General features: G+C 45.0%; 2 protein-coding genes across 2 annotated transcripts; one reads left to right on the forward strand and one right to left on the reverse strand.

The window, feature by feature from the left end:
• Positions 1–17,311: 17,311 nt before the first annotated feature.
• ANGPTL5 (angiopoietin like 5) lies at positions 17,312–38,433 on the reverse strand. Its single transcript, XM_074981694.1, has 8 exons — positions 38,334–38,433; positions 34,124–34,271; positions 32,913–33,016; positions 30,381–30,474; positions 29,301–29,401; positions 25,737–25,857; positions 23,468–23,653; positions 17,312–18,654 (listed from the first exon to the last, which is right to left on the reverse strand). The coding sequence occupies exons 1-8, from the start codon at positions 38,430–38,432 to the stop codon at positions 18,335–18,337; spliced, it is 1,173 nt and encodes a 390-aa protein (XP_074837795.1). The 5' UTR covers position 38,433; the 3' UTR covers positions 17,312–18,334.
• A 16,000-nt stretch (positions 38,434–54,433) lies between these two features.
• On the forward strand, positions 54,434–121,242 carry CEP126 (centrosomal protein 126). Its single transcript, XM_074981704.1, has 12 exons — positions 54,434–54,703; positions 56,107–56,226; positions 78,553–78,698; positions 84,535–84,646; positions 88,467–88,665; positions 98,903–101,075; positions 103,776–103,934; positions 104,507–104,628; positions 110,241–110,328; positions 111,162–111,371; positions 117,243–117,307; positions 120,288–121,242. Exons 1-12 carry the CDS (start codon positions 54,546–54,548, stop codon positions 120,393–120,395), a joined length of 3,660 nt encoding a protein of 1,219 aa, XP_074837805.1. The 5' UTR covers positions 54,434–54,545; the 3' UTR covers positions 120,396–121,242.
• Positions 121,243–127,979: the final 6,737 nt, after the last annotated feature.

A 127,979-nucleotide genomic window follows, 5' to 3' on the forward strand; every position in this document is an offset into this window, starting at 1 on the left:
AATTGGTCCCCCACTGAATTCCCCCGCACCCCAGCAAGGGACCAGTTGAGCTTGCAGCCACCGGAGGGAAGTCTCCCCTGGCAGCTAAGATGCTCTGGGGCTTGCTGCCACTGGAGGGGAAGTCTCCCCTGGCGACTCTGATATTCTGGGGCTTGCTGCCACCAGGGAGAAGTCTCCCCCCGGCAGCTAAGATAGTCAGGGGGACTACTTTGGACACTTCGACATTCCAAGCAGCTCTCCAGCTGCAGACCACAGCACCTCCCTCGCTGCCTGCCAAAAATATTTGGGGGGGCTTGCTGGCCATTGCAGACACCTGCTGGTTTGATATGTCTGTTACAAAATCTTTTTCCTACATTTTTTACCTGTCTTCATGCTTTGACCCCACAAAAACACAGGGGGTGGCTAGTTGAGATACCTGTTTCTGCTATAAGTTCAGTGTATGGGATTTCGCTGCCATCCCCCTTGTTGCCAATGTCTGTGCAGTGAAGAGGGAAGACAAAGATCATTTTTCCTAGACTTTTCTATCCTCTTTCTTCTAACTTGGAGAATACAGTTAGGGTCCCTGTGTTATTTGCAGAGATCGGATGCAGTCACAGGAGCAGGGACAGCAGTGGATGGCCAGTTGAGAACACAACCTGTGCACAGAAGCCTCATAGTGCCCCGGAAAGCCAAAGACTCTCCCCTCAGCAACTCTCTTTTTCTGAAAAACTTTCCTATCTTCTTTTTCTTCAAGTTGTTTGGGGTTCCTGTATTATTTTCAGGGATCGGATGCAATCACGGGAGGAGGAACACTCAGTGGATGGCCAGTTGAGAATTCATCTCCAGAAGAAAGACATTTCTGTAAACGTTTTTTGCCATGTCTGTGGATGCCCTACTTTCCCTTCCTTCCAACTGGAAAAGTGGACGTTTGCTTACCATGGGAGGGGAATGAGGTAAATGCAGTGTGGGAAGATGATCTCAAAGACCAGCGAGCACACCCAGAATGCTACGGGGATGAGGGAACTGTGGGATAGGTTTCCCACAATGCACTACTGCAACAGTCAATGTTTGCCAATTGAGTGTGGCAGCAAAAAGTCAACTTTGTGAGGAGTATGTGGGGAGGTGAGGACAGTCAAAATCGAACTTATGAATTGCAGAATTACAAAATCGATATTAATAAATTCAAATTTATCTCATAGTGTAGATGCAGCCTCTGATCTGCTTCAGGTTTCATGCTGGGGAAACCTAAGTCATAAAGATTGAGATCACAGCCCTAACTGGATCGCCCTGAATATGGTGTTGGACGTTGGACTATAACCTAAATTCTAGAAAAACTCTTTGCAACTACAAAGCTCATCCTCTCTGCTATGAATCTGAATGAACCTCAAGAACTGACTCCATGGCTATATGGATACTGGTCTTTCAACCAACACTCTCTTCTCCTTTATTAATGCATTTTCGTTAAATTGACTATAATCATGTATTTGGGGTGAGATCTGAAATATTCATTAACCTGGGAGGTAATGTGTCTGGTCCTTTGGGATTGGTAGAACTTTCTTATCTGATGAATAAGATCTTCAGTGATCCTCATCATATTTGATTTGGATGTCTGGATTTCTTTAATGAAAGAGCGTTGTTGGTTTCCAGGTATCCAGTAAAGTATTACAGAAGCATTTGTGGGCTGGCTTTGTAAATCTAAGTATTGGAATAACCATCAGTTTTGGGGGGGTTGCCTGCCCCATTCTTTGCAATTTGACCGTAACAGAGTAACCTGAGTTAGTTCCCCTGGAACCCTGTTCACAGTGCTATATTATACTCCCGCAAAACTCAATGAGATTACTTGTGTAATGTTTACAGAATGGGACCCTAATCCTTAAACAGCATGTACAGCCACACCTACCTTTCCCAAGCACTCTTTGTATGAATGTCCAGTGTTCTGTGCAGGATAAATATAAAAATATACCATACAGACCATAAAAATTCTAAAACACATTCAAACTACAATCTATTGAGGCTTTTGATTAACTAATCATTAGTGGTAACTCTGTTCCGTATACACCTGCTGATGAAACACAAGAACTGGTATGTTCAGTAGTGGATGATAACAGGAACACAATACTGAGCTGACTGAAACAGGTTGTCCCTTCTTGTTGCCATTAGTTTCTATGGAAACATTAATTTCCAGGTATGTTAGGCCAATGCAATGTGTGGTCCATAAACACAATCTATGTCAAGGCATACAGGAGGATAATTTGTGTCAAACACCATCTGATGTTTAAACAAAATAAAACCACTTCTTGGAAACTAATTTTCCGAAAACCAGGAGAACCAAGAAACATTTTACACCTGTGTTCTGCCAGCAATACATTAATCAAAATGTTATCCTCCACATGGAGTTCTAAATAGAAATGGGCCAAAACAAGGAATGAATTCAGAACTGTTTAATGCCAATTTTCAGTGTTTGAGATAGATTGGAACTCAGTTCCAAACCTAGCTGTGCAAAGGCAATAACCAAATGAAAGGGGTCTGCAAAACTAAAACTACAGTCAGTTTGGCCTACATTGGCTACGTCTACACGTGAAGCCTACATCGAAGTAGCCTATTTCAATGTGGCGACATCGAAATAGGCTGTTTCGATGAATAACGTCTACACGTCCTCCAGGGCTGCCAACGTCGATGTTCAACATCGACGTTGTGCAGCACCACATCGAAATAGGCGCAGCGAGGGAACGTCTACACGCCACAGTAGCACACATCGAAATAAGGGTGCCAGGCACAGCTGCAGACAGGGTCACAGGGCGGACTCAACAGCCAGCCGCTCCCTTAAAGGGCCCCTCCCAGACACACTTGCACTAAACAGCACAAGATACACAGAGCCGACAACGAGTTGCAGACCCTGTGCATGCAGCATGAATCCCCCGCTGCAGCAGCAGCAGCCAGAAGCCCTGGGCTAAGGGCTGCTGCACACGGTGACCATAGAGCCCCACACGGGCTGGAGAGACAGCGTCTCTCAACCCCCCAGCTGATGGCTGCCATGGAGGACCCCACAATTTTGACGTTGCGGGACGCGGATCGTCTACACGGGCCTACTTCGACGTTGAACGTCGAAGTAGGGCGCTATTCCGATCCCCTCATGAGGTTAGCAACTTCGACGTCTCGCCGCCTAACGTCGAAGTTAACTTCGAAATAGCGCCTGACGCGTGTAGCCGCAACGGGCGCTATTTCGAAGTTAGTGCCGCTACTTCGAAGTAGCGTGCACGTGTAGACACAGCTATTGAGTTTCAATAAAGATGCATAGCCAAAAAAACCCGACGAGGCCCTGAAGCTACAGACATAGAAGATTCGTTGCAGTTTTCAGTCAGATTTATTGCTGCTAACTTACCTTCCATTAGGATTTCTAGATGGCTCTCCATCGAGACTTACCCCACAGCATTTATTATCTGAAAGAAATGTTTGCACTGAGGCTTGGGTATTGCAAAACAAATGCTATATAATGACCTTAGAACATCAGATATCCTGTAAAATAGCAGCTTTATGCATTAATAAAGAGAATAATAAATATTGAGAATGAATCAAATTAAGCATATGGTTGTATTTATATCAAACAGGACTAAGAGAAGAAAATAACAGTATTTTTGATTCTATGGCTATTAGAACTCAGATTTAAGATGTCTCAAGACATCTAAGCACATCATAGTAATAATCACTTTTAGATATTTCGATTAAAGTCAGAGGTGGCAACAGCCTCATTCTGGGGTGGGGCTGAAGTGGGCTGGAGAGAAAATGGGGTGGGGCTGTGCTACAGTGATGCAATTAGTTAAGTTGTTGATGATAGTTTGGATCTGGTTATACGTACACCTGGTGCATCTGCAGCTTCCTTTTGAAAAGGCAACATGAAGAAGTGGCAGGCTATGAGAAGGAATGGAACAAGTTTAGAGAGGTAGCTCAGAGAGCAGCAGAAGGGGTTAGAGCTCAGCACCCAGAACTGTTTTCTCAGGCTGCCCTTTGGTGACAGCACAAATCCTGAATGTGTGATTTTATATTTATATGGAGACAGACATAGAGCTGGAAGGGGCCTTGGGAGGTTGTCAAGTCCAGTCCCCTTTCCTCACAGCAGGATCAAGCACCATCCCTGACATTATTTTAATCTGTTTGTCCCAGCTCCCTAAATGGCCTCCTCAAGGTCTGAGCTCACAACCCTGGGTTTATAAGGTCAATGTGCACACCACCAAGCTGTCCCTCTCACCCCCAGGAGTGTGACTCAGCTGTATGTTCTATCCTGAGCATCCCACTAGGTCCCTTGTCAATCTTTCTGCTGCAGAGTGGCTGGCAAATCCCTGAGCAAGGTGCCTCTATGTGAACCAGCCAGCAGGCTGCATCTGGGAACCCCCACACCTAGGCACTGATACTGTGTGGCAGAGGCAAGGTGCCAACCAGTCTCCAGACACCAGGAAGTTTTGCAGTCCCACGAGTGTGATTCTGTGTTCTGCTCGGCATATGGGGCTCACCGCACAGCTGTTCCCAAAGCTCCCTCAATGCCTCCTCAGTAGAATTAGGTCAGGTGTGCTCCCGCTCTCTGTCTCTTCACTGCTGCCAGTGGTGTTGATGCCTTCCGGACTGGGCAGCCAGAGAGTAGTGGGTGTTAGCTGGCGGCCTAGGTCTGAGGGCAGCACTGTTGCCACCAGCAGTGCAGAATTCCAATGCCATACCATGCCGTCCTTCCTTCTGCGCTGCTGCTTCTGCTGATAGTGGCCCTGCCTTCACAACTGGGTGCCTGGCCAGCAGTCAACACTCTGGCCACCCAGTCTACCAGAAGAAGCAGAAAAGTAAGGGCAGCAATGCCATAACTTGCCCAGCTTCCTTCTGCCTAGCATATGATCTACGTACTGGGAAGGGTGGCTATCGGTGGCCACTTTGTGTTGGCTGTAGCCCCTGTGGGTCCCACCTAGAGCTGCCCTGGGTTTAAGTCCAAGATCACAAACAAAGTCTCTGGCAGAATCCATGTCTCTACACTCCAAATCCCATGTCTGAAAAGTTAGAGTCCATCATCGCTACTCGTAAATGTTAGCAAGGTAATTTATTGGTTTTAATGTAGCCTTTTCTCTCTTTTTCCCCACTTATTACAGTTGCTCGGCTTTCTGTCTCTAAATGCATCCAATCCTCTCTTAAATCTGGAGCACTTTGAAGACTGACAATATAATTTATTAAGTGATGCGCTATCTTGGAACAGACCTACTTCTTCAGAGCTGGAAAATCCTGATGAATGATTAACTGATAACTGAGAGGAATAGAATTTAACAGAGAGACAGAAAGAAAATGAAATGAAAGCTGACGAAGCAGCTAGCTAGGGTGGCAGGGGAGATGAATAGTTTCTCCAAGTGTCTATTACTTTAAGAGGGCTGCCTGGGATCATTACAAATACCAAAGGAGGGGAAACTGTCCTTATAATGCATAAGATAATTGAGAACTTTGTTGAGTTTGATTTGAAAAGTGTCAAACTTGAGAATGAACTCCACTTCAGATATCTCTCTTTGTAATCTGGTATTAAAGTCTCTTTGTTTTAGCATGCACACTTTCAAATTTTTGATGCTACGACCTGCTAAATTGAAATGCTCACTGACAGGTTTATGTGTATTCAGATTGCTAATGTCTGATTTGTGCCCATTCATTCTTTGGCAAAGTGACTGTCCAGTTTGTCCCAGATACATAGCAGAAGGGCATTGCTAGCACATGATGGCATATATCAGGTTGGTGGAAGTGCAGGAATATGAGCCCCTGATCGTGTAACTGACATGGTTAGGTCCAGTGATGGTGTCTTCAGTGTAAATATGTGGAGAGAGGTGGCAATCAAGTCGTTTCAAGGAAAAGCTCCAGGGTTAATATTTCTGTGGTGTGGTGTGTGGTTGCTGGTGAGAATTTTTTTGATGTTGCGTGGTTGTCTGTAGGAAAGAACAGGTCTGTCACTTAGGGCCTGCGAGAATGAAACATCATGTTCCAGTGTAGAGTGTTGATAATGAGCTGGAGGGGTTTGAGTTGGGGTCTCTAGGTGATGACAAGTGGTGTTTGGTTATCACCCTTCTTGGGCGTATATAGAAGTAGCTGGTTTCTGGGTTTTCATCTGGCCCTGTCAATGTGGGTTTTTTCATTATTATTATTATTTCTCCAAGTGGGTAATTAAGTTTTAGGAATGCTCGGTGGAGATCTTAAAGTTTTTGGTTTCTGTCAGTAAGACTGGAGCCAATGCAATTGTATCTAAGAGCTTGACTATAAATGATGGATTTTGTGATGTGTCCTGTGTGGATGGAAGCTGGAGGCATGTAGGGAAGAGTAGTGGTCAGTAAGTTTCCAGTAGAGAGTAATAATGATTTGATCATCATTGATTTGTATTGTGGTGTCCAGGAAATGGATCTCTTGTGTAGAGTGGTCAAGGCTGAGATTGATGGTGGGACACAGGTTGTTGAAGTGCCTATGGAATTCTTCAAGAGTCTCCTTACCATGGGCCCAAATAATAAAGATATCATCAATGCAACCTAAGTAAATGAAGGCTAATAGGGGACGAGAGCTAAGGAGACAATGTTCTAAGTCAGCCATGAAAGTGATAGCATACTGTGGGGCCATGCGGGTGCCCACAGCAGTGCAGCTCATTTGGAGGCATAAAGTGTCCCACAACCGTCACTCCCTATTGTCCTGCGTCTGCCGCTCCATGAGGTCATTCATCCTCCAGAGGGTAGCATTGTAGTCCCTCTGGAGGTTCTTTGGCATACAGTGTCAGCCCCTCCAGGGTCCTTGCCTTGGGGTCCTGCAATATGTCCTCCTTATCCCACAGGTCCAAGAGAGCCTGGGCCTTGGCCTCGGTCCAGGAAGGGGCCTGCTTCAAGCCCTGGGGTGGCTCTTGGGACCCCCCTCAAGGCTTGCCTGTGGTGCTGGCATAGGGCTGGCTCACCCTAGTGGTGAGGTGGGGCTGGCCCAGCCCTCAGATGAGGTTGGTGCAGCTGTAATGAAGACACGTAGGAGAGAGAGTGAGTCATTCGCATAATACAGCCCCTAGGGCCTTGCTGCCCACCATGCGCACCCCCTGGGCCCGGGGACAGGAATGTCCCATGAGCAGAACCATGTGTGGCTTGCACAATGGGCCGGCTGCACAGGGGCTCTGTGGTGCCTCCAACACTGGACTGACCATTGTGGGCCCCACCCCCTCCGGACAAGCTAGTGGCCAACAGGGGAGTCCAGACACAGAGGGGCCCCCAAAGTGTCAGGCAGCATCCCAGGCCCAGACGTAGTCCGGCCCGAGCTCCTTTACTTTAGCCTGGACCTGCTCCATTAATTGGGGAGGGGAGGGAGCCCCATTCTGCCAGAGCAGTGGCTAGCTGGGCATAGGCAGGGGCATTGCGGTGCTTTGCCTTGGAGTCCTGCAACATGTCCTCCTCACCCACAGGTCCAAGAGAGCCTGGACCTCGGTCCCAGTCCAGGAAGGGGGCTGCCTCAGGCCCTGGGGTGGCTCCTGGGACCCCTCGGGCTGGTCCCTCAAGGGCCCGGGGGGGTCAGGGTGCCTGTCCTTGATCCATCTGTGCTCAGGTGCAGCTCAGAGGGTGTGGGGACAAGCAGCACATTGATCTGCTGTTTGCAGACTCTCCACTTCTGCCTCAGGGTTTTCTGGGCTCCCTGCAGCTTTAAGAAGGGCTGGAGACAGGAACCATTGAGACCCAATTGCTGTAGACAGAGTGTCCCCCAGGGCACCCGTGCGGCATCTTGGAGGCCTTTTCTGTCAATAGAAGGCCCACGGAATGTCCAGGCCTGCCTTTTGTCAACAGACCACTGTCGACAGAGGCGATCTGCCTCATGGGGAGCAGGGTACAGCTGCCAACAAAAGCGCTTGGTAATCTGGATGCACCCTTGGTTTTTGTCAGCAAAACCCTCTGATGTAGACATAGCCTAAATCTCTTAAACCTGTGCTTGGTCATAGCTGACTACCTCCTTATTGATTTGTGTGGTTGTGCTGCCACCTTCTGGTTCATCTATTGTATCAGTGGAATAGTATATGGTAAGAGGAGCTTGGCAAAATTTTTGTATTAAAAGATGCAAACCAAGTGAAACATGTCGCCAATCAAAAACGGTTCCAGGTTCTCCAAGCTTCGGGAAAACCTGGACTTACATTTCAACTGTGGTCTACTCACTCTTGCCAGTTCCTCCCATTCTCGGTGACTTCTTTGCTGTCCCATGTCCTGCAGCTCCACTGCCATTTTAAGAGGCAGTTAGCTGACCCACTCCTGACCTCTGTACCATCACCAAACTCCCTAGAGCTAGTGCAGCCCGCCTGCAGAGTCTTCTTTTTCCCTTCAACTAGACAGCAGCAGCAAGACCTAAAAGTCTTTCTGAGTTCTGCTGCTCTGGGAGCATTGTGGGGCTTCAAAATGTACTGTACTATCATGCATGAATTAGGTCCTATGATAAGTTATGATGGCAATGGGTGATCTACTCAGCCCCTCCACAGAGAAATCAAGAGGTAGTGGAAGACGCTTGGTCTTAGTGAGCATTTACATTCCTTAGGATCCTGGAACCACACCAGACTAGGTTTATCTTCACAGTTGATCCCCTTCTTCCAGTTTGGCTCATCACACCATAGTCCTGGCTTATTGATTTGTGTAGAAGCCATGCAGAGCTCCTCAGCATCACATTATTTCAGCCTCAAACCAGGTGAAATTCAGTCATTTTGGCTGTTTCTCTTTGAGTTTTTAAGGTACATTCAAACATTTCTGCCTTCTCCTCTGCAAACTAATATTGCTGAATTTAGAATGATCTTTATAGCAAACCCATCTTGGCCAGCAAGCTGAGCCTATCTGGTGCTGAGCTTTCCTCTTTTTTCTGATGCAAACTACCTGCTGAGCACAGCTTTCTATAAAAATAAAACCAACATCTACAAACTTTGTGAACCAACAGGAAAACTTTGGAAAGGGGAAAATTACATGGAAAACATAAGCATACAATTAAGTTTTAGTATGGTCTTTATGGCTAAGGCTACACTGTAGCCATAACCCAAAATAACTTACACAATTTAAATTGTGTAAGTTATTTTGAGGTAACTTATTTTCAACTTGGGCCATCCAAATGGCACCAACATTCAAAACAAGCACCTATTTCGAAATTCCTGCTCCCCACTCACAACGAGCGGTAGCATTTACCTGTTGGGGTTTCTATTTTGGGATACAAAATACAATACAAATGTATCCCAAAATAGCAATCACAATGTAACCATAGCCTAAAAGTTTTCTATCTCTCTCACTCTCTTTAGCTACATCTACACTAGCCCCTTCCTTTCAGAAGAGGCGTGTTAATGAGTGAGTTCAGAAGATGCTCGTGAGACACTGCCAAGAATATGCAGCACCTCATTAGCATAATGGCAGCCACACACAATTCCAAAGTGCCATTTTTGGAACACATGCCAGCTATGTAGACCGGGGGCCTTTTGAAAGAACCCTCCGGACTTCGAAAGCCCCTTCTTCCTGTTTGGTTTAAGGAAGGAGGGACTTTCAAAGTCCATGGGAATCCTTTTGAAAGCCCCCCCTCCCCATCTACACAGGCAGCATGCATTCCAAAAACAGCACTTTCGAATTGTGCGTGGCTGCCATTATGCTAATGAGGTGCTGAATAGTCATGGCAGCGCCTCACTAGCATCTTCCGATCTCCCTCATTACCATGCCCCTTCTGAAAGGAAGGGGCTAGTGTAGACATAGCTTTTCTGCTTTCTGTTTCTCACATTTGAAAGAAATAACTACATCTAAGTTAAATATAAATATTCAGATTGTTCAGGTTTGAAGAACAACAATTTTCAAACATTTCAAGGAAGTGTCTTTGCTGGAGTTTGACTCTATGGAACAGACTCTCTTTATCAAAGGAGCAGCTGTTATATTTTTAGGAAACATCTGATGCTTTAAATACAGCACTGAATGATGCTTTCTTGTGATATAAAGGATTTATGACTGTGTGCCCTAAAATAAGAACTTCCCATGATGAATAATAATAGATCTTTATGGCTAAACCTAAGTATAAGTCATTGACTGTATTTCAAAAGCTGTTTTTCCCTTCTCATTTGTAACTCTTCTGGCAGATTGTAAAAATATAGTGTGATTTATTTTTATACAGTGGCCTTAGATATTATGACATGTCAGTACTCAGTTCTAAGTGCATATTTTCTAAAAACTTTTAATAAAAGGGAAAGGGAACCAAGAATTGATATGGGAAAACACCACAACCACCTTCAAAAGCATGCAACCATAAGCAAAAACGCAACCCCATGACGAGATGAGCAACGTAATTTGTTGCACCTGCCCATTGATGGGAAATTCTGATACACAAATGTCTCTTTAACACACCACTTCCCTCTCCCCCACACAACACCCCACTCTCAGTTGGCTGTCCTTATGAAAGACTCAGAATTCAAAGGCGTGTTCTCAGGGATTTGCCTCCCACCAACGTTCCCTCTAATTTTTTTCCATCCATGGATGAAATAAATTTTGTTTTATGCACCCAGGTCCATGAAAATGTGCACCACCAGCAGAAAAACATGCTGTCCATTGCGGGTGGCTGTGGGTGCTCTACTAATCAGTGGGGTGGCACCGGAATCTCTCCTGGGTGGTCGCCCAAGCGCTCAGCTTATAAGTGGGTGGGGAAAGTGTCAGGCTTTGTTGCCAGTGTCTATACGCTTCTGCAAGTGCATGTTGGCCACTGCTGTGGCTGTTTTTCACTGCTGCTGCTGACTGCTCACTGCCACTTCTATAATGTCATGTGCCCCATTCTCCCCCTTAACCCAGATCTTTGTGAGTTCACTGGGAAGCAAAGAACCTCACTGCCAGTGCCAGCACAGCACCTGAATTGTCTTGCCTTCTAACACTGTCCCAACAGCAAGTCTAAAGTAGAGCCCTTAGGCCTATTTATCAGCAATGCAGCTCTGGTAGTCACAGAACTACTATTTTCAACTTAAGCCTGATTATCTTTGTCTTTAAACTCTGGAGAGGAGAAGGTCAAATGGTGTCCAGGACTCTCAGCAGCAGCCACAGCCCATAGCCCAAACATCTCTGCCCAACGCCCTCCTCTCTACTAGGCTTTGACATTCCTACTTAGGCTTAGAATGGGCGGCTGGGTCTTTTTTGGGATTGAGTCCATTGATCCACAGCCTGGGGCCACACATAAGTGAGAAGCTAAAATAAAATAAAACTTCTCACTGAGCCAGGTCCCCAGATGTGACCCCTGATTAAGAAGCAAGGGGAAAAAAGACACTCACCTCACTTCCCCCAGGGAGGGCAAAGATGGGAGGTGTTGAGGCTCAGGGCAAACCCCCAGAGCCACATTAACTTTTCTGAAGCCTCGGGCTAGTAGCTTTGTTGGATAGGGCCAAACCTGGGGGGTTCAGGGTGCAGGAGGGGACTGCCAGGCGTGGGATGGGGGATAGGTTGGAGTGGGAGATTTGGGTGTGAGGGGGTGCAGCAGTGGTCTGATCTGATGGTGCAGGGAATGAGTGTGAGGGAGGGTGTGGGAGCAAGCTGAGGGTGGGGGGTCTTGGCAGGAGGAGAAATGTACAAGTGGGGTGTAGTGTTTGAGTGGGAGAGGGCAGTGAATGGAGGCACCTATATGACACATCGCCAGGGAGAAGCGGGGCCATAGGTGTCTTCACACCACTCCTGCAGGCTGCAGGGAAATGCTGTGTGCAAGCACTCCCCTCCCCCCCCCCACACTGTTCCCATTGGCCAATTCTGAGCCAATGAGCATGGTGGGTGGTTGTGACTGCATGGAGAGCTTTTTTGCAGCATGCAAGAACCATGCCCCCATGCCAGGCAGAGCTTATGGACCAAATCTGGCCCCAGCTTGCTTTGATTACTGGTGAAGCCACATCTGGAGTGGTGCATCCAGTTCTGTGCTCACTTCTGTCCCCTCTAAGGTAGAGTGCCCGGCCGAGGTGGCTGTTGAACAGCTTCTGGGTGGGATCTGGGTGGCCTATGTATGGCCGCATGAGCCAGGGCTTCAGGGACTAGGCTGCATCCCCCACCATGCCCAGGGGCATAGTGATGTCCCTGACCACGAGCTGCTGCTGGGGGTGTAGGTCCCTGCCTCCATCCTCCAACAGTGTCTGGAGTTGTGGAAGACCCACGCGTTGTGAGCCCAGCCACACCAGCCCACCTAAGTGTCCACGAACCGCCCCCTATGGCCCACCAGGGCCTGCAGCACCACCAAGAGGTAGCCCTTGCAGTTGATATAGGGGGTCGCGCTGTGGTCCGGGCATGGCTGCCGATGTGTGTGCCATCGATGGCACCAAAGCAGTGTGCGAAGCCAAGGGCAGTGAACCCAGTGACGGTCGCGTCCAGGTCCCCTACGCAGATGACCCTCTGGAGCAGGACAGCATTGATTGCCCTTACTACCTGCAGGGGATGGAGAATAAATATACTTGTGGGTGTGTGAAGGGGTGTCCCTGCCTGCAGCAGACTTCCTACCCCTCCTGACTGCCTCCTCTACCCCATCTCTCTGGCAGCAGGCCTGTGGGGGGTGGGGTGCCTCAGTCCCCTGGAGAGAGGTCTACCTGCCCCAACGCCTCACACCCCTGACCCCAGTCCCCAAGGGGCCCAATTGCCAGGGAGACCCTCTCTGCGCACATGCCAGGCCTGTGAGCTGAGCACGCCTTACCTCCGTAAGGACAGCCCTGACAGTCAACGTGCCCACCCTGAACTGCTGCTCTACAGATCAGTAGCTGTCCAGGGTGGCCAGCTTCCACACAGCAATGACTAGGCGCTTCTCAAGGGGCCGGATGGGCTGCATGCGGGCGTCCTGGCATTGGAGGGTGGGGGGTGAGCTGTGTGCAGATCTCCAGGAATCTATCCTTCCGCATGCAGAAATTCTGGAGCCTCTGCATGTCCTCCCACTTGCCCATCACAAGCTGGTCCCACCAGTCCAAACTGGTTGGGTAGCTCCAGAGGCACCTGATTGCCCGGTGGGGAGCAGGGGGCACAGCTGATGCCATGGTGGGTTGGGGTTCTCTGCCCTGGTGGAAGGTCTGTCCCACCAGAGGAGCTAACGGGTAGCCACAATGACTGTGGGTGTGGTGTCGGAGCTGCTGTGGGTCCATGGATCTGACTCAGTGGCTTGTGGTCCCTGCACTTTCACTTTCTTTGCTTCGCTTTCGTCAGGTCGGCAGTCCTCAGCATGTGCAAGGTGGAGCTGTTTGGGAGGGGCCTTTTAAGGGAGCACTTGGCCAGAGCTCCCGGAAGGGCTTGCTGGCCATACAACCCTGTCTGCAGTGTTTCCTGACCTGTTCTTTTGAATGAGCAGCTGGGGTTGTGTGGCCACACTCTTTAGAAAGAGCAGAGCGATCTTTTGATCACTTTTTGTGTGTGGCTGGGATCTTCTGAAAGAACTTTTTTTGGAAGAGCTCTTCTGAAAGAACTTCTCTTGAAGAATCGCTGTCGTGTACACATAGCCTAAGAGGAACATGATGCAGATTTTCAAAAAAATGGGGTATTCGTTGTGTGTGGCAGGTGAGCTGTGTAGGCATTTGTTCTGAGATAAGGATACTTCCAGGATGTTTTTCCACCTCCTTCTCATCACTTGCACCAAAGTGAACTTGCACGCAGAGGTTTGTATGTGGACTTCATATTAAGAATTAGTCCATAATATAAGGTTCGGACCGACACAATAGCACTGTTGTGACTCCCCTATCTCCCACATGTATGATTTTTATCACAAGAGAGGATTGGTGAGGTTTTGCTTCAAGGTTGTCCCAATTTCTGCCACTAAATTTTCAAATTCTTCCCTTATGAAATATGCCAGCCACTTCCCATTAAAGTCAGACTGAAACTAAAGACTGCCTTCATTCAAGCTAATATTGTCCCCTGTAGCGTTTCCATGTGGAAGCAGAGCTGCCGTTAGCTAAGATGCCCACTATTTCCTATTGTTTTCAATAACTGTTTGTCCACGCTCACCACTGGATCGATGAGCTGGAGGTCAGTCTTCCAGGGTTAGATTTAGTAGGTTGAGTTGAACCTGCTAAATTGAAGGCAGAGGGCTCACCTGTTGAGCTCACTACTCCTCACAACTGCAAGGACTATGGAAAGTCAACAGGAGTGTTGGGGAGAGTGGAGAAATTCAGCCTAAGGAACATTGACTCTAGCTACATTATTCCAGGAGCTGGAATTGTGTATCTTAGGTTGATTTTTGCCCCTAGTAGGCCGGGTCTACACTTGCCTCCAACTTCAGAGGGGGCAAGTTAATCAGGGTGATGGAAGATTACTAATGGAGTTCTGCGGTGTATACGCAGCACTTCATTAGGCTAATTCTCCCCTGCGGCAACTTCGAAGTGCCAAACTTTGAAGTGCTGGCATGCTGCGTAGCCGTGGGCACTTTGAAGTGCCTGTGCTACTTCAGAGTGCCTTTACTCCCCAAAATATTGAGGAGTAAAGGCACTTTGATGTAGCACAGGCACTTCGAAGTACCTGTGGCTACATGCACGCCGGCACTTCCAAGTTTGACACTTCCAAGTTGCCGCGGGGGAGAATTAGCCTAATGAAGTGCTGCGTATTCACCACAGCACTTCATTAGTAATCTTCCATCACCCTGATTACCATGCCCCCTTCGAAGTTGGGGGCAAGTGTAGACAAGCTCGTATAGACTGAAGCCAGGCTTTCTGCTGGGAAGACTACATCCTCTGGGCCTGATGGTAAGGACAATGGAAAGCAACTGTGAGCTGCAGGAGTGGGAGGAAGAGATTTGTAGGATTTATAGACATTAAAATATGACCTGAAAATTTGTTGTTGAAAACTGCAGGTGTCTGTCTTGCTCTTGCTCTGTACTCTTTTAACTATCTGGTGACAATCATTTAACCATATTCCTAACCTAAATTTCCTCTTGAAGCCAGAGACAATCAGAGGTAATACACCCATTCCAAAAAGTGGGACATCTTGTCTCAGAACCATTAATGAAGCTAAAGCTAAAATGCATAATCTGCAGGAAGAGCAAATATAACCCACATAGTGCCTGGTTGTGGTTCACTGTCCTGTGTACTGACCTCTAAAAGTCCCAACTTCAGTTCTTGTGTTGACAGTTACAAAAGCACTGATGCTTTGCAAGTAATTTTTCAGTTGTTATTTTCTCAAACTTAAGACTCCCACAATTTAGTTACAAGCAAAGTTTCCATATCCCTTACTCTAGCTTTGTGATAATTAAGAACTAGGGTCATGGAAAAACCAAATGTAAGTTTAAACCAATTAGGAGCTGGTGACCTAAAAATTTTTGAAATATCAAGAAGTCTTCATATATCAGTCATCTCTGTTTATAAGGTACATATTTTGTTCGCCCCAAAAATCAGACAACTCTGTGTGAATTGTCTTGCTCCTTTAAAGTAGCATCTCAGTCTATCATGAGAAGATGTGATGAGCGTCAGTTTTAATATATAAAGATATAATGAAGGACAATGTGGAATGTGTCCATTGCATTAGAGAAACTCGAGAAGGGATTGTGTTTTCTCTAGTGCAACAGTCACAAACAGAAGAGGTAGGGTAGGAGTGGGATAGCACACAAAGGAATGTTGAAAGATAATCACCTAACCAGGATATAACTTTGGAATATTGACAGATTGTATAAAAAGAGGAATTACAATTGCCACTTAGGGGAAGTAAACTACAACATGAATTAAACCCTCAGACTAAAACAAGTGTTAAAGAAGTCGGTTGTACACTCACACCATCTAGTGGGCACTGACAAAAACAGCACCAAAACGGAAAACAGAAGGCTGAAAGCTATTTGGCCAATGTCCAGTAGAAATCAGAGGGTGGCTCCTGTCCACTGAGCCCTGATATCAGGGTATTTAAAACTGAGTCAATGAAAATCTACAGGGAATCCCTGTCTTATTACTGAGGCAGGCACTAAGTAGACATTCATATAAATTAAAGATGTTTCAGTCATGGATCCAGGGTGTAGATAGACATCCCCATTCTATCTCTTCCTAGGGAGATTAGGGGCTTCTTCCCTCAATCAAATAGTGTGGAGTTCTGAGGGTTTTTCTTTCACTCTTTGTCGCTCCACTTACGTCCCCGCCTCATGACTATGACAAAGGAGTTTCTCCTCTCGCTTTTTTTGAGTTGGAATGGTGTCATGTGTCATGTTTCCCCTCCCCCCACCCCACCCACCAACACACCGTTTTTTGCCCATGGGTAGAGGTGTGGCCATTTCTACAATTCGCTTCACTTTTCTGAAGTGCAGGATTTCATCTGTTCTTGTGTCTACTGCAGAGAATGAAAGGGGGAAGGAGAAACAGACTCCTTGGGCGTATGTCCCTGGGTCACCTACTCTACTCTGCTAGGGATTAGTTCAATGTGTGCTAACTACAAACCCCCAGGAAACCCATTTTACCATTATCCCCAAGTGTTATTAAGCCATGTTGCATCCTGTGTCTCCTCGGTAGCATGGAGGGTGGACAGGATTATACAGTTGGGAAATTCCTTTTGCTTCAGTTCTAGCTTTTGAGTCAAGGTATTGTCAGGCAAGCAGGAAAATATCAGGAGTAGCTGAAAACAAATCTTGGATCACGTTTCTCTCAATATAATTTTTCATCTGCACCTGACACAATCAGAGGGGCATCCTCTGGGCCTCTGTTATAACCCTGTTTACATTACAAGGTCTTCAGAGCAGGGGTTTTCTCTTACTATATACGTATATAGCGCATAGCACAACAGGACCCCATGTGCCACTTTCATAATAACCAATGTAATTAATAATGAATTGTGCATTACATTAGACTTAAGACGGCATTGCATAATTGGGAAACTTAGTGCCATTTGTAACCAAATCAATTTTAAAAAAGCAAATCTTCTTCATGACAAAATGTATTTGCTAATTGATCTGTACAAACGTTGTGTTTTAGGATAATATTTCAGCAATTGTTTAGCTAAGTATAATATTGTGCAGTTTTGTGTTTATACAGTGTGACAGGTGTCTAGAATAACTGAAATCAGAATCCATTGTAAGGGTTGAATTAAAAATGTACTGAAGATGACTAGCATTTTGACTTGATTCTCCATACCTACAGAGCCTGATCCTAACACCTTGTCCCCTATAGAGTTAGCTACATGTACAAAAAGAAAATGTAAAACATGATCTTTCCGAACTGATTATGTTTTACTCTCACTTATTACCAATGTCAATGATAACCCTAGTTCCAAGGTGGTGGAGAATGTGGCACACAGATACCCTTCTTGGGTTTACAGTATTGCTTACAATATTTACTCTTGAGTTAAACTGAAGCAAAAGAGACAAAACAGAGACATAAATTTTGTGCATTAAGGATGCCAAACTCTGAAACAACAATTGCATTGACAATATTGACAGCCCTGTATTTTTACTGACAGAAGAAAATACCATCTGGATTATTTAATGTAATAGCCACCTGTACAGAGTGAGAGATACAAGATCAGCTCCATAGTTCCAAAAATTATAGTTTCAAAGATATTTTGAAATTCCTACTACTTCTGTTGATGAGCATGCATGTCCTGCACACAAGCATTTTTAGTGAATTTGTAATTTAGGCCGTTACAAAACCCTAAGTCTGTTTTACGTATTACGGGTTCAATTATTAAAGAAATCAATCATGCAGCTGTAAATGCTAAACAGTGCCATAATTTTGGGACTGGGAAGTGCGTGCCTGGTTTACAAATCAGACCTGAAAGTATTCTTGACCATACTGACTTCATTCTAATGAGGCGCCTCTTGAAGTCAGTGAGACTCTTGCTTCAATACAGGTTGCAGGACTCTGGGAATTTAAATCGGATGGATAAAGGAAATTGTGTATTTTTCTAAATTATCTTCATGACATGTATGTGGTTTGCTAATTTTGCAAATGAGAGATTTCCTGATTGCTTCTTGGCAACTCAATTATGCAGAGAAACTAATTTCAAAAGTCAACATTACTGTCACTTTATTTTTTAAAAATATGAAATGCAAAGATGTGCATTTTAAAATGCTGCCAACACTTCTGAAAATTTCGTAACAGACATCTGAACAGTGATTAATGAATAGGAAAAGCCTTGTGCTCCTATGATAAATATTACACCTAGGACCTGCTCATTAAGCAGTGAGGGTGCTATCCCTCTGAGCTATACTGACATATGGTATATACATAATATCATCAGGCATAATTTCATATAGGAAATAAAATTGATTAAGTATTGCTCAAAAGTGCAATTAATAAGCTAGCGCTGTATGTAAATGACATATTTAATAAGACTGGATTATTTAACTACAAGTGTGAGGCTTTTAGATTATGCTGACATATTAACCAGCACAACTGCTAGAAGTGTTATAATTCTATATTAATAGGCTGCTATTTGAAATATGGATTATAGGTTCTCCTAATTTTCATTGAAACAGATTTAATTTTGAATGGTTTATTATTCTCTGCCCACGTATCCCAACGAATCCCCGTGGCAAGAAACTTTCCCGTGAACCGATGAACGCCATTGAGATTTGCAAGGCCACATTGACTGAACCACCAGCCAGTGTTATCGCTGACATTACTGCAGCTTTTCACAGGCTGCTCTTGGATATAACACACTGGGTTGCATCCATCGTTATCGATATCAAATGTGCTGAAGGGCATTGCATTCTGGTTATCTTCCTTCCTGTATCCTCGAAATGCATCACCTAAGTGAAACAGATCAGAAGAACCTGCCATAAATGTTAACATAATTATTTTCTGTACGTTAACAAAGCCCTCTACTTAATGCGCAAATTGCATTTTTTTTTCACTTGTTAGAAAGTTGTTTCTGTAAACACCCAGGGTGATGTACTGGGGCATGATCCCACAGTTTAAAGAGCTGATAGAGAGATGGCTGTGTGCTGCTGCGAGAGGAGAGAAGGGTATAGTTACTACTGAAAGCAAGGAAACACTGAGAGGTGCTGGAGAATTTGAAAAAGATCATAGCTTCAGTGTGGCTTTTTAACAATAATCACCTAGCACACATGTGATGTCAAGCTTTCTGTCCTCAAAGCTAAAAACAACAGATGAGGAAACAGAAAAAAGAGAGGTGATTCAGATTTTCAATTGTGGCCTCTAATTTTGGGCATCCATCTTCAGACACCTAAAGCCTGGCTTTCAGAGGTGCTGAGCAGCCACACCCCCAAGTGGGGGCTATTTCAAGTTGGAATCTAAAATATGATCTCAGAGCGGTAGCTGTGTTCGTCTGTAGCTTCACAAAAAACAGGCCTTTAGCACCTTAAAGATTAACACATTTATTGATTAAGTAATGAGCTTTCCTGGGTAAGGCCCACTTCTTCAGATTGGAGTAGATAATTAGAATTGTTGCACAAACAACACCATGTGATACACAACCTCAGCCGTGCTGAACACAATGCTATCCACAGCCTCACAAACAACTCTGACATTTGCAATTTATTTGTAAATTTGACTCTGTCAACCAGGGATTAAACAGAGACGGGGAGTGGCTCTCCCCTTACAAAAGCAGCTTCTCAGCCCTGGGTGTCAATATCTCCCTATTAGACTCTGACAATGGGTCTGTCTGAGCTGACTTGTTTTTTCCTCTTTTGATACATACTACTGATAATGGGCCATTTCCAACTTGCTGAATAGACCTTGTCAGGTCTGGCCCTTGCTTTTACTGGGACACCACTCTTCAAATACCCCTCTGGAAAAGCACCCCCCACTCATGCATCTGATCATCATCGTCAATAACTGTGGGCTCAGCACCCATTGGTGTCTGATGCCTCTCTCACTATTTTCTTCCATCTTTCCCTGCCCATTGCAGAGTGACTTAGTTTCTGTAGACTAGCTCTGCTCCAATCTACTATGTATCTATACATTCTCTGTGAGGTCTGCCTCTCCTATTCGAACTGTCCATTACATGCATCTGATGAAGTGGGTCTTTGCCCACAAAAGTTTATGCTCCAAAATATCTGTTAGTCTATAAGGTGCCACAGGACTTCTTGTTCTCAAAGATACAGACTAACACGATATCTCTCTGATATTTGTCAACATGTTTATAGCTGACCTAGAACAATGTTTCACCAGTTCCTATCCCCTAATACCTCTCCTCTACTTATGATACCTCAATGAAATTTTCGTCTTATGGCTCCATGATAGGAAGACCGTTGAAAAATTCCACAGAAATTTCAACAATTAGCACTTCACCATCAGTCTCAGCACTGATCATTTCACACAAGAGATCCATTCCCTGGACACTACAGGACAAATCAGTGATGGTCAAATTAATACCACTCTGTACCAGAAATCACTGACCACTATTCTTACCTACATGCCTCAGCTTCCATCCAAGAAACCTCAAATGATCCATTGTCTATAACCAAGCCTTAAGATACAACTTATCTGCTCCAATCCCACCGACAGAGACAAAAAACTAAAAGATCTCTACCAAGCATCTGTGAAACTTAATTACCCACTGGGAAAAATAAAAAGACAGATTGACAGGGCCAGATGAATACCCAGAAGCCAGCTACTTCATGATAGGCCCAAGAAGGTAAACAGAAGACCTCCTGTTATCACAGGTAGCCCTCAACTTAAACCCCTCCAGTGCATTATTAACAATATACAACCTCTACTGGAACATTATCCATCACTCTCACAGGCCCGGGGAGACAGGCCTGTTCTTTCCTACAGACAGCCACCCAACCTCAAGAAACTACTCATGAGCAGCCACACACCGTACCACAGAAACACTGACCCAGGAACCTATCCCTGCAACAAACATCATTGCCAGCTCTGTCCACATATCTATACTGGAGACACCATCACTGGATCTGACCACATAAGCCACACCATGAGGAGCTCATACACCTGCACATCCATTAATGTGATATATGACATCTTGTGCCAGCAATGCCCCTCCACCATGTACAGCAGACAAACTGGACAGCCCCTGCGCCAAAGGATGATTAGACAAAAATCCAACATCAGGAGCTAGAATATGCATAAACCTGTAGCAGAACACTGTAACCTGCCTGGACATTCAATAAAGGATTTGAAAGTAGCCATTCTCCCACAAAAGAATTTTACCATGAGATTACAGAGGGAGACATCTGAATTGGAATTCATTTGCTAATTTGACACAATTAACCTGGGGTTTAACAGAGATCTCACTTATCTTACACATTACAAGGGCAATTTCCCCACCTTTGATATTCAGGAGTGGCACCCATCCCACTTAACTAAATTTACTTCTCCCACTAGACCAATTAGTATCACTGCCCCTCCAGCACTTTTTCTCCCTCCTTCCTTTCCCCTCTCCCAGTTATATCAACCCTGGATTCTAATTGTCTACTCCATTCTGAAAAACTGAAGAAGCAGGTCTTACCCATGAATGCTCATTACCTAATAAATAAATGTGTTAGTCTTTAAGGTGCTGAAGGACTGCTTGTTTTTTTCTAACGTATGAGGTCACTTTCAAAATCTGGTCCTTTGTGAGTGGCTTTGGACCCTAAGATCAAAAGTAGCCAACATGGATTCACCAGGGGCAAGTCCTGCCTGACCAATCTGATTAGCTTCTGTGACGAGGTAACAAGCTCTGTGGACATGGGGAAGTCAGTGGATGTGACATACCTTGACTTCAGCAAGGCTTTTGATATGGTCTCCCACAACATTCTTGTCCATAAGTTAAGGAAATATGGATTGGATCCTTGGACTATAAGATGGATAGAAAGCTGGCTTGATGGTCGGGCCCAATGGGTAGTGGTCAATGGCTCAATATCTGGATGGTGGTCTGTTTCAAGCGGAGTGCTGCAAGGCTCAGTTCTGTGGCTGGTGTTATTCAACATCTTTATTAATGACCTGGATGAGGGACTGGATTGCACCCTCAGCAAGTTTGCAGATGACACAAAACTAGGGGGAGAGGTAGATATGTTGGAGGGTAGAGAGAGAATCCAGAGGGACCTCGATAAATTGGAGGACTGGGCCAAAAGAAATCTGATGCGGTTCAATAAGGAGAAGTGTAGAGTCCTGCACCTGGGGCAGAAGAATCCCAAACATTGTTACAGGCTGGGGACTGACTGGCTCAGCAGCAGTACAATGGAAAGGGACCTAGGGGTTATGGTGGATGAAAGGCTGGATATGAGTAAACAGTGTGCCCTTGTAGCCAAGAAGGCTAACGGCATACTAGGGTGCATTAGGAGGAGCATTTCGAGCAGATCTAGAGAAGTAATTATTCTTCTTTATTCGGCACTGGTGAGGCCACATCTGGAATATTGTGTCCAGTTTTGGGCCCCCCAGTATAAAAAGAATGTGGATTTGTTGGAGCAGGTTCAGCAAAGGGCAACAAAAATGATTAAGGGTCTGGAGCACAAGACCTATGACAATAGACTGAGGGATTTGGGCTTGTTTAGTTTACAGAAGAGAAGACTTAGAGGTGATTTAATAGCAGCCTTCAACTTCCTGAAGGGGAGCTCTAAAAAGGAGGGTAAGAAACTGTTCTCAGTGGTGTCAGATGGCAGAACAAGGAGTAATGGTCAGAAGTTGAAGAAGGAAAGGTGTAGGTTAGATATTAGGAAAAACTACTTCACCAGGCGGGTGGTGAAGCATTGGAATGCGTTGCCTAGAGAGGTGGTGGATTCTCCATCCCTTGGGGTTTTTAAGTCCCAGCTGGACAAGGTCCTCGCTGGGATGACTTAGTGGGGGTTGATCCTGCTTGAAGCAGGGGGCTGGACTAGATGACCTCCTGAGGTCCCTTCCAGCCCTGTGATTCTGTGATTCTGTGAAGGCAGTCAGGTTGTAAGCTACAGTCACTACAAGACAGGAGTTATTGACTGCCAGTCCGTACATTAACCAATAAAGATTACTACTTCCCACAAAAAGCACATTGGGTTAAAAAGACCAAAGAGCTATCTGCTGCTGCCTACCAAGAGACACAAAGGCTGCATCTACACTAGCAAGTTCTTTTGAAAGATTTTTCAAAAGAAGTGGGCTCTTTTGAAAGATCCCACAGAGCATCTACATACCAAAAGCATTCTTTCAAAAGTAAATCAAAAGAATGCATCACTCCTTTCGAAACTGCTCTTCCATTCCTGTTTCAGGAAGAATACCTTCTTTCGAAAGCTTCTTTCAAAAGCAAATGTGAGTAGACACACCTCAGGGCCCTTCTTTGAAAAGAGCCGTCCTCATGGCACCTGATTTTTCTGTCCCTGGTGCATTCTTTCAAAAGAGCGGGGGGCTGTGTGGACGCTCTCTTTCAAAAGTGCAAATCACTCTTTTAATCTGCTTTTTTGGATGCATTCTTTCGAAAAAAGTTCCTTAGGAAGAGATCTTCTGGAATGGCTTCTTTCAAAAGATCTCTGAAGTGTAGATGTAGTCAAAGTGAAGAGAAATAATTTGTTATTTTACAGAAAAACACAAATTAGAAATGGACATTTTTCATATTATCCTAATTAAATGTTTCATCATCTCCAGTGTATTTAGACAGACTTCTTTTAATACATAAGAGAGGAGTCTTACCAGCAGTTCCTGAATAACGCCCTAAATGGATTTTAAAAGAACATGCTTCATCCTCTAGCCAAAAGTTGTCATAAGCTGCATAGGCATATGTGTCATCTTCCGACTCCAGGCCCACGTAAAGCATAAAACTTGTTGTTTTCTGATTTATTATATGAAAAACTTTCCTCAGTCCTAGCCAAAAGTCCCCTGTAAAAGAAAGATAATATAAGTCACATACACTTATATATCTTCCATTTTTCTCCACCCTATTTCCCCTCCTGGACCAAAAGTAATGGCTATTATACTGGTTGAAAGGAACTTAAAAGGCTTAGGAAAGAGGAGAAAAGTCTCAGAGAGGTAGCCAGGTTAGTCTGTATCTTCACAAAAAAAAAGCAAGCAGTGAGTCTTTCCCATGAAAGCTCATTACCTAATGAATAAAATGGTTAGTCTGACAGGGAAGTTTCTCTAGTTCATCATGAAAATCCATGAACTGGATTCTCTTGCACACATTCCCTTACTCATGGCTGATCTACTCTAACACTGTCAGGCTACATCTACGCTTACTGGGGAAGACTGAACACTTATTTGATCTTCCAGGGCGCTGTTTCGCACATGAGCGAAACAACACATTCCAGGGTTAATGTCGACCCCTTATCTCCTTGCGAGCCGCAAGGATTAAGAATGTCAGTGGGAGCAGCGCTCCCATCAGCATTCTGCAGTGAGGATAGGGGCCAATGTTGATGGCTGCAAAATCGATTTTCGGTACACAATTGGAGTATCTAAAATTGCATAACAGCTGTTGACATTCCCAGTAAGTGTAGATGTAGCCTGAGTAGATCTAATTTACCCTCTGTCCCAACCCCGCTGCTATTTCACTCCTTCCCTCAAGCTTTTGCTCCCATCTCACCCTCATTCCACCCTTTTCCCCAAACATCTGCCTTGCCTCTTCCCTGTCTCCTCGTCTGAGGACAACTCTTTCCTGCTCCTCCCCTTCCCTCCTAGAGCTTCCTGAATGCTGCAGATCAGCTGTTTGTGGTACTCTAGAAGAGCTGAGAGGGCAGGAGAGGATTTGGTCAATGGGGCCACCAGCATGTGACAGAGGCTGGGGGGAAAGGGATAGAGATGCAGCTGGCTGTTGGTGGGTACTCAGCACCCACTAATTTTTCTCCATGGGTGTTCCAGACCCACGGCACTCAGAGTCGGTGTGTATGGGTACAGTACAGATGCTGATGGAAGAGCGTTTCCCGACAGCTTAACTTGTCTTCACCAGACCCACTAAATCAACACTAGCCTGGGCGGTGGTGCCAGTTAGCCAGTTGTGTAGATATACAAAGAAGCAAGAACTGTCTTCACTATACATTGCAGATATCTGAAAAATGGGGTGGATTGTCTGCATGGCCACACATAATCCAGTGTCAGTCTTCATAGTAGCACATCAAATCTCAAATTCTCTTGATGAGGACATGTTTGAGATTTGAGGCATTTATGAGCTTCAGCCCATGAAAACTTGGCTAGCAGGGTTGTGATTGTTTTCTGAAGCTGAAAATTTGTGATCTTTATTGGTAATCCTGTGAAGAAGGAAGTATCTTCCTCTTCCATTTTTGGGTATGTTTCATTTGCTTATGACTTTCAGACACTTGCAACTGGTGGGTGAAATTTTACTGGGTTTTCCATCAGGAAAAAATACAACTGGAATAAGAACAAAAACAGTAGATTCTTTTTCTTAGATAATACTCTTTAGGCTGCATATCTGTCACTTATAAATCACTTAATCTGTCCATAGTTAATAAAGCTATTTTCTATTTTACCTAAAAACAGTGCAGTATGACTGAATTGCTTAGGGAAAAATCTCAGCTCATTTAACAATGACTTGTGTATATTACTCTTCATATTGAGGCCAGGGCAGACTGCATAATAAATTTATATCAGTCAGGCTTTTGACCAGGGCAAGATGGTACAGCTCGACAGTGCTAGACTGGGAAACTGCGGAGGCACCTTCATGTAACTGCCGCTGTGTGGGTCACAGCATGTGTAAAGGTTTGTGTGAGTGCAGGACTGGGAGCCGTCTGCAACGTGTCACTGCAGCCCAGTGTCAGAGGGAGCCCAGGCTGGTGAGACAGAAAGCTCAGTGGTACCACAGTTCCAGACTGCACCCTGGGGGAGCCCATCACAGGAGTGTGACCAGCATTAGGACAGCCAGGTTGGGTCCAAAGCCCTTTTTTACTCTTGAAGTACATTTACCATCTGGAAATTTGAGAACATTTATCTCCTGAACATATTAAATTAATACCTGAAAGATCGCCAAATCCATCTAGGTATTCTGACCAATTCCTTTGGAAGTCAATTACCCCATCCGTTCTTTTCTGAATCACAGTCCACCCACCTCCTTTAAAATCCATATCACACAAAACCTAAAACAGAAATATGAAAGGCGAGTGAATAGCCTCTGATGAATCAGTTACCAATGCAGCTGCAACATGGAAAATAACTTTTAAAAACTAGGACATTCAAAGTTTACAATATAACATCCTTTTAAAGTACTCTAAGATAAACAATTGGAACCAATAATATTATAAGATTTTTCTGTGCTACCTGTCAAGTGATTGGAAGTCTTGATCAGAGAATTCTGAAATAGTAGAAGCGACCCACATATATATGAACAAATATACTATCATATGTGTTAGTGGAAATATTCTGCTACATTGGTGTTTATCTCAGTTTGAATTGGAAATATCTTGCAAAAGGTGTGTATTCATAATGTTCAAAATTACATATATGCACAAGAACATATAGGGTGCGTCTATACTAGCCAGCTATTTCAAAGTAGCCAGCACGTCGAAATAGCACGCGTCATGTCTACACGCGCCATGTGCTATTTCGACATTGAAATCGACGTTTGGTGGCTAGACATCGAAATCGCTATTCCTATCCGAAGATGGGAATAGCGCCCTACTTCGATGTTGAACGTCGAAGTAGGGCGTGTGTAGATGATCCATGTCCTGCTACTTCAAAATAGCGGGGTCCTCCATGGCAGCCATCAGCTGAGGGGTTGAGAGACGCTCTGTCCAGCCCCTGCGGGGCTCTATGGTCACCGTGCGCAGCAGCCCTTGGCTCAGGGCTTCTGGCTGCTGCTGCTGCTGCTGCAGCTGGGGGTCCATGCTGCATGCACAGGGTCTGCAACCAGTTGTCAGCTCCATGGATCTCGTGCTGTGCAGGCCGAGTGTGTCTGGGAGGGGCCCTTTAAGGGAGCAGCTCGGGGCTTTGCTGGCCCCTTATTTCGACTGGGAGCCACTTTTGTGTGTGGATGCTCTGCATTTCCTCCAGGGCAGCTCCTTTCAATGTTCTCCATTGCTACTTCAACATTGAACGTCGACGGCACCAGCCCTGGAGAACGTGTAGACGATACGTGTCAAAGTAGCCTATTTCGATGTCCTTACGTCGAAACAGGCTACTTAGATGTAATGTGCTAGTGTAGACGTAGCCATAGTTACACATTTCTACTTCAGCAAAACAAAATTGAATACAGACATTAAAAGCAACAAGAAATATTTCATCCATATTTTGTACATTTTCCTCCTTGCTTCTTACCAATCCTCTTAATTTATTTTTTTCAAAGAACTTCTTTTTGGACTTGTCTACAGTAGCTCCCTACTTCGAAGGGAGCATGGTAAGTAGGGTGTCGGGAGATTACAATTGAAGTGCTGCACTGCATATGCAGCACTTCATTAAGCTAATTCTCCCCTGCGCCAACTTCAAAGTGTCAAACTTCGAAGTGCTGACTTGCATTTAGTCGCGGCTAACCCGCTGGCACTTCGAAGTGCCTGGGCAACTTTGAAGTCCCTTTACTCAAAATTTTGAGGAGTAAAGGGACTTCAAAGTTGCCCAGGCACTTCAAAGTACCAGCAGGTGAGCCGCAGCTACATGGGAGCCAGTACTTCGAAGCTGCTGCGGGGAAGAATTAGCTTAATGAAGTGCTGCATACACAGTGCAGCACTTCATTAATAATCTCCCAACACCTTACTTACCATGGTCCCTTCGAAGTAGGGAGCTAGCCTAGACACAGCCATTAAGTTTTTTCCCTTTCCAGTATTGTTCATGATGCTTGTGAATCACGGACTCTTAACTGAAGGACTCACCAGGCATGGGAAGTAAATAGCCTTAGGCCAGGTCTACACTAGACGTTAAAGTTGACTGTAGCTATGCAATTCCAGCTACAAAAATTGCATAGCTGGAATCGACTTATCTACATTTGACTTACCTGGCCATCCTCACTGAAACTCTCCCATCGACCTCCCTTACTCCTTGCAATATTGAGGAGTACACGGGTTGACTGTCGACCCCTGATAGTTTGATTTCGAGCATTCCCACAAGGCACGCAAAATCGAACCCCACAAGATCAACCCTGATCAGATCGATCTTCCAGATAGTGAAGACATACCCTTAGTAAAACTGATGCTGTTGGATATGATAGAGATTGAGCCAATATATGTAAAATCACATTCCCCCAGTAGGGGAGACCACATCATGTGATGCACATTCTTCTGCTATTCAAAACCTTTAGAACCCCAGTATAACCTGGCTCAAAGATTGGCATATTCACACATTGTCAGGGCTTGTGTACACTAAAGATATTTTTCAAATATTTCCCACCACCACATTTAGCTGCAAGGATGTTAACAGCAATAGGACCCCTCCTCCCTCCACTGAGACAGGCAGCCCCCGAAATCTTTGCTGTGTGGGGGGAGACTTCCCTCCGGTGACAGGCAGCCCCCAAAAATCTTTCCTGCCTTTGGAGCCTTCACTGTGTGCAAGCCAGGACATAATGCAGTCTGACAGCAAGGTCTGCACCGCACCACAGGCATGTGCTTTTATTAGGTTGGGTGCTAGTCATGGGGTGTGGTTGTGCGGTCGATAGACCATGACTTCATGGTGTCTGCAAGTTGCGGGGCACTGCCTCTGTACAAATGTGAACTGCAGAAAAGCAGTTTTTCGACCTCTTATACAAGCATGACCCCAACAGCCCAGGCGCCATGTGGTGTGGTGGGGCATGGGCTGGTGCCAGCAGTGAAAAAAAACATCTCAGCCTCTCCTACTATATCTTTTGCTGGGAAGAAGCCACCACCCCATGTTGGGGCTATTTTTTCATGGGTAGATGTGATCGTTGCACTGATAATAAAGAAAGAAGTTCTCAGGCTCCAATATAAGCATGACCCCCAGAGCTTAGCCACCACATGGTGCAGTGGGGGCAGGGGCTGGTGCCAGCACTGAAAAAAATCTCAAACTCTCCTGTTATATCCAGTGCAGACATTGCCAGAGCGGACATTGTGGAATACACATGGGAAACCTCTGGAGGCTAATAAAGTTGATTTAAAGAAATGGCGTTTCCAAACTAGCATTAATTTGACCTTTTAAATTCAAATGCCAACTCACTTTGTGGGTGTAACAATATTGAATTTAGCCCTCCCTAAAATTAACTTAATGGCATTCACAGTGAAGACAGTGACATTGTGAAATCGAACTGACTGCCTTAAAATTGACTTTATCATGTAGTGTAAACATAACCTTTGATAGTAAGTTTTCTTCCATGTGCTCATCAGTGTAAAAGAGAAGACAGAATATGTGACAAGAGAAAATATGGCCCTATATCTTGAGGGGCTTTTCAGTGGGGAAGACAGGAAGGAGGACTGGGAAAATTTTCAAAATTGTAATTGTGGCAGAGCCATTCAGATGGCTTTGAATATAATTCTAATTTACACAGTGAAAAATATCAAAGGAAAATACTTTAAAAATTCTGAACATATTCTGAACATGTATTTTCAAGAGGTCTGCCCAATATGTGAGATAATTTTATTACCTCATAAGCGTAATTTGATCCTTCTGGATGAATTATGTACAGACCACTTGGAGTTTTTGAAACAGAACCAATGGTATCTTTAATATCCGTGCAATCCAGTCCTACAGAACAAATTACTCAGTGTAATATAGGTTAAACATTGTAATAAATATACATTGTACAAAAGGAGGGCACTTAGCTGTCAATGAATGAATAATCTCAAATTTTTTTATCAAACAAATATAAAATTATTGTATCAGAGATTTATTTTGAAAATGTGAATTCTATGGAATAGTCAGAGAATAGAGATAGAGAAAAAGGAACTTTCCACACAAAAATAATTAGGTGCCATTGATCTTTCTAACTATAGCTAGCACTGTAACTGCACACCATGGGTCTGATTCTGCAGATGCTACTCAACCAAAGGTCACAATGAGTCAATGGAACCTTTGCCTGAGTGATGACTTTAAGATAAATTCCTTTATGTAAAGTGACTTCTGACCCACCTCCTGCAAAGATTTAAATTTATAGATTTATAGTTTAAAAATTTCAATCTTACCATCAATCAAGAATATTTAACTTGCAAGTACTGGGACAAATCCAGCTTGACTTACTCAAGCAAGCAGCTTCATGAAAGCTAATGAGGCTGCTTAGAACTGAAATTCCTCTCCTTGGAAGTATCAACACAAGGAGGACTTGAGTGCAGCTCAAGTCTTGTGCTTGACCAGATGCACAGGCATGAATTTCACCAAGTGTGAATAAGGAAGCAGCATTTTTCAATGGGCAGAACAACCCTGCACTCCCATTTCAGAAAGGAGTCAGCACCTCAGAGGATTGGGCCCTATGTGACAACACACCTTATATTTTGCACAAATATTATCCATCTGGCATAAGTTTTCTTCACAAAGAATCCAAATACTTTTGCAAAATTAAAAATTTAAAACTATTCACAAATTTTCCAAAGCTTGTGCAGTACAAAACATTTCTAAGTAGCTTTTATAAATCCCATACCTTTCTAACTTTGCCTGTCTCATTTCCTTATCAGGACACTTGTAAAAATAAATGGAGAAAATACGAAGATCAGACAAAAAAAGCCCTTACCATGAGACTGAACTGCTTTGTAAGGAAGTGGATCCAAATGTTTTCTCAGAACTTCTGCATTTAAAAGAAGGACCCTGTTCATAAGTTCACTCACCTGTAAGTTTAGAAGCAAACAAGAGGTGGAATACACTCACAATGGCATACTAAGCTTTGACTCCTTAAGACTTGCTGCATCCCTCATACTGATGTTGGCTACGTCTACACTTACCAAAACTTTGAAATGGCCATGCTAATGGCCAGATTGAAGCATACTAATGAGGCACTAAAATGCATATTCAGCACCTCATTAGCATGACGCTGGCCGTGACACTTCGAAATTGCTGCATTTCGCTCCTGCATGGCTCATCTATACAGGGCTCCTTTTTGAAAGGACCCCACCAACATTGAAATCCACTCATTCCTATGAGCTCATAGGAATGAGTGGATTTCGATGTTGGTGGGGTCCTTTCGAGAAGGACCCCCATGTAGCCAAGCTGCGCGGGAGCGAAACACGGCAATTTCAAAGTGCCACGGCCGGCGGCATGCTAATGAGGCACTGAATATGCATTTCAGTGTCTCATTAGTATTCTTTTTCTGGCCATTAGCATGACCATTTCAAAGTTTTTGGTAGGTGTAGACACAGATGTTCTGTAGTTCATCTCTATGATGCATAGTGATGCAATTATAATAGATAATTATCAGAGAGGTAGCCGAGTTAGTCTGTATCTTCAAAAACAACACAAAGTCCTGTGGCACCTTATAGACTAACAGATATTTTGGAGCATAAGCTTTCATGGGCAAAGACGAAGAGTGTCTTTGCCCACGCAAGTTTATGCTTCAAAATATCTGTTAGTTTATAAGGTGCCACAAGACTTCTTGTTTGTAATAGATAATGTAGACTTATAGTTTTGTAGATTTTGTTATACTATTAGAGCACATTCTTTGTTCTTGCCATGCTGAAATTATGTAAATGTGTGCCTGTGTGTGTGAATGAGAGAGAGAATGGACATGAAAGGACCTTCAATACCTAGAGTATCAGAGGTGGAGACCAGGACTCAGGGAAAACCAAAACAAGGCAGATTGACTACCTCATAGTGGCAGGCAGACACCCCTTTTGATGAAGAATGGATAAGGACTTTCCCAAGAGACCAACACCTTCCAGCCATCCACATGCAAGGCAACACCCAGATGAAGTCGCACCCAGAGGGACTGCTGGAAATGCTGGGCAGTGTTTCACTGTTTGAAATGCTAGGTGCTGTTTGAAACACTGAGGGATTGAGTAAGGCCTGATAAAGTGAAACACATGGGCCGTATCTACACTACCCAAAAACTTCAAAATGGTCATGCAGATGGCCATTTCGAAGTTTACTAATGAAGCGCTGAAATACATATTCAGCACCTCTTTAGCATGCAGGTGGCTGTGGCACTTTGAAATATTACTGGAATAAGGGGACTTTGAAGTAGGCAGGGTCCTTTCGAAAAGGAGCCCCATCTGGACGAGCCGCACAGCGGCAAGCCACGTCAATTTCGAAGTGCTGCGGCCGCCCGCGTGCTAATGAGGCTTTGAATATGTATTTCAGCGCTTCATTAGTAAATTTCGAAATGGCCATTTGCATGGCCATTTCGAAGTTTTTGGCTAGTGTAGACATAGCCATGGATTTGTATGAGAGAATAACCCTATAAAGAATGGGATGTCTTGCCTGAGTCTTTGGGCTCTGCCCTGGTACAACGTGGAGCACTAGTCCTGACAGAAACAATTTGGCTCAACGCCCCCATTCCTGATTTATCTGGCCAGTAGATCAGGGTGGGCAACAGACTGGTAACTATAACATCAGCAGGATGGGTGTGTGTGTGTGTGTGTAAGCATATGCTGCTTTGCTTATCTTGTTTAATAAATGTGGCATAGTGCCTTCTCCCCCTGAAAAAGATCCCATGTGCTTCTTTTAAGCATAACACAGGACAGGACCAGTCCTAACTAATTGGTGGCCCTGGGCAAATGGGGGCCACCAGGCAGGGGAGGCAGGGGGGTTGTGCCCTCCTGGCTGCTGCACCCTCCTGCACCCCCAGCCACTCGCAGCATGCCCTGGCTGCCAGGCCCCTCAGCTCCGGCCCTGCCCCTCTCCCGTCCCCCTGCATTAAGCGCCTGCTGGCTCCAGCCCTACATGAGCCAGTCCATTTTGGCAGCCCCTTGAGATTGGCAGCCCCAGACAACCTTTGGCTCACCCACACCTAGGACCAGCTCTCTGCATGTTACATAGCTTCAGGCCATGCTGATTGCCTAGTTTTCCACTGTCTTGTATTTCAGTAATCATTTCAAACTTGATACAACTGTCACGTAAGTCATGAGAAATTTTTCAGTGAACTCCAGAGGGATTTGGTCTGGGGCCTTAGATCTATGTAAAGTGAGTGCACAGTGGTTATAAGACACTATCAAAGCAGAATGGTAGTGTTTTACATGCCATAGATACTTAGATTTACCTCAGTAACACAATAACTATTAATGTGTGCCCTAAATGAAAAGGAAATATTCATGTTCTAAATAAAAATTGGTACCTGATTAGAAAGGTAATCCAAAGATGATTGTTGGTCATCCATCATATTTCTTACCAGTTTTTTTGTACTTCTTGCATATTCAACAAGAGAGTTCTGCAAATTTCCTAAAAAAGATGTTGTCACACAATATAAAAAACTGTACAACCATTTTAAGTTGCCTAATGTAAGCATTAAATTTAGGCAGCTTAAAATGAACTCGCGATCTTAGGGGCCTAAAGTCATCTGCTCTACTGTGTGAGCTAAAAGCCAGCTGGCTCTCAGCAAAGGCTGTAGAGGAGACACTTCGCTCTCCCTTGCCAGTGGCCTCAGTGCCTCTGGGGTTACACTCATTTTATGAAGTTTAATGAACACTGGAGATATATTATTTTAGAGTGCTTAAATGAGACTTCACTGATACATAAACTCTGGATTAGGCCTTCTGCTGACATGAACTGGTAGAGCCCCATTGACTTCAGTGGAGCTGCGCCCATTTAGCAGAAGATCTGGACTCTCAGAAAGGCCCTCTGTCCAAGGATGAATCTCATCTTCTTACACCATTCTGAGGTACCAGTGGGAATGATCCCTTAGATATACAAATGCAAATCTGAGCATTGACCTGCTAAAGGATTGTGAGTTCAATCCCTGAGGGGGACATTTAGAGATCTGGGACAAATAGATAAAAAAAAAAATCTGTTGGGGTTGGTGGTGGGTCCTGCTGTGAGGGCAGGGGACTGCACTCTATGACCTCTGAAGGTCTCTTCCAGTTCTATGAGATAGGTAAATGATGAAACACAGCTAGGTGTCTAAAGTGATTTGTCACCATAGCTTCAAATCTTTTGCTCATTTACCAGCACTTGTGCTTCTGGGCTTTGTTCACATGCCACTAGACCAAAATGTAAGACAGAGAGATAGATAAGGCATGCTAAAAGAGGCCAGGAAAAGATAAGAGACCCACTAGAATAATTTGTGGCAGATTGCAGCAGGGTCTGAGGAGGCAGGGGAAAGAGCACAAGGAGTCCTCTTCTACCTGGGTACCTACACAAAGTACAACCACTGTCTCAGCACTTTTATGCCCATCAGTAAATCCTCTGCCTGGTGCCCAATCTGAGTAGCAAGGTGTGGTGCTGGCCCACATACTTGGAAAGAATCCAAGAAAATACAGTTTATTAGAGATACACAGAACATAAGTGAATTTGTTGTCAAACCAAAGACTTATCTTAATGAATACATACGGCACATGTAATGTTTTTCTCCTCGTAACATTTTAGCTTGAACATCACATGGCACAAGGCATTGTTCCTTTTGTTTTGAAATATTTTTTGGTGTATTTTTCTCCATGGTCTTGGGTGGTGTTTCCACTGCACTGCCCATGGGAGTACCCTGTTACACAGAATAATGGAAGACAGATTATATTTTGAATTTGCCTTTGTGTCTTCTTCTTAAATATTAAAGACAATAACTGCCAGTAAGTAACTGAAAGCAGACCATACAGCAGGGGTCAGTAACCTTTCCAAGGCAGAGTGCTGAAATTTGATCTTTGACATCTATTTACAGTCCAAGTGCCGGTGATACTTTTTAAAGTCACTAAGACTATGTCTACACAGCTGTGTTATTTTGGAATAAGCTATTCTGGAAGAGATTTTCCAGAATACCTTATTTTGAAGTAATGCATCTACACACAAAATTCATTTCAAAATAGCACTCAGCTATTTCAAAATAGAGCATCCACACACAATCAAGCCTATTCCAAAATAGAGCCATTGGACACACTATGGCTTATTTTGAAATAGGCTTTATTCCCTATCTACACAGATCCTATTTTGAAATAGTCAGTGCTTTTTTTATGGGCCAGTATTTTCTTGTATGGCGTACCAGCAGTCTGGTAGCCCCAGCTGCAGGATTGTCAGGGGAGGCAGGTAGCCAGCTGAGTACCCGCTCCTCCTTTTTTTATTTTCACCAGAAAAGCACTGGAAATATCTATTTTGATATAGATGCTATTCCTCACACAATAAGATTTACCAATTTAAAAATAAACCTACTGCTATTTTGAAATAATTTTGAAATTATTTCAAAATAGTGGTTGCATTGTGTAGACCATGGTTTCCCAAACTGGTGGGATGGGCCCCCTGGGGGGGGGCATGAAGAAATCCTGGGGGGGCATGAGGTGACCCAGACCCCTCCCACTCCATCATTTCTCCACTTCAAGAAAGAGCCAGCCCTTGCTTCTGGCTCTTAGCCTCTGCCATTTTACGTGGGCAACCTGGTGCAGCCGCTACAAAAAGCAGACAGCCAGTGAAGGCTCTTGTGGAGCTAGCTGCCTCCTGCAAAGGTGAGTGAGTGTGGGTTGTGGGGGGAGGGGAGAAGGAGTAGGATGGGGTTAGATGGGGAGCTGGGGTTGCCTGGCTACGGGGAGGGACATAGGGTAAGAACAGAGCGCTAGCAGTGACTGGTTTTGGGGGATGAGAGGGGCTTGGGCAGGCAGATAGTGGGGCTCAGGTGGGCAGCTCATAGGGCTCGGCCACGCGGCTGGCCCCGGCAGTGCGGGGGTCAGTCAGCTTGGGTGGGTGGCTCTGGCAGCACAGGGCTCGGGCATGTGGGCAGCTGGTGTGGACACCTCTGGGAGTTGGTACAGGGCTCAGGCACCCAACCCGCTGGGGCTGCACCAGACACCCACAAGGGGCCAAGAAAAACTATTTGTGCTTATTTTTAATTTAAAATAACATTTTATATCAAGTTTTTGTGTTTATTTTAAATTATAAATTTAATCTTTTGTTAAAAAGGGCATTGGATCATGGTAAAAAAGAGACGGGGGGTGTGAGGGTTTCTCAGAAATTAAAAGTGGGGGTGTGTGATGCCGAAAACTTTGGGAACCACTGGTAAAGACACTTAAACAAAGTTATTTTGAAATAGTGGCTGTTATTCCAAAATAACTTTGCTGGGTAGACACATCATAATAGTCCTACTTACAACAGCTCCACTAATGATTAAATTAAGATGCAGACCTTTACCGTTTAGGTGGTGGTTGGTAGCATTAGCTAGTCTTTTATTAGTCCACAGGCGGCATGGCTTTGAGCAACCTCCCAGCTGCATGGGGGAGGAAGGGCGGGACTGAGCTCCCAGTTCACATGCCAATGAAAATTTCATGCCAGGGGTTGCTGACCCCTGCTATAGAGGTTTGAGACCAGTCCTGCAAGGATCTGCGGAGTATTCCTGCTCAGCAGCCCCTCGGATGATTGAGCCTGAAGTACGTTACACTTTTTAAAACAATCTTAAAAGGTTTCTAAGAACTGGCACGAATTGGTGAGCTACTTCCACCTTCTGGCATTGTAAACCAAAGTCTTGAACTTGCAAATACTGCTAGGCTTACAGCTTGTGCCATGAGTTAATGAGACTGCTCACAATATTGCAAGTACCACATCCAGTAGCACTTGTCAGCAGAGTCAAGCCTCAAATTTAAACAAAACCATTTATGTTGAGATGAAGAAGCAGCGCATCAGGCTTATTATCCCTTATTTCTCATAATTGTAGTCCCACTCTAAGTACTACATACAGTAAAGTCTGTTTTATCCAGTACTTGATCAACTGGAACTTTCAAATACCTGGCATAACTCTCAAACCCCGAGCCATGATACCACTTCCTCTTCTTAGTCTGCCAGAGAGCAGAACTGAGTGTGTGAGCAACTCCCTGCCCCTCAGGGGCCAGCCCACTCAGCACCTGCCCTGCACTCCTCCATGCTGCACGTGTGTGCAACTGGCCAGCTCTTCTGCTCTCCTGCCTAGTGTCCGCTGCCCACAGCGGCTCCCCATGAGGCACGGCCACGTTCAAGCTCCCATCTACATCCTCAGATGGCTCCACGCCATCCACACCACCAACATAGGGGCAGCAGTTGAGCAGGAGCTGGCACTGGAATGTGGGGGGAGCTAAACTTTGTTATGGGGGTGTCACTGACCCCCGCCTGTGTTCCCCACAGCTGCTCTCTATTAACCGGAATACTTGAACATCCAGCAACCTCTTGGTCCTGGGCTTGCCGGATATGAAAGAGTTTACTGTAAAATTTAAATTCATCAGGTAGGCTCACCCTCAACTATTTAGCTAAGAAGTCAATCAACCTTACCCACCTAAGCTGATATTTACAGTCCAACACCACATCAGCAAACTATCTTTAATTCCCTTTGAAGCAGAAAGTTTAAATGGACACTAATAACTTGAAATCTAGTAAATTCTAAACAAAGTAGGAGGTCAAAAACAGTTTCAAGCCAGTGCCCCATAAGGTTTTGTGGTTGTATTTCAACATCTTCACACTTTTAAAACTTTTTTCATTCCCCTGTTGCTGTGTGAAATCCACATTATCAACAGGGGAGACTCATTATTCACAATGCTCTGTCAAAGTAAACAAACTGAAAATGTATTTTCTCTATCCCTTTGGGCTACGTTAACCATGGATGTTAATTGTAACAATAAAAAAAATGCATCTGACTTTTCAAACGTTGTCTTCCATTTTCTTTCTTTTTTTGTCTCTAAAGACTGTGGTATTTAAAATGTCATTGTTTTGTTACCGTACAGCATTGTGATAGTCTCTTATGTTGTGTAAACAGAAGCATAACCCTTACAAGCAGTAGGATTTTAAAAAGAAAACCTAATTTATTTCCAAATATTTCAACAGCATTTTTGGTCCTTTCTTCCTCCTTCAAATTCCTCCTTCTGGTACTAGCACAGCTATGGTATAATATTGAATACGTTTTTCATTGGCATCTGTTTATCATTTTTTAAAAGTGGAAGGAAAAATTAAACAAGACTGTGAACTGACAGATTTTAGAAATCTCTGTAATTACTATTAGTATCTTGTGTCTCCGGGGTAGATAAATGTGTTTCTTGGACTGCAGATTCCATTCTCTTAGCTGAAAATAATCACAAAGCAAAGCAAGAAACTTTATGTAACAGTTAAAACCAGACCACTTGAAATAAAGTCCTGGCTACCAACCAGGCTGTTGGTATTAGCCAGCATCCATGTTCAATTACACAAAGCCAGTCTATTATTTTTAACCAGTATTTATGTAAAAACAAAAACAAACATGCAACCAGTTATTAAAAATCAAAAGGTAGGATTCTCATCTCAAATATACAGCTATAAATCTGTTTAATTCTACTGAAGCAAATAGAGCTACACTAGATTTATCCTCATGTAAATAAAATCAGAAAATGGCTAACAATTCAATGTTCAAATGACACAGTTAGAGGAATGTCTCTGTGTTCCACTGTTAATGAACTAATTTTGTTGCTGAAATTTTAACATTTTTTTTAATTTATCTGAACACACTTAACTTTTTATAGAAATAACTCATAGTCCTTTTCTAGGGTAAAGCAATCTAGATTTTAAAAGCACCACTCTCTGTTCAGTTGCATTAACTATCTTATCAAATCAACGTAATTGAAAACCTTACCTTAGTAAAACAGGGTCTGACATTATCTGGCACAGTCTCTCCCCCATTGAAAAAAATGATATTTAGACAGATCAATGAAGTTACACTAAACTGCATCATCTTTTACTTGAAGAAATACAAACTCTTGAATGGATTTCAAATTTCTGTGGAAAGGATTGTTCACTATGAAGTCCTGAGTTAAGTATTTGGGAATGTTCACAGCACAAACAGCAGCCAGCACATTAATCCTTTTTACGCCTGGGTTTAGTAAAATGCATTTAATTCAGAGAACGGAAGCCTTATATACATCACTTAATATGATGTTTTGACCCTGAAAGCAATTACTGCTTAGTAGCTACATATGACACAACTAATGTATTAATATTTACACTGTAATAGGATTGTAACTGGTCTTAGGATATGTTGCCCGGAGAAGGTGTTTGTTGGTATTTAGTGGGCTGGCCAGGTTGAAAAAATGATTAGCTAGTGTTTAAATCCTTTTATAAACTTTTACCTAAGAAAACCCAACAACCCTGTTTGTATTTTTGCACTAGCAGCCCTATGTCTACAGTTAAGGAAGCAGCTTCAGAATACAGTATGTATGTTTTCTGGTTTTAAATTAAAACTGCTAAAAAAGCACTGCAACTAAAAATCAGAGACTGGGCTTTTATAAAACTTATGATTTGTGCTGTGTTGAAAATTGTGTGTAGATGGAGCTAATGGATTTTAAAGATCCCTCAAACTCACTGATAGCAAATCTCTAGGACTAGTGGGACTTTGAATTGACCAGTTTTTAAAATAAATCAAGGAACACAATTTTTACTCCTAAAAATGTACTATGGTAGATGTGTCTAAAAATCTGAAAAACAAGAAAACTAAGCAACTATACCATAATCCCTAATTGTAAAGCCTTTTTTCAGGTACTTACATCTTTTACATGGCATGGTACAATTTGGGCCTTCACGACCTAATGCTTGATTTCACCTCAAAGCTGAACTGTTTTTAAAAGTTTAGTAAAGACCCACATGACTATTTTCGATGATCCAAGAACATGTGGGGACTGACCTGTGGCATTATATGGTTCTCTAAGTGAAAATGCCCAGTCTGCAGTATTGTATTTACGAGAGCATCATAGCTAGTGATCAATTGGTATATTCTGTAGTAACCCTTATTGCAGTAAGATTTGAAAAGAGAAAAAAAATTCCATTTTGTACCAATGATGGTTTTTTTCAGTCTCAAAAAACAAAATATATTGGATACCAGTATGTGGCCTGAATCGAATAGGAGAATCTTTAACTCAAGTTAACAGCCACTGTGGATGCTCAATGTCTCTCACAATTAGACCCTAATGTGTTCTGGTGGCATCCCTGTAACAGTGTCAGTAGGATACAATTCTATCTAAAGAGAGCACCAGTAACTTACTTGCTCATGGTTTACAGTGCTAAATTGTGCCCCACAAGACATGGGATGTCAGGAGTTGAAAGATTGTGTCTTACTCCTTTACAACAGCTAACTACAGAGAATGTGTGGAGGAAGACAAAGTATATCCCTTCATCTGTACACCTGGGCAAGAAGTGGAGAGGAAGTGGGCAGAGCCTTTACTTTTTACCTCCCAGTCCCAGCACAACCCTTCACCACTGAGCTGGAGCATAGAGACACCAGGTAAAAGGCTGCTAGGGATTACTTCTCCATGGGGAAGAAGGGGAACCAGACTGGTCTGCTCCTGCAGCAGCACAGCTATCGCTTATTCAAGGCTTGTGGTAAATCCACAGTCTTAAAGAACTTGGTTTCTCATGTTTGCTCTGAATCAGGCAGAACTCCTGCTGACTTTATTGGGACAGAAAAGTAGTGCATGGGACCCCTACCTTACATTCCATATTTAATATGAGAGTTGATGATGTTCTCCTTGAAGTTAATTAAAACATCATTAAAGTAATGGAAGTGGCTGGAAGCTGAAGTTAGATACACTCAGACAGGAATTCAGGCATAAAGTTTTAATATAGAGAACAATTGACCATTGGAACAGTTTAGCGTATGTTTTGGTGGATTCTCCACTGCTGGCAACTTTAAATCAAGATTTGATGATTGTCTAAGAGATACTCTCTACAAATTATTTTGGGGAAGTTCTGAAGCCTGTGTTAGACAAGAGGTTAGACTACATCAGTGATGGCAACCTGTTGCCTGCAAGCTGGTTGCAGCCCGTTGAGATTTCATCTGTGGCCTGTGGATCCCCCAGCTACCCCTTCCCCCATTCGCCTCTCATGCACCTGGGCACCAGAGCCCTGTACTTCCTACACCTCCGCCCCCAACTCCCCACATTTTTGGAGCATGTGAATTGCCTGTTCCATGCTCTGTCTTTGCTCCTTTCTCTCCTCCCAGAGCTAAGGTGACCATATCTCCCTGTCCCAAATATGGGACAGGGAGATATGGTGGGGAGGGGTGGCTTTCTCCCAGCTCCACCAAAGACCTAGAGAGCCAGGAAGGAAGTGGCAGCCACCAGCCCTCCCCAGGACACATTTTCTGGAACTGGTTCTTAAAGAACAATTTTCTCTTTCTCTGGTGATTTCCTGAAGTCTGTGGCATCAATGACATATCCAAGGTATTCAACTGAAGTTTGAAAAAGTCACATTTGTTTCAGCGTGCTCTTAATCCACGGCACTCTAAATGTTGCAAAACACTGTCCAAATTTCAAATGTGATCCCCTTGACTCTTTCCTGTAACTAGGATATTATTCAAATAGCACTGAACTCCACTCAGTCCCTTCAGGACTCATCCACAGCTTTCTGGAGTAAGGCAGGTATGATACCAGAGGTAACCTGTCAGAACAAAAATAGCCTTTTTCAGTATTGATTGTGAGACATTTTAGAGATGAGAAATCAATCTACATTTTTAGAAATGCATTGAGCAAAGCTAATTTTCTAAAACACTGTTCTCTACTCAAAGCAGCAAACAAATCTCCCATACAAGGTAGAAGATATTGGTCTGCAGATAAAATTAGACTCAGTGTCTCTTTGAAACCTCCACAAATTTGAATGGACCCATTTATTCACAATCACTAGTAAAACAGGCATCGTCCACTCACTGTGTGCAACCAGTGACAGGATGCCCATGTTAACTACGTGGTCCAAATCAGCTTCTACCAGAGGCCTCAGAAGGATAAGGCGTATCTATGTGTGAAGTGTTTGCTCACAGAAGTCACCTTGAGACTGTTACCTCGTGTGCTGATTATACCACTGAGGCCATCTACCTACCCTCTGGGGCACCCCACCTCTCTGGCTCATTGGACCAGATGGTCTGGTCTTCCCCAACAACGGCACAGAGTTGAGGTAACAACCCCTCCAGCAGAGTAACATAGGTACTGAGAACAACTCAGCTCTGGGAGGGCTGTTACATGGGACTTGCCAGCACCCAGGGGCACAGCCCCAAATGTGATCAAAACCCCAAATAAATCCATCTTGCTTTGGGTAAAAGTTTTACACAGGACAAGCTCATAAAAAGGTTTGCCCCCCTTTATCAATGAAAGAAAGATATGCACAGCTTTTATCCCCCCATAACAATTATATACCCTTGAGTTTGATAATAAACCAAGTGTTATATTAAGTATAAAAAGTAGGATTTAAGTGAGTGTAAGATCCAAGTAAGTAACTAAAATAAAATAAAACAAAACATGCCAGCTAAGCCTAATATGCTAAGGCTGTCTAAACTACAACATACTTTTGAATCTAAGGCAGTTAGCTCAATTTCAGATTGTGACTGTTCACACATCAAATGCCATTATTTAGAATTTTACAGCCGATGTTCTCACTCCAACAACCTGAGTGGGATTAACAGGAAGTTCGAGTGTAAGCATCTGGATTAATGGTAGTGTGGAAACAGCTTCAATTTAAACCAGTTTTATTGGCCTCCAGAGGAGTTCCACATGTATCCCACAATGTCCCACAGTTGTCCGTTCTAGCCAATTGCATCTCCGATGCTTTCCAGGTGCGCAGGAAGTCAGGTAACATGAATTTGAATTTGAATGGTATCAGGAATGCAAATTCGTTTTCTTTCTGACCAACGTGAATAGTATACCTGAGCCATCCATCGCATCATACCACTCTGTCCAGGTAGGGGTGGTTTCAAGTTGGGGAAAAATGGCTGAGGCGCCAGTTGAGACATCACAGTCACCTGGGTGATCCCAGGGCACAGAGTCATTCTGGCATATGGGATGACATTCCCCTGCCTGGCACGCTAGTTGGCTGATCAGGCAAAAGTCATACCTAAAGGTGTTATTTCTATGCAGGGAAAGCAGCTGAGCAACCAATTTACATGGTTTAGTCACCTTCTGAAGCCAACCTATTTGGTTTTCTTCTGCCTGGGGTTCCCTATTTTTCCTTCCTTCCTTCTGAAAAAATGGTGGTTTGCTTTACATGGGAGGGGAATGATGACAATGCAAAGTGGGAAGATGACATCACATACCCACAACCATTTGTGGGGTATTTTTTTTCCCATACTGCACTGTGAAAAAACCCAGAATGCTACAAGGCTGAGGGAACTGTGGGATTGGTTCCCACAATGCACTGCTACAACAGTTGATCTTTGGTAATTTACTGTGGCAGCACTAACTTGAATTTGTAGGGAATATGTGGCCAGGTAAGGATACTGAAATTCATATTTATAAAACCCAGCATTACAAATTCTAATTTCATAAATTTGAATTTATCTTGTAATATAGACATAACCTGAGAAATGTTGTTACAGATCATGTTTCTTACTCTAGTTCTTATCTCAGATACAATTCTTCATGCACCTGAGCCAATCTTTTTCTGTTACCTGGGCCCAGTAATGCTCCTCCACTCCTCTGAACTGTTCTTTCCTTTCCAGGTGTTCTTGTGTATCCTCTTAGGGTGAGAAGGCAGTTTTAAAAGCCAGCTGATGACCACTGATTGTTTCCAATCCATTAAATAGAATTTCCCCAGTGTGGGAAACCCTTTTTCCATTTTTCCTCCTCCCACAGAAAAATATCAAATTTAAGATGGTTCTATCACCAAATTTATGAAATTATAATTTGCAATGTTGGGTTTTATAAATTCAAACTTCAGTATCCTGACCTGGCATGATCACATGTCTTTGTAAGACCAACCACAAATGAGGCTTACAGGAAAATCAAAACCATTCATAAATCATTGTTTTGAGCACTTGGCCATGAATTTCCTTAAATGCCACTAATGGTTTTCATTAGGGATGCATCTACACTACAGTGATACTTCAGAAGAAGGTCTTCCAGAAGAGATCTTCAGAAAAAACTTCTTTCAAAAGATCATGTTCACACACAAAAAAGTGGCTCACTCTTTCAATAGAGAACATCTGCAAACACCCCACTCTTTTAAAAGAACAGACCAGGGATCAAAAATTTCGGTGCCACGAAGACTGCTCTATCGAAAGAAAAGCCTGTGGAGTGTCTACACATGCTTTTTTTTTTAAAGAATGTTTTGGAAAAAGGTGCTCTTCCTCATCTGGGAGAGGAAGAGGGCAACTGGAATAAAGGGCTGCGTTCTTTTGATCTCAGATCTAAAGAGCACATTTTGTGTGTATAGCAAGAAGTCTTGTGGCACCTTATAGATTAACAGATGTTTTGCAGCATAAGCTTTCATGGGCAAAGACCCGCTTCATCAGATGCATGAGTGGGAGGAGGGAGGTGTTTCCAGAGAGGTATTTAAAGAGTGGGGTCCCAGTAAAAGGGAGGGCCAGAGCTGACAAGCTCTATTCAGCAAGGTGGAGATGGCCCATTATCAGTAGTATGTATCAAAAGAGGAAAAAACAAGTCAGATCAGACAGGGGGATGTGAGACCATTGCCAGAGTCTAATGGGGAAATATTAACACCTAGGGCAGAGAAGCTGCTTTTGTAAGGGGCCAGCCACTCCCAGACTCTGTTTAATCCTTGGTTGATGGAGTCAAATTTGCAAATAAATTGCAGTTCAGAGATTCCTCTCTCCATTTGATTTTTGAAATGTCTTTGTATTAGGACTGCTACTTTTAAATGTTACTGAGTGTCCAGGGAGATTGAAGAGCTCTCCCACAGGCTTCTGTACATTACCGTTCCTGATATCTGATTTATGTCCATTTATTCTTTTACACAGAGACTGTCCAGTTTGGCCAATGTAAATTGTAGTGGGGCATTGCTGGCACATGGTGTCATATATTATATTAGTAGATATGCAGATAAAGGATCCCCTGATGGTATGGTTGATGTTAGGTCCTGTGATGATATCACTGGTGTAGATATGTGAACACAGTTGGCAGCGAAGTTTGTTGCAGGGAGTGGTTCCAGGTTTAGAGTTACTGTGTTGTGATCTATAGCTGCTGGTGAGAATTTGTTTAAGGTTGACAGGCTGTCTGTTGGCACGGACAGGCCTGCCTCCCAAGGTCTGTAAGTGTGAAGGATCATTGTCTAGGATGGGTTGCAGATCACTGAGGATGCGTTGGAAAGGCCTTAGCTGGGGGCTGTATGTGATGTGTTCTCTTGTTTTCCTTGCGAGGCCTGTCTTGTAGCAGGTGGCTTCTTGGTACCCCTCTGGCTCTCTCAATGTGTTTGACACAGTATGCCAATATTTTTATGGCTGACCTGGAACAATGCGTTCTCAGTTCTCATCCCCTAGTGCCCCTCCTCTACCTGTGCTACATTGATGACATCTTCATCAGCTGGACCCATAGGAAGGAGGCTCTTGAAGAGTTCCACCATGATTTCAACACTTTCCACCTCACCATCAACCTTAGCCTGGACCAGTCCACACAAGAGATCCACTTCCTGAACACTACTGTGCAGATAAGCGATGGTCACATAAATACCACCCTACACCGAAAACCCATGGACCGCTATGCTTTTCTACAAGCCTCCAGCTTCCATCCAGGGCATACTACATGATCCATTGTTTACAGCCAGGCACTAAGGTACAACCGTATTTGCTCTGATCCATCAGACAGAGACAAACATCTACAAGACCTTTACCAAGCTTTCCTCAAACTACAATATGCAACTAAGAAAGTGGAGAAAACAGATTGACAGAACCAGATGGGTACCCAGAAGCCACCTGCTACAAGACAGGCCCAACAAGGAAAACAAGAGAACACCACTGGCCATCACATACAGCCCCTACCTAAGGCCTCTCCAATGCATCATCAGTGATCTGCAACCCATCCTGGACAATGTTCCCTCACTCTCACAGACCTTGGGAGGCAGGCCTGTCCTCGCCTACAGACAGCCTACCAACCTTAAACAAATTCTCACCAGCAACTATAGATCACAACACAGTAACTCTAAACCTGGAACCAATCCTTGCAACAAACCTCGCTGCCAACTCTGCTCACATATCTACACCAGTGATATATCATCACAGGACCTAACATCAACCATACCATTAGGGGCTCCTTTACCTGCACATCTACTAATATCATATATGCCATCATGTGCCAGCAATCGCCCACTACAATTTACATTGACCATATTGGACAGTCTCTACATTAAAGAATAAATGGACATAAATCAGATATCAGTAAAGGTAATGTACAGAAAGCTGTGGGAGACCATTTCAATCTCCCTGGACACTCAGTAACAGATGTAAAAGTAGCAGTCCTAATACAAAGAAATTTCAAAAATCAAATGGAGAGAGAAATCTCTGAACTGCAATTTATTTGCAAATTTGACTCCATCAACCAAAGATTAAACAGAGTCTGGGAGTGGCTGGCCCCTTACAAAAGCAGCTTCTCTGCCCTAGGTGTTAATATCTCCCCATTAGACTCTGACAATGGATCCACATCCCCCTGTCTGATCTGACTTGTTTTTTCCTCTTTTGATACATACTACTGATAAGTAACAGAGAGAAAGCCGTGCTAGTCTATATACTATCAAAACAAAAAAGCAGTAAAGTAGCACTTTAAAGACTAACAAAATAATTTATTAGGTGAGCTCACCTTGATAATTTTTTTTCTGATTTGTCAACCTTGATTACTATTTTTGGTTCTCTATGCCTTAAAGATTGAGTGTGTTCTGGTATGGCTATGGTCTGAAGAAGTGGGTTTGTCCCACGAAAGCTCACCTAATAAATTATTTTGTTAGTCTTTAAAGTGCTACTTTACTGATTTCTTGTTTTGATACTACTGATAATGGGCTATTTCCACCTTGTTGAATAGACCTTGTCAGCTCTGGCCCTCCCTTTTACTGGGACCCCACTCTTTAAATACCGCTCTGGAAGACCCCCCCCCCACAACTCATGCATCGGATGAAGCGGGTCTTTGCCCACGAAAGCTTATGCTTCAAAATATGTTAATCTATAAGGTGCCACAGGACTTCTTGTTTTTCTCAAAGATACAGACTAACATGGCCACCTCTCTGATACATTTTGAGTGTAGACGCTCTGAAGGTTTTTTCCAAAAAGCCAGGCCCGGCTTTTCTGAAAAAACTTGCTTGTGTAGATGCAGCCTAGAATACCTGGAATTAATAAAACTGATTTCCACTTAATATTTCTCACTTCACATACTAGAATGATACATGCACACAAATAGAATATACACATTCAGGAGATTACAGGTTTCTTGGCCTGTAATCGTATTCAAGTTCTGCATATTCATGTAGAAAACCACATTTGAGCTTCAGTTTTCCCAGCTGTATAATGGTGCTAATAGACTAACGCCAGCCTAAGAAAGTATGGTAACCACTGTACAGCCCTGTTGAAAAAAAAAAACCACTCAAATGCAAAGTATTATTTTTATTCTCATCAACACAGACACAGAACAGCTGTACATTATGAAAGAGAAGAAGAAGTGTTTTAAAAACAAATATAGCTGCCAAGAAGTGCCTTGCCAGGAAAACACCAAGTCATTTGGTTTGTGCTGAGATCTCATCCAAGGTGTGGCAATATCCCAGTAATAAACTCCCTGTTCTGTTCTATTGCTTAAAGTGCAGTTCTTTCTGAAAATAACAGAACAAATAGTAAATTTTTATTCAATGCAGCTGCTCCTTTTTCGTATTGTGCTATAACTGCAAATTGTAACTACAAATATAATCGTTCATGGCTGTCTATTTAGCATTGCAAAGTCAGCACAGCTAGCAGAGAGCGAGCTGAGTCCTGTTTCATGTTTTGTATAATCCACAAAACATTATTCATTAAGGTCCAATCAGTTACATCTGTGCAAAATGGCAATAGGTTCACTGAGGCATGTTTTGATCTGCAAAAACTTTATTTTTGGCAACGAGACCAGCAAAGAATCCAGCTTCAGTTTGTAGGGATGAGAAAATGACACCCTTTTACCATAAATCAAGAACAATATGAAAATAATTGAGACAACAAAGAACCCTAAAAGAGTGCTATTTTTAGGGAAAAATATATGATTATTCTATAAACACTCTCATTTAAGCATGTTAACATGCTGTGCTGCCACATCACTAGCTTGGCTGCCCTGATGGCTGATGTCTATTTGCCAAGTGCTGTACAGTATGGAGGGAATGAAAGGAATACAAAATCCTTCCAAATGCTCCAAAAGGGAGCAAGTGCAGCAGTCCATACCATTATTCTGAGCCCAAAATGGCCCATTTGAAATAACATCACTACAGGTTGACTCTTTCTCATCTGGCACCCTCGGGACCTGACGGGTGCCAAACAAGAGAATTTACCAGACCACGGGAGGTCAATATTGTTTAACACATTACCAACACTTCCACTGCATACTGGGCTCTTAGAAGATGTCTGGGGTAAATTACAGCTAAATACCAGTACAGAACACTGAGAACCAGGACTTTTGGCTGCAAACTGACTTTATGGGGCCACGGGATACTTGGCCACACCAATGAGAAATGGTCATGCTGGATTACAGATGCTGTCAGATGCGAGAGTTCCAGATTAGAGAAGTTCAACCTGTACTGACAACTCCCAACAGTCAGAAATGAGTTTAGGCTTCAAAGAGTCATGAAATTGGATTAAAATCATGAAATTATTTTTCTGATCTTTAGGATAGGAGTATCTCTTTAGGATACTCTTCTATTTATCTAGTTTGTAAGATGTGTTCAGGCTGTCCAATTTCTCTCAGCAAACACAAAGTCTAGGAACTTGCAGAAACCAAGCAAGCAGACAGTCTTACTTGATATAAGTAGGGTTGCCAGGCATCCAGTGTTTTACCAGAATGCCCAGTAAAATGGCCCCGGTGGGGGCAATTAAAAATCTGAATGGTACAGAGCTAGCAGGCTCCCTACCAAACTCTATGTGAATCCCCAAAAATGGCAACATGTCCCTCAGTTCCTAAGCAAGGAATGGCCCTAGAGGCTCTGTGTCCATCCCCCACCCCACTTGAGCACTAGCTCTGCAACTCCCATTGGCCAGGAACTACAGCTAATATTTTATTTGTATAAATACATGGTACACCCCCATCCTAACTACTGTAGGTGGATATGGTTGCCTTGTCTCAAAAAAGATGTATTGAAATTGGAAAAGGTTCAGAAAAGGACAACAAAATTACTTGGTGTATGGAATGGCTTCTATATGAGGAGAGATTAATAAAACTGGCATTTTTCAGCTAGAAAACAGAGATGGCTGGGGGGATATGACTGGAGATAAGATCATTACCAGTGTAGAGAAAGTAAAAGAAGAACTGTTATTTACTCCTTCTCATAACACAAGAACTAAGGGTCACCAAATAAAGCTAATAAACAGCAAATTTAAAACAAAAAAGAAAGAAATATTTCATCACACAATTCACAGTGAACCTGTGGCACTCTGCTTCTTGGTGGTCACTTGATAATGAGTAGGATGTCTTCATGTCATGCTCCTATTTCTGAGTCCATTGATGGCTGATCATCCAGATTCTGGAGCCACTGATCTTATCACAGAAGGGGCAGGTATTGGTAGCTGTTGGAAGGGCGTGGCGCAGTTTTTGACACTCTTTTCTTCTTCTTCAGCTCTCCTTTTCTGTACTGTGGCAAGACTTCTCAAACTGCACTACATTTTCACAGATTACCATTCTCCACTGGGAACAGTCTTGGACAAGGTTCTCCCAAGCATCAACACAGATGCTGCACTTTTTCATGTGTGCTTTCAGCATATCCTTTTATTGCTTCCGCTTGCCCCTAATGCTCCTTTGACCTTCCTCCAAGTTGGAAAACAGAATGTTTTGAAAGGTGCTCATCGGACATCTAACCCATGTGACCCGTCCAACGAAGTTGTTGATGAATGATAATAGCTTCAATGCTGGTAAAGTTTCACTCATCCAGGACACTAGTGTTTGTGCACCTATTCCCCCAAGAGATATTTAGGATTCTTCTGATGCAGCATTGATGATATTTTTCAAGTGCTTTCAAATTATGCTTATATGTTGTCCAGGTTTCACATGTGTACAGTAGTGTTGGAACAATCACTACACAGTATACAAGGATCTTTGTCTTGGGATAGATGTCCCGGTTCTCGAAGACCTTTTGTCTCAGGTAGGTGAAAGTAGAGCTTGCACAGCTCAGACTATGCTGAATTTTTGCATCAGTGTTGACTTTAATGAAAAAATGACTTCCAAGGTATGGAAAGTGCTTCACATTTTCCAGCAGTTCTCCCATTGGCAAGGATTGGTGGAGCACCTTGGGTTTTTTGATGTTCAGCATGAGGCTGAGATTCTTGTATGCTTCAGCAAAGGCAGTTAAGATGGGCTGAAGGGCTGCAGGAGGAAGACCACCAACCATGTTGTCACCTGTGTACTGCAGCTCCATGATCGAGCTCCGGGAGGTCTTGTTTTTAGCCCTCAGTCTCCTGAAGATTGAAAAGCTTCCCATTCATTCTATAGACAATCTTTATGCCATCTGGAAGCTTGCCATCAATGAGATGAAGGGTTATGGAGATGAAGACACAGAACAGTGATGAGGCGATGACGCAGCCTTGTTTGATTCCCATTTTGACCTCAAAGGGGTCACTTTGGGATCTGTTATTGCTCAATATTATGGCAGTCATGTTGTCATCAAGCAGCCTCAAGATGCTCATGAATTTTTTGGGGCAGTCGATCTTTAAGAGGATGGCCTGCAGGGCTCTACGATTGACTGAAGTCAAATGCTTTGGTCAGGTCAATGAAACTCATGCATAAGCTTAGTTTAGATCTCAGCATCTTTCTTGCAGTTGCTGGGCAGTGGAAGATCATGTCTGCTGTTCCTTGGAATGGTTGGAAGCCACGATGGGACTCTGGGAGAATTTCTTCTGAGAGTGACAGGAGTCAGTCTGCAAGGATTTGAGCTAAGATTTTCTCTGCTGTTGCGAAGAGGGAGATGCCATGATAGTTTCCACAGCCCAGCTTGTTGTCCTTCTTGAAGAGACTGATGATCAGTGTGTCTCTAAAATCTCACAGCATCTGTTCTCTATCCCAGATCTTGGATTTGTTTGTGGAGCACTGGCCTACCTTCTTTGAAGATTTTGGTGGAGTTTCCATGTAGTCCAGTTGCTTTGTTGTGCTTCATTGCTTTTATGGCAGCTTGGACCTCACTCAGGATAGGAAGTATTGCAAAATCATCCCTAGGCAACAGCTGACGGATTTGGTCAAGGGATTACAGGACCATGATGGAGGCACAGTTCAAGACCTCTTTACAGTGCTCCCTCCAGTGAGAAACAATGGTTTCATTGTCTTTCAAGAGTTGGGTAGCATGTTTTCATCTCCAGGGATTGATTCCATGGTTTCTCTGTCCCTAAACAGCTTTAGTAGCATTGAAGAAACCTCTTGTATCATTGATATCTGCAAGATTCTGGAGGTCTTGTGCCCTCTCAGTCACCACTTGTTTTTCAGAGTCCTTGTTTTGTGTTGGACTTCTGCTTTCACCTTGGCACGCACTTCTTTCTTTGTTGTGCTGTTGATATTGCTTTGCCAGGCCCTAAAGGCTTTCCTTTTTGCCTCTATCAGGCATTCAACTTCCACACCATTCTCATCAAACTAGTACTGATACTTCTTGGACTGTTAGCCAATGGTTTCTCCACAAACTCCAATGATGGCATTTTTCAATTGACATCAGTATTCTTCCACATCGTCAGGGTGTACTCTTGGAGGCTTCCTTTGGAGTGCTACCTGTAAGTGACTTTGGGTCTTTGAAGCCTTGTACATTGATCTTTCATTGGATCTGTTTTCTCTGACTTCTCTGGTTGGTGACATTTCTAATCGCCATTGTGGATTAAATAAGGCTGCAGTAGATGGGAGACTCCCAGTCGTTGTGGATCCCATGCCATTGGACCTGAGCCTTCTATTTGTCAAGAACGAAGAACCTCTAAAGAGGAGGGTGATACTAAAGAGGAGGGTGAGAAGCTGTTCTCAGTGGTGTCAGATGGCAGAACAAGGAGTAATGGTCTGAATTTGAAGAGGAAGAGGTGTAGGTTGGATATGAGGAAAAACTACTTCACAAGGAGGGTGGTGAAGGATTGGAATGTGTTGCCTAGAGAGGTGGTGGATTCTCCATCCCTCGAGGTTTTAAGTCCCGGCTTGAGAAGGTCCTGCCTGGGATGACTTAGTGGGGGTTGATCCTGCTTGAAGCAGGGGTCTGGACTAGATGACCTCCTGAGGTCCTTTTCAGCCCTATGATTCTGTGAACAATGTGGTTTATTATTCCCTTGGGGGATTTCAGTGCCAGGGCTGGGAGAGACACAGACCTCTGGCAGACTACCATTGGGAAAGCAGGAGTGGGAAAAGCAACTCCAGTGGAGTGTTCCTCCTTACAAAATGTGTGGAACACAAGCTCATCATTACAAACACTCTCTTCCACCAGAAAAACAAATTTAAGACCTCATGGCAACATCTTTGATCGAAGCACTGGAACCTCATGGATTATGTCAACATCCACGTTCAGGATCAGCGTGATGTCCCTCTCACATGTGTAATGACTAGTGCTGATGACTGCTGGACCAGTCACCACCTTATTCGATCCACAGTGGCAAGTAGGATTGTCACCAAACACAAGTCAGAGGAAACAGATCTGATGAAAGATCAACATACAAGACTTGAAGGACCCCATCTGAAAAGTGACTTCCAGATAGCACGCCAAAGGACGTACACCCTGAAGATGTGGAAGAACACTGGTGTCAGACTCACTCTCCAGATTGTTACCTTGTTGTGGTGAATGGACTCATGTGTTCCAATGAGCCCACGAGTGATGCCATAGGGACTCTCGCACTCATAGCAGGGACACCCATGGCAGCAAGGTCAAGCAGGAGGATCCAGACTCTTTGCTAGAGGATGTTGCAAAGACAAAGGTTAGAATAGGAATCAAAAAAGAACTAGATAGATTCATGGAGGATAGGTCCATCTGCGGCTATTAGCCAGCATGGGCAGGGATGGTGTTCCCAGCCTCTGTTTGACAGCCGCTGGGAATGAGCAACAAGAAGATCACTTGATGATGACTTGTTCATTTCCTCTGGGGCATGGCCTTGGTTATCTGTCAAAAGACAGGATACAGAGCTAGGTAGACCTTTGGTCTGACCCACTATGGCTGTACTTATGCTCTCCACTTTTTCCTGTCTCCACCCCACCTCTTTCCCCATGCCTCCCTGCCCTGAGCAACATGGCCTGGAGAGCTGATGGGGGAAGAGCAGTGACACAGCCCCAGCCTGCTCTGCTCCCCTGGCTCTCAGCCATGTTGTTCCACTTCCTGCCACCGGTAAGTGCAAGGGCAGTTCTGCCACTTCCCCCCAGCTCCTCCCTGAGTTATACAGCTAAGAGCCAGGGGAGAGTGGCAGACTGGAGCCAGATCGCTCCGTTTTCCACTGACATGGGTGAGCATGGCAGGTACCCAATCTCTGATGCTGGTGCCATGTCCCTGATAATCTCCTGGTCACATCACTGGTGGAGGGGACTTGAAGGAAAGAGTGGAACTTTCCTGTGCACTTCCCCAACTGTGAGAAGGAAAGTGACAGGCCTGGGAGCTAATTCCTTTTGCCCCCCAAAGCACGGGGCCCATGGCAGTTGGATGAGCCACCCAAAGGACAGGAAGGCTCTGCCCACCAGCTGCTGGCCCCTTGCCCCTCCCCCAAGGATATTTGGTGGGCATATGATGACCCTTCTTTCCTACCATACATTGCCCCTGCCTGCACCCCAGCACCCTGACCAAGCCAGGATTCCACTTCTGCATGCTGAACACTTCCTTTATGGCCCTACCCCAGAGACTGCACCCCCAGCCTGGTCCTTACCCCACTTTTACACCCCCACCCCGCCTAAGCTTGGATACACTCCCATAGGCCATGCCACTCTGCTCACCTGCCAGCTAGGATCCCCCTTCTCAAATACCTCTTTATGGGCCCCACCCCAGAGACCACACCCCTAGCTGGTGTCCTCACATCCTCCCGCATGCCAACACCATATCCCAGACCAGGGAAAATGAACAAGTAGTGATTGAGGGAGTGGAGATGAAGTGATGAAGGATGTGGCCTCAGGGAAGGAGCAAGGCATGGGGCTGGGAGCTGGAGGTTTAAGAACACCAAGCCTTACAAAATTTGTGACAAAACTGTGAGTTGGTAAAACTTAACATTTACCTATCGCTGTGTCCCAGTATTACCAATGCTCACAGTTTCCTCACAAGATTCATCATACTTGGTGTTTTGTTTTGTTTGTTTGTTTGTAAAGCCCCAACATCAAGAGTCAACTGATTATTTAAGAAATTCACCTTTGTTTTCTTTTTTTAAAGTAATTTAAGGCTCAAAAACTAAAGGTTAAATGAAAAGACCCACAAATTTATATTTAAAAAAGCAAACCAAACCAAACCAAAAACAAACCAACCAACCAACCAAAAAAAAGAAAAAAACAAACCAACCCTGAGAGTTCTTTGGATGGTGGACTCAATGTTTGTGAACAACCTTATCCCCACAAACCTCTCCCTGCAATTCCCACCCTGCTCCTAGCTTCTCCCCCGTCCAAGGCCCCTCCCGGATTCTCAGCGCTTCCTCCACGCTGCAGGGATCCAAGCCCCGCCCCCTACTCAGCTCCCTCCCCTGTCTCCAAGGAGCTTCTCCCCTCCTGGCGCCAAGCCCCGCCCCCTCTCAGGCCCCGCCCCGTCCCTCTGGCTGACGGAGCGCCCCCTCCCCTCGGGTCGTCCTTGGTTTCCGTTGCGAAGGAAGCGGCGTCTGTGGTTGCCAAGATGGCGGCAGGGCGGCTGAGCCGCGGTACGGTGGGCGCCCCCGCCCAGCCCTGAGCCGGCGTGTGAGGGACGGAGCGGCCGGCGACAGGCCGGAACTGACATGGGGACGGCCCGGCGGGGCTGAATGGAGCCCGGTGTGGGAGCCGCGGGGGGCGTCAGCCCCGCAACGGCGGAGCCGGACTCTGCTGCTCCGGGCGGCTCCAGCTGGAGGAGCCTTTTCCGCCCCGAGCCGGACAGCGGCCCTCAGCGCCACAGCGGCCCCTTCGCGGGCAGCACGTGCGCGTATCCTTCGCGGGTCGGGGCATGGCCACAGTGGGCTCTGCGCGGGTTCAGACGGGGCCTACAGACCCCCACGAGGGAGGGAGGGAGGGAGGGGCCTCATGGGCATGTTGGTGGGGGGAGAGGGACCCCGTGGAGGGAGGGGAGAGAGGGGCCTCACAGGGGATACAGAAGTGGGAAGAGGGGCCCTGTGGGGCTATTGCAGAACGGGGGGAGAGGGACCCCGTGGGGGATGTGGTGAGAGGGGCCTTACAGGGGATGTAGAAGTGGGGATAGGGGCCTGTGAGGGATGTAGCGGGGGGACAGAGGGCCCCGTGGAGACGTTGGAGGAGGTGAGGAGAGGGGCCCGGGTGACAGTATGTCTGGAGAAGAAGGAGAGGAGGTGCATGGAATGGGCCCTTTGTGATGGGAAGGCAGGCCCCATAGGGTGGCACACTGCCGATGTGCATTCAGCTGTACCACTAGATGGCTGCCTCAGGACTAGGTGGGACTGCCACTCTAATATGGATGGATCTCAGGATAACTCTCATATTTAGATATGGATGAGGTTTGTCCAGTGCATGGATGTATCTTCCCAGCAGTTTTATGGCACAGTCTACTTACACTATTGTTAGGCTAGCCAAGGTTCCCAGTCCTTATGGGGTCCACCTGTATGGTGGCAATATGGACTTATTCTTGAATTCTAAAGCTAAGAGGAACCATTTTGATCATCTTGCACCAAGATACTGATATTACAAAAGATACGTGGGCATAAAAGCACTCTTTTTTTTAAGATTTTGACTTAATATTGAAGAGAATAAAACTGTCTAAAACCAATTAGGATTGAATGTGTTCTCTAGCCTTGCAAACAGTATTTATTTTGGGGACATATATCACTGTTGTAGAGTTGAATTCAGCTTTACGTGTGAGGGTGGCATCCTAATGTGCACAGGGTATTCTTGCTCACCAATGTTTTTATTAATGTGTCAGCAAGACTTGGTCTGATTAGGCAACATAGCAGTAAAAATATCTATCCTGTGAATTTGGTTCCCTGCTCTCTCTATAACCTGTTTCCCATGTCATTATGCATATTTCTACTGCACCTATTTCTATATGACTAAGCATATCTGATGAGTTATTACTACTTATTTGTTAAGTGGTGACATGTTAGGTTTTGAGTAAGAAAAGGAGAAACACCAAATACTGATTCTGACCCAAATATGCATGACCCAAAATACAGTTATATTGGAATGACAGCTAGGACTTCCAAAGAGACCTAAAGGCACTTAATTCCCATTAAATTTCAATGTCCAATTTTAAATCTATGCCTAAGGCTGCAAGCTCATTTGTAATCCGTCTAACGTTTTAAAAGAATATTCAAGGATTTAGCCACTTTTCTGTTGTCCTTAACATAAAGTCATGGTCAGAACTTTGAAATTTATTCTTGAAAGAGATTTAGAGGAAGAGTGGGAAGCATTACTAGAGGATCAAAAAATCTGTCGGAGTCGAGCACGAAAATATTGTATAGAGACAAACAGAAGAAGAAAGTGAGTAATTCTGGGATTTAGTTGTCAGGGATTGTTTGTATTTTGTTTTTATAAGGAATTAGTCAAGTTGTTAAATATTTACTATATTGATAGTGTTATTCTCTCATATTCAAAAAATCTCCAGTTCAAAAAAGTAGCACAACTCCATTGTAGAAGACTCGAAGATTAGTATGTTGTTATAAGACAGCCCAAATATGAAAAGAAGAGAATCTTCAGTTACTCATTTTTCTGGAAACTTTCTTTTTCTAGCTTTGTTGATCAGAACTACCTTCCTTTGGCAATATTTCTTCATCTGTTGGGCCGAATCTGTATTCCTTATGTTCTCAAACTGTCAGGGTATGTTTACACGATAGAGTTATTCCAGAATAGTTTACTCTGCAGTTACTGTTCCAAAATAACCTGTTCTGGAATAACAAGAAGTCTTGTGGCACCTTATAGACTAACACATTTTGGAGCATAAGCTTTCGTGTGCAAAGACCCGCTTCATCAGATGCATGAGTGGGGGGGTGGTTTCAGAGGGGTATTTAAAGAGGGGGGTCCCAGTAAGAAGGAGGGCCAGAGCTGACAAGGTCTATTCAGCAAGGTGGAAATGGCCCAGTACAACAGTACTTATCAAAAGAGGAAAAAATAAGTCAGATCAGACAGGGACATGTGAGCCTTTGTCAGAGGCTAATGGGGAGATATTAGCACCCGGAGCAGAGAAACTGCCTTTGTAAACTGCGAGCCACTCCCAGTCTCTGTTTAATCCATGGTTAATGGAGTCAAATTTGCAAATAAATTGCAGCTCAGAGATTTCTCTCCATTTGATTTTTAAAATTATTTTTGTTTCAGGACTGTCACTCTTAAATCTGCCCCAAGTGTCCAGGGAGATTGAAGTGTTTCTCCCACAGGCTTCTGTATATGACCATTCCTGATGTCTGATTTATGTCCATTTATTCTTTTATGGAGAGACTGCCCAGTTTGGCCAGTGTAAATTGCACGGGGCATTGCTGGCACATGATGGCATATGTCATATTAGTAGATGTGCAGGTAAAGGAGCCCCTGATGGTATCGTTGGTGTAAGGTCCTGTGAAGATGTCACTGGTGTAGATATGTAAGCAGAGTTGGTAGCAAGGACTGTTGCAGGGGCTTGTTCCAGGCCTAGCGTCACTGGTTTGTGATTTGTAGTGGCTGGTGAGGATTTGTTTAAGGTTGGCAGGCTGTCTATAGGCGAGGACAGGCCTGCCTCCCAAGGTCTGTTAGAGTGAAAGATCATTGTTCAGGATGGGTTGCAGATCACTGATGATGCGCTAGAGAGGCCTTAGGTGGGGGCTGTATGTGATGGTCAGTGGTGTTCTCCTCACCCACAACTATTTCAGATTTGGGGACAAATTATACCTTCAAATCAGTGGCACTGCTATGGGCACCAGCATGGCCCCACAGTATGCCAACCTTTTATGGCGGACCTGGAACAACACTTTCTCAGTTTTCGTCCCCTAGCGCTCCTCCTGTACTTGCGCTACATTGATGACATTTTCATCATCTGGACCCATGGGAAGGAGGCTCTTGAAGAGTTCCACAATAATTTCAACAGTTTCCACCCCACCATCAACCTGAGCTTGGACCAGTCCACACAAGAAATTCACTTCCTGGACACTACTGTGCAGATAAGCGACGGTCGCATAAATACCACCCTATACCAAAAACCCATGGACCACTATGCTTATCTACATGCCTCCAGCTTCCATCCAGGGCATCCTACACGATACATTGTTTACAGCCAGGCACTAAGGTACAACCGTATTTGCTCTGATCCCAGAGACAAACATCTACAAGACCTGTACCAAGCTTTGCTCAAACTATAATACCCACCTAAGGAAGTGAGGAAACAGATTAATAGAGCCAGACGGGTACCCAGAAGCCACCTGCTACAAGACAGGCCTCGCAAGGAAAACAGGAGAACATCACTGACCATCACGTACAGCCCCCACCTAAGGCCTCTTCAGCGCATCATCACCAGCCACTACAAATCACAAACCAGTGACTCTAGGCCTGGAATGAGCCCCTGCAACAGTCCTCGCAGCCATCTCTGCTCACATATCTACATCAGTGACATCATCACAGGACCTAACACCAACTATAGCATCAGGGGCTCCTTTACCTGCACATCTACTAATATGATATATGCCATCGTGTGCCAGAAATGCCCCACTGCAATTTACATTGGCCAAACTAGACAGTCTCTCCATAAAAGAATAAATGGACATAAATCAGACATCAGGAATGGTAATGTACAGAAGCCTGGGGGAGAACACTTCAATCTCCCTGGACACTCAGGGGCAGATTTAAGAGTGACAGTCCTGAAACAAAAAAAATTTAAAAATCAAATGGAGAGAGAAATCTCTGAGCTGCAATTTATTTGCAAATTTGACTCCATTAACCATGGATTAAACAGAGACTGGGAGTGGCTCGCAGTTTTCCAAGGCAGTTTCTCTCCTCTGGGTGCTAGTATCTCCCCATTAGACTCTGACACGGCCTCACATCCCCCTGTCTGATCTGACTTGTTTTTTCCTCTTTTGATAAGTACTGTTGATACTGAACCATTTCCACCTTGCTGAACAGACCTTGTCAGCTCTGGCCCTCCCTCTTATTGGTACCTGACTCTTTAAATACCCCTCTGAACCCCACCCCCCACTCATGCATCTGATGAAGCGGGTCTTTGCCTACAGAAGCTTATGCTCCAAAATACCTGTTAATCTATAAGGTGCCACAAGACTTCTTGTTGTTCTCGAAGCTACAGACTAACACGGCTACCTCTCTGATACTGTTCTGGAATAAAAACAAAAAGCAGTCAAGTAGCACTTTAAAGACTAGCAAAATAGTTTATTAGGTGAGCTTTCGTGGGACAGACCCACTTCTTCAGACCATAGCCAGACCAGAACAGACTCAATATTTAAGGCACAGAGAACCAAAAACAGTAAATAACATATCTACACTACAGGGAAGCCCCAAAATAAGCATAATTTATTCTGAAGTAAAAAGCAGTCAAGTAGCACTTTAAAGACTAACAAAAAAGTTTATTAGGTGAGCTTTCGTCGGACAGACCCACAAAAGCTCACCTAATAAACTTTTTTGCTAGTCTTTAAAGTGCTACTTGACTGCTTTTTGTTTTGATAGTGTATAGACTAGCACGGCTTCCTCTCTGTTATTATTCTGAAATAGTATGTCCATGCATGATACAGCCTATTTTGGATTAAAGCCCCTGGAAGCACCTCTAATGTGAAATACTTTGTCTCCACAGCAGCTTTATTTCAAAACAAACGGTTCCAGAATAGCTTATTTCAAAATAGTCCATACCCCAGGCTGTCACCCTTTTCAAAGGTCCTGCTTTGCACTGCCCTCCTGCTTTTCTTGAGGCCCAACCACTGTTTAATCCCCTGCATCCCCTTCCCACGTTTGCTCTCCCCCACCCACACTCACTTGCTCAGTTCAGTGGGGTGGTGCAGGGGTTTGGGTTGCATTAGGGGGTGAGTGCTCTAGTTTGGGGCTCTGGGGTGGGGCCAGAAATGATGGGTTCAGAATGCAAGCGGGACTCTGAGATGGAGCCAGGGGCTGGGGTGCGGGTGTAGGCACTGGGAGGGAGTTTGAATAGGGGAGGATGTTTGGGATTAGGAAAGGGGATTGAAATGTGAGAGGAGGTGCAGGATCTGGGTGGTGCTTACCCCAGGGGGCTCCCCAGAAGTGATGACATGTCCCTGGCTTCTAGATGGAGGTGCGACTATATTTCTTGGCCTATTGGAGCCGGTGCATGAGAGAGAGCCAGTGTGTGGATCCCCCTGGTCATTCCTTGCCTAGGAGCCAAAGGGACATGTTCCCTGTCCCAGGAGCTGCGTACCAGACACATGGCAACCCTAGTAAAAAATAGACTGTAGAAATCTTTATATATAATGGACAGCCATCATTAAATTGTTATTCATGTAGATGTTATATGCACTTTCATAAGAACTCCATTACAGTAGTAGACTTAAGAAATATGCCGTATTTCTACATTATGATCCAAATGAAATCATTAGTTAAATAGTGTAGGTATGAGGTATATAAAATAAATAATTAGTTATTTGTATGGCACCTGGGAATGATACATTGCAACCTCTGTGCTTTGGGAGTCCCTACTCTAGGAACACATGCTGTAGGGCAGGTGGAGGAGAATGGCTCTTCATGCTGCTGCTCTCCTTCCACCCAGCTGGGGGAATGGCAGCAAGCAGTGAACACTTCCCTGAGGCTTTTCCCTGCCACTCCCATAGTTGCAAGGGAGTGGTGGGGAGCACAGAGCCAAGTGTGCCCCTCGCAGTAGGCTGCCAGTTAAGTGCTCCATCCCCATCGTGCTCCCACTCATGCCCTCCCCCCGGCTCTGTGGCCCAGTGAAATCTTTAATCCAGCATACCCTGTTTCTCAGGGTTGCCAATTAAAGATGTTACAGTGTATTATTTATCAGTGGTTGAACTGTAAGCGTGTTTTGACAGGTCTTCCCCTAACAATTTTTTTTTCTGGTCAGCAGTCTGAAAGTTGTAAAGTTCTTAGTATAAATAAATTGTGAAATATGCAAAATATAATAATCTTGAAAAGCAAAAGCCATAGTTCCCCTTTGTGGGAAAAATAACGTGGGAACTCAATTCTTTGAATTTTAACTTATTATTTATTCCCACTTGCTACGTTGAGAGCTATATGGTTTAGCTCCTAACAGGTGGGTCATGGGTTAGGCCTCTCAGATTCAGAAATATTCTGAAATCCATTGAGGATTTCAAAGAGCATGAGTAATCATAAATGTGGTAGCATCTGTGTGGCTGGCTGGCTCCTCCAGCTCCCTGATAGCATAGCTCTCCCAAGGCCCACACTGCCAAGTGGCTGCCCCAGAATTCCTCCCTGAGGCATGGGCTGTGGGTATAAGAGGCAGGAGAATGCAATCCCTTCCCAAACTGCCTGGCTGGCTATGCTAATACTTTGCCCCAGTCCTTCCTCTCTATTTCACATGGTTCTCCCAGTCTCCTGGGGCTGCTTCAGCTTCAACCTCGCTGAGGCTGGGCCAGGCCAGCCCTCATGGGCCTGTGACGCTGGAGCCAGGTGCTGCCCATTTTCCAGGGCCAGGAGGTCTGCCTGGTCTCCCCACTGCCCACCCTCCCAGTGCTCCCAGGGGTGGGGAAGGCTGGGGTAACATGCGGTCTGCCCTCTCCTTGCACCTGAAAGGATTGGGCTGTGCACCAACAGTCCTCCCCATGCTCCCCGGGCCAGGGAAAGCTGGTGCTGTGCACTGCTTGCCCACTCCGCTCAGGGGCAGAGTAGGAATGCTGGGTCAGTGCATTTCCCATGGGGGTGCTGGCCTTCCCATATAGTGGGGTGGGGGCTTGGGTGGCAGAGCAGGGCAGGGGGCTTGCCTTTTCCAGTCTTAGGTTTTCCCCTTGCCATGCCTTGAGTGGTTGCATGAAGTTAGCAGAATTTACGGCTGCTACCACTAGCTGTAACTTCAAATTTATTTCTGATTTTAAAAATGGATCCATGTAGAACTGACAGGAGCATACTGCTGAGCACAGAGCTCTACCTCCTTCCTGCTCCTAATAGCAGTGAGATGCCTGTGCCCTTTTGGCCTACAGAATGTAGCACAGCTGCTATCCACCTTTTCTGTCTTTTCTGTGTTATGTCCTCTGCTGCATTGCAAAAAGGAGGGGGAGCACATGGCCTAACATTTTTACTCTCCCTTTTTAGCAACATAATAATTATTACCAGCATATGCTTGAAATCTAATTTATTATACAAACTTTAAGCCCCAGTCTGAGATAGTTTAGGATGCATGGAACTATTTTTTCAGTCCATGAAAATTCTAGAATTGTTTCTATTGGACTTGCTGGTTTGAGCCTTTGAATTTCAAACTTTTCCACGTTTGTGATTCTGCATAGTATTTCTTAGCTTAATTTTACACTCAGGATTTTTTCTTTAAAGTCATACATATATATATAAATAAGCTGTGGTTTGTGCTGTCATATAGAGCAGTGATTTTCAACCAGTGTGTTGTGACACACTGGTGTGCCATGAGAACTGTCCAAGTGTGCTGTAGAATTTCATCAGTTTCCTTACACTGCTCACTGTAGGGGGAAATTGATGACCGCACACCAGCTGGGGCTCAAACAACAAGGCTGCCTGCTCCCTGCTGTGGGAACTGAGCAGAGGGACAGAGGGAGCGCAGGAACCTCTTGGAGCTAGGGTGGCGTTTAAGCAATCGATTAGGTGAAAAAAGTGGGTGTGCCATGGAATTGTTTGTCTCATTGAAGTGTGTCATCTTACTGAAAAGGTTGGGAACAAATGGATAGAATACTATTAAAAATGGAGCCATATGGGATTGTCTACACTTGCCCCCAACTTCGAAGGGGGCATGTTAATCAGGATAACAGGAGATTACTAATGAAGTGCTACAGTGAATATGCAGCACTTCATTAGGCTAATTCTCCCCCGCGGCAACTTTGAAGCGTCAAACTTTGAAGTGCTGGAATGTGTGTAGGAGTAAAGGGACTTCGACGTAGTCCAGGCACTTTGAAGTGCCCGCGGCTACATGCATGCCGACACTTTGAAGTTTGACACTTCAAAGTTACTGCAGGGGAGAATTAGCATAACGAAGTGCTACATATTCACCACAGTATTTCATTAGTAATCTCCCATTGCCCTGATTAACATGCCCCCTTTGAAGTTGGGGGCAAGTGTAGACCCAGCCTATGTGTTCATTCAGATGATGAAACACAAAAGCGTTGAAACCCATGCCTGTTGTATGGCATTCAGTTGGAGTTGAGCAATTGCCTCTAGTCGTCTTACTTAACTACTGTTGTATTGGGTGAGGTATGCCCTCCTGATTCTGTATTCATTTTTTAAATCTATAAATCCATTACTGAAAAATTTTCAAAGGTCAAGTATTACAGGATACCATTAAGGTCTGTAGCACTGATTGTCTAATAAGTATTGTCCCCCAAGCTGTCAACATTGTTGCTGATTCAACATGAAAGGCATTTCAATTCCAGACATGTGCAGTGTATAGAATGTAATGGCTTCTCATTTTTAAATATTATTTTAAGCTACAAAAAATTGGTGATTTTTCTTTGTTCTGTATCTTATAGTAATCATCTCCCGTGGTGTAAAATACTACTTCTCTCATCTCATTCATTTTTTAATTATTGTGTTGTAGTTTAAATAACCACACAAAATTGAAAAACTGGGTGGGTCTCAAAATTGGGTATGCTATGCTACTCTAATTCTGTTGTATAGGTATTTGCTACAGTGATGGAAAGGAGAAGTGATATGTAGAATATTTCTTTTGACCTTGTGATGCCTACACCAAGGCCTAGATCAGCTTTACTGTGTTGCACAGGGCATGACGTTTTTCACAGCCCTGAGTGATGTAGTTAGGTCAACTTAACTTTGTAGTGTAAACTGTGCCTAAGATAGTTTGCAAATATCACCCCTTTAAACAGACTGTTTTCATGCACATTCCATAAGAAGAAGTAATTGGTATAACTCATTTTCAGACTTCTTTATTCTTGTTCCAACTTGGAACAAGTGTTTAGTCTACATAGGAGATTACCATCCGTCACCTACTTGTATAATTTCATAAAACTAACCAGGAAATATTTCCACCGTCTGCATAGTCTACTGTTTTTAATATCAATGATACACTTCCATTTAGCGTCTAGGCAGTGCACTTTCAGTGAAACTATTAAACCTCTTAAAGCATTAGATTTCAAACTTGCTGCAACACTTTGGCGGCTATTGTGGAAATTCCTGCTTCACTGGATTGTTGATAGAAGATAGGAAAATTAAGTTAAACAATAAAAGTAATGAAATTCTTCTTTTAACATGCTATTTTTCACAGAATTGTAAGGCTAGACGGGATCTTGAGAGGTCATCTGGGCCAAACCCTGCACTTATGGCATGACTAATATTATTTAGACCATCAGTGACAGGTGTTTGTCTAACCTGTTCTTAAAATTTCAGGTGGTGGAGATTCCAAAGCCTCCCTACACAATCTGTCCCAGTACTTAAATATCCCAGTGTGAAGTTCTTCCTAATGTCCAACCTAACCTGTCCTTAGTTCAATTTAAGCCCATTGTTTCTTAGCCTATCCTCAGAGATTAAAGAGAACATTTTTTTCTCCATCCTTCTTGAAAGAAACGTTTACGTACTTGAAAACTGTTATCATATCCCCTCTCAGTTTCCTCTTCTCCAGACTAAACAAAAAAAAAATTGTTTTAATCCTCTCTAATAAGTAGGGTCACAATTTGTATTGTTTTGAAGAGGACAGTACCTTTTTAAAGACCTATCTTGTCTGTCCTAACTTTTTGGCTAAAGTGGACATTTGTTCCATTTTCTCATGTCAACTGACGATCATCTCGGCTGTATTTTTCTAGTTTGTTTATGAGAAGGTTACATGAGCCACTGACAAATGTCTTACTAAAGTCAAGCTATACCACATTTGCTGTTCCCCACCCTGCCCTCTGTCCCCTTCAAAAAGTCTTTTACCTTGTCAAAGAAAGCTATTAGGTTCACTTGTTCTTCCTAAATCAAACTTGGCTATTACGCATCATCTTACTGTCTTCCAGATATTTGCAAATTGATTGCTTAATTATTTGTTCCATTATCTTTCAAGATTTTGAAGTTAGTCTACTGGGTTGTAGTTCTCTGGATTGTCCTTATTTACCTTCATGTAGATTGGCTATATCACTATATTTGCCCTTTTTTCCCAGTCCTTTAGAATCTCTCCTGATTTCTGTGATTTTTTTTTTTCAGTAGTGATTGCTAATGGCTCAGATATCTCCTTAATCGGGTTTTTGAATTAGGATATATTTCCTCAGGCCCTGGCAATTTGAAAACATCTATCTTATCTCAGGAATTTTTAACTTGTTGTTTTCCTATTTTATCCTCTGAGCCTACCACATTTTCATTGGTATTCTCTGTTAGGTATCCAAACAGTACTTTCTGCCACTTCTATATCTTCTGTTTATGCTTTCTTCTCTCATTGAGAAACAGGCCTACCCAGTCCTTGAGCTTCCTCTTGCTTCTCATGTATTTGTAGAATGTCTTCTTTTTATTCTTTATGTCTTTAGTTAGTTTAATCTCATTTTGTGCCTTGGCCTTTCTAGTTTAGTCCCTACATTCTTGTATTACTTACTTCTATTTAGGGACTTACAGATTCTTGGTTCTGAAGGCAGCAGCTACAGAGATTTCTGCAGTGCAGGAGGCTCCCAGAGGTGGAGATTATTCCAATCTCCCAGATGCTGCTGGGAGCCCCGCTACCACGGGCTTCTAGCAGCTAGTCCCAATGGACTTGGGAGGGACAGGACTTGCTCTTTCCCTGGATCTGAACTATGTGTATATAAATAAAATTCGTACATTCTCTAGCAGTGGCGGGTAGGAGCAGTGGCAGGTAGTAGCCCCTCCCAACTCCTTTCTACTGTGCGGGAGTATGGAAGAGATGTGTTACGCTGTACTCCTAAGCAAAAGCAGTGCCAAGAATAGGTAGAAATTGCTGTTTCCCTCTTTGAGCCACAAACTTCAATTGTGAAGTTGTAGGATTTTTCCATTATCTATACAAAAGACAGATCCAGCATATGACATGGTAGATCAAGCAAACTCTCTTTTCACTAAGTTGGTCCATCAAGAGTTATTTCTAAAAAAATATTTTAGCAGGTGAGTAATTCTGTCTGTTCTTTATCCAGTATGTACTACTTTAAAAGGCTGGGTGACCTAGAAAGCTATAATATAATATAATGTCATGTTATTTGAAATGTCCTTAGCATAGACTCTGACTCCATTGGTGCTCCAGAGCTGGAATGGAGGGAGAGGACTGAAGATGTGGTGTGCTTGGACCAAGAGGTAGAGAAGAAGTGGGTTGGGGCAGGGTCTTGATGGAATGGGGAGGGAGTTGGCAGTTGTTGCTAGTAGATGAAGGAAGATTGTTGCAACAAATTAACACAACTTTATTCCTGAATGGGAGCATCTACAATGGAGGTAGGATTGGAGGAGTTAACATGCTACTTAGGAAGAAGACCGGTTCCTCAGTTTGTGTACTTTTTGAATAGAATCATAGAATCTAGAATACTAGAACTGAAAGGAACCTTGAGAAGTCATCGAGTCCAGTCCCCTGCCCTCACAGCAGGACTGAGCACCCTCTAGGCCAAGGATTCCCAACCTATGGGTTGGGACCCAAACATGGGTTGCCATTAATTTTTTCTAAGGGTTGCCAGCTGCATGTGGCTCTTTAAGGAGACATTTGCAGCTCCCACCACTGCCACCAGTCACTCATCTGGCTCCCAATCCCTGGTCTGCCACAGTGAAATGGAACTCAGTCTAATTGGTTTTAACGGCTGGCAGGAGGAATCCACCCATTAAACCAGTTAAACTGTTCCATTTCAGTGTGGCAGGGTAGGGAACAGCCCATGCTGCATGTGAGGGATGGGAGAAGGAGGGTTGCGGGGAGCCATGTGGAGGAGGCGGCAGCAGCCCATGAAGGAGCAGTGGGGGGCAGCAGAGGCATTTGTGTGAGGTAGGTTAGAGGGCATTTTGGGTCTGCAAGGGCTTTAAGCCTGGGGGTGGGGGCGGTTTGTGTCTGCGAGGGGTTTAAGCTTGAGTTTGGAGGAGAATCAAGATTTATAATTATTTTTCCATGGGGAGAACCTTTACTACCCCCAGTTTTGAATTGCTGTGGGTCACGAAGTCTTACTGAATTGTTAAAATGGGTCCCTTTCTCAAAAAGGTTGGGAACCACTGCTCTAGGCCATCCCTGAAAGATGTTTATCTAACTTGCTCTTAAATATCTCTTGTGATGGAGATTCCATTACCTCCCTAAGTAATTTTTTCCAATGTTTAGCCACCCTGACAGTTAGGAGGATTTTCCTAATGGCCAACCTAAACAGCCTTTGCTGCTGTTTAAGCCTATTGCTTCTTGTCATATCCTCAGAGGCCAAGAAGAACAATTTTTCTCCCTCCTCCTTGTAACACTCTTTTAGGTACTTGAAAATTGCTATCATGTCCCCTTTCAGTCTTCTGTTTTCTAAACTAAACAAGTCCAGCTCTTTCATAACTCATGTCTTCTAGACCTTTAATCATTCTTGTTGCTCTTCTCTGGATCTTCTCCAATTTCTCCACACCTTTCTTGAAATGTGGTGCCCAGAACTGAACACAATACTCCAGTTCAGGCCTAATTAGTGCAGAGTAGAGCAGAAGAATATAAAAAGGCAGCCATAGAGAACACTGTTCCAGGGCGGCCTTCAAGGGCTGATTGAACTGGAGGCCAGGCTTTGAGCCAGGCCTAGCCGGCAGCCTTCTAAAAAGGCAGCCGCAGCGAACACTGTGAGCAGTGAACAGGAAGTTTGCCTGAGAAACATCCAAGAGGAACTCAGGTAAGTGTGGCTTTTGTGGGGGCTGTGTTGTGAGCTGGTGGATTGAATATCCATTGTTTGTCTGTGAGCATTTGTTTGGCAGTTTGAAAAGAGGGGCAGTTTGAAAGTGTGTCTGGCAGTTTGGTAAATTTCAAAAGAATGAATTGGGAGTGCATAATTCCAGGTACGCCTTCAAGGGCCAATTGGACTGGAGGCCAGGCTTTGAGCCAGGCCTAGTCAGCAGCCTTATAAAAAGATAGCCACAGCAAACACTATGAGCAGCAAACAGGGCAGTAATTTGCCTTGGGAGCAGCCCCATACTGACTGGTCTCTTTCTTACAGTTTATTTCTCTTTTGCCCTTCAAGGCAGTACTAAAAACATCTGAGACAATTCACTTAGGAAAGGGAAGAAAGGATAGTGACAAGTCAGCTGTTGAGACCTGTACAGCATGTACCATGTTTGTTTTCCTCCCAGAAGATAGAAAGGATTTTGTCTGTACCAAGTGCAAGCTGCTTGCCACCATGGAAGAAAAGATTAGAGGACTTGAGGCTCAAGTATCAGCTCTCTGGTCCATCAGAGAAGGTGAAGACTTCCTCGACAGGTGGCAGCATTTAGTACTGCAGGCATAGCAGGCTGAGCAACCAGTGAGGGTAGTACAAAACAAGGAAGAAAACTGGAAGCATGTAACCTGCAGAAGAAAAAGCCAATTAAGGTATCTCCAGTTCCAGTGGGGGTAAGTAACAACTTTCAGGCTCTCTGCATGGGTGCTATGGTGAAGAATGCTGTGGGAGAGACTTCACAGGGAAAGAATCAGAAGAAGGTCCTGTTGACTGGAAGGCATGGGATGCATAGCCCTAGGGATGGGGCTTCTACCACTACACCTACGAGAAGAAGATGGGTGGTCATGGTTGTGGACTTCCTCCTCAGACGGATGGAGTCATCCATCTGCCGTCCAGACCAGGAATCTTGTGAAGTTTGCTGCTACCTGGAGCTAGAATCCAGGATATAACAGTCTTCCAAAAATCATCAAACCTGTGGATTATTACCCATTCCTACTTTTCCATGTAGGAACCAATGACACAGCAAAGAATGACCTTGAACAGATCACTGCAGATTATGTAACTCTGGGAAGAAATATCAAGCAATATGAAGCACAAGTGGTGTTCTTGTCTATCCTCCCTGTTTTAGGAAGGGGTCCAGGGTAGGGATTGTCAAGTCGTGGAAGTGAATGCATGGTTGTTCAGCTAGTGTCGGAGAGAGAGCTTTGGTTTCTTCGACCAGGGATTCTGTTTCAGGAACAAGGATTGCTAAGAAGAGACGGGGACTACCTAATGAAGAGAGAGGAAAAATCATCTTTGTGCGTAGACTTGCAAACCTAGTGAGGAGGGCTTTAAACTAGGTATGTTGGGGGGACAGTGACACAAGCACTAAGGTAAGTGGGGAAGGAGGAGGGTGCAACAAAGGAGGATCCCTGATTCAAAAGGAGAAAGTAGGTCAATCAACTAGTTATCTAAGGTGTTTGTACACAGATGCAAGAAGCCTGGGAAACAAACAGGAGGAATGACAGGCCCTGGCACAGTCAAAGGAGTGTGAGGTGATTGGATTAACAGAGACTTGGTGGGATGACTTGCATAAGTGGAGCACTGTCATGGAAGGGTATAAACTGTTCAGGAAGGACAGGCAGGGGAGAAAAGAAGGAGGAGTGGTGCTGTATGTAACAGGAGCAGCATATTTGCTCAAAGCTCCAGGATGTGGAGGGAGAAAAGCCAATTGAGAGTCTTTGGGTTAAGCTTAAAGGCAGAAACAACAGAGGTGGTGTTGTGGTTGTTGTCTGCTATAGACCACCAGATCAGGTAGATGAGGTCGACGATAATTTCTTCAGACAACTAAGAGGAGTTTCCAAATCACAGGCCCTGGTTCTCATGGGAGACTTTAATCACCCTGACATTTGTTGGGAGACCAATACAGCAGCGCACGCACAATCCAGCAAGTTTTTGGAGAACACTGAGGTTAACTTCTTGGTACAAGTGCTGAAGGAACCGACCAGGGGCTATGCGCAGGTTGACCTGCTGCTGCTCACAAACAGGGAAGAACTAGTAGGAGAAATAGACGTGAGTGAGTATCTGGGCTGCAGTGATCATGAGATGGTGGATTTCAGGATCCTGACAAAAGGAAGGAAGGTGAGCAGTAAAATACAGACCCTTGATTTCAGAACAGACTTCGACTCTCTCAGAGAGCTGATCGGCAGGATCCCCTGGGAAGCTAATATGAAAGGGAAAGGAGTTCAGGAGAACTGGCAGTATTTTAGGAAGCCTTACTGAAGGCACAGGAAAAAACCATCCTGATGCACAGTAAAGAAAGCAAATATAGTAGGCAATCAGCTTAGCTTACTAGGGAAATCCTTGGCAAGCTTAAACTCAAAAAGGATGCATATAAGAAGTAGAAACTAGGACAGATGACTAAGGAGTACAAATATGCTGTTGCAGAATGTGGGGGAGTAATCATGAAGGCAAAAGCACAATTGGAACTGCAGCTAGCAAGGGATGTGAAGGGCAACAAGAAGGGTTTTTACGGACTTGTTAACAATAAACAGGTTATCAGAGAAGGTGTGGGGCCCTTACTGGATGAGGGAGGTAGCCTGGTGACAGATGATGTGGGAAAAACTAAATTACTCAGTTCTTATTTTGCCTCTGTCTTCATGGGCAAGGTCAGCTCCCAGACTAGTGCATTAGGCAATACAGTATGGGAAGGAGCTGGGCAGCCTTTAGTGGGGAAAGAGCAGGTTAAAGAGTATTTTAAAAAGCTAGACATACAAAAATCCATGGGACTGGATTAAATGCATCCAAGGGTACTGAGGGAATTGGCAAAGGTCATTGCAGAGCCTTTGATCAATTTCTTTCTTCTTTTTTTTTAAAACTCATGGAGATTGGGACAGGTCCCGGATGACTGGAAAAAGGCAAGTATAGTGCCCATCCTTCAAAACTGAAAGAAAGATCAGCCAGGGAACTATAGACTGGTCAGTCTTACCTCAGTCCCTGGAAAAATCATGGAGGGGATCTTCAAGGCATCCATTTTGAGGCACTTGGAAGAGGGGAAAGTGATCAAGAGCAGTCCACATGGATTCACCAAGGGCAAGTCATGCCTGACCAATCTGATTAGCTTTTATAATGAAGTAACTATCTCTGTGGTCATGAGGGAGTCAGTAGGGCTACGTCTAAACGTGCACGCTACATCGAAATAGGCTATTTGAATGAATAATGTCTACACATCCTCCAGGGCTGGCAACATCGACGTTGAATGTCGACGTTGCGCAGCACCATATCGAAATAGGCGCTGCGAGGGAACGTCTACACGCCAGAGTAGCACACATTGAAATAAGGGTGCCAGGAACAGCTGCAGACAGGGTCACAGGGCTGACTAGCGCTTCCGGGGCAACAGCTAGCCGCTCCCTTAAAGGGTCCCTCCCAGACACATGCAGCCTGCACAGCACGCGGTCTGCAGAGCCATAGGCACGCACACCTCGAGCGACGCAGTCATGAACCCCCAGCAGCAGCGGCAGCAGCAGCAGCCAGAGGTCCACCCAGCCGCCCCTGCAGGAGCAGTGCTCGCCCTGCTCCATGCCATGCAGGAGGCAGCTGAGCACCTCCTTGCCACAGAGGAGGAGCTGCCCGCAGGGAAGGAGGACGCAACCCCCAACCCTGCAGCACCCCGCCCCCCCGCCGCACACGCCGCCGGCTGTGGAGCTACCCCACGAGCACCGACTGGTGGGATCGGCTGGTGCACGGAGAGTGGGATGATGACCGCTGGCTCCATAACTTTCGCATGAGCCGGTAGACATTTCTGGAGCTATGCCAGTGGCTCACCCCTGCACTCAGGCACCAGGACACCTTCATGCGGCATGCCCTCAGTGTGGAGAAACAGGTCGGCATCGCTGTCTGGAAGCTGGCCACTCCAGACAGCTATTGATCCGTGGGCCAGCAGTTTGGTGTCGGCAAGGCCACCGTCGGGGCTGTCCTCATGGAGGTAAGAGGACCCATAGGGGGAGGGGGAGGCAGCCCTGGCAGGGGAGGGGAGGGATGCAGCCCTGGCGGGGGGTGGGGCCTGGCAGGGGAGGGCCACACACACCCTGCACACCCCTCATTGGTGCTCTCCCATGTGCTTCCCCTGCAGGTCGTCCGCGCCATCAACGCCCTGCTCCTCCACAGGCTTGTGAGGCTTGGGGACCCGGATGCCGCCGTCGCGGGCTTTGCCACCCTGGGCTTCCCCAATTGCTTTGGGGCTCTGGATGGGACTCACATCCCCATCCACGCCCCAGAACACAGTGGAGCATGCTGCTTAAACAGGAAGAGCTACCACTCAGTGGTCCTCCAGGCCTTGGTGGACAGCCGGGGCCGTTTCCTGGACATTTATGTGGGCTGGCCTGGCAGCACCCACGACACCCGGGTATTCTGGAACTCGGGCCTGTGCCGCCGGCTGGAGGTGGGGACCTACATCCCCCAGCGGGAGATCCCTCTGGGGGACACCACCATGCCCCTCTTCGTCATCGCAGATGCAGCATACCCCCTCCGGCCCTGGCTCATGCACCCGTACACGGGCCATCTGTCTGCCAGCCAGGAGCGCTTCAACCAGCGCCTGAACCACGCGCGCCAGGTGGTGGAGCGCACATTTGGCCGCCTCAAAGGGCGCTGGAGGTGTCTCCTCACCCGCCTTGATGCGGGCCCCACCAACATCCCCCAGATTGTGGGCGCTTGCAGCGCCCTACACAACCTTGTGGAGAGCAAGGGGTAGGCCTTCTTTCAGGGCTGGGCTGTGGAGGCCAGCAGGGCCGATGTGCAGCCACCCGCTGCCCCCCGTCGCCAGGTGGACCCCGAAGGGACCCGGGTCCGGGAGGCCCTGCGGGCCCAGTTCAATGAGGCCGCAGGGTGAACGCTGGCAGGCCCCCCACTGCCCCCCCATCCTCCACAACACTCCCTGCCCCTATGCCCACGCCACAGAGCACCCAAGAGCACCCCCCCCACCACTTTTCTTGTAAATAAAAGCAGACAGTTGTTCGTCAACTTAAATATCTGTAGAACTCTTATTATTATTATCAACAAGACTAACTATTTACAGGCAAAATCTAACATATATATGTATTACAAATAGGGACAAGATGAAAGGGGAAGACAAGGAAGGGGAGAACTATTTACATTGGGGGGGTAAGGATCAGCATAGTAACAGGGATCAAATATACAAACTATTTACAACAAACTAACTTAAAACTGGGGGGAATATGTCCAAAGGGGGAGGGGGGGGACCACGTCCTGGGCCCCACACCCCCTAAAGTCCAGCGCTGGGGGTGGGCGGCTGGGATCCCTGCCTCGGCCTCAGCCCTGGCCGGGGCTGGCTGGGGGCCGGGCGGACTGGGAGATCCGGGCGGTGGGTGTCAGCTGGCCCCAGGTCCCCCTCGGCGGAAGGGCCCTCGATGGCGGTGCGACGGCGGACGGCGCAGTGGCTGGAGCAGCAGGTGGAGCAGGCAGGGCGGGTGCAGCAGCGGCCAGCGCGGCATGGGGGGGCCAGGTAGTCTGCGATACGGTTGAAGGTCCGCATGTAGGCCCCCTATGCCTCCTGGCGCCAGGCCAGCGCCCGCTCCTGTAGCTGGAGGCGGTGTTCCTCCACCCGCAGCCGCTGCTCGGTGACCTCCAGCTGCCGACGGTGGAGGGCCAGCAGCTGGGGGTCCGTCGCCGTCGGCTGGTGGTGCTGGGTCTGCCATCTTCCCTGCCGCGGGGCTGGTCGGTCCTCCACCGAGGGGCTGGCCTGGAGTGATGGCCCCGGAGGGCTGTCCAGGACCACTGACGCCTCGCCGGTGCTCTCTGGTCCTTCCGATGGTGCAGCTGCGGAACACGGGGCAGGGGAAGAAGAATGGAGACAGCCGTTAGTGTGGGCCCCGAGCCGTGGCCCTTGTCCCCCCACCCCTCTGGTGCAGGTTCCTCATCCCCGTCCCCGGGAGATGCTGCTGTGATGGGGTTCAGGGGTCCCCCTGCACTGCACCCTGTCCGCTGGCAGGAGTGACTCTCACTCAGCAGGTACAACAGGAGGTTTATTAGGCAACAGATGCCCAGTTTCTCACAGAAGCGACAGTACAGCAGTCAGAGACAGTCCTTCCAACCCGTCCTGGGGAGAAGACCCCGAGGGGTGCCCCTCTGGGGTGTAGCTTTCCCCCTCCTCAGGCTGGCTGCCTTCTAGCTCTCCCTCCCCCTAGCCTCTAACTGCGGCCCTCCCCCCGCCCCGATTCAAACCCAGCTCGGCTCCTCCCTCTTCTTTGTTCAGGGCAGAGGTGTAACCTGCCAGTTGTAGCCCCAGGATCATCCTTAGCCACTGGGAGCTATTCTGCTTGTTTCTCATATGTAGCCTGAGTCTCGCATTTGCACTCCCCCCACTCCATCACATGCTGCTGCGTGTCCCACCCCTCCCCCCAGGGGACCCTAGAGGTTCTGCTCCCCCCAGCCCCGGGGATGGGGCATAGCACTGTTGTGCTGGGGGCAGGGCAGGGGCTGATGCACTCTTCTGAGGGACATGCCACTGCTGTCCTTGGGGCCGTGGTCATCTGGGCATATGGAGGGCCCTGGTCATATCTATCACCTCAACCCCAGGGGTGTGCATCGGGGGCGTACATACCTGACGGTCCACTCCCACGGTCGGGGGACACCCGGGGGGCGGACGCCCGGCTGGAGCTCCTGGATGGCAGGATGATCTGGAGGCCGGTGTCGCTGGAGGAGGACTCCCCTTCCTCCTCCTCCTCCTCCTACGGTGCCCCAGGGGTGGGCTCCTGGGGGGGCCCCTGGGGTGCGGGGCTTGCTTCCGGGGCGGACTCCGCCTCTGGGGCCTGCTGGGGCTCCTTGGCCGAGGTATCAAGAGTGGCCGGAGGGGAGGAGGTGTACCGGGGGCCCAAGATGTCCCTGAGCTCCCTGTAAAAGGGGCAAGTGACGGGAGCGGCCCCAGATCAGCCGGCCGCATCCCGGGCCCGGGCGTAACCCTGCCGCAGCTCCTTCACTTTACTCCGGATATGATCCGGAGTGCGAGCAGGGTGACCCCGGGCGGCCAGGCCATCAGCCAGCCGAGCGAACGCATCCGCGTTCCGCCTCTTGCTCCCCATTACCTGGAGCACCTCCTCCTTGCTCCAGATCCCTAGCAGGTCCCAAAGCTCAGCCTCTGTCTAGGAGGAGCCCCGCTGCCGCTTCTCCGCCTGGCTGCTGGGCTGGGAGCCCTGGCTCCCCTTGGGGGGGGTCCCCTGGGGGCACTTAGGGGGCTGGCGTGCGCCCATCGCAGCTGGGGGGGGTGTCTGTGGCGGCTGAGGGACGTGCAGGCTGGCCATATGTCTGGGCTGCTGCCTGCACGTTCTCTCAGCTTCCTGCACAGGAAGGGAGGGGGCGGGGAGCTTTAAGGGGCCGCTCCACATGGCCACCATCGAGCTCAGGGGCTGGAGAGAGTGTCTCTCAACCCCTCAGCTGATGGCCGCCATGGAGGACCCTGCAATTTCGATGTTGCAGGACGCGCAACGACTACACTTTCCCTACTTCAACGTTGAACGTCGAAGTAGGGCGCTATTCCCATCCCCTTATGGGGTTAGCGACTTCGACGTCTCGCCGCCTAACGTCGATGTTGACTTTGAAATAGCGCCCAACACGTGTAGCCGTGACGGGCACTATTTCAAAGTTGGCGCCGCTACTTCGAAGTAGCGTGCACGTGTAGACGCGGCTTAGGTGTGATATACCTTGACTGTAGCAAAGCTTTTGATATAGTCTCCCACAGTAGTATTACCCATAAGTTAAGGAAGTATGGATTAAATAAAGGGACTGTCAGGTGGATAGAAAGCTGGTCAGGCCCAATGGGTAGCAATCAATGGGTCAATATCTGGTTGGCAGTCAGCTGCAAGTGCAGTGCCCCAGGGATTAGTTCTAGGGCCGGTATTGTTCAACATCTTTAATGACCTGGATGAGGGACTGGATTGCACACTCAGCAAATTTGCGGATGACACTAAGCTCAGGGGACAGGGATATATTGGAGGGCAGGGATAGGGTCCAGAGTGAGCTAGATAAATTGGAGGATTGCTGAAAATAAATCTCATGAGGTTCAACAAGGACAAGTGCGGAGTCCTGCACTTGGTATGGAAGAATCCCAAGTGTTGTTACAGTCTGGGGACCAACTGGCTAAGTAGCAGTGCAACAGAAAAGGACCTGAAGATGACTGCACAAGACGCTAGATATGAGTCAAGTGTGCCCTTGTAATCAAGAAGATAAATTGAATATTGGGCTGCATTAGGAAGTGCATTCCCAGCAGATCTAGAGAAGTTATTCCCCTCTATTCGGCACTGGTGAAGCCACATCTGGAGTATTGTGTCCAGTTCTGGCCTGCCCCCCAGTATAAAAAGGATGTGAATGCACTGGAGCAGGTCCAGAAAGTTCTTAGGATGCTGGGCGCACATGGCCTGTAAGGAGAGGCTGAGGGATCTGGGCTTATTTAGTCTTCAGAACAGAAGAATGAGGGGTGATTTGATAGCAGCCTTCAACTTCCTGAAGGGAGGCTCTAACGAGGATGCAGACAGGCAATTCTCAGTAGTGATGGTTGGCAGAACAAGGAGCGATGGTCTCAACTTACAGAGGGGGAGGCTGGATATTAGGAAAAACTGTTTCACCAGGAGAGTGGTGAAGCACTGGACTGGATTACCTAGAGAGGTGGTAGAATCTCCATCCATAGAGGTTTTTAAGCCCTGGCTTGACAAAAGTCCTCGCTGGGATGATTTAGTTAAGGTTGATCCTGCTTTTGGCAGGGGGCTGAACTTGATGACATCCCAAGGTCCCCTCCAGCCCTAGGATTGTATGATAATGATTTTGCATGTCTTCCTCACAGCACTCCTCTTAATCAACATCCTCTGAGATCAATGGGACAATTTATACGTCTCTGACTTTGTGCATCATGCTGTCTGCAGACTCAGGGATCTGTCGCTGTATCCATTACATGAGTCACATAATGAACATTTTCTTTCCTGCCTTAAGGGCTGGCGATATCCTTTCTCCATTAATTTTCTGCTTGGATTCAGGAGCATGAGTCACCATGAAAAGCAGCAGTATGCTGAGCTGCCATGGCCTGGCCCAACTTCAGCTCTTCTCCATGTTGGGAAATGGCACAGCAAGCCCAGATGCAGGAACCTTTTCCCCACGCAAAATAGCTCAGCTGACAGGAATGTCTGACAGGAAACTGGCCAGTCACAAAACCAGAACAAGACCCAGGCATTGTTCTCTAATGTGCCATGCAGGCTTTGGTCCTCTACTCACAAACAGGACCACTTCTGCAGCTCCCCCTTAAGTGCATCAGGTCCTGGAGTTAGGATTCTTTCACTACCCGCGGAGAATCCTTCGTCCAGAACCAGTGGTCTGCAGAGAACTGCTACCTACAGCCCTTCTCCAAAGCAGCATGTAATTCCTTGTAATCTAGACTTCTTGCCAGTGTTTCCCAGTCCCTAGGTGCGCAACTTCTAGGTTCCTTTGATGAGCTCTCCTGTATGCCCTTCTCCTTAGGATCTTCCTGCCTCTAGGAACCCCAGCAGGGGAGTCTTGGTAGCCCTTATGAAGCTTATTAGATAATTAGTTGTCAGTCAGAAATTTAATTACTGCCAGGTGGGTTTGAGTTGGCTCATTCTTCCTTACAGGAGCCTGTCGTAGGTAAACAGGTTCTTAACTCCCCTCAAAGGGCCACTGCCCCAACAAGGAGTCTGAGAACCCACTAATAGATAATCCAGTAGTCTTTGCAGCTGCTATGGGAGTTTGCCCTGAAGGACTTGTAAAAATGAAACATCCCTTTTATTCAGAAATTACACAAATTCAGGAGCTAATCTTTTACCTGGGAAAGTAGAAGGCATTATGTCATTAACTTCTGGTTTGTACAAAACTGCCTGAAGAACTGATGATCATCAGACTGTGGTGTAGCCTTGCAGCCATATAATATGGGTAATAAAAATGACTTGAAGTCATCTGCTATTGAAAGGCAGAATTGAATAGAAATTGACTCTATTAGCCACCTAAAATGCTAGGATGAACATTTGCTTGTATTTCCCATGTATCTTTGGTTAATAATCTAGCATCTTCAGAAAGGGCATTATGGCCTATGTAAAGGGTTATTAAACTTATTGATGACATGAGAAACTGAACCAGGGACCACCTGCAGTGCTGCATTTTGCTAGCAGAGAAAGTATTATAGGGAGAGTATGCTCTGTGACATAATTCTTCCTTGTAAAGCATCTGGTAGTGGCCACTGTCGGAGACCACATAATGATCTGATATGCTTGGTGATTCCTATACTCCTTTCAGAAGGGTGCATCAGATCATCTGACCAAATTTAACATATTTATGACCCCCTTGTTCAGTACTTTTAGGATATTGTTCTATTTCAAAAATGTTCTCAACTTAACCTTTGTACTCCATTTACTCTGCAGATTATGTTGCACTTTAATCTGTTGAAAAGCTTTTAAGCCAAAAAGGACATTATGCAAATAGTTTTGCGAAGGCATTTCTCAGGCTACGTCTAGACTGCAAGCTTCTGTCTACAGAAGTTTTGTTGACAGAGCCCACATCCAGACTGCAGATCTTTCAGAAGAGATCTGTCAGTTGGGAGCATTCTGTCAACATCTCTGTACATCTCGTTCCAAGAGGAAGAAGGGATGTCTTGACAGAGGGAGTTTTTCTGAAATTTAGCCCCATCTGGGCAGGCCAAATGTCGGAAGAGCCTCTCCCAACAGAACTCTTGGCAAAAGATACACAAATGCATTACACAATTTGCGTATCTTTTGCTGGCAGTTCTCAACAATCTAGATATAGTCTCAGATTGTAATTATAATTCCTGTGCAATGGTGTAATCAGAAAAATAGAATATCCTGTTATTTTTATTTTTAAATAGAGCACTTGAAGGAAAATGGAAGGCAGAAGAAGAAAAAGAACTACAATTTAGAGAACAGATCCTGAAACAAAGGAAATTGAAACTTCAAGAAGCAACTGAAAAGTTCCAGCGTTCTAATCTCCCCTTTTCCCAGCGCAAGAGAATAGGTTTGAAAATTCATCACACAATATAGTAAATCCTTATATTGTATGTATGTCAGTACGATGCTTCCTCAGAATGGCCAGGACTGTGAGATAACTTATTAGCCTTCTGCTTCTAGTGATAGGAAAATTTTCTTGAACTTAATTTAGGGTCAGCTCTCTGACACTGCCGGTCTGTTCAACTATGCAAACAGTCTTCTCAGGACACTGGGAGCCCTCACTTTGCATTGCATTTAACAATAGGTATACCGAACCCCTGCCACTGGATACTCACACAAATAACCAGGTTAACTGTCCTTTTAAGGAATAGCCTTTTTGATTGAGCTAAGGATCAGCTCAAGTGCAGCCAGTACTGAGGGTATGTCTGTACTTACTGGGTGATCAGCCTGTTCTGATCAGTCTTCTGGAATTCGATTCTGTGTGTCTGGTAAAGATGCATGAAATCAGTCTCTCTGGGGTTGGCAGTCAACCCCCTGTACTCTCTTTTCGCGAAGAGTAAGGGAGGTTGATGGGAGAAATTTTCCTGTTGACCTCCCTCAGTGAGGACAGACCTTACAGTCAACTGCAGATACATTAATACTAGGTATGCAATTGCTGTAGCTAGAATTACGTATCTGCAGTCGACCATAAGGTCTAGTGTAGACCAAGCCTCGTACATATTCACAGTTTAAACAAATATTTATTTTCAAAGGGCTCATGTTTAAGTGATAGTGTAAAAGGATTTTGATGGAAATAGATATGGTGACATCTACAATGAAATATAACAGTATAAACTATAATCAGGTCAGTTTATGTAAAACCAGTTCAGTCTGGATTAAGAATAGGCTAATGTCAGACAACATTTGGACTGTACTTGGAATCATCCATCGTGCCAGATTAAAAAAACCCACATATCTAGCTGCAGAGACAGCCTTTTGTAGAATAGTGTGGAACTTTTTAAAGTCCTGTCCCATATGGATTTTGACACCCCCGTCTGCCCCAGTCCCTAAAGGGATAAATTGTCTTTTCTGTAGCCAAAAACCAGCTGTGCAAATTAATGGAATTAAGTCTCCCCTTTTGAATTACACAGAGGGATTAGGCAGGGATGTCCATTGTCTCCTTTGCTTTGTTTGGAGTGGCTATCAAGCCTTTTGCACACACAATAAAAAGCAATGGCTCTATCACAGGATTAAAATTTTCTGGTACACATTAGAAAATAACTTACGCAGGTGACATTATGTTTATCGAAACCAAACATTTCCTAAAATTACTTTTTAAATAAATCCAGTACTTTAGGAAAGCATCTGTATTTAAAGTAAACTATGTCTGATCTCAAATGTTGACTTTCAATTTGCCAAATTTTGAAAAGTCACTCCCCCAGAAAACGTTTTGGTATAAACTCCTTCAGATACTTGGCAATTCAGATCTCGAATAACCTAGTGGTGAGCTCTCTTATATTCAAATTTGACACATTAACAAGCGGTTTGAACCAGGATGCCAATTACCTGCGCCATTATATGGACTCTTTTACATACTTTGTTTTATCTGACTCCTGACTTCCCCCCCTCTTCTCTTCTGATTTGCCCACCTTGATTGCAATTTTTCTGATTTGTCAACCTTGATAACTATTTTTGGTTCTCTACACCTTAAATATTGAGTCTGTTCTGGTATAGCTATGGTCTGAAGAAGTGGGTCTGTCCCACGAAAACTCACCACCTAATTATTTTTTTAGTCTTTAAAGTGCTACTGGACTGCTTTTTACTCGAAGAATTCTGTGAGTTAAATGTCAAACCATTTCTTCAGCATATGAAAAAATTATGTAATTTCTTGATTGGGAAGAATGACCACAAACAAAATAAATATTTGAACAAGGATATCTTTATTATTTTAGTAACAGAGGTAGCCATGTTAGTCTGTCTCTTAAAACAAAAAAGCAGTCATATAGCACTTTAAAGACTAACAAAATATAGTAAGGACTCAGAGTACGCGACCCTGCTCTTACGCTTCCGACCCCGATTCCTATTGTAAACCATGTACCGTGATTTCCAGGTCTGTTTAAGTTGCTCCCCCTGCCCTGGCTCAACCTCCCTCAGCTCCGCATGGCCTCAGAGCAGCTCTGCCCAGCTCCACTCACCACCTGCACGCAGCTCCGGCTCACCCCACACACCCATTCCCGGCTCTGGCTTAGCACCACTCTTACATGGCTCCAGCTCACCCCCCAGCCCCTAGCCCAGTTTAAACTGCCTGCAAGCAGCTCTCATTCAAGCCACCACCCACGCCCTGCACGGCTCTGGTACAACTCCCCTGCTGGCTCACAAGCCGCCCACCTCCCTCCCCCCGATGTCCGGTGCAACCTCCTTGGCTCACAAGCCGCCCGCTTGTCCCCTTGCCCTGCACGGCTCCGGTGCAACCCCCTGCCGGCTCACAAGCCGCCTGCCTGCCTCCCTCCCCCTGTGGCTCCAGTGGAACCCCCTGGCTCAAAAGCCACTCGCTTGCCTGCCCGCACCTTGCACAGCTCTGCTGCAACCCCCCCAGGCTCACAAGCTGCTCACTCGCTTCCCCCTCCCACCCCATGCAGGTCTGTTCCAACCCCCTCCTTGCCAACTCACAAGCCGCCCACCTCCCTCCTCACCCCTGTGGCTCCAGTGCAACCCCTTGGCTTACAAGCCGCCCGCCCAGCCAGCCAGCCAGCCAGCCCCACCTCATCCCGCGCGGCTCCGGTGCAACCCCTCTGTCAGCTCACCACCCACGCATGGCTCTGTTTCTGGCTCAACTCCCTGCCCCCCTGCAGCCCAGCTCACCACCCGTCCTCAACTCCACCCCTCACCCCCGCAGCCCTAACCCACCCCAGGTTTAACCCTCCCCAGCTGCCATCCCCAGCCCACAACTTACCTTTCTGCTGCTTCCCTGGCTGCGGAACATGTGTTCTGCCTGGGAAAAAGCTAGACCCCCCACTTATGCGAAATTCGAATATATGCGAGGGTGCATAGAACTGAACCTTCGTATACTTGAGACCTTTCTGTAATGTATTAGGTGATGAGCTTTCATGGAGCAGACCCATTTCTTCAGAGCTGAAGATAGTGCTGTACTGGAAATTTACAGCACTATCGCCAGATCTAAAGAAGTGGGTCTGCCCCGTGAAAGCTCATCACCGAATACGTTATTTTGTTAGTCTTTAAACTGCCTCATGACTGCTTTTTAAGTGTTAAGATTATCCTAGCTAAAACTATAGCAGGAATACTAAGAGTGTTAGAATTCAAATGGAGTAAGAAATGACGAAGAATGAGTTTAAATACTTTGTACAGATACATTGAGCAGGGTGGACTTACTGTTCCAAGTATTCTGTGGCAGTGGTTTTCAAACTTTCAAACCACAACCCATACTGGGCTGTAGAATATAAGGCTCTTTGTCACCTTGCTCATCACCCAGGGACTGGGGTGGCAGCAAAAGCTGGGCTGCGAACCACACTTTGAAAACTGTTGCTCAGCCCTCCCTGTTCTGACACTGCACTGCACCCCAGAAGCAGCCAGCATATCTCTCTCCTCCTGAGCACAAGGGTCTCAGAGATGTATGTGCTACCCCTGCCCTGAACCCTGGTTCTGCACTCCCATTGGCCGGTTCCCAACCAATGAAAATAGGGGGTGGAGGGGCTGTCTGAGGTTGACAGCTTTGCTGAGCAGCTTGCATGCATCCACCTAGGAGACAGACCTGGTGCTGGCAACTTCTGGGGCTCTGCATAATCTGCAATGCCAGGACAGGCAGGAAGCCCTACCTCTGCACTCTTGTGGCACCATTGACTGGGAGACTACACCCCAAACCCCTGTCCCAGCCCTCAGGCTCTCCCCAGCCCAGAGCCTCCCACTGCACCCCAAATCTATCACCCCTGGCCCCACCCAGAATTGCAAACCCAGCCCAGAGCCCAGACTCTCCCATACCCCAACCCCTTGCTCCAGCTCAGAGCCATGTCCCACATCCTGAACCTTTCATTTTTGTCCCTACACCCAAAGTCCTTGCCTCTGAACCCCAAACCCATGCCCCAGTCTCCTTATATCTAGCCCCACTGGGTTGCAGACATCAGCAATTTTGTTCAACTGGGCTGGAAGGAAAAAAGTTTGAAAACCACTGTACTATAGTTATTGAGACACTCAACTCAAAGCAGTAGTGGATTGGGCACTCTAAACTAGCCAAGACTGACTCTGTATTGAATAAAAAAATTGTAGCTGTAGCCTAGTTGTTAGATTTGTTGTTATGAATGCAACAGAGTCAACTGTGCATTGTCAAAGTAAAAAAAAAAAAAAAAGCTACAGGTTGAACCCCTGTAGTCTGGCACCCGTGGGACTTGACCAGCACTGAGAGAATTTGCTGGACCCCAGGAGGTCAATATTGTCTAGCACATTACCAACACTTCCACTGCTTACTGGACTCTTAGAAGGCATTTGGGGTAAATTACAGCTAAATGATAGCACAGAACACTTGGAAACTTGGCCACACCCAAGATAAATGGTTGTCCGGTTAGCTAAAATGATGCCAGATTACAGATATTGGACAGGAGAGTGCCGAACTAGAGCGGTTCAACTTGTACTACTTTAGGGCTTAGTCATTGATTTGTCCGGAGTCCAGAATGAGAAGGTCAAGGTTTTGAATCACGTTCTCTTGGTTTCCATGCTGCGCCAAGGCCAGAATAATTGATGTCAGTGACCAATAGCTGTACCACCTAGTGTGGGGGTCTGTAACCGAAATACCAAAAAAACATTTTTTCAAATTCAGTTACAAAATCAACACTTCAAGAGCTGCAATGCTTGTGAATGCAAGACAGTCCTTAATAAATAATGTCAAACCATGCTTTTTGTCACCCCTATTTTAAGAACAGCGCACAAACAATGATTTATACCAGTTAGAAAGTTGTTATCCCATCTCCAGGCTTTACCTGCCTCAGCCCCCAAATCCGCCCCCCACATCCTGCAAACCGACTCCCAACCTCCAGGTTTAACTCCTTTTAGCCCCAAACCTTCCCCCCATCCCCAGGATTTACCTGCCTGAGACAAGGAGCAATGCATGCTGCTGCTGCTCCTCCGCAGCTGCTGCCTCCCCTGCTGCCTCTTTCTTAGCGTGGCTCTGACAGGGCATGCCCAGCTGCCCCTCCCCCACAGCTCTTCTGCAGCCTTGGAATTCTCCCATGTGCAGCGTGCGGGCAGGTCCCTGCCCTTCTGGCTTCCTCCCCCCACGCTCCCTGCTGTAGCTGACTCCACTTGTGGCTCTGGAGGCTGCAACTGCTTAAACAAAAAAACTAAATCTAGTTTTAACTGCAGCCTTTGTTTAAGCGATGACAGCCTCCAAAGCCACAAGTGGTGTCAGTGTTTGGAGCTGCAAGTGGCTCCTTAACGAGCCACAGGTTGCTGACCCCTGACCTAGCATATGAGGGAGGTGAAGCAAATCCTGACCCTGTTCTGCCTGCCTGCACAAAAGGAGCATGCAGCATTTTTGTGGAGCCACCTTCCCCTGACGTACTAATACCTGTGACATGAGGAGTAAGCTACAGTTCACCCCAATGAAGTACAGGACAGAAAAATTCAGTCATTTATTAATTTGTATAAAAAAAGTACACTGCAGACAAATGCCAAAACTGTTAATTCAGACCAGGTTCCTGAATAACCTGTATTTAGGCATCTAAATAGAACTAGGCTGATTTTTTTTTTCTTCTTTCAGAGGTCTTGAACCCCAGCTCCTAGTTACGATCAAACCATTTCTGTTTATTCTTAGTCTGACTTTAGGCATCCAAGTTTGAAAATTTTGATCGAAATGTTTTGTGACAAAGTTTATGGGATATTTCTTAATTATGTCTTTCTCTTTAACTTGTGTATAGTACAGAGGAAACCAGCTCCTCAATTAGAAGAGGCCCTCAAAAACATCCAAGGATCTCTTTTAACATCAGGGTTATATTTATCATCATCTAATAGACACAAAAGCAGCTGCAGGTGAGCATTTCTATTTATTTTGTTGTTTTTAAAAACTAAATTATTTAATGCCTTGCAAGATACGGAAAATAATTGGCACTAATCTTCCGGAAATTTTGGCAAATTAGTGGCAAAATATGCTGCTATGAGAACTACTAAAATGAAAACTTAGTGCCATACCCTTAAATTGTTTGATGTCTACATGGCACAAAAGCAGAGGAAAGGAGACAAACCTTTACATTCCTTTAATCTAATCAGTTAGAGCAGCCTCAGGATGGTCCTTGTCTGCATCAGTTGCAGTTTCTGCCATCTGAGAATTAGAAAAGGATGACTAATGGATTTTCTTTATTCTTAGACAGTTCTGGGGGAAAATGTTTCATTTTGCATTCAGTTGAACATTTTTCAGGTTTGATCAAAATGACTCATTTTGTTTCAACCTCAGCTGGATTATTTAGTTTCAATTTGGGGCTTTTTAATAAAAGCAAAGGAGAAATAGCTTCACTGAACAGCAGGAATGAGAAGAAGATGGCATCTCCTTATGAACATGAGCCCAGTGGTTAGGAAACTCACTGTGATGAGGGAGACTCAGCTTAATTTCATTGCTTTCTCCCTTTCTGATGTGGAAAAGGGATTTGAATTTTGATTTCGTATGTTGCAGGAGATATGTCCTAGATGTTGGGCTGTGGGATATATGTGATACTGGTCTTCCACAACCTCTCCTATTAAAAGTTCTTCCATTTGGTATAAATAATTAAATGGTCATTGGAGCAGGGATTTGATATTAGGTCTCCCAAATCCTAGATGAGTGGCCTAGCCACTGGGGTATAAGTCATTCTCTTTCTCTTTCCCTTTGCCAATGTCTATTCACTGTCATTCTCAGCAGCATTTTGTATTCATTCATAACAATTTCAAGGTTGGTCAAAACAAACCATTTCCTTTTGACCTTTCTGAAACATTTAACTTTCAGTTTGGTTAAATCTATTCTGCAAAATCAACATATATTAGTGAATAATTTTGGGTCATTTAAAACTGCATTTTCAGTGAATAAAATATTTTCTGAAAAAATTTCACCCATGTCTACCGGGCATTACTGGAGCTCAAGAAGATAGTAGGTATTTATTCCCATTTCATGGATGAAGAACTGAGGTACAAAAATTAAGGTCAAGAGACTACCTATTAATTTTGTATTTGTGTCTCTTAAGACTTGTCACAATACTTACTATTGTACACCTCATTCTGTGTTCAAAGCCCAGCTCCCATTGACTTCAGTTTCAGCTGTGAGTGCACAGCATTTCAGCCAGTCAGACCCCAGTGTATCAATAGAGTCACCCAAAAAAGGAGGAACACATAAGTATTGACCTCACACAAAATGTTTTATTTAAGTGACTTGCCCAGCATCACACAGGAACTCTGTGCCAGAGTCAGTTTTCTGGGAAAGCCTTCAACTGCTTTAACTGTGAGACTAACTTTCTGCAATTTTCTATCTTGTCTGCTCTAAGCTTTCCAACTTGAATTAAAATTGTACATGATCATGTAATTAAAGACTGTATCCTAGTATATACAACACAAGAGGGTTGAATAAGGGTTGCAAAGTCAACTTTAATCTGCTATTTCTTAATGTATGAGTGTTTGACTTTGCAATTTTAATGCTCTTTGAACATAGACACAGTATTGTGTGATTTTCTAGGTTCTTTTAATAAAAAGCAAACTCAAAAATAGAAACTCTAGAGTGTGACACCATATTGACACCTACATTGGTCTTCCATAAGGGTGGAATCTTTATATCTGCTCCATAGACTTTTCCCACTTGAATTAAGTGGCTAACTGATAACAGTAGTACATTGTCGTCCTTTCTGTGGACCAGCACTAAAGACACTTTGAGGGTTTCACACACCTCTGCTGTCAGCAGAGGAGAAGTGAGGCTTGGTAACCTTTGTTGCTATTCCAAGCTGTGTGTTTTAGGGGTCAGCACAGATTCTTCTGCCCTCTCTCCACAAGCATGATCCTTTCAGCCCTCCACCCCCACCCTTTTATCTGTCCCACGTCCCAGTCCTGTCCTTCCTCCACATTTTAGGCTTCTCATTCTCAGTCTCATTGCCAGGCCTCCCAACAGCTTCTTGTTCTCTGTGTTCAGCTGAGCAGCCAAGGTACCCTCCTGCCTTCTCACCCAATCTATTTCTCTCCTTCAGTCACATTTCCTGCCCTCAGTGACTCCCAGTTTTATTTCTTGCTCCTCATCCAGTCTCAATATGCCCCTTGCCCTCTACTGTATCCATGTCTCAATCTTTACCTGGCCCAGGAGCACTGATGGGAGGAGGTGGCAATGGGGGCAGTTACCCTGGGTCCTGGCTGTCAATGCTGCTACTGCAGCAGTGGTGGTGAACTGGAGCCTTAGGTCCCTTTGAATTGCCCATTGCTCTGAGGGCTTGGGGAGGGGAGGCAGAACACCCTTCTCCCTGCCTCTTCCATCTGAGGCCCCACCCCTTCCAGGGGGTATGGATCCAGTTCCCCCCCAACACACCTTACCCTGGGGCTGCAGTGGCTATTGACCCTGCTGGCCCAGCAAATCCCAGTTGTCATAAACCACAGCTCCTCATCCAAGCTGTTTCTGCTACCTTCTTCTTTTCTCTGCACCACTGATTCACAGTCCCATTCCCCGCATCCTTTCCAATTAATTCCCATCTGATGTCAGTCTTCCACTCCAGTCCATTCACTGGCTCCCAGGTATCTCCTACCTGTTTCCTTCTATGGCTTCCAGTGTCTGCCTCCAGCTCCCAGTATCTTTGCCAAATCACACTATGTCTTTTTCTGTCCCAACTCATAGTTCAATTTCTTCCCTTCCCCCAGTAGCCTCCAATCCCAGACATCCCTCTGGCTCTTTATCCCATTGCATTTTCCCACCCCCACCTCCAATCTGGCTTTTGTCTCCTCTGCATCAGTGTTCCTTTTAATTTGTTTTCATCCATGGGCGGAATAAATTTTGTTGTACACAAAGGTGCATACTGGTGTCTGTGGGCTCTTTGCTTACTCGTGGGGTGGCATCTGAATCTATCATGGGTGGCTGCCATGTGCTCAGCTTATAGGGGACACTTCTCTGCTTTCAAAATGAGGCAACTTTCTCCTCCTGTCTGTCTGTCTGCAGCCCAGCAGTTAGTCATTTGGAGCACAGGCGACACAAGCTCCTCCTTGTCTGTTGCCTTACGAGCACCTAGTCTACTCCAGCAGCAGGGGATATCTTGCACAGCCCTGAGCTGGAGCACACACAGTATACACAATGTCTTTAGGGAGTTTAGTGGCAAGTCTTTACTGAGCATTTGTGAATTCCAGGCCAAATTTTGGTGAATTTTCATGGGATGGCAAAAATCACATCTATGAGCACTAAAGTTTCTTGAAGAAAATGTCACCAGAATTTTTGAATGTGGAAACCTCTAAATTCATTCTTGGAAATAGCTGAACCATTTTGGAAGAAGCTTTCCAGAAGAATTCAGCCTGAGGCAGGCGTTAAGCATGAAAAGTTGTGACCCAAATGGTTAAAGTATTGCAAAACTATATGCAACTGGACAACCTTAATAATTAGCAGTGCTATCAAACCACTAATAATTGAGTATATATTATGTTGCCTTTATTTGGGAGATACTATATTCTTGCTCCATAGTCTTGGATCCATAGTCTACATTCTTGGATCCATAGTCTACGTAGACTGAAGGATGCCTACTACTACTATCTTCTTGCTATGCACTTCAGCATATTTCTTATTTTAATAGCTATATATTGGCAAGTGTTAGTTAGACCAAGAAATACATAGTTACTTTTGGCTTAATTTTTATTTTCTCACACCAAGAACTGCAGTTTCTCCCTCTGATTCATCAGCGTCTAAAAATGGCTTCTTACATCAGAAGCAGATCTCCATAAATGGTGGCTGTGATAAACTGATCCAAGAAAACAGTGAAACAAACTTGGAGAGTGACCAACTTCTCTTCAAGCAAAATCTGGAGGAAGTGCAGCGACTCCTTGAAGAACAGCATCTTAGCAGCTTGGCGGTAGGATTCTTTAAAGTTACTAAATAATGTTTTAAAGTGTCTTTCTAAAAAATGAAAAGTCACATGGGCAGGTATCATCCCTTCAGTCTGATTCTGTTTCAAGTGTTTGCACATGTCCATTCAATTTGAGGCGTGTGTGCCCACTATACTAGTATCACATTTTTCACTTAGTGGTACCAGCCAGGAGAGAATGTGCCCTGTCTATTGTTTTGTGCTGTTGCCCAATTATACAAAGGACAGACCCTGCATTCCAGCTCCCATTGCCTTCTTATTGCCTACGATGGTTGTGGAAGTGTCCTACTTTGCTAGTGCAAGAGTTTCCCACTTTCCTAGTCCTTTCTGTTGTACATTGTTGGTACTTGTTTATAGTCTTAAGCTGTGTCTACACATGCACAAGATGTTGAAATATGTGGCTCTCTTTCAAAAGAAAAGAAGTGTCTACGCGTGCAACACCTTCTTTTGAAAGAAAATCGAAAGAACGGGGCTCAGATGGCGAAATCCAAACTCCGATCCCATATCAGGAAAATCATCCCCTTTCGAAAAACTAAATTGAAAGAGTGGACATGTAGACGCTCCACATCCCACTTTCTTTAAAGAGGGGTCCGCCATGGCACCGGTCACCTGGACTGTGGCACCGCCATCTCCATTATCCTTGCATCTGGCCACCTTAAAGCAGTATGCTTGCAGGAAGCTGAGAGCGTGCTAGGAGCAGCCCCAGCATGAGCTCCAGCTGCATGCTCTGACCAACCCCTGGTAGCAGCAGCAGGCCACAATGGCCAGCACACAGCTCCCACGTGAGCCCCAGGTCCCTTCCCCCTCCCCGCCGAGTCCTCACAGGGCTGCTAGGGTTCTGCGGGGGGGACGGAAAAAAGGGTCTCCTCCTGGATGGAGTGAGAGCTGTGGGACCTCCTGGGCCTCTGAAAAGAAGAGGAGGTCCTCCATGAGATGGGCGTCAAATGGCAAAAAGCCACAGCATTCTCCAACCTGGCCCGGGGCCCCTGAGAGGGGCCACCCAGAGCATACCACGGAACAGGTACACAGTAAAGTCAAAGAACTGCAGCAGGGCTATGAAGGAGTTTTGCCTGTCCCCCCTACATGTCTCCCAGGCCCGTCTGGGCTCTTGGCATCTAGAGCAACATAACATGTTTTGCAAACGAAACATCTGCTCTCTTGAGCTGTGTCTACACGTGCACGCTACTTCGAAGTAGCGGCACTAACTTCGAAATAGCGCCCGTCGCGGCTACACGCGTTGGGAGCTATTTCGAAGTTAACTTCGACGTTAGGCGGCGAGACATCGAAGTCGCTAACCTCATGAGGGGATCGGAATAGCACCCTACTTCGACGTTCAACGTCGAAGTAGGGACCGTGTAGACGATCCGCGTCCCGCAACGTCGAAATTGCCGGGTCCTCCATGGCGGCCATCAGCTGGGGGGTTGAGAGATGCTCTCTCTCCAGCCCCTGCGGGGCTCTATGGTCACCGTGGGCAGCAGCCCTTAGCCCAGGGCTTCTGGCTGCTGCTGTGGCAGCTGGGGATCCATGCTGCAGGCACAGGGTCTGCAACCAGTTGTCGGCTCTGTGTATCTTGTGTTGTTTAGTGCAACTGTGTCTGGGAGGGGCCCTTTAAGGGAGCGGCTTGCTGTTGAGTCCGCCCTGTGACCCTGTCTGCAGCTGTGCCTGGCACCCTTATTTCGATGTGTGCTACTTTGGCGTGTAGACGTACCCTCGCAGCGCCTATTTCGATGTGGTGCCGCGCAACGTCGAAGTTGAACATCGACGTTGCCAGCCCTGGAGGACGTGTAGACGTTATTCATCGAAATAGCCTATTTTGATGTTGCTACATCGAAATAAGCTATTTCGATGTTGGCTTCACGTGTAGACATAGCCAAGGAGGCAAGCCACAAGGAGCTGTGTTGCTTGAACTAGGTGTTTTCCGAGAGTTCATGTTCAAAGACTGGGAGGAACGATGTGGCTTTTTTAGAGACAGAGGTGTTGAGCCAGTTGTATTGTAGCTGATTGCTTTTCTCATAATAATGTGCTTTCACTTGGTTATAAAAGCTATGAGAATAATAAACTCAGGGCCTTCAGACTATAGAACTGTTGGTCCCCTGCTGTCTATGTTTGTCTTTGTCTTTCATCCTTCGCGGTATCGCACCTCTGGGACCTGTCACAAAAAGAAATACTACAGGGCTATGCCTGGGATCAGGCTGGCTGCTCCAGGGCAGCCCCAGCTACTTGCACCTACTTCTGGGAGCTCCAGGGCATCCTGGGGCTGCAGGGCAGCTCCCCACCCCCAGAGGTCCTGGATACATCCGCAGACGAGTCACAACCAGACGAGGAGTAGTAGACTGGACCGGGGACCCTGGAGGTTGACGTGACACTGAGTGGTGGAGCAAGGAGGGGGACCTCATGATCTACATCCCCTCCTGCTCATCCAGTCAGGTGACTGGGAGCTGGGCATCCCTGAATGTCACCAAGGGACCCTCTGGTACGTGTATGGTGGGGTGCACACCATGTCCATGGGGTACCGGACAGGCAGCTGCACTCAGGACCAGTTGTCCCAGGCTGCACGCGTGCTGGCCCACTGGGGTACACAGCACCCTGTGGCAGCCCACTGGTGGTGGCCAGCACACGCCCCCACTGGACAGAGCCACGAGCAACACACGGGGTGGCAGCTGGATGGTGCTGGACAGCACCCAGGGACCAAACCCCATGGCCTTTCCCACCCATCTGAGAAGCCCCCCAGCTGCTGCACCGTCTGATGGGATGCGCAGCTGGGAAGGGGTTGGCCTACGTCTAGACCCCGCAGGCCATAGTATGTTAACAACACACTGTGCCTCTCTCCATACAGCTGCACCATCCATGGGCTGGGAGAGCCCAGCACCAGCCTGGGTCTCTGAGAGACCCCCGGCAGATGTTGAGGACGGCAAGGCCCCACCCCTTGCTGTGCGTTGTCTGGGTCGCAGCTGGAGGCACCGCCCCTTCTCCCCCCCACCGCCGGGCAGAGGAGGAGGTGGCTGAGCAGCACCTGCGGTTCACAGAGGCCGAGGTAGAGTGGCAGAGGGTGGCATGGGAGAGGCTGCTGAACACATTGGAGGGCATTGGCATGACGCTCCTAGCCAGCGCCAGATGCATTACCTGTCCCGCACATAGGCGTCTTCCTTGCCTTCCACAATGCTGTGGAGGATGCAACAGGCACCCACCACCTGAGGCACATTGAGGACCCTGACCTCCAACCTCGTGTGGTGACACCTCCACCACCTCTTAAGGCGCACGAAGACCCATTCCATGACACTGCAGACGTGGCTGAGGCACTGGTTGAACATCTCCCGGGTACAGCTGCTGGAGCCACGGCTGGAAGGGGTAGGCCGAATCTGCCACCATGCAGAGCAGCATGGTTACGTCCCATCCTCAACGGGCTCTCCCGCTGGGCGGAAGAATGTGCCAGCCCCCACGCAACAGCAGAGCCCAGAGTTCCAGAAGATCCGGCGTCATGGGTGCAACCAGCCAAGCCCACATAGATGTCTGTGAACCGGCCCGTAGCATCCACCAGGGCCTGGAGGATCACCAGATTGTAGCCTTTTCTGTTGACATACTGGTGGGTGCTATGTGCCGGGGTGCTGATGGGGATGTGTGTGCCATACAGTGTGCCGAAGCAGTTCAGGAAGCCCAGGTCCTTGAAGCCCACGATCGCAGCATCCAGATTCCCCAGACGGACAACCCTGTGCAGCAGCATTGCGTTGATGGCTCTGATGAGGTGCATGGGAGGAGAGGAACATGTGCTCCTGTGAGGACGTGGCAGGCAGTCCCCGCCTGCCTCTACCCCCAGCCTGCCTCCAGTCCCGGCTTGCCTCCTGCCCCTACCTCCCTGCCCGCTTCTGGCCTGCCCTCCCAGCCTGGCCACTGCAGCAGTGAGTTACCCTCGTCCTGCCCCCCCACCTGGCCCTGGGAGGGGCGGTGACCCAGGCCTGCCTTACCTCCATAGGTAGAACCCCGACAGTGGCCTTGCCCACCCCAAACTGTTGTCCCATGGAGCAGTAGGAGTCCAGGGTGGCCTGTTTCCAAGTGGTGATTGCAACCCACTTCTCCAGGGTGAGAGCGGGCCGCATGCAGGTGTCCTGGTGCCAGGGGGTGGGCCAGTGGCAGATCTCCTCAAGGTCTGCCTCAGCATGTGGAAGTTCCTCAGCCACCTCTCATCATTCCACTCCCCCAGCACCAGGTGCTCCCACCAGTTGGTGCTGCTGGGGTGGCTCCAGAGGCACCGGGGCTCCCAGGGGTGAACCTGGAGGTGTACTGGGTGGGGGGACCACTCAGCCACCCAAGTAGATGGGGAGCAGCTGCAGTGAGAGTGCAGAGCACTGACAGCAGAGTCACCAGGATGAGGGTGTCCTCCTGCAGGAGCTGCTGCTGTGACTCCATTCTGGAGCATGAGTAGGCTCTGCCGGGCTGGGGACAGCTGGACAGCACTCAGGTCTTGGGAGATGGAGGGAGGGGCTTGTCAGCCATGGGCCCCATCTGCAGCATTTCCTGCCTCCCTTCTTTCGAAGGTGAGCTTGGAGCAATGTGGACACTCCCTTTGAAAGACCGCAGTGGCCCTTCAAAAGGGCAGATTGACTCATCGATCTACTATTACTGTGCAGTCGCTCCCTCTCAACACCCACTGTTTCAACCTCCACATGTCGATTTTTGCCCTTTCGAAGGAGTGCTCATATGTAGACTCATATGTCTTAGCGTCTTTCCTTTTCTGCCAGTCTGTTATATACACTCAGCTCCCTCAGGTTCTGGGTACTGTTGCCCAGTCCCAGGGCATGCCGCAGTCCCTGTTCTTCAAATCTTGTGATAGATATAAGAAGCTCATGCAAATGTGTTGTTTGCACTCTGAAAATCGGAAGTGTCTTGGAGAAGCTGACATCAGACAGAGATACCAAATCTGCAGGCACTTTTAAATAGACAACTAAAAAGACAGAGGTCAGACTAGAAAGCTTCCTTCTTACTGAGGCAGTTCTGCCCCCACCCTTGGGATCTTTCTGCTTGGGGAGGGCACTGAACACTTCTGCTTCAGTTAGGAGCACACCTCCAGATGTGGGAGAGTCTTGGAATCAATCTCCTCCTTTGGTACAGAACAAAAAAACAGTGTGCTTCATAAATGGAACTGTCATTCAGGAGACTGATGTTTCCAGTACCAGTGTCCAATAAACAAGGCCACCCCGCTTCTGGTGAGTGATCCTGGTGGTATACATATGACACCACGTGAATTCCCCATGCATCGCCCCTGGTGGGAAGGAGACACTCCCTAGTGCAGATAACACCACAGGTGGTGCTACTGAGACCAATTTTTAAGGGAACACCATCCTATTCATCAGCGTATAAGAATGTCCTAGTGCCATTGACAACTGGGCATATGCCATGGTATGCGATCTGCTGAGTCTGCTGGTGTCTGTCTCTTTGAAAGATTGGAGGAAGTATCACCTCAGTGAGCCTTAGGCTCCAGCTCATTGCCTGATGAATCAATAGAGTCTGGTGTTTCCTCACTTCTCTTTCACCATGTTAGGCCCACCAAGACCTGAAGAGGACCTATCCACATATATAGGTGGAAGTAGTTCAGAAGAGCTGACAGAGAATACAGATATGTTGGGATCTCTGGGGACTTCTTAAGCAGTGCTCCCCTTAAATGAAACTTCTGAAATTCACAAAGGTATTGTGGCAAATGCTATCTTCCCTCCCTTCCACAGCCAAAAGGAATGAAAGCACATTATTATGTCCCTTCACAGAGGTTTGAAAATACTTCCCCCCAGCCAGGTGTCATTGGTAATTTGAGCTGTTAACCGAAACACTGAGGTTCACCAGCATCTACCCCAAAATCAAAAGATGCAAAGAAGTGTGATCCTTTTGGGAGAAAAGTTTATTCTACAACTGAACTACCACTGCATTGCTGAGGCATTGTGACAGCTGCCTTTGGGATAATATTTTTAAATTGCAGATGAGCTGCCAGAGAAGGTCAGACAAGAGTTTTTCATAGTGTAGTGAAAGAGACAAAAAAGGTAGCCAGGACGTTGCTTCAAGCTGCATTGAATGCTGAAGATTTTGCTGCCAGAGCCGTCACATCAGGCATTACAATGTGTAGGTGTTTGTGGCTCCAATCATCAGGGCTTCCTTAGGGGATGCAATAGACCACCCTTTCAGAGGACCAGTATTTTTTCTCAGTAGACTGATTACAAGCTTCAGAGCCTTAAAGATTCAAGGGTTCCTCTCCCAAAAGAAGATGCTACTCACCTTTCAGCAGTCCAACCATCACACTTTTTTACACATTGTCAGCAGGTTCAATCTAAGAGAAAAAGGAAAAGTTACAGGAGAAGACCACCTTCACCTCCTCTTTTGTCTTCTGTGAGCTCATCTCGTCAGCCCTAGGAACACCATCACTCAGTTTGACCTTGTTGTTCAGGACGGATCACCAGTTTGTGCAGTATCAGCTTCTGCTACCTGTTCTTCCTACTGCCCCACCCCTCCAAGCAGGCTATTCCACTTCCTAAGGGCTTGAATTCGTATCACCACCTACCACTGGGCCTTAAGCATGCTGGAACTGGGATATATCCTTCAGTTTGCTTTTAACCTCATTCCCTCCATTCTGTTTCAGGGACAACTCTCATGAGGATGTTCTCCTTTGTAAATCATAGAACCCTGTGGTTACAAAGAACCTGCATCTGATGAAGTGAGTCTGTGCTCATGAAAGCTCATGCTCAAAACTTCTGTTAGTCTATAGGGTGCCACAGGACCCTTCGTTGCTGTTACAGATCCAGACTAACACGGCTACCCCTCCGATACAAAGAACCTCAGTGATCATGTAGTCTGAATCCCTGCCAAGATGCAGGATTTGTTGGGTCCAAATCATCTAAGACATACAGTTCTCCAACCTTCTTTTGAAACCTCACAGTGAAGGAACTTCCATGAGCTTCCACAACTTCCCTAGGTAGTTGTTCCATTGTCCTATTGTTCTGAAAGTTAAGAAGCTTTTCCTGAAAAGTAATCTAAATTTGGTACACTGCAGTTTTAACCCATTTCCTGTTGTTTTTCCCTCTGTGTCAAGAAAGAACAACTTTTTCCACTCTTTTTATAGAAGTCTTTCAAGTATTTGAAGACTACAATGATGTCTCCCCTTAATCGCCTGTTTTCCAAACTAAAGCTACCCAGTTCTTTCAGTCTTTGTTCACATGGTTTGCATTCTGCCCTTTGATCATCTTTTTTGCATACCTTTGGATCTTTTCCAGTTTCTCTACATCCTTTCTATACTTTGGCGATACAATATTCCAGCTAAGACACAACCAGCACTGAGTAGAGCAGTATACTTGAAATTCTTTAATATGGCAATTTTGGGAAATAGACCATGCCAGATTATGGAATTTTCTAGACCATAATATGATGGCTAAATAAAGTATTTTACTAAGGCTTTTGTATTTACAAACCATTATAGAGTACCATAATATATAACATGTTGTAAAATAAATCCTTAATGCACTGTAGCTAAACTTATTTTGTTTTTATGTTGGTAATTAAGCAAAAACCAGTAATTGTGCAATACAGTGGTCTGCCATTTTTCCTGTTTGCAAGTTAAATGTATGCTACACAATACAGTGTGTACATGAAATATACTTTGTTTTGTTGCACTGGATTTAAATTTACTTTGTTTTTAGTTATCATTATGGCAGTAGCGATGCATGGGTCTGAACCACATGTTTTTCTGGATTACAGACACCTGGATTAAGGAGGTTCAAGTGTGCTCTTCTCCCCTGTGACTTGCATACTATGAAGGGTGACTATCCGTCCCAATTAGGCAGGACGGTCCCGTATTTGGGATGCCAAAAAGGTGTCCCAACTTATTTTTTAAAAGGGACTCATTAGTCCCATATTTGGGTCCTTTCCCTGCCCCCCCAACCTTTTCCGCCAGCAGTTGTGCAGGTTCAGCTGCTGATGGAATTCACTTCCCTAAGCTTCAGGAAAGCAGGGGGAACATGGGTGGCTGTTGTGTCTCTGCTGGTTCCCTGGGGCTCCTAGTGGGGGTCCAGCAGCTGCCGCCACCTTCCCGGTTCCCCGAGGCTTGGTGGAGCCGGGAGGAGCTGCCTCTCCACTCCCCCATATCTCCCTGTCCCATATTTGGGAGATATGGTTGCCTTCATACTGTGCCTCTGTTAAAGCAACCTAAAATTGCATTTACCTTTTTTTTTTGCAATGGTATCACTTTGTTGTCTCAAATTGAGGTTGTGATCCACCACAACTCCCCAATTCTTCACAGCAGGGGTGCTGCCAGCCTATGATCTTCTGTTATCAGCTCACCTTCTCCATTGACCAGAGGACCCACACCAACCCTAAGTGTTTTTTTTTTTCCTTTGGTCTTGCATACTTGATAAACCCCTTCTATAACTTCCCTGCTACCTATACTTCATTCTGTGCTTGGCTTTCCTAATTTCATCCCTACATGTTCATGCCATTTCCTTCTATATATTTTGGTGATATGCTCCTTCTCCATGTTCAGCTTGCAGAGACAGAACCATGAACTCCATGTTGGGGCTATTTTGAATGGGTAGATGTGATCATAGCACTGACAGCAAAGAAGGAAGGAAGTTTCTCAGCCTCTCAAACAAGCATGACCCCACAGCTATGGGATTCCTAATGCTGAATTCAAATTCACGGGCTTCCTGTTACCTAATTCCTCTGCGCCTAGAGAGTAAAAGAGATGGAAACAGACAGAGCAGAGCACTCTGAGGCATTGTGGGATACATACAGGACACTTCTGGACGCCATTGAATTCAATTTTAAGACATGGTGCTTCCACAATTGTGTACATTTGGACGTTTAAATTCAAACTTGATGCTACACCCAGTCGGTTTTGATGATGTTGTGATATCAATATTAGTGCTCCCTAAATCCAGCTAATGGTATTTACAGTGAAGACAGTGACGTTGTAGTATTGAGCTGCCTTAAATTTGAATTTACCTCGTAGTGTAGACGAAGCCTTAGTTTAACTAAATCAGTTTAGAAATACATTGTTAGTTAAATTGGTGCAATTTTAGGTGGAGGCCAGGTGTAAATGAGAATAAGGTCCTTGATTTCTTGTTGCACTTTTTTCCATCTGGAAATGCTATACCTAGTTCCAAGATGTATTCTTATGTAGAAAATTTAGAGTAGAATTTTTGTCATGCTTTCTTCAGCTGTAAAGTTTAAACAGAGGTTAAAAATATAATTTGACTAAAAGAAAAGGTTAAAAAGTAGCTAGCAAACTTCTGTATATTCTGTTTTACTAGAAAGACACCAGTTTGCATAGCATTATATTGAGAATATTGCCTAAAGGGACTTTTGCCTACACTTGATTCTTTGTTCTTGTATTTGTTTTCTTTTATCTCAGATCATAACTATCATATAAGCCTGTACTAGCATCTGAGCATTTAATGCAAGATAAGATTTAATTCAACCATAAAAATTCTTTCAAGATATTTTTTGTGTCAAAAGGGCTCTCTAAACTTCTTTATTTTGCAACTGAAAATCTTTGAACAGCTTTAAAAAGTGCAATATTTTAGTTCAATAATAACATCAATATTAAAATGAGTAGCATTTTGCTGGGAAAAGATGTTCTTGTTTGTTAACAGGTTTTTTGTGGTTTCTTTAATAGGCGTCCAGAAATTCAATATTTTCAACATAATTGTTAAAGGAGGTATGATTTCTTACCTCTGTTATTCCTGTTTTCTGCAATTTGCAAATGTTTTACATTATAGTTACAAGCAAACAAACAAACAAAAAGCCTCTTAATGCTTAAAGTATTATTCTTTATGCATCTTCTACTATATATATGTATTTCTACCAGAATATAATTAGGGTTGCAAGATAACCAGTTTTTTACCAGGACGCCTAGTAGAAAAGGAACCCAAGCTGCTCTGGTCAGCACTGCTGACTGGGTTATTAAAAGACCGGCAGCGCTGAAGGGCAGGCAGACTCCCCATTCAGCTCCACAAGACTCCCAGAAGGGGCCAATACAATATGTCCCTTCAGCTTCTAGGTGGAGGTTCAGCCATAGGGGCTTCAGGCTTGATGATGCTGTGAACACAAGAGTGAAAATAACTTTCATTATTCTGTGTAAAATGTAGTAGAATTTATCTGATTTTAACCTAAGTTTTAACTAATATAAAAGAAAAAACTGTACTAATCAATACTAAAGCATTTATGAAGGTTCTATTTTGCTTTTGTGTTTCAGAATTTTCACCAAGAAGTCAATCAAATGACAAATAATGACAGTCTGTCAAGCCTGGACAGTCTCGAGGCAGGAGAACAAAATGAAAGTTGTACAATACCCAGCGAAACATCTTTGACTACACAGTGGGATGACTTTACACCCTACAGTTCACAAAAATCGCAGTCTACAAATAAGAGCTTCCTTGATACACCTGAACTAACTTTTCAGCATGTAAATAGTTGGCTGATAAATTTAGATACCCCTAATAGCCAAACAAACAGTCCTTTGCGTGACACTTTAGCCAAACAAAATGTTTTAACTGTGGCTGAAAATGTACAGAATCCAAAACAGATATCCTTTGTTCCTAGTGGAACAGAAGAAAGAACAACAGAGAGATGTACTTTTGATAATCAAGTAACATTTGTAAACAGTCCCTTTACTTTTATTCAAAATAGAAAAGATGAAAAAAATAATCTTTTGAAAGTTCCATCTTCTGGAATGATTAATAGAGAGAGTTTGTTAGCATCTGATAGCCTTTTGTTCAAATCCAGCAAAGCCTGGGCTGTGCCTGATGCTGCTCCAAGAGAAGGAGTTTCAGATTCTGTCCAGGAGCAGAGTCAGGAACTGACCCAACAGAGAAGAACTGCCTCATCTGTCCAAATCTCAAATCAACCTATGGCAACACCTGTAATTTTACCTGTGAAACAACTAAATGCAACTGGTGTTCCCAACAGTACTTTCTCAGCTAATCCTTTCCAAAAGGACAAATATATAAATACAGTGCCATGTACTGATGATCTTGACAATTATTCAGAAAGTACAGGTGAAAACATTAAACATGTTAATGGTGTTAATCAGGGATCATCTGTATTTCAAGATATATCAAATGCTTCCATTTTGTGCAACATTGATCAAGAAGGAGAGAAAAAAGAAAAAGGAAATATAACTGAAACCATGTCATCTTTGCTTAATGCAAACTTTAATTGTGACTTGTCTGAACAGCGTAGATGCCTGAGAAATAACATGAATGAGCGAAAGGGAGGGAAATTGCCCAAAAGCATTTTAAAGAAAGAATCTAAATATGAAAAATATTGTTTTAAAGCAGTGTTTATGAACCAAAGGATTGGTTCTGGGAATCAAATTCCATTTTCTATCAGAGACAGTCTAGAACTGGCAAAAATAAAAGGGAAAGATGCAGAAAACCAAAAGACCAATAAGAAACTCAGATGGTTTGATGAAACTGACAAAATAGTAGTAGAAGATGAAGAAAAGCATACAGAAAAGAACACAGCAGGCGTATCTCAGGTACAGTTGCAGCCATCTTATATTCAAAGTAAACTCAGTGCTTCTAACAATAATATAAGTATTCCTGCTTGCACCACAGACTCTACCTGCACAGAAAATCACCAGGATTGTCCTCCAATACCCTCAAAAATTGATGCTGGTGGAGGCTCAGAAAGAGCTCGGATACCTCTACGTTCTTTTGTATCTACAGGCTACCACTTTGCAAAACAAGCATGGATGGCATCAAAGGGTGATGAAAGTAACCCCCTTGCATATAGTGGTGACTCTAAAATTCAGAAAGATAATCTGCGAAAAGGTAAAACAAAGGTCATCAGAAGAGCAAGATCTGCCAAAATTCAGTCCGGTTTTACACCGAAGAATAGAAAGGGCACTATAATCCGACCACAGTCTGCTAGTGAAGTTCATCAGGTTATAAAGGCTCAGGGTAAAATCATTGTACCTCATCCACCATCAAAACCTGCACCAAGCAACAAGACAGATCAGAATGTAACACCCATTATGTATCAACCAGTGAGTTCTTCCAAACTTCAACACAACACTACAAATGGAAACTATGTCAATGCCAAGCATGTTTTACTAGAAGATCAGGTTTTAAATAGAGCCATTATAGAAAATAATAAGAATATTACTTGTGGTTCTGACTTTGTCACTGTGATGGCACGTCCACCTACCTACAATGTATTGCCAATTGAGCCTTTGAAAAAGACAAATTACACTGTAAATAATATTCAGACAATTGCCCAGCAGGACAGCTTGATACCTTGTACCAAAAGGAAAACTATATGTGCAGAAAATGGACTATGTCTGGATCGTACACCAACTGATGCAGAAATAAATGTTTTTTGGAGGAGTGTGCATAGTGCCCTAGCTCAGAAGGATTGTGCTGCTGGTAAGAACTATTCATGTAGTTTGTTTTCCCCCAAAATAGGATGTTTTACAATGATGATGGACTCTTGTTTTTCAGATACATATACTGTTTTCACTCTTTCATACAATAGTTTGAAGAGTTTCTACTTTTGTCATTGGTAAAATGACGATAGCACTATAAAGTTTTGGGATGGTAAAGACTCTCTGTCTTGTTAACACAAGGAGCGTTTCAAAGGTAATTGCCCATGTTAATAGAGTAAACAAAAGTGGAAGACATTTCTAACATTCAATACAAGACAAAACAAGCAGTCCTATAGCACCTTAAAGACTAACATTATTTATTAAGTGATGATCTTTCATGGGACAGACCTACTTCTTCAGATCTGGAGAGTAATTGATAACTGAGAGAAAAAGAATTGTAAAAAATATAATAAAAATGAAAGAAAAAACTGACAAATCAGCTAGATAGAGGGGAGGGAGGGTGAGGAAGGAGAAAAATAGCCTCTGCAAGTGTCTATTAAGTGGGATTCCTGCGACCACTGCAAATATTAAAGGTGGGGAAATTGTCTTTGTAGTGCATAAAATAATTGAGACCGTTATTGAGTACATGGTGATAGGTGACACACTTGAAAATAAAGTCCAATTGAGATGTCTCCCTTTGTAATCTTGTGTTAAAATCTGTTTTAAAACATACACCATTAAGTGTTTAATAGTAACAAAGAGGAAGCCGTGCTAGTCTATACACTATCAAAACAAAAAGCAGTCAAGTAGCACTTTAAAGACTAGCAAAATGGTTTATTAGGTGAGCTGTCCCACGAAAGCTCACCTAATAAACCATTTTGCTCGTCTTTAAAGTGCTACTTGACTGCTTTTTGTTTTCATTAAGTGTTTGAAATGGTCATTTACTAGTTTATGTATATTCAGATTCCTAATGTCTGATTTGTGTCCATCCATTCTTTGGTGAAGTGATTGTCCAGTTTGTCCAATATACATGGCACAGGGGATTGCTGGCACATGATGGCATATGTCACATTAGTGGAACTGCAGGAATATGAGCCGCTGCTCCTGTAACTGAAATGGTTAGGTCCACTGATGGTGTCTCCAGTGTAAATATGTGTCCAGAGTTGGCAATGGGGTTTGTTGCAAGGAAAGGTTCTAGTAATACTATTTCTGTGGTGTGGTATGTGGTTGTTAGGGGTTGCTCATCACCTAATAAATATTGTTAGTCTGTAAGGCTCCAGTTCCTCCCTGGGGCTGCCTGGATGCACAGGGGTGCTGGACGGTCTCTTGAAGAGGTCCAGTGATGCTCATGCTGAGGTTGTGGCACTACAGGAGCCTGAATCCAAGGCTAATATGAGCATCCCCTGGCTGAACTTGGGGTTGGATGGTGGGTCCTGGGCTGGCTCCAGTGGAGTTCCCAGCCTCTCTGCCGCCAGCTGCATCTGGCACACCTCCTCCCTGGTGTTGACCATAGCACAGCTGGCTGCACCATCATTGCCACTGAGGTTCGTGAAGAAGGGGCAAGTAGCCATCCTTGCCTGCAACCTCTGCTGTTCATCCTGGGCACACACATAGATCTGGTGGAGCTCTTTCACCTTTGCCCACACCTGCTTGAGGTTGTGGGCAGGGTGGCCATGCTCTGCAAGGGTTCCGGCAATGCATGCATAACCTGGAAGGTTGCAGCACTTAGCACTGGGGTCCAAGAGGACCAGCTCATTGGCCCACAGGGCAAACAGGTCCCTGAGCTCGGCCAGACCAGGATGGGGCCTGCTTCCTGCTGCCCCAGGGTACATCCTGGACAAGCGTCCCCTGGCTGGACTCAGAGTCAGATGGCGAGTCCTGGGCTTGCGGGGGGTGGGTCTCGGGCAGCCTGGGACATTTTTAAACGGTACAGGGAGTGGCTGCTGGGGCAGGGTGATGGCCACATGCTGCAAGCCTGGAGCCACTCCTCCAGCTTCCTGCACTGGGTTTCCAGGGCTGTCTGTCCCTTTAAACACGGCCAGAGGCACAGATGATAGGGCCATACTTGTGGTGGGGAGGGCACCTCCCCACCTGTAGCTGACTGGCACCATGGAGGATCCTTCTGTCGACAAAAGGGGCCCCGGAGTGTCTACATGGCTGTTTTCATAGGCGTTATGCCTCAACAGGGAGAGGTATAATACTGCGGGTGGATGTGCTGGGTTTTGTTGACAAACAGTCGACAAAACACATTTGTGTGTAGATGCTCCATGGGTTTCTTTGCTATTTGTTTTTTTGACAAAAGCCCGGTTTTGTCAGAAAACCCACTCGTGTAAACATAGCCTAAGAGTTTGATCTTGCCTGTTGCTAAGCATGCTTGCCCTTGTCCAGCAAGTCACTAAACATATAAGCCTTGGAATGCTACCCCTGATATAACTGGGACTAACTCACGTGCTAAAAGTCAATCATTTGTGTAAGTGCTTTGCTGTATCATGGCTGAGTCCTCAGTACCTTGAAGGATCAAGTCCTAATGTATTACTGTGTCATGTAAGTCTTGCTAAAACTTCAGTCCATAGTTTCTACATCTGAATACATTGTGGATTACTTACCAGTGAAACTAATCTTGGTGAAGCTCAACAAGTTCAGTTCAAACTCACACTATTTTTACAAACACATTACTTGATTAATAATTTAGCATTTTAAAGTCTTTAATGTTCCTCAATTTATAATGAATATAACTTCATTATATTGGCTTTCATTTCAGGTGATTTCAGGCATTATGATGCTCATTACAGTAATTCCTGCATCACTAACTTGAAACCTGTTAACACTAACATATCCCATGTTACTGTTGATGGTGGCAGCCTTCTGACTAGTTTTAAATCACCTAGCATGAATGGATTTTTCTCCTCTTCATCAAATGGTAAGACACCTTGTTTGTTAATAAAACAATAGATTAAAATGCTGTTAGAAGAACCAAGATACACTCTGGAGCAAATTTTCAAAACTTTACCAAATTATACATATAAAAAATGGTGACGCACACATGTAATAGCACACACAGAACCCACGTATTCCCACAAAGTAACTAAGTACAAAATGAGCATATCATATCTGTTTGGGTAGTATGCAAGTTCCCAATTTGCACCTGCAAATTCCACACGTGGATGTATGTTTCCCTGAGGTGTAGTTCAGAGGCTGAGTTTTGAAAATGTGTTAAAACACTGAAGAAAACAATTAAGTTTGCAGACTAGTACCTAGTTTAAGCTTATGCAGCTGAAGAAAATTGCTGCGAGACTGTAGTGTTTTTTGTTTTAAATACATTAAAATGAATACAGATATTCATGAATTACAAGGCAAACCCAAATGTAACTATTATCAAGATCTTCCTAACTCTGAGATTCTACATAATATCCAAGTGCCAATAATCTTTACATCCATGTAGTGTAAGCAAATCGTTACATACTGGGTGATTTTCTGTGTTTCTCTTTTTAGGTGCTGTTCCTGTTATAAGACGAAAACAAATTTCTGCCAACAGCAAAAATAAACATAGAGCTCTTTTAGAACAGAGAAGACAAATTGTAGCCTCTGCAGGAAGGAGACCTACTCACGTACAGGTAAGTATCAGCTTCAGGTACGTTGAACTGAAAATGTCAGTCAAAGGTTGTCAGAAAATAATAGTCTCCTTCTGTATACTTGTTGGAGGAATCATGAATATCAATACCGAAGTAAGACAATGTTAATATTAAGACAGGAGATTCTGATTCCATGACTAGTTATTTTAACAATGATTGATACAGATACATTGATTTTGTTTCTTGGTTGATGATAGAGTAATGTGATAATTCTTCAATGTTCTGCTCTTGATATGTAGTTAAAATCTCTATGGTGTATAATCTCAGTTCACTTAAATAGGTACAAACAAATATGTGAAAATATATGTAACAACTCACACAGTACTCTGATTAACAAAGTAAAGATGCAGATAAATTTTCCCCATTCCTCCCAGCACTATGCTCATTCTCCTTATTCTTCTGCCTTTTTTCTCCAGGACCACAGCTGAATCCTCTCCCTCCTTAGTTTCTTTTTCTTGCCCAGGAAAGCATATACTGTAATATGAATACACAAAATACAAACATAACAGTGCCAGGGTTTATGTGCCTTTTGCCTTTTTTTTTTCCTTTTCTGTTTTTACTTCTTATTCCCTTATTTTTCTCCTTTCATCTCCTATTTCATTTTTCAATTTTGTTTTCACACAAATTTTCTTTTATCCTCTTTTTTTTCTACAGCTTTCTCTATTTCTCCTTCAATTTCTGTTTCTTTTCCTGCTTCCCTCAACTCTCTTTGCCTCCTTCCAACATTTCTCTCTGTCTCAATCCATATCTGCTTTCGCTATCCATGCTTATGGTAGTCCAGCTCCCAGTTCTGGATCTTTTCTTAGGGGCACATGACCTTTCTCCTTAGCTGCCTTCCTTTAACACTAGTTTGAACCTAAGGAGTGAATGGCTCGGGCACAGAGGTGGGGGGAAAAAAGTACCCAAAAGTTACTTGAGTAAAAGTGCAATTGCTTTTACTTCTGCATAATTGAGTACAATCTAGATGTGACACATGTGTCTGTGTGTATACTTTTTCTCAAGTAGTTTTCCAGAGGGGCATCGGTAACTTGTAATTAAATACATTCACCGCCACCTCAAAAGCAGTTCCACTTTTACTCAAGTAACTTTTTGGGTACTTTTTCCCCCTCTGCTTGGGCAGAGAAATGTAGTGCTGATATGTGATGTTGCCAAGAAAAGCCTGTGTGTCATTCATGTGTATTTGGAGCACTGAACTAGTGTGCAGCTAATAACTTAGGGGAAATTTTCCTATTTGATCTTTGTTGTAGAACACTATTGAATAATCAGTATTTATTTTGCAACGGGATTTTCCATGGACATATTGTAGCTCTCCATGCAAAGCAAATACAGAATGTATAACAGAAATCTACACTGATGGTCAGAGAGAAGAATTTTACCTTAATTTTGAGCTTAAGTTGAGAGTAGAAATTGCATGTATGGGCTACACAGAATAGAACTGTGTTATAAGATTTATGAAAATTTTGGGGAGGCAAAACCAAAGCCCCAGTCCTGCACATGCTTAATTTTACTCACAGGAATAAAGTCAAAGTGTGGGAAGTGCTTGAAAGATTGAGGTGAAATGAAGCTTATTTAATTCTTTGCAAGATTTATATTATCATAATGTAAAAGTCTACATTACCAGAATTAGTTTTCTTCACAAAAAAAAAGTCACTTTGCTAGAACAAGAAGTGAAAAAATAAAAAGCACTTTAAGGAAACTGCAAAGAAAAGTCACAAGTCTCAAGAATCATCTGCTGAAAATGAACGAGAAAGTCCAGCATTTCTTCAAATGTAAAAACAATTTCTCTGCAGATCGTCAATGGTTTTTAATAATTGTTACAGTAAAATACTTTACCTACCCTTACAATAGCTGTACTATTGGGGTGGTGTGGTTTGCTGCTATAAACCAGTCAACAAAATATATAAACCACATGTTACATCTTTATAGAAGGCATACAGCTGTTATGAGATTCGTTAATCATAGTTATTTATTCCAAATATAAATGTTTACTTTGCATTAAACCATTTTGTTTTCTTCATTTTGTTTATATAAAATATACATAGCACAATTAAATATTGCTGTAGCTGTAAAAACTTGCAGTGATAGTGATATCATACCGGAATGTGATTTAGTTTAGCAGAGGCAATGCATGAGGGGCGGAAGGGGGCTCACACACATTCCCCAACATTGGGTGCCCCCCACTCACCATCAGTACCATGCTGATTCTGGTGTGTGGGGGGCAGGCCAGCCTCATCCTCACAGCAGTGTGGCCCTAGCTCATGCTGCCTTCAAACCATGCCCCTCTGTGGGGAAGGTGAAGGACACTAACCTCCGCACTTACTGGAAGTGCTGTGGTGCTTTCTCGGAAAGAGGTGGGTAGGGACAGAGCAGGGGGGGGGGGGCGGGGGGGCGGCAGAGCAGAGGTGAAGGAGGGGAATGGGGGTGCATTGGCAGGTAGGGTGGAGCGAGGCAGGCGGGGAGCTAGGCAGGGGTATGTGGCTACTTCCCTCACCCCACCCCACCCCTGCCTTCAGAATCGTTGCTCTAGTCACCTCTGAGTTCATGGTAATCTAATGTGGTTTACATTACGGGTGCTGTTATTGGCTCCAGGCTACTTGTCATTGATTTCCGAGCTAAATACATTAGACAGATACACTTCTAAACATGCTCAGAGTTTTTACCTGAATTTTCATACAATTTCTAATAGTCACTGGGCTCCTTGTTTTTTAATATTTGCAAAAGAAATGAATTTGTATTAATAAAAACAAAATCAGTCATTAAGAGATCTAACAAAATTCACATTCAGGGAGATTAATAGATTCTAAGACCAGAAGAAATGGTTGTGCTTGTCTAGTTTGACATCCTGTAAAACGCAGGTCATAGAGCTCCACTGAAATCATTCTTATACGAACTATCAATTAGGAAAAAAAGCTTCTAATCTTAACATAAAAGTTGTGAATAGAGCTGTCAGTTAACACACATTAATGCCTACCCTTAATGCAGGGCAGAATTAAAATGTTAAAGAATTAACACTGTTAATTGCAGGTGTTAATTGACAGCCCTACTGGTTGGACCTCCCTGGTCCGGCACCCTCGGGACCCCAGTGGTCCTGAAGGATTTTGCCAGACCAGCAGAGGTTAATGCGTCTGTCCCTGGCCACCACCTGCTGGCCCACCAGCTGCATCTCCCCAGCTCTCCTGCTGCATCTTGCCACCACAGGTGGCCCCTGACCCCACATGGGGGGTAGGGGATGATGGCGCTCTGGCTCTGGTACCCTGAGTAGGGGTGTTGGAGGATGCTGGTACTCCGGCCCTGGTCCCCCATGGGGAGTGGGGGCTGCCCAAGGAAGCTGGTGCTCATTCCTGGTGACCTGCGGGGGTGCTGCAGAGGGACACTGACCCCAGCCCAGCCTGGTTGCCACCTGCCCTGGCTCTCTGGTGTGTGTATCTGTGTTGTTAAATATCGTGTGTGTCTGTGTAAAATACCCTATGAGTGTATGTACATCTGCATTGTTACACACTGTGGCTATGTCTACACTTGCCCCCTTTTTCGAAGGGGGCATAGTAATCAGGGTGATGGGAGATTACTAATGAAGTGTTGCAGTGCATATTCAGCACTTCATTAGCAAATCCTCCCCCGTGGCAACTTTGAAATGTCACACTTCAAAGTGCTGGCATGCCCTGTAGCTGTGGGCACTTTGAAGTGCCAGTGCTACTTCAAAGTGCTTTTACTCCCCAAAATTTTGAGGAGTAAAGGCACTTTGAAGTAGTGTGGGCACTTTGAAGTGCCCACGGCTACATGCCATGCTGGCATTTCAAGGTTTGACACTTCAAAGTTGCTGCAGGGGAGAATTTGCCTGATGAAGTGCTGCATGTTCATTGCAGCACTTCACTAGCAATGTCCCATCACCCTGATTACCATGCCCCCTTCAAAAAGGGGGGAAAATGTAGACATAGCTTGTGTGTTTGTGCTACTATACACAGTTGTGAGTCTGTGTTTTGTGTTGCTACACACTTTGATTGTGTTCTCTGTGTGTTTTAGTGTTGCAGATATTCTTATTAGTGTTTGACAGCATGATTGCGCAATTAATCATGATTAATAATCCCATGATTAATCGCAATTAATTTTTTGGCCTGCCCTCATTGTGAGTGATGACAAAGAGAATATAAAAATTCTAACTTATGTTAGTATGGGTTCTTTTAAATTTTTGACACAATGACAGGAGTTTCTTGTTTATATATAGCACTAATAGAACATTCAAGAAACTTTAACTGTCATATGAATACTTTTTGTTGAGTAGGAACATATATTGAATCATGGTAATTTTTTACAAGAATATTCATTCAGAATGAAATTCAGCCCTCTTTGGAGAGCCAGCATGATGTCTGTTCAGTCCTTAATTCCTATTTAAGTCCTGTTTTGAGGGCTTATGTGGGATTTCTGGCCCCTTTTGCAGTGGTGAGTTTTCACCATCATTGCCAGCAACTATTAATGAGGTAGCAAAAATCAAAGAGATGTGTTGAAGATGGTCAGCAGTATGGAAAGATTATATAAGAGCTACTACAAATAGTACTTTTATTTAGCCTTAAATAGAGAGATTTTGAAAGAATGTCAAAACATATCTTTAAAGGACTTTTGAACCCTCAGGCTTGGTCTACACGTAGATGTCCTGCAGGCAGCTTCATGCTAATGAGCAGCCTTGCAATTGCAAATGGCTGCTCATCAGCATATTAGGCATAAGGGGCTGGCAACACAGGGGGTCTTTGCCAGCAGAGGCATGTCCACATGTCCACTTTACTGCCGGCAGACCCCTTTGCCAAGAGCGAGCTCTTGCATGGCTATGCTAAGGAGCCATGGGAATATGCTAATGAGCAGCCATTTGCAGTTGCGAGACTGCTCATTAGCATGAAGTTGTTGGCAGGATATCTCCATGTAGACCCAGCCTCAATGTTCCTACTGAAATTTCTGTTACATCTAGTAAAAGTGTAAAACAATATTCAAACAGAACACTTCAAGGGTGTCTTACTACTATGGATCTTCTCCACACTTCTTCAGTGCAGGCTGCTGCTTAGCAAACACAATGCAGGTTGAAACTGTCTCATTCAGCACTCTCAGGACCTGACCAGTGCCAGATGAGAGCATTTGCCGGACGACAGGAGGTCAATATTTTCAAGCACATTACCAACACTTCCACTGCTTACTGGTCTCTTAGAAGACATTTAGGGGTAAATTAGAGCTAAATAAGAGCACAGTGCACTGAGAGCCAGGACTGGTGGCTGTAAACAAACTTTATGGAACCACAGGAAACTTCCATGCTCATGATAAGTGGTCATGTGGTTAATTAAAATCATGCTAGATTATGGAGTTTGCTGGACGAGAGAGTTCAGTATAATGGAGATTCAGCCTGTATAGACAAAGGTGTATTGGCATTTTTGTAGAAAATGCCTTATTAATTGCTCATATTTTTCAAAATAGTATTTGAACTTGAAAACACAAAGCTTGTAAACTTTAGTAACACAAACTGCTATTTAAATAAAACTCTAAATATCTTCAGAAGTGTTATTATATTAAATAATATTTAAGAGTTATTCTGATTAAGTGATCATTTTTTACAGAATACAGTTCATACTGTCCAGTTAAGTCCATTTCAGTGTACATTTGAGCCTGTGCAAACTGTGAGTGGCAACTCTAATTCTGATGAAGGTACAGTAGCTCATTTTGTGTCCAATTTTTATTATAGAGAGTTGTGATATACATCAGCTGTTGCCTTGTAGTATCAGTGATTCAAAATAAGAAAATATGGTCTGTTGAATGGAGATTAAAGATTTTTCCATTAAAAGTTGATACAGGCCATAACAGTATTATTTATATCTGATTGGTGGCTTTAGAAAAGCATCATTAAGAATAACAAGTCTCTTTTCTTCCTATTATTTAAAGTGTATTACTGCCACATGCACAAGCACAGTATATCACTATGAGCTGGTTTTAAAGCTGGCAAGAGTGGCTGCTCCACCACCTATCTTCTTCTTCTTCTATCTATCTTCTTCTGCTCCCGTATTAGGAACACAGGCAACCTAATTCTGACAGTCCCTCATTTTGAACACATGATATGGACATGCTAATATTGCTTTAATGTGCATTTTTGTGATATATATTGTTTTTGCTGTGTCTGTCCATCTTTCTGTCTGGGCAAGGTTCTACCATGTTGTACCCCCATCTGTCACCCCTTCCCCCACATTTTGCTGGCCCCAACCCCTTCTCCAACCTGTGCAGGGCTCAGTCCAACCCCACCGATGGTACTCCTGCACCATGCCAGCCCCAAACTCTCCCCTGGCCAGTGTGGGATCCAGCCCATACCCTTTGGATGTATCTTACAACACATTTCTGTCTAGAACTTTCTCCCAGTCCAACTTCCACTTGCAAGCAAAGCTGCAACAAGGCCTCTAGCATTCAGTAAAAGAAACAGTGGGTTTAGATGTTTTAAAATACTCTAATATGAAAAAAATGGACTGTAATCCGCTCTATAAACTCTTTAGTTTCAGAAAGCACAGCCCAGTTTTTGGTGGCAGAAAATCTAGCAGGCACATCAGCTTCAGAAGGTGAAATCCTGGCTGCTATGGATGCAACGCAACCTCCTGGGCAAACCATGGTGCTTAACAAGGCCCAGAGGCGAGGCATGAGTGCCGTGTCACTAGAAGAACACAAGATTCTTCAATCACTTGATCGCCTTAATCAAAGGCTGCAGAGTAAGTATAATATATAATATTAACATAACATAACTTACATTTTAAATAATGGTTTGAGTGGCATATATAAACATAAACTATGTGACTAGAAAGACATGCTCCCTCCTGTTTCATTTTGCTGTGTAGTAAACATACCAAACAATAGGTCAAACCCCAAAATATTTACTCAGGCAGAACTTGTTAAAAACAATGGGAGTTTTGCCTGAGTGAAAATTCAGTGAGTTTTTTTGATTTTTCCATGTATTTTTTGTATCCATTAAATTAGTAACTGATCCTACATGTTATGGTAGCCTGAATAACATATCAGTACAACTTCTGAAAAGGAGATCACATTCTTCCTTTCCCATTGGAGAAGCAGAAACAGAGGAGAGGAATATTGCAAATACTGAGAATCTCTGCTCAGCTGTAGGACAGAGTCACTGCTCCCAGAAAAACAGCTTTCAAACTTTCCTGTGTTAAGAGGCAGTTTTGGTATGATGTCTTCTGAATTAAGCAGAAGGAGATATTAAACGGGAAAAAGAGAAAAGTGGAAAAGAAGATAGTGAACTGTAAAGAAAGAGAGAGGGAGGGAGAAAGACAGAGGCAGATAGGAAAAACACAAGACACAGTGAAACTAAAGAAGATAGCAAAGCACGAGCAAATAATTAAAATGGAGGGGAAAAAAAAGACAACTAGAAAATAGAAAGAAGAGTCCAACAAGGAATATTAAGGGAACAGTGGAAGAAATGTAAAGTAATGACTGCAAACCGTGTGATTACAAAAACTAAAGTAAAATATCAGAGAGGTAGTTGAGTTAGCATGTATCTTCAAAAACAACAAGAAGTCCTGTGGCACCTAACAGACTAGCAGATACTTTGGAGCATAAGCTTTCATGGACAAAGACCCGCTTTGTCAGATGCATGAGTGGGGTGGTTTCAGAGGAGGATTTAAAGAGGGGTTTCACTAAAGTGGGGGGCCAGAGCTGACAAGGTCTGTTCAGTCAGTGTGGATGTGGCCTATTATCAGCAGTTAATGTAGGATTGTGAACAACAAGAGAGGAGAGAAGAAATAAAGTCAGCTCAGTCATGGGGGATGTGGCCCATTGTCAATTTCTAATGTGGAGGTGTGAACATCAAGAGCAGAGAAACTGCTTTTGTAATAGGCCAACCACTTCCAATCTCCACCATCATTTGTGTCTTTTGTCCTCACCCACAACTGTTTCAGCTTTGTGGACAATTTATACCTTCAAATCAGTGGCACTGCTATGGGCACCTGCATGGCCCCACAGTATGCCAACATTTTTATGGCTAACCTGGAACAACCCTTCCTCAGCTCTCATCCCCTAGTGCCCCTCCACTACTTGTGCTACATTGATGACATCGTCATCATCTGGACCCATGGGAAAGAGGTTCTTGAAGAGTTCCACCATGATTCCAACAGTTTCCACCCCACCATCAACCTAAGTCTGGACCAGTCCACACATGAGATCCACTTCCTGGACACTACTGTGCAAATAAGTGATGGCCACATAAATACCACCCTACAGCGAAAACCCATGAACCACTATGCTTATCTACATGCCTCCAGCTTCCATCCAGGGCTCACTACACGATCCATGGTATACAGCCACGCACTAAGGTATACCCACATTTGCTCCAATCCCTCAGAGGCTATGTCTACACGTGCATGCTACATTGAAATAGCTTATTTCGATGTAGCGTCATCGAAATAGTCTATTTCAATGAATAACGTTTACACATGCTCCAGGGCTGGCAACGTCGACGTTCAACTTCGACGTTGGGCAGCACCACATCGAGATAGGCGCTGCGAGGGAACGTCTACACACCAAAGTAGCACACATCGAAATAAGGGTGCCAGGAACAGCTGCAGACAGGGTCACAGGGTGGACTCAACAGCAAGCTGCTCCCTTAAAGGGCCCCTCCCAGACACAGTTGCACTAAACAACACAAGATCCACAGAACCAACAACTGGTTGCAGACCCTGTGCACGCAGCATGGGTCCCCAGCTGCAGCAGCAGCAAACAGAAGCCCTGGGCTAAGGGCTGCTGCACACGGTGACCATAGAGCCCCGCAGGGGCTGGAGAGAGAGCGTCTCTCAACCCCTCAGCTGATGGCCGCCATGGCGGACCCCGCTATTTCGATGTTGCGGGATGCAGATCGTCTACACGTGCCCTACTTCGACGTTCAACTTCGAAGTAGGGCTCTATTCCCATCCCCTCATGGGGTTAGCGACTTCGACGTCTCACCGTCTAACATCGATTTCAGCTTCGAAATAGCACCCAACACGTGTAGCCGTGATGGGCGCTATTTCGAAGTTGGCGCCGTTACTTCGAAGTAGCATGCATGTGTAGATGCGGCCAGATAGAGACAAACATCTACAAGACCTTTACCAAGCTTTCCTCAAACTACGATACCCACCTGAGGAAGTGAAGAAACAGATTGACAGAGCCAGATATGTACCCAGAAGCCACCTCCTACAAGACAGGCCCAACAAGGAAAACAAGAGAACACCACTGGCCATCACATACAGCCCCCAGTTAAAGCCTCTCCAGCTCATCATCAGTGATCTACAACCCATCCTGGACAATGATCCTTCACTCTCACAGACCTTGGGAGATCAGCCTGTCCTCTCCTACAGACAGCCTACCAACCTTAAACAAATTCTCACCAGCAACTATAGATCATAACACAGTAACTCGAAACCTGGAACCAATCCCTGCAACAAACCTCGCTGCCAATTCTGCTCACATATCTACACCAGTGATATCATCACAGGACGTAACACCAACCATACCATCAGGGGCTCTTTCACTTGGACATCTACTAATATAATATAAGCCATCATGTGCCAGCAATGCCTCACTGCAATTTACATTGGCCAAACTGGACAGTCTCTACGTAAAAGAATAAATGGACATAAATCAGACATCAGAAATGGTAACATACAAAAACCTGTGGGACAACACTTCAGTCTTCCTGGACACTCAGTAACAGATTTAAAAGTAGCAGTCCCACAACAAAAAATTTTAAAAATAAAATGCAAAGAGAAATTTCAGAGCTGCAATTTTTTTTGCAAATTTGACTCCATCAACCAAGGATTGAACAGGGACTGGGAGTGGTTGGCTCATTACAAAAGCAGTTTCTCTGCTCTTGGTATTCACACCTCCACATTAGCAACTGACAATGGGCCACATCCCCCGTGACTGAGCCGACTCTATTTCTTCTCTCCTCTCTTGATGTTCACAACTCCACATTAACTGCTGATAATGGGCCACATGCACCCTGACTGAATAGAGCTTGTCAGCTCTAGCCTTCCCCTTTACTGAGACTCCCTCTTTAAATCCTCCTCTGAAACGCCCCCACTCATGCATCTGACCAAGCAGGTCTTTGCCCATGAAAGCTTATGCTCCAAAATATCTGTTAGTCTATGAGATGCCACAGGACTTCTTGTTTTTAAAGTAAAATATAAAAATTACATTAATAGTATACAGTTTCATTAGTGCACATCATATTCCAAATTTATAAGATACCTTAACCTCAATTGCCCCTTTTTATTTAAACTCCTCTAGGTGCAAAAAGGCAGGGTGGCCATCAGATCTGGCTCCCTAATTCCAAATCGGCCCATACTGGTGGTAGGTAAAATAGAGGACGGGTCCCATCACTGTCCCCAGTATGCCCTTTCCCTCCCCAGATGTACTCTTAATAGAGAGGAGGGGAATTGTGGCTGGTGACAAAGTCAACTCTGCCTACATTACCTCAGGAAAGAGTTCTTTTTCACTAGAGGAATTATCCCAATACATTTTACTGCAAGAATCCAGCCATTTTGCCATGTGGCTATAAGCGTCTATCATGAACTGAAGCATCAATGTGTTTTTAGCTCCAAGTGCTGTAATTGTATGTAGAATGTGTTGCAGCAATCCATTCTGGAGGTAACAAAGACATGTATCACTATGTCAAAGTCCATATCTGAAAGAAAAGGTGAAAACTTTCTGGCCTGGTTTAGAGGGCAAAAAGGCATTCTTGATATAGATGCCAGGGTTTTGTTAAATCTTCATCATCTTCGCTCCCTTTATTGTTTTGTTTTACTGAAAACCTAAATCTGTGAATAAACCTGCAAGACAGTCTGCCTGTTCAAATGGCTAACTCATTCAGAGTTGCTATGGGCACCCGCATGACCCCACAATATGCTAATATATTTATGGCTGACCTGGAACAACGATTCCTCAGCTCTCGTCCCCTATTACCACTCCTCTACTTAAGATACATTGATGACATCTTTATGATTTGGACCCATGGTACAGAGGCTCTAGAAGAATTCCACAGAGACTTTAACAATCTACACCCCACCATCAACTTATGCCTCGATTACAACATGCAAGAGATACATTTCCTGGACACTACAGTACTAATCAAGGATGGCCTGATCAGTACCACACTGTACCGAAAACCTACCGATCGCTATACTTATCTACACCCTTCTAGTTTCCATCCTGCACACGTGACTAGATCCATTGTTTACAGTCAAGGTCTTAGGTACAATTGCATTTGCTCTGATCTAACTGACAGAGACCAAAAACTACAAGAACTTTACCAAATATTCATAAACCTGAATTACCCACCAGGAGAAGTAAAAAAACAAATCGACAGGGCCAGACGCATACCCAGAGACCAGCTACTCCAAGATCAGCCCCAAAAAGCCAAGAACAGAACACCACTGGTCATCACCTACAGCCCCCAACTCAGACCACTGCAACGAATTATTAAAGACCTACAACTTATTCTTAATCAGGATGCTACACTCCAGAAGGCCCTAGGTGACATGCCTGTTCTCTCCTACAGACAACCTCCCAACCTCATGAGGATCCTTACTAACAGCCGCAGCCTATACCCCAGGAACACGAGTCCTGGAACCTTTCCCTGCAACAAAGCCTGCTGCCAGCTTTGTCCACATATCTTCTCTGGAAATACCATCACTGGACCTAACCAGGTTACTCACAGAATCACGGGCACTTTCTCATGCTCCTCTACTAACATCATATATGCCATCATGTGCCAACAATGCCCAGATGCTTTGTATATTGGACAGACTTCTAACTGCCTTAGACAAAGGGTCAATGGGCACAAAACAGACATCAAAACACTCCAGATCCACAAACCAGTTAGTCAACATTTTAATGGAATGGGGCATTCTGTCAATGACCTCAAGGTATGTGTGTTACTGAAGAGACATTATCACCCCGTTTTAGAGAGAGAAGTGGACGAGCTGACTTTTGTATTCAAATTCGGCACATTAACACATGGTTTAAATCATGATGGGAACTTTGAGTCACTATAGGGGCTCGTCTGCATACTTGGCTCAATCTAATTCTTGATCTTCCCCCCCACCCCTCTACTCTCTGATTTGTTCACCTTGATTATCTTTTTCTCATTTGTCCTCCTTGCTTACTGTTTTTGGTTCTCTGTGCCTTAAATATTGAGTCTGTTCTGGTCTGGCTATGGTCTGAAGAAGTGGGTCTGTCCCACAAAAGCTCACGTAATAAACTATTTTGCTAGTCTTTAAAGTGCTACTTGACTGCTTTTCATTCAGAGTTGGTGGGGTTTTTTTTATTCTCCCATCCTTGAGGCATTGCCTTTTCTTTTCCTGGTTTAGATCTGGTTTCAAATGCTACATTTAATTTATAATTCCAGATTTTAAAAATAGATATTCTGACATCCTTCAGGCCAAACAAAAATAATTAACTTGTTTAACTGCAGTTATATTGTTGTATTTTCCAAACTTTAGAAAGGTTTGTATTGACTAGTTGACTATGGTTCATGTGTATATTTTAGTATGTTTTAATAATTGGTGCATTGTAATTTTCTGCTGTTTTAGATGTCCAAGAAACCATAGCCAAAAATGTATCCACATCAAGTGTTTTACAGATAATCTCGCCTTTGGTAAGCATTCAGATTTATTTTTTTCTAATTTTGTGCGAGACATTACAGTAAAAATGTAATACTATTAACATTGGTTTGTTTTAGCATTAATGGAGTTGCTAGGCTTTCAGAAATAACAAGAAGTTCTGTGGCACCTTTATAGGCTAACAGATTTATTAGAGCATAAGCTTTTGTGGGCAAAGACCCACTTTGTTAGATGCATGGAGTTCAAGTTCCAGAGGCCAGAGTTCCACAGTGCAATTCCTGTGTGATAGTATTTGTGTCTGGGCCATCTGACCTAGCAAGAAGAGTCAGAGGTGGAGCTGGGATTGCGCTCAGGAGTAACACCAAAAATCAAATCCAGAGTCAGAAGCCACCCCAAAGATCAGAGCCAGGATCGCTGTCTGAGCCATATGAAGGATTAAGCTGGAGTCAGCATCAGAAGTTATCCCTGGGTCAAAGACAGAGTCAGCAATTGGGATCAGTGCAAGGAAGCAGGAACCAGAATGAAGGAGCAGGGCAGGGTAGCGCGAGCACAGTGACAGCAACAAGGATTATGACCCAAACAAAGAAGCAGGGACATGGTCTCAGGAATGTAGGTAGCAATAGGCCTAGCAATCAGTTTCTTAGACAAGAAATATGACAGGAACTGGAAATTTTATTCCTAGCTGCAGGTGTCAACTCTGTGGGTGCTCAGGGTCTATAGCACTCATGGAGTAAAAATAATGCTGGCCTTGGCTGCTGCTCTGGTGGCCCTGAGTCTGGCCAATTAGTTGTTCAGCAGCTGGCCATATGCTCCCAACAGCTGTACAGCGGGGCTACCCCTTCCTCAGCAGGTGGAACTGCTGGTGGAACTGCTGAGCAAGGCCGTCCTACCTATCAGCTGTTGAGTAGGGCTGTTCTACCACTGGCTCCTCTGCTTCCTCCTACCAGCACAGCCCTTAAGGTAGAAGGAGGCAGAAAGGAGAAAGTGGGCAGGGGGATGGATGGAGTCTTGGAGGAGGAAGCAGAGTGGGGGCAAGAAGAGAGGAGTGGGGGGTAAAGCCCGGGTGGCCAGTATGAGGCAGTCATTGACAAAATGCAAAGTCAGTGCCTATGTGCCCAGTAGTGTCCAATTAGTAGTCTGCTGCTAGTCACATGACCCTGTCAATCAGTGGGCAGTGCATTAGCTGGGCATTACGGGCAGTTCCTGTTGCAGAGGTGTTTCTTGCTCAGCTACCTTGCAGACCTGAATTTGAGACCCTCAGCATCTTAAGAGAATAAATTAATGAACTGTAGGCCCTATATTTTAAATGTCTTTGGGGGACTGTTTACACCAGCTAAGTACCTGGCGCATCACCTTTAGGAAAGTGTGGCAGTAGGGGAAAGTGTGGTGCAGCAATCCTCTTCTGGAATCCGGAGAAGTTGCCACAAGGCCTACAAAGTTTTGCAGGAACTGTTGCTTTGCAAGATCGTTTGAGCTAAATAAGGCCCTTATTATTTATTTTGCTAGTAAAGCGAGGGAAAAAAGATGTTCTGTATTATAACCTGAAGGATAGTTGATTCTATAATTAAATAATTGGAAGAACTGTTGTTTCATGTTCTAAAGCTAATCAGCATTTTACCTCATTTTTCAATATTTATATTTCCTGTTTTATATCAGTTGGTTTCTTTAATATAATATATACCTGTAAGAGTGTGAGGGGGAGGCCAGGCAAGGTAGGGGTTAAACAAGGACTGTTGGCCCAATCAGCCCCTCCCCGGTTCACCTACAGCCAGTATCAGACCTGGAGGGGTTTAAAAGGAAGGAAGCCAGCCCAGTTTGGGGCTGACAAGCCAAGAGGCAGGAGCTGGCTCTGAGGCAGCAGGCCCCAAGCCAGAGCTGCCACCCGGTTGGCTGCCAGAGAGCGCAGCCCAGGACCCTCCCCCAGGCACTGAGGGGAGTGGGGAGCCCCCTCCCCAGGGAACCCCTCTCCCACCAAGGGGGGAACTAGATTCTCAGGGCCACACCCCAAACTTAACCCATAGATTGTCAGGTGGGACTGAAACCCCACCCAACAGGCTCTGGCCAGGGTGCCTAGCCACTAGGCCACCTGATCCCAGGTGTGAACCACTCACAACACCTGTTTCAGGTATATATAGGATTGCATAGGCTAGTGAATGCCTTAACTACAGATTTTACATTTCAAATTATTACTCTGTTATTCAAAAATACAGTTTTTAATTCAGTATTCTCTGTTAGTTTACAATATAGGAATATTGCAAAAAATAGACAAGTGACTGAATACTTCACGCAGTTTTATTATCCTACAAATGTGTGATGAGTGTAGAGAGAACTTTGGACTGAAAAAAGTCATTCATTCTTCAAGACCCCTCTATGCAATTCCATGAGTGGGAGTTGTACAACGTAACAGTGGAAATCTCTGGAAGCATTACCTGTGCAAGGACTCATTCTCCTAATGATCCAGTGATACTGAAAGCAAAACTGTAAACAAAGGCAGGGCACTTAAACTGCCTCCGTTCCATATTTTCTCTCTTATTTGCTTGCAACTCTCTCTCCCTTTATCTCTTTTATTTTGTGTAATTTAATCCATGCTCTTGGTTAGTACACTTGTTCTACTTTTCTTTAAAACAATTCAGTGCTGTATTTGAAGGAAATATTGTATTTACCCCAGTTAAATTAATAAGATGTGATTGATTCTTTAACAGACCAGGAAATTTAATATCATCTGTAAATGCACAGTGCTAGGAGCTGGGCATTGCAGAGAAACATCTCTGAGGTGATCAAGGGTTGGAGTTCACTGATTGCTAACTGCTAGGTCAGGTTTGGGCTGGAAGAACCTTGAAGAGTTTGCTGGTGAGGAAGGCAGACTGATGTAGCTGGGAGCTGACACAGTCTAATAGCCAGCAAAACTCACTCTTACTAATGCAGAGGTGTAACACAATAGCTCACAGCTCTGGGTATTCCCACAGTATGTTACAGATATGTTACACATACACGTTATTCTTTAATTTGTTACAGAACATTCAGCAATCTGCATCCACCTCTTCTGTGGACCCTCCATTAGCCATGCAAAGTTATCAGACTATATCAGCTGATACTCTATCAAAACTGCAGAGGAGATACTGATACAGAAGGTACTGACAAAGGCTGCTTCACTGGATTTTATTTTAATACAGCCTTGTATTTTTTATTTAAAGTATACTTGTATTCTAAACATTACACACTGTAAAATCAACCACAGTGTAAATATGTAAACAATAACACAAGTAATGCAGGTCAGTTGACTAGTTTACATTTAAGATGTTAATTCCACTTTATTATGCACTTTACTGTAAAATATTGTATTTTAAAAGAATAGAAATACCTCATTTTAATGAATCTATTGCTCGTTATACATTTAGTGTGTATTTAATTAAAATGGCATGGAACAGAGATTATTTTGCTACTCAGGTTAAGATCATGTATAAATTTATCTCCTATCTTCGTGGTTTTCCAGATTTGCTAATAAATTCTATTACATTTGTAAAAGATATATTGTAGAAAGTTATCTGATACCAGTAATCTATAAGGATACTGGTAAATGTTGCATTTCTTATCCCTCATTTGATGGTCCCACTACATACTATTACAGACTGGTTTATGCTTCTCAGTTAACAATCCTGCTTGATGGCCCAAAAACTGACCATGCTGTCAGCTTCATGTTTCTCTTATTGTTTCTTCCGGCTGCTTTTACTGAAAATGCTGGAACCTTCCTAACTTCTGAATTTCCTTAACTGTAATGCACTTACCTTTGTTGCGTGCAGTGCTGATGTAGCTGTTTTGGACCCAGAGTATTAGGGAAACAAGGTGGGTGAGGTATCTTTTATTGTACCAACTTCTGTTGGTGAAAGACCATAAGCTTTTGGGTTTGTGCAGTGCTTACAAACACGGTTCATGATTACCTGTATATGCTGTGTGCCACAAAGTAAAGAGGAAAAATAGCAGTGTCACAAAATAAAGACAGTTTTCTATTACAGCTCCGAATATTCTACAGTTTATTTGCGTGTCTAGGGAAAATTATTCTAGGCCTATCTTACTCTAAGAATAGTTTCTTTAAATGAATCAAGACATTATGGCTACGTCTACACTAGAACGCTATGTCGAAGCAGCAGCCAGAAGTGCTCAGGCCTGTCACCGAGGCAGGGGCCGCCCTGCTTGGCACTGTGCAGGAGACACCATCTGGCCATGTCCTGGGCCTGGGCATAACCCTGACGCAACTCCTTGACTTTACTCCTGACATGGTCAGGAGTGTGGGCAGGGTGACCCCGGGCAGCCAGACCCTCGGCCAACTGGATGAATGCCTCTGCGTTCCGCCACTTGCTCCCCATTACCTGTAGCACCTCCTCCTCACCCCAGAGACCCAGCAGGTCCCAGAGTTCAGTGTCTATCCAGGAGGGGCCCCACCACCTCTTCCCCTCCCCTGGCTGGACGCCTGGGAGCCCTGGGTCTCCTTGGGTCGTGGGTGTCTGGATCGGGGCCTCTGGAGGGCGTGCAGGGTGAGCACCTGTAGGTGCTGCTGCCTGCATGCTCTCATCTTCCTGCCACAGGATATCCAGGTCCGTGGTGCTTTAAGGACTGCTGCGTGCAGAACCAGAGAGCCCCACAGGGGCTGGACAGCACGTCTCAACCTCTCATCTGATTGCCAGCATGGAGGACCCCGCTATTTCAAAGTAGCGGGATGCGGATCGTCTACACATGCCCTGCTTCGACATCAACATTGAAGTAGGGCACTAGTCCCATCTTTTGATGGGGATAGCAATTTCGACATCTCGCTCCCTAACGTCGATTTCAACTTGGAAGTAGTGCATGGCATGTGTAGATGCAATGCGTGCTATTTCAAAGTTGGGCCGGCTGCTTTGAAATAGTCGGCTAGTGTAGATGCGGCTTATAGGTAGTGAATTATCTATAGCCTGATGTTTATCCAATGAAGATTGGAAATAAAAACTGTAATTATAACTGCTTTTAATAAAGTCACGGTATCTGTTAGTACGGTTCTACAAGCTCCTCTAAAATCTGAAGAGCATGTGCTACAGAGTTTGTCTAGCCCGCATCTTTTCTTATTTATCACAGCGCACAATAACTGAATCAATATGTCCCAATGGCTACGTCTATACTGCCCCAAATCTTTGAAGTGGCCATGCAAATGGCCATTTCAAAGGTTACTAATGAGGCGCTGAAATTCATATTCAGTGCCTTTTTGAAATTGACTCTTTTTGCTGCTGCGTGGCTCATCCAGACGGGGGTCCTTTTCAAAAGGACCCCAGGGAACTTCGAAATTCCCTTATTCCTATCAGCAGGATAGGGAACTTCGAAATCCCCTTATTCCTATCAGCAGGATAGGAATAAAGGTATTTCAAAGTTCCCCAGCGTCCTTTCGAAAAGGACCCCTGTCTGGATGAGCCGCGTCATTTGTATGGCCATTTCGAAGATTTGGGCTAGTGTAGACACAGCCAATGAGAGCTGGCTAAAACTCAAAATTTCCCTTACATAGGAAATTTCAATGTTCCTATATTTTTCACTTCATGAAAACAAATTTTTTTTAATTTCCCACAAAACTGACAATTCAAAGAAACCAGTTTAAAATTTTTGAAATTATTTGAGAGTGAAATATTTGTGTTGAGTTTTTTAATTCTTGCATTTATTATTTTTACATTAGTACATGACATGTTAGTAGTAGTAATACGTAACATCAGAACATCATTGTTGCCAGGTCATGTTAGAATATGACAAGATATCATTGACATAATTGAGAATATTCTGTTTTAGTTTTAAATCATTAAGGGTACCTGCTACTCCATTTTGGAGTGTGTGGAATGCAACCCTCGCATTCCTTGAATTTTGCTTAAATTAGGGAGGCCTTGGGATGGGTTGGGGCCCTCAGATGGGGCTCGGGGTGCCCATGGCCACCGCTTCCCCAGGGCTGTAGGCAGGAAGTGCCTGTGGCCGTTGCTTCTCCGGGTGAGGCGCACCCATGGCTGCCACTTTCCTGGGGCTCCGGGCAAGGGGAAGGAGGTTTTAGCCTACCTGGCTGCCTGCAGGGGCAGGCAGCTAAAGCCATGTCTACACTAGCCCCAAACTTCGAAATGGCCACGCAAATGGCCATTTCGAAGTTTTACTAAAGAAGCGTTGAAATGCATATTCAGCGCCTCATTAGCATGCGGGCAGCCGCGGCACTTCGAAATTGACGCGGCTCGCCGCCATGCGTCTCGTCCCGACGGGGCTCCTTTTTGAAAGGACCCTGCCTACTTCGAAGTCCCCTTATTCCCATCTTCTCATAGGAATAAGGGGACTTCGAAGTAGGCGGGGTCTTTTCGAAAAGGAGCCCCGTCGGGATGAGACGCGTGGCGGCGAGCCGCGTCAATTTCGAAGTGCCGCGGCCGCCCGATGCTAATTAGGCACTGAACATGCATTTCAGCGCTTCATTAGTAAACTTCAAAATGGCCATTTGCGTGGCCATTTCGAAGTTTGGGGCTAGTGTAGACACAGCCTAAGTGAGCTAAAAGCCTTTCCCCTGCCTTCCCAGAGCGGGAAGTTGGGCAGTCTGACAACCCAGCAGATTCACATTGTGCAAAACTCGCATTTTGTTTGCTAGTATCCCTCTCTTTGGCTGTGTCTACACTACACAAATAACTTTGAAATTGTTTACTTCGAAGTACAACTTGTGACAGACTTCGAAGCTGAGCGTCTACACACACCCTGCTTTGAAGTTAAACTTTGAAGTAGGAGACTACTCCATTCCCAGCAACGGAGTAAGGAGTTTGAAGTTGGGCTCCCTAATTCGAAGTTAACTTAGAAGAAAGGGAAAACGTGTGTAGAATCTGCAGGCTACTTTGAAGTAATGCCTAACTTCAAAGTTAGTTCCTAGTGGAGACGCACCCTTTGTTTTCTAATGCAATCATTTGATCCTTTGAAAAAGAATGGAAGAAAAAGCAGTCATTACAACACAAAAAGGGTCTAGAAAATAGGATGTAAGTTATTATTTGGACTAAGTAGATACTTCCAATAATGCTTTTAAAAGTAAAATACAATTTTTAAATTTTCAACTATTTTGTAATACATTGTGGCTTCAGTAGTTGTTAGAACAAAAGAATTTAGTCATACTATGACCTGATATAGGTCACCTTTTGCACTACTACAACTACAATGTCATTAAATAAAAATAAAAATATACAAATAAAGTTTTAAAATGAAATTTCAAAATATTTCTGAAAATTTTTGGTTTTTTTCTTTTGTAATAAATTCTGTTGGAAAGTTTTAGTTTTGTCAAAGTAGCATTTTGCAGTGGAAAACTGTTTCAACTCAAATGTCTGTCCAGGTGTAGTCAACTTAGCAGGCTGCTCTCTTGTTCTCCCTACTGTAATGTTTTTAAAGCATGGGATGCTTATTTGATATGATGTGTTCTCTTGGTTGCTTTCATTTCTCAGAACTGTGAAAGATTGTGTGATATATGTAAGTTTCACAGAAGTTTCCGTGTATAAAGCAAAACAAACAAGAGCACCCTTCACTTCCAACCCCTTGCAGGAGGAGAGTACAGAAGGTGCCCATGGCCCTTCCGAGGGCATTGTGGTACCTGCCAGCTAATAGCAGCCCTCCCTTGTTAAGAAGATTGCCTTTGAGCAATTGCATTGCCCCAGCAAGTGCTAGGAGGGATCAGCTTACAGGAGTAAAAGGAGGACAAGGTGCAAGCAGGCTTTTTACTTTGCGTCCTGCTTCGTTTCAAACTGGACACCTTAGATTGGATTGAGAGTTGGTTACTTGTGGGGCTCATCAGTTTCAACTAATACTAGCTGCTTCTGTGGTTGTTGGTCATATCATCAGAAATTATATTCCTTACAGCAGGAGTAGAATTAGGATTCTCCCAAACCCACAGTCTGAGAAATGAGGTAATACTTCCCTTTATCACTAATTAGACCTTAAAATGCCTGTGAGCTTTGGAATAAGACCTGTCTGATAGAACCTTTTAAATTTATGTGGTCTGGATTAAATCTCAGACATATTAAGATTTTCTAGATTTGGGCATCAAAAGTGAAAGAAGCTTGCAATGCTGAGGGATAGTTGTATTTTTCCTCCCTGTCATTGCTGCCAAGAAAGGGAACCCAAAGTTGCAGCCACTTGTCCAAAGATTCTAATTTCTTCACTGTTATTAGAATATTGCTGTCCACAATAGATGTCTAAAGTCTCCAACAAAAAAGTGACCATATACTCAGGGTAAGTGAACATAGGCAGCAGCACTTGAATATCAAAATTTGTTTGAACTAATATGTTGAATCCATACCCTTCTGTTTGTTTGCAGTAAAATGTAACATTCCAGTATGGTGAGGTTTTCCTCAGGAGATTTGATATTTAAACTCTGCGAGAATCCTGAGCAATTGAGAGGAGAAGCAAATAATTCAACTACTAGAGGCTGAGGTTCAAAAACAATGCTGGTAGTCATAGAGCTAGAAAGTCACCCTATGCAAAATACACCACTCCCCCAGCCGCCCTTTGGTTTAGGACGCAAGCAAAGCTCTTGAGTCAATCAACTGTCCCCTTAACTAGAAGTAAAGGCTGAGATTTGCAAAAGCGACTGCTTGATGTAAGGTTTCTGGAGTGGAAAATTTTCAGAAGAGCCCAACTGATTAAGGAGCACAAGTTCCATTGAAAAATTAATAGGATTTGTTGTCTTAAAAAAATTCATGAAAATCTTACTTGAAAATTCTTATTTAGGTGCCTGTGTAAGTGGCCTGCTTTTCAGAAATACCAAATACCCACAAATACAAATATCAGAGGGGTAGCCATGTTAGTCTGTATGCACAGAAACAATGAGTAGTTCTCTGGCCCATTAAGAACTAAGGGTGTGTCTACACTACAGGTCTATTTCTAAAGAACCTCTTTTGAAAGAGAACATGGAAAGATGCTCTTTCAAAACGGACCATCCACACACATCAGCAGGGACCGAAGTTTCGATCTGTTATTTCGAAAGGCCACCCAGCGCAATTGCGAAAGAGAGCGTCCACACACCAGTGCGCTCTTTCAAAAGAGCAGGGGCAGGAAGCACCACGGGCAGGGTTGCATGGCAGACAAGCCCTTCTGTGGCTGCTGCCCGCAATCCCCTTAAAGGGCCCCCCACACAGGCCTTTCTCCAGGCAGAAAAGAGAAAGAGGAGAGAGAGAGCACAGAGCAGGAATCCCAGCCCCTCATGCACCCCGAGCAGCAGCACCCCAGCATCGAGGCCGTGGCCAGCGCACTGGCTGCAATCCTGTCCACTGAGCTCCAGTGGCTCTGGGTGGCCACTCTGCTAGCTGCCCTCTCGGAAGCTGTCCTCAGGGCGCGATGTCCCCAGCCGTTCTCCTGGGTCACCTTCCACCTGTGGAGCTTCCCCACAAGCAGCAACTAGTGAGGCAGGCTGGTGCTGGAGGACTGGGGCAATGACCGGTGGCTACAGAACTTCAGGATGACCAAGGGGACATTCCTGGAGCTGTGCCACTGGCTTGCCCCAGTCCTCCAGCACTGGGACACCAGCATGAGGCTGGCGCTCCCTCTACAGAAGAGGGTGACCATCGCCCTATGGAAGCTGGCCACCCTGGACAGTTACCGATCCGTCGGCCACCAGTTCGGGGTGGGCAAGGCCACTGCCGGGGCCGTGCTCATTGAGGTAAGCTATTGCCAGGTCACACGCACACTGTATGTGGGGAGCAGGGGGCTGCATTGGGGAGTGGTGGCGCATCCCCCGCTGGGGACAGGGGCGGGGAGTGGTGGGGGGCTGGGGGTGCAAGATGCAGCCTAGGCCACGCTCATGAGTGCACCCTCACCGTCCCGCAGGTCGTCCATGCCATCAACAAGGTGCTCCTGGGGCAGTTGATCCACATCAGGGACCTGAACGATGCCATGCGGGGCTTCCAGGAGTTGGGCTTCCCCATCTGCTTTGGGGCCCTGGATGGCACCCACATTGCCATCAGGGCCCTAGAGCACAGTCGCGGGGCCGATGTGAACTGTAAGGGCTATCACTCAGTGGTCCTGCAGGCCCTCGTCGATGCCAACGGCCAGTTCCAGGACATCTGCGTGGGCTGGTCCAGCTGCGCCCATGATGCCAGGATTTTCAGGAACTCGGGACTGGGACACAGCATGGCTGAGGGGACCTTCCTCCCCCGGCGGGAGCTGCCCATTGGGGACACGACAATGCCGCCGTGTATCGTGACAGATGCAGCCTACCTGCTGCAGCCCTGGCTCATGAGGCCATACATGGGACACACCCAGCCGAGCCAGGACTGTTTTAATGAGCGGCTGAACCAGGCCCGCAATACTGTGGAGCGGGTGTTCAGTCGCCTCAAGGGGCGCTTCAGGTGCCTCCATTGCAAGGCTGGAGGTGGGCCTGGCCAACGTCCCGGCAATTGTCAGGGCCTGCTGCACCCTGCACAACCTCACTGAGACGAAGAACGAGCCCTACATGCAGGGGTAGGCCGCCCCTTGCCATCCTGTGCCGCCTGGCCCACCAGGACAGGGTGCGGCTCCGGGAGGCCTTGTGCCAGGCCTTTGAGTGGAGCACATGGTGAGCCCCCCTCCCCCACCCTGCACACACACGTCACCATCCTGCACACGCATGCACATTTGCATGCATACACGCACACTCCCCCCACCACCATACTTGCACAGGGGACACGGGGTGGAACACAAAAATAAACGTTTTACATG

This window comes from Carettochelys insculpta, chromosome 1 (assembly GCF_033958435.1).
Source record: "Carettochelys insculpta isolate YL-2023 chromosome 1, ASM3395843v1, whole genome shotgun sequence".
In the NCBI taxonomy this organism is placed as follows: domain Eukaryota; kingdom Metazoa; phylum Chordata; order Testudines; family Carettochelyidae; genus Carettochelys; species Carettochelys insculpta.

Excerpts from the sequence above, each read along its gene's own strand:
- ANGPTL5 (XM_074981694.1), bottom strand. The coding sequence starts at position 38,432 with ATGATGCAGTTTAGTGTAACTTCATTGATCTGTCTAAATATCATTTTT. Across the intron at positions 34,272-38,333 it reads TCAGACCCTGTTTTACTAAG|GGTACTCCCATGGGCAGTGC; the intron begins GTAAGGTTTTCA and ends TCTGTGTAACAG. Across the intron at positions 25,858-29,300 it reads GATCAAATTACGCTTATGAG|GTTTTGTGTGATATGGATTT; the intron begins GTAATAAAATTA and ends TTTCTGTTTTAG.
- CEP126 (XM_074981704.1), top strand. The coding sequence starts at position 54,546 with ATGGAGCCCGGTGTGGGAGCCGCGGGGGGCGTCAGCCCCGCAACGGCG. Across the intron at positions 84,647-88,466 it reads AGACACAAAAGCAGCTGCAG|AACTGCAGTTTCTCCCTCTG; the intron begins GTGAGCATTTCT and ends TCTCACACCAAG. Across the intron at positions 101,076-103,775 it reads TCAGAAGGATTGTGCTGCTG|GTGATTTCAGGCATTATGAT; the intron begins GTAAGAACTATT and ends CTTTCATTTCAG.